The sequence below is a fragment of the Schistocerca serialis genome, chromosome 6 (genome assembly GCF_023864345.2).
Source record: "Schistocerca serialis cubense isolate TAMUIC-IGC-003099 chromosome 6, iqSchSeri2.2, whole genome shotgun sequence".
Lineage (NCBI taxonomy): Eukaryota > Metazoa > Arthropoda > Insecta > Orthoptera > Acrididae > Schistocerca > Schistocerca serialis.
The window spans coordinates 198,740,343-198,884,521 of NC_064643.1; the positions used below are offsets into that span (position 1 = coordinate 198,740,343).

The 144,179-nt window shown below is 43.7% G+C and overlaps 1 protein-coding gene across 1 annotated transcript; it reads right to left on the reverse strand.

Moving 5' to 3' along the window:
* Window positions 1-4,481: 4,481 nt before the first annotated feature.
* On the reverse strand, window positions 4,482-116,630 carry LOC126484748 (probable cytochrome P450 6a14). Its single transcript, XM_050108342.1, has 8 exons — window positions 116,484-116,630; window positions 96,735-96,913; window positions 13,570-13,835; window positions 11,412-11,650; window positions 9,219-9,481; window positions 7,309-7,478; window positions 4,669-4,887; window positions 4,482-4,516 (listed from the first exon to the last, which is right to left on the reverse strand). Exons 1-8 carry the CDS (start codon window positions 116,628-116,630, stop codon window positions 4,482-4,484), a joined length of 1,518 nt encoding a protein of 505 aa, XP_049964299.1.
* Window positions 116,631-144,179: the final 27,549 nt, after the last annotated feature.

Genomic DNA, 144,179 nt, shown 5'->3' on the forward strand with positions numbered 1-144,179 from the left:
ATCGTGGGATAATTACGTTGAGTAATACTGGAATTATGGGTTTAGCACGTCGTCTTGCCTGCATAGAAAGTAGCAATGGATAGTTAGATTTGAACTGCTCTGATTAAACGAAAATTATCAGCAACAGTGGGATTCAGCAGTATAAGTGAGAGTTCCATGTCGAAATTGTACTTATAACCTAGTTGATCAAAATCAATTAAACATGCTAATATGAACCTGGAATTGATAGCACAGTAAAGCAACATAAAAAGTAGACTACATTCCGTCTGAACAGTCCTCGGAAGGCCCAATGATACCGACCGACCGCCGTGTCATCCTCAGCCAATAGGCGTCACTGGATGCGGATATGGGCAGACGTGTGGTCAGCACAGCACTCTCCTGGCCCTTGTCAGTTTTCGTGGCTGGAGCCGTTACTACTCAATCATGTAACTCCTCAGTAGGTCTCATAAGAGCTGAGTGCACCCTACATCCCAACAGCGCTCGGCTGACGTAGACAGTGACCCATCGGAGTGGTAGCTAAACCCGACAACTTCGGTGATCTGACAGAAACCAGTGCTATCACTGTAAGCAGTTGGCACCAAACACATACATTACCTCAATTTCCTTGACAAAAAAAGATAGTGAAATCACGGAAGTTGCATAACTGACCTATGCAGAAGCGCGGACCCTCGCCGAACGGCATGTAGACGAAGGGGTGCAGCGACGCCTTGGCCTCGTCGGTCCAGCGGTCCGGGTCGAAGCGGTGGGGCTCCGGGAAGTAGGTGGGGTCGTAGTGCAGGCTGAAGGCGGGCACCATCACCACGACGCCCGGCTCCAGCAGCGCGCCCTTCTCGGCCTCGCCGTCGGCGCCAGGCAGGCGGTACGGCCGCTGCACCTGCCGCGTCAGCGTCGGCACCGGCGGGTACTTGCGCAGCGTCTCTGCAACGGCGCCGAACGTCCCGTCACCACACGCAGTGTGGGCCGTCAGGTGTACAGAAGGTCAGAGGAAACAAGTGGGGAACCAAGGATAGGTAACTGGATTCTAAGCGACTACCAATTACTGGGACTGACAACTGTGTTAGAGAGGGTTGGGTTGTTTTGGGGGAAGAGACCAAACAGCGAGGTCAACGGTCTCATTGGATTATGGAAAGGATGGGGAAGGAAGTCGGCCCCTTTCAAAGGGGCCGACTTTTGGGGAAAGAGACCAAACAGCGATGTCTTCAGTCTCATCGGATTATGGGAAGGATGGGGAAGGAAGTCAGCCGTGCCCTTTAAAATTAGCCATCCCGGCATTTACCTGAGGCGATATAGGGAAATCACGGAAAATCTAGATCAGGATGGCCGGATGCGGGATTGAACCATCGTCCTCCCGAATGCGAGTCCAGTTTGCTAATCACTGCGCCACCTCGCTCGGTGTCGTAGAGATAGACGCCAACTGTTAGCAGTAAAACGGATTATATCGCTACGCCTCATCAATGACAGCGCACAGTTTTGCTCTTGTGTGTGGTATAGGTAAGAAAACTGGCAATGCATGCATCTGTCAAGTTGGAGGCAACGAATGGAGAGTTGCTACGAAATAATTGAAGACAACATTTTAACCAGAAGACGTATATGTATTCAAAAAATATGAATTACATCAGCGACTTTTGCTTCATCTGTTCCATTTGCTGAGTATTTTAAAAGAAAGTGCTCAGGTATGTTTTGCACCACCTACACATTAGCGAACATAACGTGACCGTTATGAAAGTAAAAATAAAATCAAAAACACTCTGAAATAAAGGCAAAGCAAGAAACAAACTAGCCTGTTTGGAATTTTACATTTTTGTACACCTGTGAAATATAAATCTCCTCTTGGGTAATATTCAATACCGTGGTCTTCCATCCCATCCATTCTAACACGTTGGATCATTGTTGAAGTACAGTCTTCAACTCTTTGAGGGTGGCACTGCTATAATGTAGTGGCTGAGACGAATTTCATTGACTACGCACTGCAATTATCAACGGTTTCCATGCATGCACAATGGGTTTCGTGTCATTTCATTCACCTGAATCTTGCCCTCTGGAAGAAGGTGTTCTCGAGATGGGTTTGATGGGTTAATGCATTATCTTCTTGAAAGAGGGATCCAGCACTGGAATGTTAACTGTAGAGCTGGACAAGAGATTGGAGAAACCTGTCCCAACACTGTACAGTCCTCATGCTATCCTTAATAGCCACGAGAAGCGTCTGACTTATGTACGTTGTTGTACCATCCCATAACACGACTGGTTCACACCCCTGCTGATCTCGTAAGACTGCATGCCTGAGACGTACATTGTTACCTGGCCATCCGCTCCTTATTTTACAGGAATCAACAATCGTCAGGCAAATCCTGCTCTCTCCACACATCGATCTTGTGATAATTGGGACAAAAGCAATTACTGTATATTATACGTAGTAAGGACAACAGCATAAGCTGTGTTTACTGAATCTGTTCAGGCACAAGCAGTTGCTGTGTACTGGAACAACCAATAAAACAAGTATATGAAGGTGATAGTGTTGTCCTTACTACATATAAGACTCCCACGCCGATCTATGGGATGATCCACATCTCATTCAGTGGGTTTCCTTGCTCACCTACTTCCTGCACCCACAGTGCAGGACACCTAGAAGCCAAACTGATTATGTGGAGATTCTTGTGTCTCGTGAGAAGGCAACATAGCCGTTCCAGTTTCCTTTAGAATTCAGTGCGCAACTCTGTTGTACAAGGTGCATTCAAGTTCTAAGGCCTCCGATTTTTTTTCTCCGGACTGGAAAGAGATAGAAACATGTGCATTGTTTTAAAATGAAGCCGCGTTCATTGTCAATACGTCCCAGAGATGGCAGCACCGTACGGCAGATAGAATTTTACCATCAGCGGCGAGAATGAGAACTGTTTTAAATACTTAAAATGGCGACGTTTTCCTTACTTGAACAGCGTGCAATCATTCGTTTTCTGAATTTGCGTGGTGTGAAACCAATTGAAATTCATCGACAGTTGAAGGAGACATGTGGTGATGGAGTTATGGATGTGTCGAAAGTGCATTCGTGGGTGCGGCAGTTTAATGAAGGCAGAACATCATGTGACAACAAACTGAAACAACCTCGGGCTCGCACAAGCCGGTCTGACGACATGATCGAGAAAGTGGAGAGAATTGTTTTGTGGGATCGCCGAATGACTGTTGAACAGATCGCCTCCAGGGTTGGCATTTCTGTGGGTTCTGTGCACACAATCCTGCATGGCGACCTGAAAACGCAAAAAGTGTCATCCAGGTGGGTGCCACGAATGCTGACGGACGACCACATGGCTGCCCGTGTGGCATGTTGCCAAGCAATGTTGACGCGCAACGACAGCATGAATGGGACTTTCTTTTCATCGGTTGTGACAATGGATGAGATGTGGATGCCATTTTTCAATCCAGAAACAAAGCGCCAGTCAGCTCAATGGAAGCACACAGATTCACCGCCACCAAAAAAATTTCGGGTAACCGCCAGTGCTGAAAAAATGATGGTGTCCACGTTCTGGGACAGCGAGGGCGTAATCCTTACCCATTGCGTTCCAAAGGGCAGTTGCATACTACGAAAATGTTTTGAAGAACAAATTCCTTCCTGCACTGCAGCAAAAACGTCCGGGAAGGGCTGCACGTGTGCTGTTTCACCAAGACAACGCACCCGCATATCGAGCAAACGTTACGCAACAGTTACTTCGTGATAACAACTTTGAAGTGATTCCTCATGCTCCCTACTCACCTGACCTGGCTCCTAGTGACTTTTGGCTTTTTCCAACAATGAAAGACACTCTCCGTGGCCGCACATTTACCAGCCGTGCTGCTATTGCCTCAGCGATTTTCCAGTGGTCAAAACAGACTCCTAAAGAAGCCTTCGCCGCTGTCATGGAATCATGGCGTCAGCGTTGTGAAATATGTGTACGTCTGCAGGGCGATTACGTCGAGAAGTAACGCCAGTTTCATCGATTTCGGGTGAGTAGTTAATTAGAAAAAAAAGTCGGAGGCCTTAGAACTTGAATGCACCTCGTATTTTGTTCTGGGAACAAATGAGACTTAATTTGAAGGCAGCGTTTGCCAGCTCATGTAGTTCACCAATGGCGATCACCATGAGGCAGATCTTCAACATTTAGCGTTCCTCTGTAGCGGATGGATATTCGAATGACGTCTTTGTTGGGTTGTGCAATTTGGCGGGGAACTTCCCGGCCTGACATACCTTAGTGCTGTGAAGCTACATTTCGAACACAGACTATGTTTTAAATGATCCTTCAAGGGACGTTGACAGACTCAGCACTGTATGCAAGCCGCTGGTCTCGTTCACGAGTGAAAACAGCACGCTCTACTGAGCTGCTCTGAAAACGAAGGTTTATCGAGGCCACACCGGCTTGACAAGTCTTTCCAATTCGTAGAAGAATTTCTAAATGTGTACTGTTATATAGTTATGAATAAAAAATCTAGCCTAAGATTCACGAGAAAGGAAGTCATGTAAGTTGTAAGTATGGTGCCATATTTTTCACTGAGAAAAGTTCAAACAAAATAACACGTTTAACATCGCACTTATCATTCATGCAACATCAAATGATTAAAATTTAATGAATACAGGAACACTTTCGCATGAATCTAAAGAAAGCTCGAATGCACTCGAAACTGTAAGAGTGGGCGTGTTACCTGACAGCACTCTGTCGAGGTACTTCATCTTCGCGAGAGAGTCGTACGAGATCTCGCCGCTCTCTGCCAGCACGGAGTCAATTTCCTTCAGCACCCGCTGCTGGATGTCCGGGTTGACTGCCAGCTCGTAAGCAGCGAAACTCATCGTGGTCGACGACGTCTCGAAACCGGCGATGTAGAACAGGAAGGCCTGCGCCGACACTTCGTTCTCCGACAGTTCTGCGAAGCAAAGAAATTGGCATTTGTAAATACGGACAATTCAGATTCTCTCTTCACTAGATAGGACAGTATCTCGTATTCCACGGATAGTTTCCAGTGAATATATGTGGCATGTAGGATTCGACAGTGAAACATTTGCCAAGCCTAAGTACTGTTACAGGTACATATGCCCTCTGTGCCATACGCTTGCCACGTTTGGATGAGGTTAGTTTCGGTCGGTCACGTAGAATTTCAGATTTATCGAAGAATCATGCAATGACATTTTTACATCAGCTTCACTCATTAATTTTACCCAGGCAAAAGAAAACTAATAAGTAAGACTAAAAAATAATTTCAATTTCCTCTTCCGTTTGTACGAAATCCTGCGTCTGATGTGTGGATTCTCTGTCCCACGGCTAACAAGACGCAACACTACATATACGAGGGCCGTTCAGAAAGTAACCTACGGTTGATTTAAAAAAATACACCAAGTTAAATAAAAATATTTTAATATATACATCTCACAACTACATCTTTGCACTATTTTTCTACATAGTCTCCATAGCGATTGAGGCACTTATCGTATCTCTTCACAAGCTTTGAAATTCCTTCTGCATAAAAATCACCCACTTGTGCCTGGAGCCAGCCTGTGACCGCATCTTTGAGCTCTTCGTCGTCATCAAACCGCTGTGACCCGAGCCATTTCTTCAAATGCATGAAGAGGTGATAATCACTTGGCGCCAGGTCTGGGCTGTAAGGTGGATGGTTGATAACGTCCCACTTGAAGGACTCAAGAAGGGCCGTTGTTCTGCGAGCAGAGTGAGGACGGGCGTTATCGTGCAAAAAAACGATACCGTAAGTCAGCATACCACGGCGTTTGTTCTGTATAGCCCATCGTAACTTTTTTATTGTTTCACAGTACACGTCTTGATTAATGGTCGTACCACGTTCCACGAATTCAACCAACAACACCCCTTTGGCATCCCAAAACACCGTTGCCATCAGTTTTCTGGCAGAAAAATCTTGCGAGGCTTTTCTTGGTTTGGTAGGCGAATTTGAATGTGCCCACATCTTTGATTGTTCTTTTGTCTCAGGGTTCACGTACTTAATCCAGGTTCCGTCACCGGTCACGATTCTGTTTAACAATGGTTCTCCTTCGTCCTCATAACGTGACAGAAAGTCTAATGCAGAGGCCATTCTTTGAGTTTTGTGGTGGTCGGTAAGAATTTTGGGCACCCATCGTGCATAGAACTTACGGCAACCCAATCTTGCTGTCACTATCTCGTACAAGAGTGTCTTAGAAATCTGTGGAAAACCAGTAGACAACTCCGACATTGAGAAACGTCGATTTTCACGAACTTTTGCATCAACTGTCTGAACGAGTTCGTCAGTCACCAATGATGGTCTACCACTCCTCTCTTCATCATGAACGTTTTCTCGTCCACTTTTAAATAAACGTACCCATTCACGGACAACTCCTTCACTCATAACTCTTGGTCCATACACGGCACAAAGCTCACGATGAATAGCTGCTGCAGAATATCCTTTGGCTGTAAAAAACCTTATGACAGCACGCACTTCACATTTGCCGGTTTTTTCTATTGCAGCACACATTTCAAACTGCCACAAAAACTAAACTAGCGCAGGTACGACGTTCACTCGACCACGGCTTGATGCCGACTGACCTGTTGAGTGCGTGAACGCACAGATGGCGTCGCTACTCCCCCCACAACCCGCACTGTGACCAATCGGAGGTTACTTTCTGAACCGCCCTCGTACAATATGAGGTTTTCGCCTCGTTCCTTTTTGTTCAAGGCAGAACTCTCTAAATATATCAGCTGTTGAAGCCAACACAAATGCACATAGTGATTTTTGTGAAATAGAGTAGGTCAGACTTTTATTTAACGTGGGTATTCCTAAATTTGTTTTAATAGTTGAAGGAAACCACCTCAGGTTTATTATTCTACATTTATTGTGTTACGAGCGGTTTCGTTCGTCGAACATCTTCAGCTCACATGAAACTGTCTGTAAGCCTAACAGCACACTCCAGTCGACCTGAACATTCAGTAAGACAGTGCATCATCCCATCTCTCCCGACTTCTGAGAGGGTGCTTTGTGGGCCATTCCACGTACACGACGGTGTCTCCCAGGCCACCAGACCTCAATTCTGTTGATTAGATTTGGATATTATCGACGGAAATATGCGAACTTTAGTCCAAGCTCTAAACAGTCTGCTTGTGATGTGGAGTTGGGCGATAATGGACCACGATGTGTATCTCCAATATTTTCTCGTCTCATTGATCCATAAGACGATGCGTTGGCTCCTTCATCAGGGCGAAATGGGGTGCTACATGCTATGAGTGCGTATGCACTTACTGTACTATTAGGGTATCAACAGATACATTTATTCGTAAATTAATAGCCAAACAAGTCGGTACTTACTCCAGTCAGTGCCTCCTTGCTTCTCGCCTTCGACGAAACCCTTAGTGTGAAGCTGGATGAAAAGGTCCATGAAATCGCTCCTTCTGATGGCATTTTCTAAGCGATCGTGGAGTGTCTCCTTCACCATGTTGTCGAAAAACTGAAGTGCATTGTTCCTGGGAGCTATGGAACTGAAATGTAAAAAGGAAAATTGTGGAATGCGTCACAAAGAAAGATTCTTGTATGGGTAGCTAAGAACTGTGTGTGTTACAAAATTTGAATCGAAAAAGTCGGGAAACGGCCTAAAGCTGGCAACAGCAAGATCATTTCTGTTACTTATTTAAGTCAGACATTTACACAAATTTTATTTTTCATAGTTCTGTTTCTCTGTTTGCAGTTGTGTGTAAGGAAAAGTTTGCAATAGAACCGTGCTAGTGGGCTTCACGAGTCTCAAATTAAAAAGGAGATCAGTGGAACAGAACACGTGTCTGCAACAATGACCAGATAAAGCAATGCGAGCAATCACACAAATAAAATCAATCTGCAGAAATTATCTGACTTGATCTGGCCTTAAACTATTAAGAATATACAATTTATCGTAAAGTCTTCTCTAACACTTGGGAACTCAACAGTCGTATATTGAAATATTCCCCTCAGTATGTACAAACGTTCGTACGCATTGAATTTGGACAGTTCAATATATAGTTTTCGTGACAATCACATCAAAATTTATTGCAATTAAAACTCATGTCTGGAACACTGTACACGGATGGATAAGACTATAATTAGTTTTCTTGGACTGGAGTGGATGTCGGTTGTATTTACATTGAGAGAGTATTTGGAGAATGTGCTGAACATGTATCGTACAGACGCAGTAGTGAATCAGGATAATAAGTGAGGGGAGGAAACGAGATGGTTCGTATCGAGTTCGAGGATCGTAAAAAAATACGGACAGATGTGTCGAAGGAGGGCCAAGAGGCATATAAAGGTCTGGGATAGGTTATGTGATGGAAAGGGCAAGCAGATGCGAATTCCGAGAAGCAGTACAATGCGTCATAGAATTTGAAAGTAATGATGTAATACTGCGTAGAGATAATCAGTGTGAAGTTTATACAGAGCAATACGTGTGACTTGAACGCTTTAAAAATATAGACGATCTTCGGGTAATGCACTACCCACATTCAAGTGACAATAAGTTTGGGGACCTTTAGCTACAAGCATCGTATTTGACGTTAGAAGGTAATAGATGCATATTATTTTACACTTTGAGGTTGGTGCGAGAACTTTTTGAAAACAGCGCTCACTCCACAGGAGAATGAAAGATTTCTGGAAACAATCTCTACGGTGTGGAAGAGTCACTGCTCAGTGATGCCGTTTCTTCTAGGACGGTTAGTCCACCACGGGATGCAGCAGAGCCTAGTTGTATGCGGAACCAGGAACGCTGGAGAGAGATACTGTCAGAATTGAAGCTATAGAGGGGGTCGCGAGTTGTATCTGAATTCTAACCCAGCAAGAATATTGTCTACGAAGGCAACAGTCTGAGTAGTAGGACTTTTCAGTAAGGCACACAGTTTTAATGTTAGTAAGTTTCAGGAGAGCTTTAAACTATCTGGTAGACTCCATGAAGACGAAACAGTAACATGGTACGATCTACAGGTATTACCTAGGTGCTGGATGAGTTCGGTATCACACCTACAGCTGACTGTTCCAAACTGCGGACAAGAATAATGCACAGACGAACAACGCAGCATTCAAGAGGTGTTGAGCAAAGAATAGATTTGAAGGCACTAGAAAGGAGATTCTGATATGCAATTAGTCAACAAAAAATAATGTATAAAAATTTCTGAACACTTTCAGAGTACTTGTATAGCCCAGACTGTCAGTTTAAATGTGGAAACAGTTCCATAATAAAAAAAAAGTCAGTTACTCACTCGAGGTATCGCTTAAGCGGAGGCGTAAAGATTTCGGTGGCGATCTCCTTGAAGGGCCTGGCCCGTGGCTGGAAGAGGATGCGGCCCCACATCCTGAAGTCGCAGTCCGGGTTTCTCTGGCAGTTGAGCTTGACGCCGAAGGCGAGCGTGGCGATCACCTCCGTGGTGTAGAGGGCGAACACCTCTCGGAACTGCAGCACCTTGCCCTCCCGCGCGGCGTCCGCCAGCACCTCCACCATCTCGCTGCCGCACTCGTTCAGCGTCTGCAAATGAATCGCAGCTTTGGGTGAGTCCTCCACGTCAGACTCGACTCCTCACACAGTCCCTATTTCATCTTGTTAATAACCACAAACCAGCTATCGATCTGTCCCTTGACTTCTAAAACCCCTTGACTGTGTATGGCATTATAATCTCATTCTCAGACTCTAGACCCAAACAGTTACATTTAACTACGTCAACTAGTGGCACCCGCCTCACACAATAATCCACCACATGTAACCATTAACAGCCCCCAACGAATTACATCTGTGCCCAAGGGTTCGTCTAACCTACATTTCTATATATCCTTGGCACTACTGAAATGGTTAAATCACCACAGCTGTGTGCCAATGCCCCTATGAACATCATAAAAGTCCCACCAACACTGGATGAAGCAACTTACATCTTCGTGAAACACATTAGCCCTTAAGATGAGCTCTACTAAAATCCAATAACCTACAGGAGAGGGCACACCATGACGTCCACCACTACATTTACATCAACACGTACAGCTAACTAACACGACAAAATATCTCGGTAAACTTTCTTAAATTACCAGTCGACGCCCTTCCCCCACCATACAAACAATATTAATCTCAATGTAAACTAGAACTACTAATCATCCAAACGTCGGAATTGCATCCCTTCACCATCCTCCACACCTACAAAGCCTTCAAATCACCTATCCTCCTCTATAGAGCCACCTAGGTTTCTAATCCACCAAAACACCCCACTTGCAACGTCAGATGCACTCTATCTTGCTTTCAGCTCGTACTTATCCTCCTCTACAGTAATCATGTATCAACTCATCAAATTACCTTCCATCCTCATCCATACTGATCGCCTGTGCTTACATTTTGTGCATCCAAGAAGGCAATCCCATGAATCGCATTACGCTACCCCTCACCTCCTAATTGTCAATACTGGTATAATTTGGACCCCTATATCCATCCACACATTGCACCGATGCTTAATGTGAGTCTCTTTCTTCTTACCTATACTTAAACTCCTCTGTCTCACCACAACTTGTGTCTCATTGCACGTAAATCAACATTTCATTCACCATGGTCCAGTGGCACAACACTCCTTACGTCCCCATGAAGCCAGTCAACTTAAGCTCGCCTAATTTATTCTTTCCGTTGCAATTCCTATCAAGTCAGCGAAGTGCAATACTTCCTTAAGTAACTTCATCATCTTAGAAACACAACTTTTGAAGCCTGCAGTACTCCCTTTAATAACTTCATCATTTTAGAAGCACAGGTTTGAAGTCCACAGTGACTATTGTAGTTTTAATAGGGACAATGTAAAACGTTAGTTTAATATTCTTAGAACAATAGAAACATTCCATTTTCTTTTTATATTTACATCAAAACACGTATTTCAAAATTTTGTTGGTTGAAGGGCGTAATAGTAGCACACTGCCAGTCACGCTCACCCGTCAGGGACGAGGGAGTAAAATAATAATAAAAGAAAAATGGCCACAATTTAAATCGGTGTCAATGGGACCTTAACTATCGAATTTCCATGATATGGCGGCAAGAGTCGGATGTTACTGGCACAGAAGTACCTTGTTTGGCTGCCTAATCCTTCTTGCGTGGCAAAATTTGAAAATAGTTACCCTCAGTCACTTCATTGTTTTATTAAGTATCTAAAACAATTATTGTCACCATTTGATAAATTACTCGTCTTCGTGCACCAGAGTGACAGTGTGTTTATAGATAGCAAGTACTAACACAGAGTGCGTTATATCTTATTTTTAAAGCTCGTGGTTTCATATGTAACATTTTCACCTGTATTTATGTCCTCTCACAGGTAATAAAACTCACAGTAGTTCAGAATTGGACAAATACCCGATAATCTTACTATCATCCCAAGTAGGAAAATACATGACTGGGCTCGTTATAATTTTCTGTGTTCGTTGGAACATTTGCTCACCTGGAACATGTTCTTCAGCTTGCCACTGGTAAACAGTGGGCTGAGTTTGTTGCGCAGACGGCGCCATCGATCGCCCTTCATGAAGAACAGCTGACCCTCCAGTATTGGGTCATCTAGAGGGACAGGTTCTCGGTCGGTGAAGAAGTCAAAGTCCTTGACCAGTATTTGACGAATGAGATTTGGGTCGATGACCAGCAAGCGGGGCTCAAGTCCACGGTAATAGCCCACGTAGCGCTTACCTGAAAAAAAAAATCCAATTAGTCACTGTTAAAAGTCCTGATTAGAATTTACTCTGAGCATTCCAACTGCTATATGACCTGTGTCTTTTAAAATGTACCGGCCAATTGCCTCAAGGACGAAATGGTTGTCACGGTTCATTAAATGGAATGAAAATACAGTCATTTTACACTTAATATTTACACAATCACATACAAGTTCTGTACTGTTCACTGGTATCGCATACCGTTGACCATCATTGGAGCAACATCAGGATATCAGAATGGTTCCCATGTGATGTTTATGGCGTCAGTTAAGGCCTATGTCAAAACTGAGAACTGTCTATGAATCAAATTGTCGTTCGTACGGTTTCAAATGGCACTGAAGGCCAGTTTACTTTACGATTCAGTGGATAAAAATAAAATTCACGGACCATCTCATACTGCTGCTTCTGTTCGTATGCAAATCGTGTTAATAAAGTACACATTGTATCGTCAAATGTAAACCGGGGACCTAGAAACGACAGAGAGGCTCCGTCCCCGCCGCAGCCGCAGTAGTCCGCAACTCGACGACGACTACCGCAGTCCACTTCACCCCTCCGCCGCCCCACATCGAGCCCAGAGCTATTGTGCGGTTCGGTACCCGGTGGACCCCCCAGGGAACTCTCACACCAGACGAGTGTAACCCCTATGTTTGCGTGGTAGAGTAATGGTGGTGTACGTGGAGAACTGGTTTGCGCAGCAATCACCGACATAGTGTAATTGAGGCGGAATAAGGGGAACCAGCCCGCATTCACCGAGGCAGATGGAAAACCGCCTAAAAACCATCCACAGACTGGCCATTTCACCGGACCTCGACACAAATCCGCCGGGTGGATGCGTGCCGGGGACCAGGCGCTCCTTCCCGCCCGGAAAGCCGTGCGTTAGACCGCACGGCCAACCGGGCGGGCTAAAGTACATATTACTCTCATTACATTCTTTTGTGCGATGAAGAATGGTTTGAATATCACTGTCCTTTACGACGCAAGGTAGTACTGGAGATGGTATGGTCTTACAAGTTACATCCTTGGGCAGTTGTAGGGCGGCTTAATAGTTTTATGCCGATTGCAAATCGCATTGCTACTTAACATTTCGCATACATACAAATCATGCCAACGGTCAGAAAAACAATAACCGACAGACAAAATTCTATGAACGACTGAGGTTTGAACCCCAAAGGCAAATACAAAATATGTAAACTTACTGATTTCAATGTCTAGATTCTAGAGCAGGGGTTCCCAACAAAATTTTCTCGAGGACCCCCTCATCGAGCATGATTGGTACCTTGTCATATCACAGTATCAAGTACCTAAAAAATCCAAATAAAGAGTCTTTTTATACGTTTTGTATTTTTGGTACTTAGAAAAAACATTGTCATATTCATTATGGAAAAAATATTGAGCTTAAAACTGCTCATGCAGGAAGCGGCCAAAACAAAAAAATCTGTTATCGTACGAAATATATTTAATATATTTTTTATTCTAATAGCATCTTGCGGACCCCTCTGGCATAGCTCACGGACCCCTGGGGGTCCGCGGACCACCTGTTGGGAACCACTGCTCTAGAGAGTTGGCAATTGATCTTTTCATTAAAACGTAGCTCATTTAAATGTGATGCTGCAGTCGATAGCTTTTCGCAGATACGATGATTTCTTCTCTGCAGTGCGTCTGCAGCTTGTGGTGTAGTGGCTATCATTGCTGCCTCGGGATCACGAGGTCCCGGGTTCGATTCCCTGCCAGTTTGGGGATTTTTCTTTGCCCGGGGAGAGGGTGTTTGTGTTGTCCTCATCATTCTTGACAGTGGCTAGATTTGATTGCGTAAATATTGGGACTTTGTACGGGCGCTGATTGCCGCGCAGTTGAGCGCCCCACACACCAAACATCATCATCATCATGTGTACATACCTCTGAACTGACGATAGAGTTCGTCAAGGTCCTCTGACAGCATTTGTTTCTGCAAGATGGACTTGTAACAGTTTCCAAACGGCGTCCAGGGTCGCGACTGTGGGGCGCCCTTCTTTGTCCAGTAGCTGAAGTGCCGGAAGTAGCACACCCACAGCACCAGCGCAGCGGCGATCACCACGAGGCCCAGCTCGTCCATCCACGATTCCAGCTGCAGCATCATGGTGAGGGTGTGGTGTAGGCTGCGGCTATCAAGGCGATCCTGAACTCTGCGAATGGTAAACAGATGCTACTGTAAAATCAAAGTAAATCAGCTGAACTGATGGTGTGGTCGATGAAATAAACTACTTCGGTTCTGCACTAACTGACTGCTCCTTTATGCTCGTTACTGAATATGTTATCAGTGTAGGATACACAATGAGGATATAGTGAAATGTTTCAGCCAACAGCAGATTCACAGATATAGCTTGTATCAACGTAAAAAATTTAGTTTTAGTTGCGTTTATTCAAATTCAAATGGCTCCAAGCACTATGGGACTTAACATCTGACGTCATCAGTCCCCTAGACTTAGAACTACTTAAGCCTAACTAACCTAAGGACATCACACACATCCATGCCCGAGCCAGGATTCGAACCTGCGACCGTAGCAGCAGCGCGATTCCGGGCTGAAAGCTGTGTTTATCCATAATAATATTATGAGTCAGGTGCCAGCCTGATCTGCGAAATAGTTTTATTTATATGACTTCTGTAATTTCCCATTGTCATAATGTCTGCGTTTCATTCAAATGAATAGGCTGGAATACAGTACTGTGATACAGTTATTTGTTATTGACGTATTACCACAAACGTAAATACGAACATAAGGAGCAGCTGGCTGTAGTAAAATCGCCGTAAGAAGATCATTGCTAACGAGTAGCACTGTTGCCACCTCTCAGCTGCGAAGTGCAGGCGAAAAACGTAGTTGTGTATAGAGCTGAGGCGTTGCCGTAGTGATGTACCCGTGTATAAAAACGCGTCATGTGATTGGTTGGGGTAGACACACTGAAGCACCAGGGTCAAGCTCACTGCAGTCAGGGATTTTCTTTGCATGACTCTTCTATAGCTTCGTGGTAGCAAATGCAACTCAGCACATCGTTGTTAACGGCGAGCAATCGTAGAACGTGAAAGGTACACAATGTGTGCTGCAAGGGAGTGTTATAGGGCCATTGATGCAGGTTTACAATGCGTCTCCTTTCAGTACTCAGTAAATAGGCGGTTGAAGTAAAAGGAGAACGCGTTGGAAGAACACAGTGTCGTATTGGGTGATCAGAATGCAGGTTTCTTATATGTGGTACCTTAATATGTACACACAACAATGGGATGTACGAAGTAGCTAATGCAGCAGGTATGTTAAGATCATGCAAGATGACAAAAATAAAACTGGCCCGGAAAATATTTACGATAAGAGTGATGCGGGGTTGACCTTTGTTAATGAACGTCACAGAGGATGCTGTAAATGGCCATCACTGACTTCGGTCCCGCCCTATGCCCGATTTATCAAACTGTGAGACATGCGTAGCAGCTCTGTCCGAAAGAGGGCAGCAATAGCATTTTCAATGTTCTGCTGCAGCTCTCTCGGTCTGTGAGGGGTGCACCTGACCGTGCACTTTGGCCCATGGGTAAAAAATCACAGGGAAAGAGACCAGACGACCGAGGTTGCCAAGGTTGCTGATTATCTTCTCGTCACCGAACATCTCATGCTAATGTAATGAGGCTGTGAAGGCCGTGTGTGATATAGTTTCATATTGCTGAAAATATTCATACAGTCGTTCATACTCTGCGAGTTGATCCACATATGGATTAAATAATTTCTAGACGCACTAGTTACCACTAACAGTTCGTCGAACGAGTGGTATTACGATATGGACATCAGACACTGGGCACTGAACACCAACCTCGAGAATATGCAACGGCTCTAGGAATTATTGATAGGAATTATCTGGTGCATTATGGTTCATGGCCAGTGAGTTCTCATAAACTGACAGGCTAAATAAAGTATCATCTGAAGAAGTAAATAACTGAGGAAACAAAAGTTCTGCTGCTATTTCAATTAAGAACCACCAGAGGAACTCAATACACGGAAGTTCATGCACAGCAGTAAATTTGTAAGGATGTATATGAAGGCCCATTTCGATAACGTTTGGACACGACATTCTCTTAATTCCCACTTGCACAGATAAACGTCGTTGAGTTTTCGACGGACTTTGTTCCATGCTTTCCTTCAGTCGAGCAGTATTTTCTGGTTATCTAACTCTTTTCTAAAGTTACGACTCTTATTCGCTGCAGAGCCCATTTCAAATTATTTTGCCAACGTTGTTTTACCTTGGGCACAATTTTATATTTCATTTAACAGGTCACTAAATACGTCTGCTCCTCTCATTCACTCAAATGTAGCGAAGTATTCAGCACACAAAAAATGGCTCTGAGGACTAAGGGACTTAGCATCTGAGGTCATCAGTCCCCTAGAACTTAGAACTACTTAAACCTAACTAACCTAAGGACATCACACACATCCATGCCCGAGGCATGATTCGAACCTGCGACCGTAGCAGTAGCGCGGTTCCGGACTGAACCGCCTAGAACCGCACGGCCACCGCGGCCGGCTTCAGCACAGAGCATGAGGGAGATGGGCAGGCGCAGACATATGACAGCAACCGATCAATCCATCGCGAAATAATATTTTCTAGCACTAGCAAGAGTCAGTCCTGCGGCACTCTTTCTGAATTAGTTTCATTTTGTCTAATCTATATACGTAATTACATACAGAGTGTAACAGGCATAATGATGATAAGTTTCCATACTCCGAGGAGCGTAGGGAACGATGCGGGAGACCCGCACCACCGACTAGGCAAGGTCGCAGCGGAGGTGGTTTGCCATTGCCTTCCTTCGACCGTAATGGGGACGAATGATGATGATGACAACACAATAACATCCAGTCATCTCGAGACGGGAAAACTCCCTGACCCCACCGGGAATCGAACCCGGGACCCCGCGCGCAGGATGCGAGAACGCTACCGCAAGACCACGAGCTGTGGACAACACAAGCATAAGTGCAAATATTTCTACTGGTGACTGAGAAAGGTGTACTGAACAACATTACATCAGTATTAATACATTTGCAGACTAATAATTGTAGCTATTACAAGTCGCATGTTTTCAGGTTAGTTAAAACCTCCAAATAAATGTGGCAAGAGCAAGCCATAAATGCTTATTTTCCCCTGGGCATCAGGTCAGGAGTTGAAGTGTGGACGCATTGACCCAAAACGGTTACTTTACAACGATAGACGTAATCTACTTAGTGGTTCTGTTATGGCCATGCAGAAAATATCAGTGGGATGTTTGTGGAAAGACTGTTCGACAGAGAAGAAACAACCAACACATTGATGTGTGTACAAAGATCGATTCCGCAAGAGGCATAAAGTGGCACCATTTCTGATCGTACATTAGTAATAGATGTTGATTTCAGCTTACTAGTTGTTGGTTAACTGGGTTCTGTGCTTCTTGAAAGTAGCAGAGATAAAGATCCATGCGAAATAATGTTATTTACATCAGCGAAAAATTACGTTGAAAACTATTGCGTCAAGTCACTCGACATAATAGCTCTTAGATTTTCTGCCCATTAATGTGCCAGGCCTTTTGAATAAATGTAAAGTGAAATGGATGGTTAATGACCTAAACGCTGGTGCCACGCAGAAGATTAATGAGATCGAAAAAAATTGTTAAGTAGAAATAAGAATGATTTTGTTTAGAATATTCGAGGAGATGCAGACGCAAGTGTCAGATTACACAGGCAGTCAAACACAAACATACTGCGCTAGAGAAGAAACTGCGCAGGAGTTATGGGCTCACCATGAAATCTCTAGCCTCCCAAACTGCTTTACTGTATCAAGAACACATACGAAGGCTCGGATTCTTTCCACCATATGCAATCCTAGTGTACAACACTTCAGACAGCGTTTGCTGCGAGCTTGTGTTCGTCAGACACTTACCACGTGCAGTACTGAGATATCTTCGCGTGGTTGGCTTAGGCGGCTTGGTGTGGTGCGTCTTCTGCTCTGACTGGCGTACCGACAGAGCGTCCGTGTTTATACAAACTCGGCGTGATCAGATAACGAGATAAATGACAGAGAGATGGTGCAAACAAACAGGAAGCCGGTAATCAAGTACGTTCACAATCTCACACTTTCCTAGCATTTATCGCCAAGTAAGGGATCCAATGTTTTATGTGATATGGCAGTTTCTTAGTACTTAACTTCATGGCCGGAAGCCCGTCATGTAGCCACATAATTCAGTTATCTTATAGTAGGGAAGTCGTGAGGGTCAGCTGTCTGTAAATCGTGTGAACTGTGTTTTGTGTGGATCCTATTGTAACCATTTGTGTATCGTAGAGGACATTTTAATTTTTACTCTCCTAAATATAAGTTTGATGGCTTCAATTACAAAATAGTCACGTTTGAATTCCACGGAGTGAAATACAGTGACATGCGATAGAAGAATGCTGTGTAAAGAGGCGTGACACTGCACTTTGGCACACTGAAGACCAAATAACATGTCTTGCACTTCCTCGAACACATAAGTTTTATATATCAACCCCTGCAGAAAGATGTGCGCTACAAAATGAACATATTTTTGCCCCGGTTCGGAAATATCGTAGATCCGGGGCTGGTCCTCCTCTACAGTTTTTACTCTCTGCGGCTCCCTCTAGCACAGTGGAATCTATTCCCCGATGTCTTAACAAATGTCTACCATCCTGTCCCTCCTTCTTGTCAGTGTTTCCCATATATTCCTTTCCTCGATGATTCGGCGGAAAACCTCCTCATTCCTTACCTTATCAGTCCACCTAATTTTCAACGTTCTTCTGTAGCACCACATCTCAAATGCTTTTATTCTCTTCTGTTCTGGTTTTCCCACAGTTAATGTCTCACTGCCATATAATGCTGTACACTCTCAGAAATTTCATCGTCAACCGAAGACCTGTGTTTCATACCAGTAGACTTCTGTTGACCAGGAATGCTCTTTTTGCCAGTGCTACTCTGCGTTTTATGTTCCCCTTGCTCCGTCCATCATGGATTATTTTTCTGCCTAGGTAGCAGAATTCCTTAACTTCATCTATTTCATGGTCACAAATTATGATGTTAAGTTCCTCACCGTTCTCATTTCTGCTACTTCTAATTACTTTCGTCTCTCTTCGATTTACTCTCAATCCAAATGCTGAACTCATTAGACTGTTCATTCCACTCAACACATCTTGTATTTCTTCTTCACTTTCACTGAGAAAGGTAATGTCATCAGCGATCTTAACACCAGTTTCAATTTCAGTCACGCTCTTGAATCTTTCTTTTACACTGAAGAGCCGAAGAAACTGGTATACCTGCCTTATATCGTGTAGGGTCCCCGCGAGCACGTAGAAGTGCCCCAACACGACGTGGCGTGGACTCTACTGAATGTCTGAAGTAATGCTGTAGGGAATTGATAGTATGAATCCTGCACGGCTGTCCATAAATCCGTACGAATACGAGGAGGTGGAGATCTCTTCTGAACAGCACGTTGAAAAGTATCCCAGGTATGTTCAATAATGTTCTTGTCTGGAGAGTTTGTTGGCCAGCGGAAGTGTTTAAACTAAGAAGAGTGTTCCTGGAGCCACTCAGTAGCAATTCTGGACACGTGGAGTGTTGCATTGTCCTGCTGGAATTGCCTAAGTCCGTCGGAATGCACAATTGATATGAATGGATGAAGGCGATCAGACAGGATGCTTACGTACACGTTACCTATCAGAGTCGTAAATAGACGTATCAGGAGTCCCATATCACTCCAACTGCACATGCCCCACACCATTACAGAGCCTCAACTAGTTTGAACAGTCCCCTGCTGACATGCAGGGACCATGGATTCGTGAGGTTGACTCCATACCCGTACATGTCCATCCGCTCGACACAATTTGAAACGAGACTCGTTCGACCAGGCAACATGTTTCCAGTAATCAAAAGTCCAATGCCGGTGTTGACCGGCCCAGGCGAGGCGTGAAGCTTGGTGTCGTGCAGTCTTCAAGGCACACGAGCGGGCCTTCGGCTCCGAAAGCCCATATCGATAATTTTTCGTTGAATGGCCCAGCGTTGAAATCTGCTGCAATTTGAGGAAGGGCTGCACTTCTGTCACGCAAAACGATTCTCTTCAGTCGTCGTTGGTCCCGTTCTTGCAGGATCTTTTTCCGGCCGCAGCGATTTTGGTGTTTTACTGGATTCCTGATACCCACGGCACGCTCGTACGGGAAAATCCCCACTTCATCGCTACCTCGGAGATGCTTTGTCCCATCGCTCGTGCGCCGACTATAACACCAGGTTTAAACTCACTTAAATCTTGATAACTAGCCATTACAGCAGCAGTAACCGATGCAACAGCTGCGCCAGACACTTGTCTTATATAGGCGTTGCTGAGCACAGCGCCGTATTCTGCCTGTTTACATATGTCTGTATTTGAAAATGGTTCAAATGGCTCTGAGCACTATCGGACTTAACATCTAATGTCATCAGTCCCATATAACTTAGAACTACTTAAACCTAACTAACCTAAGGACATCACACACATCCATGCCCTAGGCAGGATTCGAACCTGCTACCGTAGCAGTCGCGCGGTTCCGGACTGAGCGCCTAGAACCGCTAGACCACCGCGGCCGGCCTGTATTTGAATACGCATGCCTATTCCCGTTTCTTTGGCGCCTCAGTGTATTTCTGTCACTGCTTGTTGAATGTATAGTGTCTTACATACCCACCCAGTTTTGCAGTGGATCGATCGGGTCCTTCTGGGTGCAGCTGTTTCTACGATGATCAGTGTATTTTATGGTGTAGCAGACTAACGGACGTTAATCTGCTGCGTGGAAGTTTTGCGGGGATGGTTCGCATCCCTGTCTTTCGGGGTAGTGAGAGGCGCTTCTATTTGTACTACAGTGGCCATCACGAAATTAAGACACGTCAAGGTCAATCCCGCTCCCTACAATCCGCTGGGCGCAAAACGCTGTGGTTTGCCCGCCTCATAGCTGTTACCGCACGTGCACGTGCAGCAGGTCAATGTGCACTATTGTCGGTTCATATGTGGTTTCACGGTACATTTACGTGTATTTGTTAGTGACTGAAATGCAAGAACAAGGGCCTAAGTGAAGCGTACACCAGTCTGTGTGCCATATAAATTTCGCGTAAGTTCATAAATTGACGGCAACACCTTGTAGTATTTCGGAATCTACTGTATTCCATGTTAACAGAGCAGTAACATCTGCAGAATTACTAGATAAGAGCACATGTTTCATCCACAAGAAAACCTATAAATGAAAACGATACCAAAATTTGATGATTTTGACAAAAAGTTAGTGCACGGAACTGTATTTTGACACTACTACAGGAGAGAGTAGCCAACGGCTAGAAACATACATAGTGATCTCGGTGAAAAAATTAATTATTCAGGCTTGGAGACCTCCGTTCTTTGCCTTCTCCGCTCACTTTGTTTTTGATTCAGAAATTGTTAATGGAATGCAGAGACATTGCTGTAGAAAGACTGCGTGCTGAGGACAATAGACTTGTACCATACTTCGACAAAACTTGTGTTTCACAAAACCACAGGAAAAATATATTTTGCTCAACTTCATCGGAAATATTGGCCTGAAAGTACCTACAGTTACTGCTGTGTAGCGTATGTTGGTGATTTGGGTGGGTGCAGTGACGAAGGGTCAGTGAAAGTTGCAAATAAAAAATAAGTTCCGGAGACTGGGAATATTCTCTGTCGTATTAAGGCGAGCCGTTGGAACTAAAATTCTTGCGGTGGGATACAAGTACTCGCGCCGTGCCGCGCACGCAGCCTCTCGTAAATAAAATGTGTTCACAGGTAACACGATACAGTAATGATGTCTCAGATGTCACCAAAATTAATTTCATCGTTTTCTTAACAACTTTCTAGCAGGAAGTTTCTATAAGGTCCAAGAGAACGCAAATGTATCAGCGACAACATTTTTCGTTACACAGGCGGAACAGTTTCACATCTCATACATTTTTTTATCTCGGTTTACTTCTATGTTTTCAAGATAAAATATGTGTCATATGCATCTACAAATTTTAAGAATGTTCATTTATTATTATTCAGTCCAAATACGTCAGCGGTTCTGTCAACAGTTTGAACCAAAAAAAATTTTTTTCTTCAAATTTCTTGTAACGGTAGCTTTTATTTTTATTTATTTATTTCATAGCAGCTGGCAAGACTTTTCTTTTGTAAAGTACCACCCCATATGCTAGAGTAAAAATAAAGATGTCTAATATTGTTTTTGAAATTTCTACTAACATTTGAAATTATCGCTAACTGGCAGTGCTGCAGGACGGTGAGATGAAGTTGAGGTGCGTATTTTCGTGACGGCGGCTATAGCATATGAAGAACGTTCACACTAAAAGACAGTGTGTTTCAGGATTAATACAAACTGCCTGGGGAATTAGACACTTATCTGGGAACTTTACGAGATTATTTGATGCCTACCGGAAAACACTGTCGGTAAATGTAAAAAATTTTGGATATCACCTCGAAAAATAGGAAGCTGCGTCCATGAAACCTGATCCTTCTCTACACTGAAATATACTTGAGCGAGGTGGCGCAGTGGTTAGCACACTGAACTCGCACTTGGGAGGAGGGGGGGGGGGGGGGGGGGCAACGGTTCAAATCTGCATCTGGCCATCCTGATTTATGTTTTCCGTTATTTCCCCAAATCGCTTCAGACAGATGCCGGGATGGTTCCTTTGAAAGGGGACGCCCGATTTCCTTCCCCATCGTTCCCTAATATGGGCTTGTGCTCCGTCTCTAATGACCTCGTTGTAGACAGGATTTTAAACACTTAATCTCTTCCTCCTCCCATCACGTATGAGTGCTGTCTGAGAATTTCGCCTGATTTGATGCAGCCCACATAACGTAACTGTCATGCATTTCCTTCTTCACGGTGGGTCTCAGCCGCACACTGCAGGGGCAATGAGGAATCTCGTGCCACATTGTCAGGGGAAATGTTCGATCACCCACCTTACAGCTCAGACTTAGCGCCCTCTGATCATCATCTCTTCGATGATGAACCACTGGCTGTGAAGACAACGCTTTGGTACAGACAACGAGCTGCAGACCACAACTGACGGAAAGCACAGGCGCATGGATTGTTCGTCCCCTCCCGCCGGACGTTCGAGTCCTTCTGTGGTGTCACCGCCAGACACCACACTTGCTAGGTGATAGCCTTTAAATCGTCCGCGGTCCGTTAGTATACGTCGGACCCGCGTGTCGCCACTGTCAGTGATTGCAGACCGAGCGCCACCACACGGCAGGTCTAGAGAGACGTCCTAGGACTCGCCCCAGTTGTACAGCCGACTTGACTAGCGATGGTTCTCTGACAAATACTCTCTCATTTGCCGAGACGATAGTTAGCATAGCCTTCAGCTACGTCATTTACTACGACCTAGCAAGGCGCCATTACCAGTTTATATTGAGATTGTAATTATGTATCGTCAAGAGCGATGTTCTCCAATTATGGATTAAAGTTAAGTATTCCAGAAGCTATGTACTATTTTTGGCTACTATAATTCCTTGTCATTTTCCAGACCTCACGCCAGCCTGCGTGAGCTTAATCGCGTGCCTTTCGGCGTCCTCCAAACTCCGTGAATTGGCTCCTGCCAATTCACAACACCTTCCGTGGGCATGGGAGTGTGTGTTGTTCTTAGCATAAGTTACTTTAAGTAATGTGTAAGTCTAGGGACCAATGACCTCAGCAGTTTGGTCCCTTAGGAATTCACACACACCCAAAGCACAGGCGGCTGCCTTCTGTAACAACGATACAAAAAATATCCAAGTCGGAGTGGCGATTATGCATAGAAGTAGCAGGAAAGCGTAACGAAATGTCGCAAATAAAACATCTTTTATTTCCACTGTGGCTTCATTTCGCAACAATCAGATCTTAATAAACAAATAGTCCTCGTACAAACCTGGGTGTAATTTTTCGAAATAAGAAAAAGAAAGATCAAGAAGTTATAGGTAAATCAAGATACAGACTGAGTTTCATTGGTATGATAATTGTGAAAAGACATTCAGTCTGCAAAGTAGGGATGCTTATAATACAGTCGCCTCAGTCATCCCAGAATTTTGTTCACGTGTGTGAGAGAAATTCTGCAAAACCTAGTTTAGCCGTTGCTTGAAAATAGATGCCAGTTACCCCGTGCAAATCTAATTACACAGTTTCAAGAACCAGTTTTAAACAAGGAATCTAGGAATATACATGTGGCCCTAGCCCCGTAGGAATCGTGTAGACAAGATTAGACTAAATACAGCCCCACATGGTTGTCTGAGCATAAATGAGTTGAATGGAAAGTAAAAGTGTCCTGATTGTCTTTTCTTCCTAATCCTTACCCAGGCAGAGCATGCGTTACGTTTCTCATGAACTCGGCGTCCTGGGACATCAAACCTTCTCTGTCTTTCGTTTCTACATCTACAGCTACCTCTACATCTATATACATACTCCGCAAGCCATCCACGGCGCATGGCTGAGTTTACCCTGTACCACTACTACCCATTTTTTTTCTGTTCCACTCGCAAACAGAGCGAGGAAAACGACTACATGTACGCCTCGGTATGAGCCCTAGTTTATCTTATCCTATCTTCGTGGTCTTTACGCGAAATGTACGTTAGTGGCAGTAGAACCCTTCTGCAGTCGCCTCAAATGCTGGTTCTCTAAAATTTCTCTGCAGTGTTCCTCTAAAATAAAGTCACCTTCCCTCCAGGCATTTTCATTTGAGTTCCCGAAGGACATCCCTAACACCTTTGTGTTGTTCAAAAGTATCGGTAACAAGTTTAGCAGCCGGCCTCTGAACTGCTTCGATGCTTTTCTTCAGTCCGGCCTGATGCGGATCCCGAACACTCGAGCAGTACTCAAGGAAGGATCCTATATGCAGTCTCCTTTACAAATGAACCACAGTTCCCTAAAACTTTCCCAATATACCAAAGTCAAGGTTCGCCTTCCCTACTGCAATCCTTACATGCTCCTTCCATTTCATATAGCTTTGCAAAGTTACGCCTAGATATTTAATCGACGTAACTGTGTCAGTTGCTGCACGGAGTGGCCGTGCGGTTAGAGGCGCCATGTCACGGTTTGAGTGGCCCCTCCCGCCGGAGTTTCGAGTCCTCCCTCGGGCATGTGGGTGTGTGTTGTTCTTAGCATAAGTTAGTTTAAGCATGTTTAAGTCTAGGGACCCACGACCTCAGCAGTTTGGTCCCTTGGGAATTCACACACACACTTTTGTGTCAAGCAGTACACAACTATCCTAAACTGCATAGCTAGCACAGAAGACAGCATCACTAGTAATTCATCTGTATTGTCGTTCTCAAGCTCTCATTACATTAATTCACTTTTTTTTTAAAAATTTCGTGGAATATCTACGTCAAAACTACACGATCAGGGAACAAGTTGTTAGATACGGGTTAAAGAAGAAAACCAGCATTTGCTTACAGCGAACAGCAATTCATACAAGAGATCCTGTTAAAGACATACTCTGATTTTAAATAAACATACGAGAACTAACACTTTTGGATGTACTACATGTATCTGAGTATTTTGTTCCAACAAACGACGGTAAATCATTACGAAGGGGTCTGTGCATTGTAAAAGGAGTTTTTCCACAATGAAGCCGTTTCGGTTCAGTTCAGAAAATCTGAGGGCTAAATCTTTCTTTTTGCGGTTAAGGTTGAAGACTACTGAAAACGGAACAAGCGCAATACAGTACGCCTTTCTATACGAGTATAAAATTAAGGAAGTGTCTAAGGAGAGACAAAACGTTTTACTGTATTGCGCCCACTCAGTGAATACTACAGTTTCTATAGATTTATTCCCTGCAATTAATTACATACCCCACTAGCCACTGTCTGTACTATGAGGTGACGGCTGTGTTTTTAAGTTTGGTAGCGAGGAGTGGTCTGCTGATCTTAATCTGTATTTCTGACAGAAAATAAGCAAAAATGTGACAGTAATACCCTTCATCACTGATTCCTATTGTTCGTACAACACATCCACTAATGAAGGTGCCGTACTCCATAAGTGCAATGGCCGCATTGTTGCTAAAGTAGGAGGAATTTCTGCCCCGAAAACAAGTAAAACAATTTCTTTAACACAACGCAACGGAAACAGGCAGAACAGAATGGCCTTAAGGAGACAAACACAATACTTAGGCGTACCTCATATATTTCTTAATCTATCGCCTGATGGATCTGAAAATGACCTGGGGCGCTTGGATAGTTACTATTACATGAATGAATTACGTAACAGGCAATTTTCTGAAATGCTATTGTCTCTTGCCAAATGAAGACTTGACAATAATTTAGCAGACAAAATGACCAGCATGGGGGGGGGGGGGGGGGGAGGGGAGGGGGGTGCCTGTATGGAAAATAGGGGAAAGGATTTTATAAGCTTGTGCGTAATCCAACATGATGCTACAGAGGTAAGCGTTATTGAAGACCAAGAACAAGCGAGAAAGTTGCCATTACTCATTCACGAAGATTCGTGGGGCTGATAAACTCACAAATTCGTTAACCAATTTGCGCGAGAGACGAGCAGAGCGAGAGAAAAATGAACATCAGTTGCAGTTATTGAAGCAAGAGAATGAACATAACTGTTCAGCCTAAAACAGGGCGGTGTAAGGATTTTAGTTTGCGACACACGTGACACATATATCAGCAATTCGGAAAGATTTTGGTGCAGATACTTGTGACAATGAACAAGCTCTGACCGCGACCTAACTAGCAGTACGCCAGCAAGCAATTGCAATTCATCTCACCGTTACTGCCACATGATACAGCCGCACAGCGTGTCCTTTCCAACCCACAGCATCTCCAACGCGTCCAGATTGTAGTTCGTTCCATCTTCAACTGTGTACCGTTCGCTCCTCAACACCCCTGAGAGGACACTCTTCTTGCCACATACCTCGTCCAATTCCGGTCGCAGCATAACTCCCCAAAATGGTCGCCTCAAAAGCGTGCCGTATGAATCCCTTGTTCGGCCGTTTTAAACTGACAGATTTTCTAGAAAGAAATCTAAGCTTCTACCGCGAACTCCCAGCAACCAAATGGAAATACTCGTCCACGAGTTCGGCGGGTAAGAGCGTTCCACCTACGCGTTCCAAGTCGCGTACGGCAAAACAGAGAGGACTGGTGTCCTCTGCCACCATTTCTCTCCTTGTTCTTCGATTCTCTCCCCCCCCCCCCCCCCCCCTTGTTACTCTCCCTTGCGTTCCAACCGGTCAGTCCTCCGTTTCTAAGCTCCGAGAGAGCAGAAAATTCGCTTTAGCCCACAGCGAAACTAACAGAATGGATTTCATAGAAGATATAGAGTGTTCATGAGATAGACGCTGCTGATCATAAAGGGAAAGTTAGGTTTAAATCTAACACATACTCCAAGTATCAGCTGGTCGTTGTGGCCGAACGGTTCTAGGCGCTTCAGTCTGGAACCGGGCGACCGCTACGGTCACAGGTTCGAATTCTGCCTCGGGCATGGATGTGTGTGATGTCCTTAGGTTAGTTAGGTTTAAGTAGTTCTAAGTTCTAGGGGACTGATGACCTCAGATATTAAGTCTCATAGTGCTCAGAGCCATTTGAACCATATTGAACTCCAAGTATCCCGTCCCATAGGCATTAGTCCGAGAAGGAAATGATACAGATGGCATATAAAAAGGATAAAATATCGTACCTAGTTGATAGGATACATTTTAATGAAAGATGTACTCAGATAAACGTACGTCTTTCAGTGCTAAAACCACAGATCCAAATCTTGCTCGTTTTCTGTCTGAGTCACTGTAACATACTGCAGGCCATTAAACTCGCAACATCAGGGACGATAGCGTAACGAAATATTACTTATTGTCCGTATTCAGTACAACAGGAAAAATACGTGATTAAATCTGAAGGTGATTTCGGGCTATATCAGATGCGAAATTTTGTACTCATTTCTGCCTTCTTTGGCAGAAACTATTACTCCAACCCGGAACAAATTTAGGACGTATGGTATCGTCATCCAATGACATTATAAAGCAAGATAGCGGCAGTGGTCCAACGCTTGCCGGTTGGTCACCCTTAACAAGAAAATACGTGTGTACGCTGACGGACTGCGTGTATTGTTTTTGTGACAGGTGTGGACGCGTTCGCCGCCATGTTACATCCTGAATTCCGTCAGGCCCATTCCGTGGAGTTCCACGTGCGGTCTGTCTGCATACAGACTCGAGAATTTTTCCTGGATGCTATGCACCCCATCTCTGTCAGGTAGAAGGTCATTTGGGCGCACGAATAATGGCGAACAGAACTATGAACGTTAGAGTTACACCTGTTAGTGGATATTAATCCAGTGTATGTCCACCATTCGCCTTTATGAGGGCTTCAACTACACGGACGGTATGAGGTGTCTAAAAATCTGTGGGTGAATGACAGCACTACCTGGCTGAAAATCGAAAGAGATTCTCGTCGTATGTGAAGTATGCTGGCGGCAAGAAACTATCAATGCCTTCTCTGCGCGATAGCAATGGGGATACTATCGAAGCCGGGTGCTGCCGAAGTAGAGTTACCAAAGACAGCCTTCCGAAATGCCTTCACAAAAGAAAACTAAATAAATAATCCAGAATTCGAATCAAGAACAGCTGCCAATATGAGTAACGTGGAAGTAAATATCTTCGGAGTAGTGAAGCAACTTAAATCACTTAATAAAAGCAAGTCTTCTGGTCCAGACTGTATACCAATTACGTTCTTTTCAGAGTACGCTGATGCAATAGCTCCATACTTAACAGTCATATACAACCGTTCGCTCGACGAAAGATCCGTACCCAAAGACTGGAAAGTTGCACAGGTCACACCAATATTCAAGAAAGGTACTAGGAACAATCCACTAAATTACAGGGCCCATATCATTAACGTCGATGTGCAGCAGGATTCTGGAACATATATTGTGTTCGAACATTTTGAATTACCTCGAAGAAAACAGTCTATCGACACACAGTCAACATGGATTTAGAAAACATTGTTCTTGTGAAAACACAACTAGCTCTTTACTCGCATGAAGTGTGGAGTGCTATTGACAATGGATTTAAGATTGATTCCATATTTCTGGATTTCCGAAAGGCTTCTGACACTGTACCGCACAAGTGGCTTGTAGCGAAATTGCGTGCTTATGGAATATCGTCTCGGTTATGTGACTGGATTCGTGATTTCCTGTCAGAGAGGTCACAGTTCGAAGCAGTTGACGGAAAGTCATCGAGTGAAACAGAAGCGATTTCTGGCGCTCCCCGAGGTAATGTTATAGGCCCCTTGCTGTTTCTCATCGATATAAACGATTTGGGAGACAATCTGAGCAGCCGTCTTAGACGCTATCGTTTATCAAGAAAAATGGTTCAAATGGTTTCTGAGCACTATGGGACCTAACGTCTATGGTCATCAGTCCCCTAGACCTTAGAAACTACTTAAACCTAACTAACCTAAGGACATCACACAACACCCAGTCATCACGAGGCAGAGAAAATCCCTGACCCCGCCGGGAATCGAAACCCGGGAACCCGGGCGCGGGAAGCGAGAACGCTACCGCACGACCACGAGCTGCGGACATATCGTTTATCGACTAATAACGTCATCAGAAGATCAAAACAAATTACAAAACGAGTTAGAAAAGATATCTGTAGGGTGCGAAAATTGGCAGTTGATCCTAAAGAAGTGTGAGGTCATCCACATGAGTGTTAAAAGGAATCCGTTAAACTTCGGTTACACGACAAAGCGGTCAAATGTAAAGGTCGTAAATTCAGCTAAATACCTAGGTATTACAATTACGAAGAACTTAAATTGGAAGAGAAACATAGAAAATGTTGTGGGGAAGGCTGACCAAAGACTGCCTTTTATTGGCAGGACACTTAGAAAATGTAACAGACCTACTAAGAAGACTGCCTGCACCACGCTTGTCTGTCCTCTTTTAGAATACTGTTGCTCGGTCTGGGGTCGTTAACAGATAGGAGTGGCGACTTACATCGAAAAAGTTCAAAGAAGGGCAGCACGTTTTGTATTATCGCGAAACAGGGGAGAGAGTGTCACGGACACAGGGTTTGGGGTGGACATTATTAAAACAAAGGCGTTTTTCATTGCGATGGAATCTTCTCACGAAATTCCAATCACCAACTTTCTCCTCCGAATGCGGAAATATGTTGTTGACACCGACCTACACAGGGAGAAACGATCACAATGATAAAATATAGGTGTTCGTTCCTTTCGAACGCTATACGAGATTGGAGTAACAGAGAATTGTGAAGGTGGTTCTATTGACCCTCTGCCAGGCACTTAAATGTGATTTCAAGAGCATCCACGTAGACGCAGATGTAGATGTACGATGGATGGCAGGTTAATTTCTCCAGGCATCCACCAAACACAAACCCTTCCACCGTATTACCACAGGGTATAGCGCTATTCATCATTCCAGATCACCCGTGTCCAGTAATCAGCAGTCTTGTGACATATTGTAAGTAGGCTGTTTAGGTTTTTTTATTGGTAACGCCACCTCTGTATGAAAATCACTGGCTGTGCTGTGTGCAGTCTGTGGCTAGTTTGCATTGTTGTCTGCCATTGTAGTGTTGGACAGCGGCAGCTGGATGTGAACAGCGCGTAGCGTTGCGCAGTTGGAGGTGAGCCGCCAGCAGTGGAGGATGTGGGGAGAGAGATGGCGGAGTTTTGTAATTTGTCATGAACTGCTATATATATTATGACTATTAAGGTAAATACATTGTTTGTTCTCTATTAATAGCTTTCATTTGCTAACTATCCCTATCAGTAGTTAGTGCCTTCCGTAGTTTGAATCTTTTATTTAGCTGGCAGTAGTGGTGCTCGCGTATTGCAGTAGTTCGAGTAACCAAGATTTTTGTGAGGTAAGTGATTTGTGAAACGCATAGGTTAATGTTAGTCAGGGCCATTTTTTTTGTAGGGATTTTTGAAAGTCAGATTGCGTTGCGCTAAAAATATTGCGTGTCAGTTAAAGCACAGTCTTGTATAATTGTTCTAAAAAGGGGACGTTTCAATATCTTTTTACACCTCCTCAAGCGTCGCTTAGCAATGACTACAGTAATGTGTGGGATATTAGGAGCGGCTCGACCGTTGTACCCTGTTCGTTTTAAGTCCCTGCGCACAGTCATTGTGCACTTTCGGACTCGCGGGTGATTCCTCCCGCTGATTTCGTGTGATTTTTACAACAATCCTCGGCAATACTCGTCGGACTCTAATCGTCAGTGCTTGAGGTCTACATGGCCTTGGTTTTGCTGTGCAGTTCCTTCGCGTTTCCACTTCACAGCCACATCCGAACAGTCGACACTGGCAGCTTCTGAATGGTTGAAATGCCCCTAAAGGCTTTGTCGGGTGACGCCCAATGATTAGACCACGTTCGGAGGCACTGAGCTCTGCCAGCCGCCCCATTCTGCTGTTCCTGCTTCTCAACTGACAACACAATACTCGCCGCATCCTTTTATATTGGCGAGTCGGCCTCTCATGACACCTATTGGTCAGTTCCGTTTTACATACGAGTGTCCGCATACTTTTCCTGTTGAAAAATGGACGAAACGAATTTACCTTCAAAATTTCAAATGGGAACATCGGGAAAAATTTGTACCGTTGAAAAGAGCTCTCAAAGCTGAATATTTTTGTCTAAAAACTTTCTCTGTTTTTTACACCGTTTCCGTGATAGAATCAAGATTACTTTCTCGAGCTAACGATTTGAACAATGCGTAAGAAAGTGTAGAATAATTAATGTGCATTTTAATGTTATAACCAGGAAACTTTTTTACATGCACCTTTAACTTTAAATAAATTGAACTACAGTGTCAAGGTTTATATAAATTACTGGAGAACATCTTTTTTTTTTCACTTTACGGTTACAGGTGTTAAAAATGATTGTTCCCGCCTTGTTCTAAGAACTTTTGGTATCCAGAAGTATCCATGTATCTTCGAGTGAATTTTGTGTTTAATATCCTAGTACGATACTGTTGACATGTAGTGCCTTTTCTGTGTCTCCAAACGAAAGTATTGAGAACAGTCAAACTTGATTGTAGTGGTGGTCGAACAACATTAACAAATGTATTGCCAGTCGAACTTCTTATAGAAATTCTGTCAGTACCAGATGGAGAATTTAAGAGTGGGCTCTACTGCTCACTATGTAATTGTTGATAAAAAAAATCAAGGTCACACATCTTTATCAGAGATGAGCCTGCACCAGCTATTTCCACGAGGGTAGTCATACAGTTTTAATCATTAACTTAAAAAAAATCTATATGTGTTCGTCAAACTTGGTGACCGTGTTATTTCTTCAAATGTTCAAATGTGTGTGAGTTCCTGAAGGATCAAACTGCTGAAGTCACCGGTCGTTAGACTCACACACTACTTAAATTAACTTATGCCACACACATACACACACACACACACACACACACACACACACACACACAAGCCCGAGGGAGGACTCGAACCTCCGGCGGGAGGGGCTGCCCAATCCGTGACATGACGCCTCAAACCGCGGGGCCACTCAGCGCGGCACTGTTATTTCTTCTTTATATGTACACCCATCTGATCGATACATTTTTCCCAACGAAGGCTAACATGGCGGGAACCTACCAGTTCAGAAACCTTTGCACTTCGTACTCGTCGTCATCCTGAACATCCCGCCACGCTACGGTTTCTTCATCTGAAGAAATGGGAAAAAATCACTCTGTAACATTCTTGGTGGAACCGGAGGGAGGGGGGAGGTAAAATTTAATAGCTACAAGAAGCGGCATGTGCGACTCTGCAGCTTTGTTCAAATGGTTCAAATGGCTCTGAGCACTATGGGACTCAACTGCTGTGGTCATCAGTCCCCTAGAACTTAGAACTACTTAAACCTAACCAACCTAAGGACGTCACAAACACCCATGCCCGAAGCAGGATTCGAACTTGCGACCGTAGCAGCAGCGCGGCTCCGGACTGGAGCGCCTAGAACTGCAGCTTTGTCGTGGAGCAAGCAAACCCCCTTGGACAGTCTCCCGTAACCTCGTCTTGAGATTCGATAGTATGTCCTGTGTCCCCTTACAGGCATAATCTAGGAGGCGCGTTCAATAAGTGAAGCAACACATTTTTTTCTGAAAACAAGTTGTTTTTATTCAAGATTGCAATACACTATATTATTCCCCCACTCTTTTGGCTACAAAACCCTATTTTTCACCATAATCTCCAGTTAACCAGAAGCTCTACGCCATCTTTACTAGTAGGGCCTGTGTGCCCGCTTGGAACCGCTCTACTGGCCGACGTCGGAGCCAAAGTGTAGATGCATCAATAACCTCCCCATCAACCACGTACTGCTTCCTGCGAAGTGCTTCCTTCATTGGGCCAAACAGATGAAAGTCGGAAGGTGCTATAGGATCGAGGAGGAAGCTTTGTCTACATATTTGAGTGCCCCAATTGGTGGACAAGTGTGTCAGCACTACCAACATAGACGTCCAGTTGAGCAGCGGGATGTTTGATTATGATCCGTAGATCACCTCGAATGAGAGTGTCCGCACGTTCCGACACTACAGTGGGCACAGCCGTGTGCGGCCGACCTGCAAACAGGAGATCGGACAGATTTGGGCGACCTTGTTGCTATGATGACAGGCGCCTCGAACAATGACTCATTGTACTTTTTTTCAGTGACAGCTCTCCGTAGACATTCTGCAAGTGCCTATGAATGTCTACGATTCTCTCATGTTCCACGAAAAGAAATTCAATCACAGCTGTCCACTTTGAACTTGCCTCCGTTCCAGACACCAGTTTGAAGATTACGTGTAGGGCCGCAACCTACCGGAACTCCGTGAAACTACAGGGACTGAAGCGAGAATATTCGACGATGTCGCACAATAAATTCCTCATCTTTGCAACCGAAACTGGCCGAGAAAAAAAAGTGTTGCATCTGTTGCCGAACGTCCCACGTATTAAAATCAAACGAAGGCAGTTACAAAAAACGCTCTGCATTGCCTCACCCTATGCTGGTTGGATTTTCGTCTTTTTCTGCAATGATGACTCCAAATGTTTCCACTCCTTGCTTTGCTCCTATGCGTAGCGGTCACAGTAATGCAGCATCTGTACATGATTTGGCGCCTAAGTAAGTCATCTGGATTGGGTTGATACAGCTGAAGTATTTCTGCTGCTGCCTCGTTAAGCGGGCTTTTGAAACTGGCGTGAACAGTTGCGAAATCCAGCGGTTGGCGACCTTTTCGTGATCAAACTGTTTTAAACCGATGAATGACCAGTTTTTACGTTTTCCTCTGAAACCACAACTGTGATACGTCGGTCTTCGAGGACCAGGGCCTGAAATTCTCATGCGATTCCCGCTTCTTCACAGAGAGATGGTCTGCCAGTTCGTTCTTGGTCATACAGACTTGTGTTTGGGTGTAGTAGAAGCGCCTGCAGCATCGATCCAGTCACACGATGATGCACATGATCTGTTGTAGCGTTGTTCGCAGAAAACGGAATACTGCACGATAGACAATTTTATCAGCATGCTATGCCATTTTGCTTTTTCTTCTCAAGCGGAGTGCTATGAAAAAGAAAAAATTAATAACGTAAATTTCTTTCTTTGAGGTGATAATTAAAATGTGTCACCAGCACTCAATTATTCGGAGGGGGGGGGGGGTGATGACTAAGGGAGTTTAAACGAAAGATCCTCTTGAAAAAAGTTGAAAAAAGTAGGACCTAAAACCAATTTTTGAAGCATTCTGGGTGCCTCAGATCGTGTGTTTCAGTGGTACATAAAACTCATAAAGCGTACTAGTCTAAGCCTGTATTGAAACTTGTTTTGGACTTGCCAAATACAGAAGTAACAAAAGAAGACCTTTAAATTTTTAAATACTCTATTAATTTGATTATAAAAATCAGTTTAAGAAAGTGAAAATAATCCACCAGACAAAACAACGAACTTCGTAGCATTAAAGTATATACGCATGCTTTTAAAACATGCACAATGCCGGAAATCTCCTACTTTACAAGAATGCCCTCCAAAAAGTCACAGTGTAAAGTTTTCTTTTACTGAGCAACATGTGCGAACCTGCGACCAGTACATTGCTAGTTTATTATAAACCTATCTGTAGGGCAGAATCAACGAAAAATGAAGTGCACATAACATAATGGGCTCTATGCTATATTTAGATCAGTTTTAAAACAATTCATAAATTCCTGTAAACGAAGTGTTCTAATACTCTGTAGTACTAAAAGTGAGTAAACTGGAATAAATTTCGTGATAATGAGAGATTGCAGAGAACTCTCACTTCTGATACAGTGATATGCTGCATAATGTTCTTAGGGAAGTTGATCTTAATTACTTGGTTGCTATACCTGGATATGATGATATGATCTGCCTTCATACATCATGATGCCCCCCCCCCCCCCCCCAAGAACCATGGACGTTGCCGTTAGTGGGGAGGCTTGCGTGCCTCAGCGATACAGATAACCGTACCGTAGGTGCAATCACAACGGAGGGGTATCTGTTGAGTGGCCAGATAAACGTGTGGTTCCTGAAGAGGGGCAGCAGCCTTTTCAGTAGTTGCAGGGGCAACAGTCTGGATGATTGACTGATCTGGCCTTGTAACACAAACCAAAACGGCCTTGCTATGTTGGTACTGCGAACGGCTGAAAGAAAGAGGAAACTACAGCCGTAATTTTTCCCGAGTGCATGCAGCTTTACTGTATGGTTAAATGATGATGGCGTCCTCTTGGGTAAAATATTCCGGAGGTAAAACAGTCCCCCATTCGGATCTCCGGGCGGGGACTACTCAGGAGGACGTCGTTATCAGGAGAAAGAAAACTGGCGTTCTACGGATCGCAGCGTGGAATGTCAGATCCCTTAATCGCGCAGGTAGGTTAGAAAATTTAAAAAGGGAAATGGATAGGTTAAAGTTAGATGTAGTAGGAATTAGTGAAGTTCGGTGGCAAGAGGAACAAGACTTTTGGTCAGGTGAATACAGGGTTATAAATACAAAATCAAATAGGGGTAATGCAGGAGTCAGTTTAATAATGAATAACAAAAATAGGAGTGCGGGTAAACTACTACAAACAGCATAGTGAACACCTTATTGTGGCCAAGATAGACACGAAGCCCACGACTACTACAGTAGTACAAGTTTATATGCCAACTAGCTCTGCAGATGAGGAAGAAATTGAGGAAATGTATGATGAAATAAAACAAATTATTCAGATAGTGAAGGGAGACGAAAATTTAATAGTCATGGATGATTGGAATTCGGTAGTAGGAAAAGGGAGAGAAGGAAACGTAGTAGGTGAATATGGATTGGGGCTAAGAAATGAAAGAGGAAACCACCTGGTAGAATTTTGCACAGAGCACTACTTAATCATAGCTAACACTTGGTTCAAGAATCATAAAAGAAGATTGTATACATGGAAGAAGATTGGAGATGCTCACAGGTTTCAGATAGATTATATAATGGTAAGACAGAGATTTAGGAACCAGGTTTTAAATTGTAAGACATTTCCAGGGGCAGATGTTGACTCTGACCACAATCTATTGGTTATGAACTGTAGATTAAAACTGAAGAAACTGCAAAAAGGTGGGAATTTAAGGAGATGGGATCTGGATAAACTGACTAAACCAGAGGTTGTACAGAGTTTCAGGGAGAGCATTAGGGAACGATTGACAAGAATGGGGGAAAGAAATACAGTAGAAGAAGAATGGGTAGCTTTGATAGATGAAGTAGTAAAGGCAGCAGAGGATCAAGCAGGGAAAAAAAGGGGGCTAGGAGAAATCCTTGGGTAACAGAAGAAATATTGAATTTAATTGATGAAAGGAGAAAATATGAAAATGCAGTAAATGAAACAGGCAAAAAGAAATACAAACGTCTAAAAAATGAGATTGACAGGAAGTGCAAAATGGCTAAGCAGGGATGGCTACAGGACAAATGTAAGTATGTAGAGGCTTATCTCACTAGGGGTAAGATGGATACTGCCTACAGGAAAATTAAAGAGACCTTTGGAGAAAAGAGAACCACTTGCATGAATATCAAGAGCTCAGATGGAAACCCAGTTCTAAGCAAAGAAGGGAAAGCAGAAAGGTGGAAGGAGTATATGCAGGGTCTATACAAGGGCGATGTACTTGAGGACAATACTCCCTGAAATGGGAGATACGATACTGCGTGAAGAGCTTGATAGAGCACTGAAAGACCTGAGTCGAAACAAGGCCCCAGGAGTAGATAACATTAGATCAGAACTACTGACGGCCTTGGGAGAGCCAGTCCTGACAAAACTCTGCCATCTGGTGAGCAAGATGTATGAGACAGGCGAAATACCCTCAGACTTCAAGAAGAATATAATAATTCCAATCCCAAAGAAAGCAGGTGCTGACAGATGTGAAAATTACCGAACAATCAGTTTAATAAGTCACGGATGCAAAATACTAACGCGAATTATTTACAGACGGATGGAAAAACTGGTAGAAGCCGACCTCGGGGAAGATCAGTTTGGATTCAGTAGAAATATTGGAACACGTGAGGCAATACTGACCCTACGCCTTATCTTAGAAGCTAGATTAAGGAAATACTTAGAGAAAGCTTTTGACAATGTTGACTGGAATACTCTCTTTCAAATTCTGAAGGTGGCAGGGGTAAAATACAGGGAGCGAAAGGCTATTTACAATTTGTACAGAAACCAGATGGCAGTTATAAGAGTCGAGGGACATGAAAGTGAAGCAGTGGTTGGGAAGGGAGTGAGACAGGGTTGTAGCCTCTCCCCGATGTTATTCAATCTGTATATTGAGCAAACAGTGAAGGAAACAAAAGAAAAATTCGGAGTAGGTCTTAAAATCAATGGAGAAGAAATAAAAACTTTGAGGTTCGCCGATGACATTGTAATTCTGTCAGAGAAAGCAAAGGACTTAGAAGAGCAGTTGAACAGAATGGGTAGTGTCTTGAAAGGAGGATATAAGATGAACATCAACAAAAGCAAAATGAGGATAATGGAATGTTGTCGAATTAAGTCGGGTGATGCTGAGGGAATTAGATTAGGAAATGAGACACTTAAAGTAGTAGAGGAGTTTTGCTATTTGGGGAGCAAAATAGCTGATGCTGGTCGAAGTAGAGAGGATATAAAATGTAGACTGGCAGTGGCAAGGAAAACGTTTCTGAAGAAGAGAAATTTGTTAACATTGAGTACAGATTTAAGTGTCAGGAAGTAACTGAAAGTATTTGTATGGAGTGTAGCCATGGATGGAAGTGAAACATGGACGATAACTGGTTTGGACAAGAAGAGAATAGAAGCATTCGAAATGTGGTGCTACAGAAGAATGCCAAAGATCAGATGGGTAGATCACATAACTAATGAGGAGGTATTGAATAGGATTGGGGAGAAGAGAAGTTGGTGGCATAACTTGACTAGAAGAAGGGATCGGTTGGTAGGACACGTTCTGAGGCATCAAGGGATCACCAATTTGGTATTGGAGGTCAGCGTGGAGGGTAAAAATCGTAGAGGGAGACCAACAGATGTATACACTAAACAGATACAGAAGTATGTAGGTTGCTGTAGGTACTGGGAGATGAATAAGCTTGCACAGGATAGAGTAGCATGGAGAGCTGCATCAAACCAGTCTCAGGACTGAAGGCCACAACAACAACAACACATCATGATCAAATAGTTGGCAGTAGTTAATGCTCCCGTTTGTGTGCTCTAGTGAAGGAATAGTGGTAAGCTTTACCTGTGTTCAAAGGAAGAGGGTGCCGATTTAAACGACTGCAGTAAAAGCGCTCGGCGGCTCAGGGCCGAGGGGAGCGTTTTATCGGCACAACCTGGGTGAAAACATTTGCGGACTGTCCCTTGGTCTCCTTGTGCAGACACGTTGGATGGCGCCAGTCGGTCAGCAGTAGCGTCCAGGTATGCTGACTAGCGCCAAAGAGTCGCCGTTGCTATGCGCAGAGCATTGATGACCTGCAATAAAGCAGAGGATGGGCCCTTGTCAGGCAGGAAGCCGATGAGACGACTGTGTGTTTCTGAGAATTTCCGTCGGACAGGTCAGTGGCGCCCAGACGTCCAGACTCTGCTACAAAACATATTTGTGAAGGCATGAGGCTTTTGGCGAGTTTATGACCGTTCTTTGGAAAGTTCGAAATGGACGCAACAGGGAAGATAACGATATTTTTATGGAGGGCTGTAGTTCCATGCAGATCACGCTTTTAGCAAAAGACATGGCTTAGATGTGTGGGAAAAAGGCCGTGAAGCTGAATCGTTTTTCCTTTTCTCCCAATTAATTTTTATAGTCGCTGATTGGTCAAATCTGTGTACGCAGAGCAAGCGGCGGTCTCCCAGCTTCAAGTGCCACACTCCAGCTTATGATTGGCTTGGGCTAAAGTGGGAATAGTCTAAGATTTAAATGTACTAGGCTACCGAGCTGGCATGGAAAGCTGAGAGAAAGAGAAGGGGACACTCTTGTGCTGGCGCTTCACTAGCAAATAACTGCAGGTCTTTACCTAAACGGTGATACTCGTGTCCTTTGCTTAGTGAGCCACCTAGAGCCTGTTCCAGTCACCATCTGAATCATCAGACGTACTGCTTCTAGCATCACTCACACAATGAATGATGCGTGGATGTACTTGTTTGTTTTGAGTCGCCGGCTAAACATTTGACATATTCTGTCATGCATAGTAGTGGCACAGAGTCAAATTGGTTTGACAGACCAGCAAACGGGTCCACCTGCTCACTGGGGTCCACTGGGCTTTCAAAGGCCCATAGGGAAGTACCTGCGTTCCGAATTAGGCGAACGCGAGACCGCTACTTGAATCTTTCGGGCACGCGCCATTAATAAATAACACATTGCGGCCGTGCATGACTCCAGTCGCCGAACGCATCATCATGGTGTGCCGACCTGACCAGCAGGAGGTTCAAAATGGTTCTGAGCACTATGGGACTCAACGTCTGAGGTCATCAGTCCCCTAGAACTTAGAACTACTTAAACCTAACTAACCTAAGGACATCACACACATCCATGCCCGAGGCAGGATTCGAACCTGCGACCGTAGCAGTCACTCGGTTCCCGACTGAAGCGCCTAGAACCGCTCGGCCACCGCGGCCGGCGACCAGCAGGGGGGTAAAGTATTCGTTGCTACGGCGTAGGGCTCCAATATATGCTTCTCAGCACCCTGTTCTTTGGAACCATATTTTTCAAAATGGTTCAAATGGCTCTGAGCGTTATGGGACTTAACATCTGAGGTCATCAGTTCCCTAGAACTTGGAACTACTTAAACCTAACTAACCTAAGGACAACACACACATCCATGCCAGAGGCAGGATTCGAAGCTGCGACTGCAGCGCCTAGAACCGCTCGGCCACTGCGGCCGGATCCATATCTTTCTTTGTGGAATAGTAGAGTACAGACGCTTGATAGTAGCGAAGTTTTTGGGCCATGCCACGGATTCACATGTATGAAATCAGGTAAAGCGATTAGTTCTGGTTAGTGTCGTGTGTTGATCCCCAGTTGATCACTTTGTTCACCATAGACCGCATATCATTGAAAGCGTTTGTCCAATAAACAAAAATGTTTATGTGTCGTTTCTTTAGCCATTTTTTGTTGTTTTTGTCTTGTGACGTTAAGAATGAATAAATCTGTTGTTATTTAGACCACAACTCCTCCCAGTGTTCTGTTTAACATTGACTTTGCCATTTTTATTAAAGTCTTGATTACAACTGAAAGTTGGAAGCTTGCAATAAATATTTGTTTACTATCATCTCGTTGTCTTTAAAAAATTGACAGTATACTACTTTGAACTCTCTTCATTGCAGTTCCTCTTGCAAATACACTGGCTATAACTTATTTATTATATCAACACCGGACTGTAAGTGATTGTCATTTGGCGACTGATTGTTTGCCGTTTGCCTCCTGGCCATCGGTGGCAACACCAAGCAGATTCGTGCTTATCTACCCCGCTCCTTTATCAGCCGTAGTCGTGCCAACTTAATTCATTAAAATTTGGAATATTGTCTTTTTAGCGAATAATATAAGTGGATTTGATTTACTGGCGCGTTAATAAATCTTGCAATCCATTAATTCTTACTGCACAAGAGCTTTCAGGATGTGTAATTAGTTAAACTTGAACATAATAGTTCAATGATATCATTTTCTTGTCAACTAATATTCGAAAATTATGAAACTGTTTTTCAAAAAATATTCAGGGGCCACCACGCTCTCCTCTCTTCCTGGCGTGACGTCCATATTTATGACTGACCCGGTACTCCAGACGTGCAAACTGATTTGCATAACAAGAGAGGGATTTCTTCTCACGAGTAGTGAGCATCGACAGTCACAGGACGACTCTCGTACAGTCCAGATTTTAACGTAGAAACCAAGGTACAGAAGATAATTCGTGTACGGAAACTATCTTCGCTAAGTATCTGATGAGCGAGGAGAAATACGAATGTAAAGAACTGTTATACAGAACTCTTTTCATCACAGAATAAATGTTGTTCTTTGTTTAGACAAGTGTCAGCCAAGATTTATTGCACTTCTTTCCTGTCGTAAAGAGTCTTCCGACGTATTTCGAACTGGTTGGTTTCACCTGCCGCTATCGTGAATCTGTGCCTCCAACCGTCGAGAAACGCTTAGTGGCCAACGTGGACGGAAAAACCATAAACCTGCTCTGCGTTTACTCAGATCTGGCGACATTCTACGAGTACCACATACATATCAGGTATCTCTTTGTTAGAATGTACCATTACTGAAAGAAAAAGAAAAATGAAGACGGCTACAGAAACGTCGCTAGTTAGAAACGAGTAATAGCTGTAGTAGCTCTCCCATGAGGCACCGCCTTATCGTCGCACTGTCCGTGTGGGCGGGAGAGTTTGTGTGCTCCAAGGAAACTGAGAGCTATATCGGCGGTAGCGTAGCTACTGGCAGGTCCAACCTAGCTGGGCAGGTCTCAGCAGAGGAGCCAGACAAAGTGTGCCTCACAACGACCCGTCTTATATCCTATATATCCTATTCCCTACCCTCTCCTCAGTTACCATTCCTTTTCTTTCTCTAATTACCTTAACACACCACTGCCTTGTGGTTGGTCTTGAGAGGGATGAAGGCTAAGGGAGAAAACCCTGAAAGAAAATCTGGAGTGGGGCCCCAAAAGCGGTTGGAAGGCGTACTACGTCCCCTTTCGGCAGCTCCTGCAACCGAAGTGATACCACACGTATTGGCTTGCCTTTCCTCTGGATATTATCATTTAGGTCGAGAGGGAGACCGTGATGATTGGGCAACTCACGTGTCTTCATATTTATCGCTCAGGCTTGTAGCGTCCTGGAGAGGACACTTCAGCGACGTCCAAGGACTTCGGCACAACACGGGAAGAGGCAGTTACCGGTTATAAGCTCTGTCTGTTGGCGTAAGATTCGAGTGCCAGGGGTCACTTCCGACGGTGGGAGAGATCATTGCATCTCATTGGACAGCTACCGCCCGCCTCAAGCTGGTCGGATGCCAATATTATAGTGGGAAAATGCTAATATTATGCTCTCTTGCGTCGACAGTTTCCAATCGCTTCTGTTGAATGGTGTGGCAAACTGTGGCACAGCGCGTTGCCAGGATGATACATTTTTATTTTATCACCCAAATGAGGCAAAATTACATTTTAGACAAAAAATGATCAGTGGATAGAAATTTCTTCTGAAGCCAGTATCACTAAGTATTATTTCACGATGAGTGGTTTCGACAGAGCTGTTGCCATCTTGTTTTCTTTTCCTTTATTGTCTTTTCATTCCCTTCGCCCCATATGGCGGCGGGGAGGAGGGGGAAGGCGGGGGGGGGGGGGGGGGGAGGAGCAGTCAGCGAATAATAAACGTCGCAGGTCTTCAGTCACATGCGAGTAAAAAGTTGAAACACATTTTATAAAATTGGACACGATGGTTGACAAAATGGACATAAATTCAGTAGCTTAATTTAAAATATAGAAGGCATATTTGTTGATTAACTACAAGACGGACACAGATGAAATGGCGAATGAACGTTTCACAAATGATAGGAAGACAGAGGGACATTTGCACTGTGTGCTGACTGATTAAGATAGAGACATAAATGAGTGAAGTGATGAGTGGGTCTAGACTGCCAGGAAGAGGTGTATCATGGGAATGTAGCAGTTGAGGTAGTGCGTAGCAGTGTGTTTGGGTGGGCGGTTGTTTGGAGGAGGAATTCGGGAGAGTGAAGATGGATGCCGTTCAGGACTAACCCTTTAGACGTGGGTGGAGAGGACTGGAGAGAAGGCAGCCCTAACTGGGGGGGGGGGGGGGGGGGGGGGGGGTGCGGTGGGTTCTACATAATCCTGTAGGACGCTGTCATCCTCTGATCTTCGGGAATTTAAAGTGCATGCATGTTGTTGCTGTTGTGGTCTTCAGTCCTGAGACTGGTTTGGTGCAGCTCCCCATGCTACTCTATCCTGTGCAAGCTTCTTCATCTCCCAGTACCTACTGCAACCTACATCCTGCTGAATCTGTTTAGTGTATTCATCTCTTGGTCTCCCTCTACGATTTTTACCCTACACGCTGCCCTCCAATACTAAATAGGTGATCCCTTGATGCCTCAGAATATGCCCCACCAACCGATCCCTTCTCCTAGTCAAGTTGTGCCACAAATTTCTCTTCTCTCCAGCTCTGTTCAATACCTCCTCATTAGTTATGTGATCTACCCATCTAATCTTCAGCATTGTTCTGTAGCACCACATTTCGAAAGCTTCTATTCTCTTCTTGTCCAAACTAGTTATCGTCCACGTTTCACTTCCATACAGGGCTACACTCCATTCAAATACTTTCAGACACGACTTCCTGACACTTAAATCTATACTCAATGTTAACAAATTTCTCTTCTTCAGAAACGCTTTCCTTGCCATTGCTAGTCTACATTTTATATCCTCTCTACTTCGACCATCATCAGTTATTTTGCTCCCCAAATAGCAGAACTCATTTACTATTTTAAGCTTCTCATTTCCTAATCTAATTCCCTCAGCATCACCCGATTTAATTCGACTACATTCCATTATACTCGTTCTGCTTCTGTTGATGTTCACCTTATATCCTCCTTTCAAGACACTGTCCATTCCGTTTAGCTGCTCTTCCAGGTCCTTTGCTGTCTCTGACAGAATTACTCGTACAATGTCATCGGCGAACCTCTAAGTTTTTATTTCTTCTCCATGGATTTTAATACCTACACCGAACTTTTCTTTTGTTTCCTTTACTGGTTGCTCCGTATACAGATTGAATAACATCGGGGATAGGCTACAACCCTGTCTCACTCCCTTCGCAACCACTGCTTCCCTTTCATGCCCCTCGACTCTTATAAATGCCATCTGGTTTCTATACAAATTGTAAATAGCCTTTCGCTCCCTGTATTTTACCCCTGCCACCTTCAGAATTTGAAAGAGAGTATTCCAGTCAACATTGTCATAAACTTCTCTAAGTCTACAAATGCTAGAAACGTAGGTTTGCGTTTCCTTAATCTATTTTCTAAGATAAGTCGTAGGGTCAGTATTGCCTCATGTGTTCCAACATTTCTACGGAATCCAAACTGATCTCCCCCGATGTCGGCTTCTATGAATCATATAACGGGAACACATTCCATTCATAACACAACGTAACCACATTGGTTTGTCTGTAATAAATAAGATGAGAATGTAAAATACAGATAGCGCCATTGCATTCGCTGAAGTAACATCGGTGTAAAATTCCAAGTTGTAAACCGAAAACATTAGGTCAGGAACGCATCTTGTCGGTCATCGTGAAATAAATAACACTTAGCGATCTTGGTTTGAGTAGAAATTTCTTTCCATTAAGTTGACAAACGGCTCGCTTCACACAAACATGTGTAAACTATAAAAATGTTCAGCTTTGAGAGGTCTTTTCAACGGCACTAATTTTTCCCACGTCCCATTTTGAATTCTGCACTTGAGTTAGTTCTCTCCATTTGCCAGCAGCTTCGAGGCAATGTAAGGTTTACCATCGCACTGATCCTTATCGCTGTTCCTAAAACGCATTTCACTCAAAGGATATGAGACCCACCGTTAACGACAAAAAGTGCCCGCACGGTAGGTTTGAAGCATTCTGTATATTCTGCCTGTGAACTCGACTTCGAAAGAACAGTAAAGCCTCATTTTGCTTCCAGTTATTCGGTGCTATTTTTCGGTATCGTACGTAAGTTTCGAACAAATCTTTATCTCTGTCCCTTACGAGAAGCCTATAATCACTTCCTATTAATAGCTATTAGTACAGAAATTATTAAAATATGATGATGAAACTGATGTGTTATTACAAGGCTTTCTCTGAAGAGATTTACTGCTGCGATCGAAAAAGGAAACGTCCTGTAGGGGCAATTTTTCTGCGCCCATCCTTTGTTACGAGTCATCACTTACGCAAAAACCTTGATAAACCGCTTGTCGTCGATTAAAAGCGCGAGCCAGGGATCATACTCGACTGATAACACGGCGAGTAACGTGAGATTTCAAAGTAAAAGATAGCAAGTCTTTTCCGGTGCATCAAGTTCATCAGATCTGAACAGCTAACGACTGGTAGATAAGTGGAATCATTTCCGCTTGCAGAGCAAGAACAGGTGTTCTGTACTATAAAAGTAAAACGTAGTCACACGCTGAGCTGGTTATGACTCATGACTACTGTACGAAATGGCTACGATGATACGTTCCCAAGGAATTATAAAGTTGCAAGCAAGAGTTGTTTAAAATTACTGATATTTCAATAAGAAGAAGAAAAGCTTAACAGTAAAAAGTGAATAGGTTTCTCTCTGCAATCCAGAAATGAAGTTAATGGTGCAAACTAGATTTTCTGTCGGTGAATCCTAACCTGTTAGAAACTTAATAGGATCCAGCGTGGAATGTATTATTTGCTTAGTAGGTACGAGAGTCAGTAACAGTGTTATTTCAATAGTTACTTTAAATATTGCCTCCCCTGTTTTCCATCACGTGCGTGAGACCTTTTAATGGAGGGACGCGTTTGTTTCTGTGCAGTGTGAATGGCTATGACGAGTTACGTGCAGTCTAGAGTTGTGTTCGTGTTGTTATGAGTCGTCCTCAACCGATGGATGGATCACCGTCAACAGTGCCTCACAGCGTCACTTCACTAGATATCGCAGAGTGGTTCGGAATTTTAACCCGTGTCACTGGCGTATAGAGTAGGGAACGGAAAGTATACGCCACAATCTCTCCCTCATCTAAATCTACATACACAGCGTGGTCAGGAACTTGTAAGAGTACTGCGGGGTAGGTTGTGCTGATAAATGACTGTTAAGAAAAAAATTCGATACGTTGCACCGTTTCCGATTTAATTAGCTTTGAAGTTAGCCAGTGGGGTTGTTGCGCGCGCAGATTCAAGTGGTTCTCCAGGTACTGTTAGTGCCAATCGCTCTCATAGCGCAGATGATAGCGCACGAGACCGCTCAGCCTTTGGCTTGGTTCGGTCCTTACTACCATCCCATGTCCAGTTTTTGTATCGCCGTGTCCAGTTTTTGTATCGCTGTCTTGCTCGGTTTCGGAAACGAAACGAAGAACACGTTTGACGACGAAATCTCCAGTGGGCCGCTTGAATTTGCGCGTGCAACCTGTTGATTGGCTAAATTCAATGCTATTTAACTTGGAAACGGCGCAACGTATCGAATTTTTTTCCTTAACTATTCTTTCTCAGAGCAATCTATTCTACAACACTTTTACAAGCTTTTCAGTCTGTTTGGCACCTTGTATAACATACACTGAAGCGCCAAAGAAATTGGTATAGGCATACTTATTCAAATTCAGAGACATGTAAACAGGCAGAATATGGCGCTGCGGTCAGCAACGCCTATATAAGACAACAAGTGTCTGGGGCAGTTGTTACATCGGTTACTGTTGCTACAATAGCAGGTTATCAAGATTTAAGTGAGTCTTAGCATGGTGTTATAGTCAGCAAACGAGCAATTGGACACAGCATCACCAAGATAGCAATGAATTGGGGATGTTCCCACACAACCATTTCACGAGTGTACTGTGAATATCAGGAATCTGATAAAACTTCAAATCTACAACATTGCTGCTACCGGAAAAAGACACTGCAAGAAAGGGACAAACGACGACTGAAAAGAATTGTGCAATTTGACAGAAGTGCAACCCTTCCGCAGACTACTGCCGATTTCAATACTGGGCCATCAACAAGTGTCAGCGTTCGAACCATTCAACGAAACATCATCGATATGGGCTTTTGGAGCCAAAGGCCAACTCGTGTACCCTTGATGACTGCACGACACAAAGCTTTACGACTCGTCTGGGGCCGGTCGCTGTGGCCGAGCGTTTCTATGCGCTTCAGTCCGGAACCGTGCTGCTGCTACGGTCACAGGTTCGAATCCCGCCTCGAGCATGGATGTGTGTGATGTCCTTACGTTAGTTAGGTTTAAGTAGTTCTAAGTCTAGGGGACTGATGGCATCAGATGATAAGTACCACAGTGCTTAGAGCCATTTGAACTATTTGAACCTCGCCCGGGCCCATCAACACCGAAGTTGGACTGTTGATGAGTGGAAACATGTCGTCTGGTCGGACGAGTCTCCTTTCAAATTATACCGAGCATATGGCCGTGTACAGGTATGGAGACAATCTCATGAATCCATGGATCCTGTATGTTAGCGGGGGACTGTTCAAGCTGGTGGAGGCTCTGTAATGGTGTGGGACGTGTGCAGTTGGAGTGATATGGAACCCCTGAGACCTCTACATAGGACTCTGGCAGGTGGCACGTACATAAGCATCCTGTCTGTTCACCTACATCCATTCATGTCCATTGTGGATTCCGACGAACTTGGGCAATTCCAGCAGGACAATGCGACACCCCATACGTCCAGAATTGCTACACAGTGACTCGAAGAAAACTTCTGAGTTTAAACACTTCCGCTGGCCACCAAACTCCCCAGCCATGAACATTACTGAGCATATCTGCTATTCAGAAGAGATCTGCACCCCTTCGTGTTCTTACGGATTTATGGACAGCCCTGCAGGATTCATAGTATCAATTACCTCCAGCACTACTTCAGACATTAGTCGAATCCATACCACGTCGTGTTGCGGCACTTCTGTGCGCTCGCGGGGGCTGTGCACGATGTTGGGCAGGTGTACCTGTTTCTTTGGCTGTCCAGTGGTGTACAAGCCGCCGTGAGATGGTGTAATACCAAAGCTGAAATGAGGAAAGCGAGGAGCACTAGAAAAACTTCTGGACGGGCTTGTAGATATCTGATATATCACCGAGCGGAATGTAGTGCTTCGCTGAAGCTGAGTTTACAGCAGGCAAGAGATGGAGTGGTACCGAAGTACACTTTAAAATTTTTAGCAGAGGGCAGTGGAAGCCGAGCAATGTTGTGACGTGATATTAAGCCGTCGTATATGGGCTTACATGGACATAAGGTGCTCGGCGTCGAGGAAGCTCCTCACAAAAAAAAAAAAAAAATCCATGCCCGAGGCAGGATTTTTTTTTTTTTTCAGTTTTAAACTATTTATATGCTAAATATGTCTAATACAGTAATAATGGTAAAACAAACTTTAAAAGTGGTTACAGTATAAACTTTGCTCAAGATAACTGAGATTATTCTAGGTGCAAATTATTGTCACCCAATCAGTGGGTTTGTCTACAAAGTTGAATTCACTGTTTAATTTGTAAACTGTCCATTGAATAAAAAATAATAGCATATTTAATACCAGTTTTCTTGACTATGAACCAGTTTAAATACAATCCAATTAAACACATACAAAAAAAAAAAAAAAGTTCCGGAAGCAAGGTTAAAGTAAATAATAATAAGGAACCAAGTGACTTTTATTTTCCTTCTGTTCGTTCTCGTTCAAGGTGTTGTAGTGGTTTCACATATTTAACCAACACCCATTTTTTCAAAAATGATCTTCAGCATGTTGCCATAGTGCTTCTTGTGGTTGCGATACGTGCTGATTTTTGCATATTCACACTTCATGTAAACGCGGAATTCTATCTCGTTGTCCGACCCAAGTGTGTGGATGACATAACTAACATATTTTCCCAGTAACCAGCTAATGGCGTTGGTTTTTAATTTCGGAAAGTATGTCATGTCCGGTCTCAGGAGGAGCGACGGCGTTATATATTGCGTAGAGGATCTGGTGAGAAAGGCGATTTGTTGCCTGATCCAATTCCAGTTATGCACATTGCCACCACAGGTGAATCTGTGGCTGAGTGTATCCACCAGATTGCATTTTCCACAAAGGTGTGTCTGGTTTAAACCGATCCCATATAGTCTCTCGTTGGTGCTGATGACATTATTAACTGTTTTGTACCATGCGGTAATAGCGTCTGTAGATAGCCCGGCATAGTTGATGTTCCGCCATACAGCTTTCCAGTCACAATTTGGGAATTTCGTTTCAATTTTGTTTCTACCCTCATTTAACTTCCTTTCAAGTATGATGTCGCGCGCTGTGATACGTGTGTTGCTTCTGATTTCGTCACTAAGATAACTTGCTTCGAGGAAAAAGTTCCTCACATACTGCAGACGGGCATTAATCCTTCGCACATCAATCGGTGCTTGCAGGCTATGGGGTGTCACAGCCTCAAAGAGCTTTGCGGTTATACATTGTGGAAGTTCTCTGAGTATATGGAAAGTCCGTTTGAGGAACAGAGCAGACGCTTTATTGCCAATATGCACCAAACCGAGGCCCCCGTTTCTGACATCCAGTATAACCTAGTCGCACCAACCCTGAATATGTCTCCTCTCCATAAATAATTGGTAACAGTGGACATGATCCCTTTCGCTACTAGTTTAGGGATTGGAAATACCTGCGCAGTGAAATACGCTTTAGACAAAACGCAGGAGTTGATGAATCTGACTTTTTGCACCAGGTCCATAGTTCGATGGATGTTCTCCATTACAGCACCATGAACTTTCCTCCTAGTTTCCGTCCAGTTAAAAGCAGCCATCCGCATCGGACATGCCATTAAGGTGATTCCCAAAGTTTTATGTTTGTTGTCTTGTTTTGCCCATGCCAGTCGAAGGTGATCTAGGCCCCGTAGATTCAATATTTGACTTTTGTTTTCATTTACTGTCGCTCCCGACGCTAGACAATATCTTTGGATTTCTCTTTCCAGTGTAACTGTCTCCTCCTTATTCCTTATTACAACGCCCACGTCATCAGCACAAGCTCGTATGACAGTTTTCTCACCACTCAATGTTATGCCTGTTAATCTTTCGTGGACAGTGCGGAGGAAGGGCTCTAAAGATACGGAAAATAAAAACATTGATAAGGGACTGCCCTGTGGAACCCCTCGCCTTATCTGTATGGGTTTAGATGTTTGGCCATTGATTGCTATTTTCGCATTTATTCCTGTTGCAATATTCCTTAGCATGTTCACAATCTGGGGGTGGAAAGCCATTGTTGACAGCGTCGCAAAGAGGTATCTATGACTACCGCGGTCAAAAGCTTTGTTGAAATCTATGAAGATTAAAGCACATTTTATACTTGTCACTGAGGTAATTGCAATGACGTCTCTGTATGCAGATAGACTTTCGAATATCGTTCTGGTCGGAGAGCAAGATTGGTGATGACTCAATATTTTGTTGGAAAAGGCAGAGAGTCTTTTGTTGATAATACGCGAAATTATTTTGTAATCAGAATTTAGTAGCGAAAGAGGCCGAAAATTGTTTAAGTTGGTTTTGCCTTTACTCTTAGGAATCAGTACTATTTTACTTTCCTTAAACTCTGCGGGGACCGGTTTTCCGTTCAGGACCTCATTTGCCATGGAAGTGATCTTGTCCCCAATTATAGACCAGTAGCGGGCATAAAACTCCACAGGGAGGCCATCAAGTCCCGGAGATTTGTTGAGAGGTGAGTTACGCACTGCCTCATGCGCTTCATCTTTAGTAATAGGTGACAGGATGTCAGCGTTGTCTGTTCCCGACAATTGTGGACCTAAAATAGTGAGAAAGTCCTCGAGAGCTGCATCTTCCACTGTGGTAGGGGCATATAAGGTTTCATAGTACCTGTGGACTTCGTCCAGTATTTGTTTCTGGCTTGTGAGCCTCGTACCAGTATGCGTCTGGACTTCATCAATTAAAGTTTGACGTCTGTTTTTAGCATGCCGCACCAAGTGATACAGAGAAGCTGTTTCATCTGCTACGACTGATGTGGCTTTCGATTTAATTTTGAGTCCCTCCATCTGTTGCCGTTTAATGCTTAATAACTTGGCTTTTATTTTTTTGATATCATTTAGACGAATTACGTCATCATGGGCCTTGTGATATAAGTCTCTTAAAACTTTATAATAAAACTCCATTGTATTCCTCAACTCCCTGTGCCTGGCTGCACTATACTGCATGACAACTTTCCGCAGCCTTGGTTTAGCCCTCCTTGTCCACCAGTCTATGACTGTTGGGTGCTTGTCTACTGTGCGGAGGCACATAGTCCACGCAAACCTTATTTCCTGTTCCAGTTCTTCGTCAGTTAAAACAGAGATATTTAAGTTCCATTGGCCTCTGAATCGACGGGTTGGTTGTACACTTAGATTAAAGCAAGTTAAAAGTGTACTGTGATCGCTAAAATACACTGGAATAGTCTCAACGTTTAATAAATAATTTTGCAAATTTGGTGACACGTAAATTCTATCTAGTCTGCTGCGGGAGTGGCTGGTTATATACGTGAAACCGACTGACGTCGGGTGCTGAAGTTCCCACACATCCTTAAGGTGTAGATCACTTACTAATTTTTTTAACTGTGGCGAGTAGTTGAAGTTGGGTTGTTGATCTTTCTGGCTTAAAACACAGTTAAAATCTCCACCTAATATAAGAGAACACGGATTTTTCCTCAATAAATAAATCAGTTCATCTTGAAAAAACTTCGCACGATCCAATTTGTGGGAAGTTCCTGATGGGGCGTAAAGGTTAATCACTGTCACATCGAAAAGTTTTATGCCTATGGCTCTTCCTGATTCTAGTCGTTCGATTTCAGTCACCGGAATGCCTTCCCTTATAAGAATGGCTGTACCGATATTGGCTTCCGTAGAAACATTAACAATTTCAAAAAAGCCTGGGATCCGAAATTCCGTTATCGCAACTTCTTGTAGCAACGCGATATCTGTTCCGGACTGGTACAAGAATTCCTTTAGTGCTGCCAATTTCAAGGGTGACTGTATTTTATTAATGTTAATAGTAGTAATGCTATAAGCTTGCAGCACAGACATACCGGAAGAATCTATTTGGGATGAGGTTCGGTATGATTATAGCAGCAAACGTGCTTCCCTACAAGGCACGATCTTTACAAGCTGTGTGCCCATTACATGTACTAACTGCCTAGAAAATTTGCACTGCTTTTAAACAAATAGCTTGAGAAGAAAAGTATCCTGAAATCCTGACAATACATTGCTATAAGTCACTGTGGCCATTCTCTTTCTCCTCGTCAGTGTTGGACCTGATGACTTCATATTTGATATTCTTTTTCTTGATGTCTTTCTTCTCTGGTGTGACTTTCGCTTGATGACGCGTGACAGCAAGGCCCGGTGTCTGTCGCAGCCGCCGGCGGTGGCAAAATGGGGCAACGGCCGTGGCTTGCGAGTCGTCAATGTTTGGTTCCGGCGTGGTGTCTGTTGTGTTGTTTTGCTGGCGAGGCGGTGATGCTTGTGTAATCCCTCCTTCGGCGCGGCGTTGCGCTTCGGAAACAGCAGGTTCTTTACCTGGTACTTCCTCGTACGGTTCGCACTGTATGGGTTGTGCACTTGATGCGGTTATTTCAGCCGTGACCTCAGGCTCAGGGTCACATTTCCGTGAAAAATCACTACCCGCTGCGTCCTTGTGCGGAAGTGGGAGCCACATCGACCTTCATTCCATCTCCTTTTTCCACTTCCAACAGATCTTCAGGACTGGGCTTCGGCCTCCTGGCAACGGGTGTTTCACAGGAAGAGTCCTCATCAACATTTCTTTCAGTGTCCTCTAGAGGACGCTTTTTTGTGGGAATCTCGCTGTCACGGGACGGAATTTCAGCAGTTAATGCAGGTTTTAAAGACGGAAAGTCATTAACATTAAGTGCAACATTTTCAGAGGTAGTAACAGGATCCACGACCGCCGCTGGCTCTGTTGTATTACTGGCTGGCAACAAATCGTTGAGTGTCAATTTCCGGCGTTGCGTAAGGTTATTTGTTAGCACAAATACACGGCGAGGGCAGTCCTGACGGAGGTGACCAGACTCGTTACATACATGACATGTAGGGGTTTGTCCTGAGTACATCACATGCGCCTTGTGCCCGTCAACAAAGATGTGGGAGGGAATGTTTGCTTTCACTTCCATCTCCACGGAGCGAATGCCGTTAAAGCACTGCAGCTTGAAATGCGAAGCCCACCTTTCGTTGACTATTTGCCTGACAACCCCATACTTTGAAAGGACATCTTTAATTTTCGAATTGTCTACTTCTATGGGAATATTCAAAACCCTAACATTCCTAATTACAGACTCGGAATTCCGGAGTTTGACAGTACTTTTAGTACCATCACGGTGTATAAATTCCGTTTCATAACCAAATTTTGCCAGAAAGCGGTCTACACTCGCGGAATCGTTAAACTTTACAAAAATGCAGTATTCATCAGAGTCCAGCTGCATGGTATGAACAGATTCAGAATGAAGGCCAATTACCTCGGTAATCCAGTCGTGTATTTCAAGTGCAGAGGGCTGTACTCGACGGGTGTACTTGTCGAAGGTGAAAATCACGGTGTTTTTTCTCACGGAGTTTGCCATGGTGTTCTGCAGCGAAGAAATCTCGGACAACGCCGAAATCCCAACGGCACTTCGTAGAAAGATGACACGAAAGAAGACCAAATGCTCAATTGATAACGCTTAATTCACGTGCAAAACGTCAATAAACGAGCACAAAACACGAAAACACTGACGTAAACACTGAACGTTCACGGAGCAAACTTGAGGAGCGTGCGACCGCTGCGGCAGCTAATGCCAGACTGGATTCGAACCTGCGACCGTTGCTGCGGTCGTGCGGTTCCAGACTGTAGCGCCGAGAACCGCTCGGCCACCCGGGCCGGCGTAAGTTCCTCGTTGTAGTTGGTCGGGTTTCCGTTGGGCGGCGACATTTGGAGGCTCTCTAAAAGTAGAATACGATCAGTGCTAAGGGCCTTTAGTTGCTGTCACGTTGGGAAGGCGTTGTGAGCTGATGGAAAAGTTGTTCTGTTTGGTTGAACAGAATTGAGCTTCGGCGTGTTGTGGGTTTGCATCTGCAAGTGTGTAAAACTTGATGAAACTTGGTTTATTGCCTGTGCTGTAATTTTCAGTATTTTTCACTGAGCTTTATTGATCTTATGTGAATTTGCCTTTTCAATGTGCTAGTTGATTTTCAAGATATTGGTGTTTTATTTTCATGTGTGTGATAAAGTTCTCTTTAAAGTTTTTGTATGATTTTCCTTTTATTGAACTATCGTAAGCGGGCCGAGTTTATCGAAACATACTATTGTTTAGAAACTTTAAGCTTGCAATCACTGGCCCATTAGTTTGTCACAGCAACCGTTCACTACTTGTTTGTTATTGCACGGCTGTTGCTAAAGTGTATTGCCTTTTTCAAGCAAAGTAACTGCTCAGTAATTTTGCGGTACTATTAAGTGCACCGTGTACATTTTTTTAAAGTTGGGTTTCAAAGTTTTCATATTTATGAAAATGGTTTATTAATTGCAGTTATTACCATTGTGTCGCACAATCCCGAGCTCGGCGCTGGCTGTGCGTTTGTGTAACTATTATGTATCTGTTACGTGTACACTCGTTTCTTGTTTTAGAAATTTCCTGTGCCAGTCTGTAATCAGAGTGTTTGTGATCCGGCAGGCGACCTCAGTTGGCATAATGGTGGACCTGGGTGCGTGTTGTGCCAGTTTGTAACAGCGTTTCTTCAGCTACATTTACTTATTTGATGTAAAATTGTACAATGAAGTGTTGTGAATTTAAAATTGTTGCCTCTGGGTATGTTCCTGTGCACTCCCGAGTTTGAACGTAACTTAGTTCTTCCTCTTGTGCTCATGGTTGTTCTTGGGTTGGATTTAATGTGTTTGAAATTTACACAAAGTGCAGTGTTTGTGCAGATACAAGTGTTTCACAACACATCATTCTGTGGACGTTACTCAACATGAGGCTCTGCAGCAAATCAGTAATGATTGCATTGGGTATGGATTAATCGAACATGGACAGTGATTTTTATTTATGATGTTTCAACTGGTGTTGGGCACAGCTTGCGCTTCTGTCCTTATCGTCTGGGTGGGCTGGTGCTGGACAAGGGCCACATGCATTGAGAGTGGCAGAAAAAGGTGAGATCGCTCCGGATCGGCTTTTTTTGCGAATACGAGGGGGAGTGGAAAATAGCGTGTGGTGGCTCCTCAGGGTGACCCTCTTGGCCATTGCATTGGGCATGAAGCGCCAGCGAGCGTGACTTGCTGGAGCCAGCGTTAAACGTTTTATTGATGTTTGCCGTCTGGGCTTCGCTTGGCCCACGCCAGATGCTAATATTGTTTTCAGTGTTTCCGGGAATCTGTAGTCCGAAGCCACGGGACGCCCGACACATCGGTGCCTAGTTTCCGGGCGATATTTTGTTCGTTCTTGGGGGCAGTTTCCAAGGTTGCTTTCGTGCACCCTGCGAAATGGAAGGAGCTGATTGGTGTAGCGTTGCTCTTTGGGGCCGAAAAGAAAAAGAATTGTTTTTTTTTTTTAATGTCGAAAAAGTGAATATTTTGTTGGGCCACTTGGCAACAGAATCAGGGGTTGATTACACTATTATAATAGCATACGTTGAGCATTAAATACCTGAATAAGAGCAGCATATTGATATATTTGAGATCGGAAGAAACATTATCATTTCTGTTCATTTTTATAGTCGCGAATTAGTCATACCCGGATCAACACTCAGGGACCAGAAGATTTATAGACTTTAAAAGAAATGCAACACTACACAATTAAAAAGGAGTTGGTTCAGAAATAATAGGAAAACAATAACGTTCCTTCTGCCTCATGCTGCGTTCGGCCCATCAGCGTGATCGTAATTTCTGGTGATGAAGTAACACAAAATAATTACCATTCAGGTAAATAAGGAGATGAAAATCATCAAAGTTAATTTACTAAAATAAGCACACTTATCTTTACAACACTTTTTTTTAATGCTACGTACCTTTTCATATTAAATTACAATAGACGACCATTGTGGTTAAATACTTTATACATAACAGTCAAAATGTCCTCTTGATGCTGTCTGTTCGTAATCAGTTACAAGAAACTACACGTTTTCTGATTGGAAAAAATAACAATTAGAATATTCACTCGATATTTTCACATAAAATATAAGATACAGTTGCGGAACGCAGCAAGCCCGCGTCCGCCTTTCATAGAATACAAACAGTAAAAGGTAAGGCGCCAAATGCCTCATTTGTCTTGAGACAACAGAATTCTTTTTTATACCATTAATCGATACATGTACATAGAGATTTACTGGCACCGCGCAAGAACGGCAAAGATAAAGAATAATAGACTCTGTCGCTGCTATGCGATGGTTCGTTTCTTTTACTTTACAATTGTTCGATAACTTTAGGCCATCGGGCGTTTACTATTGAGCGTATATTAATGTTTGTGAGGTGAAAATTACTAATATTACACTGGGCAACTCAAGAAGATGCGATGTGACGTCAGAGAGCCTATTGAAAATTGGCGGTAACGACCTTCATGGGTACAAAAATATTGCTTGGTGGGATTTTGCAGTGTGCACTGAATACGGATGACTGGTGGTTTTTCCCGCGGCCTCCTATGACTTGAAACATTCGAGCGTGTGGGGTCGCGAAGCACCAGTTTTCTGCGTCGGTGTGCTGTGCACGAGGTGCAAAGAGTCTCCTCTGGACCACCAGGGGCAATGGGTGTACTGATAGTGTCTCCTACTGGAGATACTTTTGTGCTGATTTAGGCGTAAGACTGTCTCGGTGATCTGAACACTAGTTTGTATTCTTTCTGCTCTTTATCTCATCGGGTTTCATCCGTGGTCATCGAAGCACAGAGGTCAGCGACTGCACCATCCGACTGCTGTTCGCTGTCTACACACTACCTGAGATCTTCGCGATAAAGTATTTGAACACTAGCGTAATTGGGACGTGTAATTCTTCTCTGGCGCCAACAGAATCATATTCTCTCGTTTTGGTGCTGCAGTACCCACGATTTTGCATGTGGATTTTTCACAGAGTTCTCATTTCCGAGAACATTCTGTTGCGCAGCTGGGGAATTATCTCTGTTGATTGACCCACCCATAATTGATATCCATATTCAGTATTTCAGAATGGTTGCCCCTTTAAAAAACCTACCAACTACTTATTCTCAACACCATTATTTTGTGCCCTAATTCTATTAAAGCATTGTTGAGTGAACCCCATATTTAATTGTTTATTATATAAAATAAATCTCTTTGTGATGTTTGTTTACCTTTTAGTAGTCAGCTGATAAATTTCATTTCGAGCCCGTTCTCTTATAACTATTGAGCATACAAATAAATTAGAAACTTTACTAAGTTATAGCGTGCGTGCAACCCTTTTTACTACTCATCTACAGGGTTATTTTATTAATCCTGTTAGCGTTCATTTCTCCATTATTTATTTATTTTCGTTTGGTGTGAAACAACCTGAAATAGTAGTCATCATAAGAGGCTTTTTTATTAATTTGAAAGTGTTTTGTACAGATGATTTTGAATTTATGACACCGGCCATCTCAACTTCTCTCCATCCTGGTTTGTGTCAGTGCAGACTCCCACAGTAGCCGACACAACATTTTGTTTATTGATATTTATAAATAAACAAAACGTGCTAGTATTACCGTCCCATATCTCTGCCCAGCATTTTTGTTAAAAATTGTTTAATTAAAATTTTTTCGATATTAACTCTCATGCAGTCCCTTAAAAAAACTACCATCCATCGAGAGTAAAAGATGTAAATAAAACGCCAAAGTAAGGCCAGGGAAGCGTGCAGGAGTAAATTACCGCCATCGGATTTTCTTATAGAATCATTTATATAAAACATAGACAGTTTTATTGCGAACATGATAGTATAGGGCTGCCTTAGCAAAAGTGATTGTCGCGGTTTTAAGTTTCAGTAACTGAATACGAAAGCGTGGTGCGGCGCAGAAATACTGTATGTACAGACCTTTGAGATAGAGAAAGACGCAGAATAAAAGCTGCGTGTGAGACAATCGCCGAGTAAAAGAAACTGGGCATTCTCATTTCTTGTGCAACCGGAGTCCAAGAATATGAGTCGCGAGAAAACCTTCTGTTTTCTTGAAACCGCTACTGCAGCGCTACCAACAGACGCATGTATAACACACTGTGAAATGGTTGTGTATTGTATATATGGATTGTAGAAGCACGCTCAAAACATTTTTCGTGTTTTAATTCCCACTATACTTTATAAATGCACAAAACAGTAACAATAAGGAATATTCACTGACGTATTACGTATTTATTCATAAAATGGGATTAATAAGTGAAGAAAATAAATCTCTTAAAAACCGATGAACGTATTTGTTGTAATAGGAACAATGTAAATGTGAAACATCCCCTTAGAAAAATTAATGAATTACTGTGCTGATAAACCTCTTACGTTATTTGATTTTCAAATAGCTGAGCATAACTGAACGTACTCAGACGTTTCTCTCTTTACCTATTCTGATCAACACTAAACTGACACACAATATTTTTAGCGCTACGCAGTCTGACTTTCAATAATCCCTACAAAATAATGGCACTGACTAACAATAACCGATATCTTTCATGAATCACTTACCTCACAAAAATCTACGTTACTCGAGCAACTGCAATACAGCGATCGCCAATACTACCAGCTAAATAAAAGATTCTAACTACCGAAGGCACTAACTACTGATAGGCATAGTTATCAAATGAAAAATTTTGATAGAGAACAAATGATGTATTGACCTTAATAATATTCCAAAGTCATCATATATATGTCAGTTCATGATATACAGTATTACAAATTTACTCTTTCTGATGGACACACGTCCAGATCGTCCGCTCTCAAAATTCTGCCATCTCTCTCCCCACATCCACCACTGCTGGCAGCTCACCTCAAACTGCGCAACGCTACGCGCTGTTCACATCCAACTGCCCAACACTACAATAGTAAATATTCCAACAATGCAAACCAGCCACAGACGCCACACAGCACAGTCAGTGATTTTCATATAGAGCGCTACGTGGGGTTACCAACATAAAAACCTAAACAGCCTACTTACAAATGAATCTGTTTTTTGTAATAGAAACAATGCAATTTGTTGTACACTTACACATACAAAGTTTTCACATACCAATACTTATTCAAAACCCGATGCCTCAGAAGTTGAAATGTTGAAATCGATTTCTGAGCGACTGTCAGCATTATTAACCCTGTCTGTAGCCCGTAAATTTCGTCAATTTATAATGGTGCTAAATCCCGAGGATTGGCTTTAACTAGCCACTCATGTACAATCCACATGATTCAGGATGTAGTTTTACGCAATAAGGTTCGGTAACATTAAGCCACACAAAATTTTCAAATATTGAGGCTAAAAATTTTTTCAACGATTTTCAGAATGGTAATATCATATTTGAATTCAAGCTTTCAATTTTTTTCATAAATTGTTCATTATCTTTATCGGCTGAATAATTCGTGTGGAAAATTCGAAATCTCACGCCATTAACGCTACTGCACTACTTTATGCACTCTGTGACTTTTCCCTTATTGCGGAAAACAGCGATGTAATCGTAGCGTGTAAATATGTGGAATCCTGATAGAGTTAGACATAATGAGAATCCCAACTACGATGATAATGCCATGCAGTTGATACAGTTAACGTCTTTCTTTATTTGTTTTGTTTTTTTTTTTTTTTTTGTCTTAGTTGCTGACTCTGCCAAGCAAATTTCAGATTCAGAAGCTTCATGCATATTGACCAGTAAAATTATTAAAACATCAGTATCAGAGCTTTTACTAAGATGTTTGAAGCTTGTTGCATTTTGCTAACATCAAACATAATCCACGTTTGTGCTTGTTAATGTTGGCATTCATAACAATTTCTTCAGTTTTTGCGACATTGTTTTCATATAGCCTATGTGATAATAGTAGTAATAGCACTAACTGCCAATAGTTTTAAAGAATTTCTTAGTCTGCATTATTGATGAGAATGGTCATTCTCCCAACAATAGGCTACTAACTGTACCATACCCCCTTAATACGATAATTTTTGATCGTAGGTGTGATTTGTAGACGCCCTGTAATTCTGTGAGGAACATCAAACTCTTGTCGGTTTTAACATCCAGCACCTATGATTGCATGCGTTAAAGAGCGACCAGATATAATATACGCGTATATCTCTGCAGCATTACTTGAACAAAGTTTTGTGAGAGTGGATTCAGTTACAATATCAAAGGTTTGTTGCAAGGAGGATCCTATCTGGTATAACAGGTAAAATTCATCTACTATTTCAACGTTGATTTGTGTCGACTGAACCATGTGGACTTGAAATTTGTAAGTCTTGGCTAAGGTGGACATGTCTGTCTTCAACATTTCGCCGGTCCACGAGGAAAAAGCTGGCGGCATTGGTACCAGTGGAAATGTCACACCGTGCTCTACACTTCTTTTTGTCAAGGCTAATTGCGAGTAGTCGACCAAAGATGTCCCGTTCCATTTTTAGTTCTCACCTGAACTCAGGAGGCGCACTGTGATGCGAAATTAAGAATTCTGTCTCGTGAGACCGGTTTCTTAAATCTTCCGATAGCAGATTTTTACTTCCAGCTGACTTAACACAAAGCAGGAAATCAGTAACATCGGATGGTGGTGCTTTACCTATAGAAATGCTAAATAACACATGTCTATCGATAGTATCATTAAATTGTATGATGGTGGTTTTAATCGTTTCAATAATAGTGTGAAGATTTGCTTTATCTTTCTTTATTCTGCTTCTTTGCAAAGAATATGATATCATCCAGTTGTGACAAACCAAGAGTCATCTTGACAGCGGTCAATATTTTCGTACTCATATTATGGCTGAGAGCCCATCTTCGACGCGCAGATATGGAGCCCATGACTATACTCATATGTTTTTATATTCTTTCGCTTTCAACGGAGTAAGCCGCAAACACACACATATTTGAAAGTATTTCTTCAAAAATGTTGTAGCTTATGTCACTCAATCACTTATTTCGAGATAATTCATGTCTTTTGATACTTTACTAATGAATGAAAGGCTAAGATATAACAACTATTTTATTAATTAACAAGAAAATAATTAAAAACAAACATCTTACCTATGATGCATGTGAGTATCTGCTTTCTCACCGCTCCCACAGTTTTCTTGCAACCGCTAATGGCAGCGCTGCAAAGCAAGTGAAAGTTAGCTAATAGCTAAGTGTAGATTTGCGTTTTGAGCGTGCCTCTAGACTCTATATATACAATACACAATCATTTCGTAGTGTGTTTGTACTTTCCAGTTGGTTAGCAGCACTGCAGTAGCGATTGCAAGAAAACTGTGGCAGTTTTCGCGACTCATTGTCACAGTCCAATATATATATATGTGTATATAGTCACGCCACATTCTCGTGCAAAAGTTGTCAGCGTTCGACAACTGGAGCGACACAAGCGCACCAAGCGGTGAGAAAGCAAATACTCACATGCATCATGGGGAAGATGTTTGTTTTTAATTATTTTCTACTTAACTAAGAAAATAGTTGTTATATTTTAGGATTTCATTCATTAGTAACACACCAAAAGACATGAATTATCTTGAAATATACTCAGAAACAGCCGAATCACACTGATTCAGTGACAGAAGTTACAACTTTTTCGTGAAGAAATACTTTCAACTATGTGTGTATCTGCGGCTTACTGCGCTGAAAGCAAAAGAATATAAACACTTATTTCATGCGTGAGAAGCATATGTTTCTGATGTTGTCTGCTGTGATTATCATAGGGACTGTCATTAAGAGTCAGCAAATTTTTGTGGAGTCTAATGGTTCGCCCATTTTTACACTTCATTCGACTTTGTATTAAACGAACATTTTTGTAAATGTAATTACTTTTACTTCAAAAGCCAATGTGTTGAAGATTGTTGCTGTTTTTGGCAAAGATGTAGCAACCATATCGTGGATTTGTTTATTCTATGACGGGGAAATAGTTTTATTGCTTTTGACGATTCATTATCATGTCTGTGTGGTTTTCCCTTAGGTTACATGTGTTGTGACTTATTTGGTACGCTAATAATGCAGTTATTACATTCCGTACAGGTTTCTTACGTTCCACATTCACTGATTTGGCTGAAAGTGTAGGGAAGAACTCTGCTTTTTTGAGTAGATATATGACGTCTTTCTGCAAAAGGTCACGTCTTGTGGTATTTACTAGCAATTTCTTGTTAATAAAGAAAAATGACATTATTCAGTAAATATCTGTACGTTTGTAGAGAATAGTAAATAAACTGCCCTGTAATATACCATTTCGTACCTCCCAGACTCCTTTTAGGAAACTAAAGAATGACACATGTGGTGTCATTTCTTTGTTATAGTCGATTTTTATGGCACTACACACAGTTGTTATTGTAGAAACTATGTTACAAATCAATATACACGTTAGTTAGTATTCGCACTCATCCGTCAACTTATTCAGAAGTGTCGCTTGCTGGCTGCTTGGGGCGCTGCGACCGCTGTGGGTAGCAAAAGCGAGACTGATTGTGAGTGTCGCGACTGTTAATGTTGGGCTGTGTCATTATCTTGTACTCTTCTTACACGAAGAAATGAGTATGGCAGTCTCATTTGCTCGGCGACTGTTTCAAACGGACTTGCTAACCGCGTCTTTCTCTATCGCACATTCTGTTTCTCTGCCGCGCCACGCTCTTTAGTCGGTTATTGAAACTTAAACCGCGACAACCCCAAGCCAGGCCCATTTTGCTAAGGCAAAGCTATGCCACTGTGTTCGCTGTAAAATTATCTGCATTTCATATATGATTGTATAGGGAAACTCGATGAGTGTAATTTACTCCACACGATTCCTGTTTTCACCTGGCAATCTTTCATTATCGCCTGGAAAAAGGTAGCAACCTTACTTTGGCGTCTTATTTACAACCGTGGATTGATGGTAATGTTTTTAAGAAACTGCTTGAGGATAAATATAAAAACATAATTCAACAGTTTTTAATTAAAAATAGCTGTGCAGGGACATGAGACTGCAACTGTTGAATGTTTCGTATGATTATACATTACAATGTACAAAATATACCTTTTATTATGAAATTCGATGGGGTAAGGTCGGTTTAAGTGGGATCTTAGACTATGAGTGAGACGTGCAGACGTGTTTAAAGACCAGTTGAATGTGACACACAGTGGTGCTCACAATAAAATAGCAGGTGTTCGTTGTCGAATATTACTTGAAACACAAGTCATGGGAAACACGTACAGAACTGTTTGCACGAGAGTTTAAGAATGGATGTGTTTTGGTAAAACAGCCAGCAATGTGTGCAATAAAAAATACTCAGTGACGAAATGGCGCGAAATGGACTCTGTGGCGGATAAAAACCGTAATCGTCTGAAAAAGAGTTCGAACATCAGAAGATATTGCTCTACTATTATCACAAATGTTTACCCATTTTAAATTTTCCTCCGTGTGTGATGGACAAACTTGCAGTGTTTGTGGAACGAGTGAGCACAGCAGAGCTATGTGCATGGAAATCAGATAAACAAATATATTGACAGAAGTTGGCTGCAAGGGCGGTGAGGTAAAAGAAGGTTCAAGTAAAGAGATGATGACTAGACGTTCGTGTTGATCAGACAAGTACCATGCGCATTAGCAACCCTAACCGTAAATCTTTGATGCGAGGATGTTAAAGTTTAGCAAAGCACTTTCGCGTTGATAGAATTCGTTGTCCTAGAAAACCATTCAACGACGTAACAGGGTGCAAGATTCTCGGGTAAATAGGTATAAGCTACAGGGAAAGACGTGTAACCGTTACAGGGCGAAAGCGCAGTAACAAGTATATTACCCCGCACCATCGGCCATTTGTATAGCAATTCGCTGGGTCTTACTGTAGCTGTGTTACAGTATATTAAGCAAGCTTTGAATGACGAACCGGACCTACACCCAGGCAAATTGAGGGAGCCGATGAATTCCTTTTGCTAAAGATTTTAATCGGGCTGATGCACCTTGACGTTGATGGGGAGGCTTGCAGGCCTGAGCGATACAGATAGTCATACCGTAGTGCAACCACAGCAGAGGGGTATTGTTGAGGGGCCAGACAAACGCATGGTTCCTGAAGTGTCGGCAGAAGTGCCAACACCGTGTTGTTTTAGGAAGCCAAAATGCACGCTATAAGCTCACGCAGGATGGCGTGAGGTCTGAAACAGGATACGTAATGAATGCTATAAAGAAAAGTACGTAGCTTCTGGAATACTTAACTTTAATCCACAATTGGTGAACATTGGTCTTGTTACTGTACATGCTTCATTAGATACATAGCAAAGGAGAAATGGCGCCTTGCTAGGTCGTAGCCATTGACTTAGCTGAAGGCTATTCTGACTATCTTCTCTGCAAATAAGCGAGGCTTCGTCAGTGTTGTATCGCTAGCAAAGTCGGCTGTACAACTGGGGCGAGTGCTAGTACGTCTCTCTAGACCTGCCGTGTGGCGGCGCTCGGTCTGCAATTACTGACAGTGGCGACATGCGGGTCCGTCGTATACTACCGGACCGCGGCCGATTTAAAAGCTACCACCTAGCAAGTGTGGTGTCTGGCGGTGACACCACAGTTCCTGAAGAGGGGCAGCAGTCTTTTCAGTAGTTGCAGGGGCAAGAGTCTGGATGACTAACTGATCTGGATTTGTAACATCAACCAAAACGGCCTTGCTATGCTGGTACTGCGAACGGCTGAAAGCAAGGAGAAACTACAGCCGCAATTTTTCCCGACGGCATGCAACTGTACTGTATTGCTTAATGATGATGCAGCATTTCTGAAGAAGAGAAATCTGTTAACATCGAGTATAGATTTAAGTGTCAGGAAGTCCTTCCTGAAAGTGCTTGAATGGAGTGTCGGATGCATGGAAGTGTAACATGGACCATAAACAAATTAGATAAGAAGAGAATACCAGCTTTTGAAATGTGGTGCCACAGAAGAGTGCTCAAGATTAGATGGGTAAATCACATAACTTATGAGGAGGTAATGAATAGAATTGGGGAGAAAAGAAATTTGTGGTACAACCTGACTAAAACAAGGGATCGGTTGGTAGGACACTTTTTGAGGATCACCAGTTTAGCACTGGAGGGAAGCGTGCGGGGTAAAAATCGTGGAGGGAGACCAAGAGATGGATACAGTAAGCAGATTCAGAGGGATGTAGGTTGCACTAGTTACTTGGAGATGAAGAGGGTTACACAGGATTGAGTAACTGGGAAAGCTGCATCAAACCAGTCTTTGGATTGAAGACTACAACAACAACAAGAACAACGAAGTTAATGCTCAACTAATGGCACCATTTGCATCTGCACCTTTCGGATTTTACGTGGAAAAACAGTCACCCTTTAATAACTTCGGACTGGATCGAGACCGATGGATCAAATTTGGTCCATCGGTGTCTCGGACCTTTATCTAAGGTAAGTTTCAAGAGACTGAAACATTTTGCGTCTTTTTGAGTTTATGTGAAAAAAGACACTTTTTTCATGGAAGTTCTTGAAGCGAGCCACTTTTATTCTTTAAATTTGTACGAACCAGTTCAAACTTTGCATGTTGGTAGACAAATGGAAAAAGCCACAAATCCACTAATCTTTATCCGTCGTCGAGATACGATGGTTTAAAGTCGAGCTAAATCCATACAAATCTTTCGTACGTTAATTGAATCAGCGGAAACGGTTTAAAGTGAATCAAATACATAAAAATGCGTTGTCACGATAAAATTGAAAACTCGCTTTACGTACAAAAAACGTTTTTGGGAGTTTTTTACACTCGCCACTTCTATGTTTCAAACTTGGGCAAATCGGTTCAAATTTTGTAAGAAGTTGGATACATACGTGTAATGAGTGATCATCTTGTTCTTTTGTGAAAGCTTTATCCGTTGCCACGATAATAGCAACATGGTTCGAAAGATAATTAAAAAGCTTATATAGGATCAGTCTTCGCTCGAGTGAACAAAAATCTGCATCGGTTGCCGAGCTATGGCGGACTAATGTCAAAATAATGGCAGAGTAAAAGTTGGGAGCCAGAATGGAAAAGGCTCCTATCGTAGCACAAAAAAGGGGAGTATGTTGTAGACAGAGTTACGGATGTAAAAGAAGGGAACTAGCTCTTTGACTTATTTGGCAGCTACAGAGACAATTAAATCAAGCATATTTTCATACTCGCAATTTCTTACGAGTTAACCCTGTTTCCTCAGCACGAAGAGCTCTTTTAGACCCACCCAATGTTGCAAGTATGGTGAGGGGTGTAAGAACAAATAGGCACCAATTTATGTGCCTCTAGAGAGTGGGGTGCATCTACATTAGGAAGTATCCGAGAGTGTAGATGCATCTATAATAGGAAGGCTGCTAGAGTGAGGATGCAAGCATCATAAGATTTAATGACACGTTGTGTCATACTGCACACATGACAAATGTCCTGTTGGGTGACATGATGGAATTCTTACCTTATATGACATGACATCATGTATCATGTTACTTTACTTAACATGATGCATTATATTACACGACGTGGGTACTAACACTAACAAGTAAAAAAGCGTGAATGTGTCAAGATGTTTTGATTTAAATGTCATTGAAACTGCCTGATATGTTGAAAAGCTAATTCCTTTCTTTTAGTTCTCTAACTCTGCCCAGGCCGTATTCGCCTTTTTTGTGCTACGATACAAGCATTTTTCCCTCTGCTATACAACATTTTCAAGAATCAAGAGGAGACAACAAGAGTAGAAGACCAGGAACGAAGTGCTCGGATTAAAAACGGTGTAAGACGGACATTCAGTCTTTCGCTCTTACTAAGCAGTCTGTAATCGAAAAAGCAACGATGGAAATTAAAGAAAAGTTGTAATGCGCCAAAATCTGTGCTGCGTTAAATCGGCATAACTAGTTGGTGTCACCTCATCTTATTATCAAATTTTGTTGTTATGAAAAGAAACGATGTTATAATTAGTTGTTTGGAAAGTGTTCTTGTATGTACACTCCTGGAAATTGAAATAAGAACACCGTGAATTCATTGTCCCAGGAAGGGGAAACTTTATTGACACATTCCTGGGGTCAGATACATCACATGATCACACTGACAGAACCACAGGCACATAGACACAGGCAACAGAGCATGCACAATGTCCGCACTAGTACAGTGTATATCCACCTTTCGCAGCAATGCAGGCTGCTATTCTCCCATGGAGACGATCGTAGAGATGCTGGATGTAGTCCTGTGGAACGGCTTGCCATGCCATTTCCACCTGGCGCCTCAGTTGGACCAGCGTTCGTGCTGGACGTGCAGACCTCGTGAGACGACGCTTCATCCAGTCCAAAACATGCTCAATGGGGGACAGATCCGGAGATCTTGCTGGCCAGGGTAGTTGACTTACACCTTCTAGAGCACGTTGGGTGGCACGGGATACATGCGGACGTGCATTGTCCTGTTGGAACAGCAAGTTCCCTTGCTGGTCTAGGAATGGTAGAACGATGGGTTCGATGACGGTTTGGATGTACCGTGCACTATTCAGTGTCCCCTCGACGATCACCAGTGGCGTACGGCCAGTGTAGGAGATCGCTCCCCACACCATGATGCCGGGTGTTGGCCCGGTGTGCCTCGGTCGTATGCAGTCCTGATTGTGGCGCTCACCTGCACGGCGCCAAACACGCATACGACCATCACTGGCACCAAGGCAGAAGCGACTCTCATCGCTGAAGACGACACGTCTCCATTCGTCCCTCCATTCACGCCTGTCGCGACACCACTGGAGGCGGGCTGAACGATGTTGGGGCGTGAGCGGAAGACGGCCTAACGGTGTGCGGGACCGTAGCCCAGCTTCATGGAGACGGTTGCGAATGGTCCTCGCCGATACCCCAGGAGCAACAGTGTCCCTAATTTGCTGGGAAGTGGCGGTGCGGTCCCCTACGGCACTGCGTAGGATCCTACGGTCTTGGCGTGCATCCGTGCGTCGCTGCGGTCCGGTCCCAGGTCGACGGGCACGTGCACCTTCCGCCGACCACTGGCGACAACATCGATGTACTGTGGAGACCTCACGCCCCACGTGTTGAGCAATTCGGCGGTACGTCCACCCGGCCTCCCGCATGCCCACTATACGCCCTCGCTCAAAGTCCGTCAACTGCACATACGGTTCACGTCCACGCTGTCGCGGCATGCTACCAGTGTTAAAGACTACGATGGAGCTCCGTATGCACGGCAAACTGGCTGACACTGACGGCGGCGGTGCACAAATGCTGCGCAGCTAGCGCCATTCGACGGCCAACACCGCGGTTCCTGGTGTGTCCGCTGTGCCGTGCGTGTGATCATTGCTTGTACAGCCCTCTCGCAGTGTCCGGAGCAAGTATGGTGGGTCTGACACACCGGTGTCAATGTGTTCTTTTTTCCATTTCCAGGAGTGTATTTTTGTAAAATTTTGAAGAGATTGTCGCCTGAAAACATCCGAGCAACTGAATTCGGTCGAAGTCATTGAGCTTACTACGCACGGACGACTCCAGAGTTGCGGCTTGCAGCAAACATAACGTCTATGGCTTAACTGGCCACCGCAGGACTCCAACGATAGCTGCAAAGAAAAACCAGCTATTGTTAAAAAGAGAGAATTAGTGTGGTATGTGTGTTCGTTGCAAATGGTTCTTGGTCCGTGGCATGAGAAATTCAGTTAGTCGTTTTATTGGTTGGTAGCAGGACTAAAATCAGTCCGAATCGGGGTTAGATGTGGGAGTGTTTGAGTCAAACGGTAAGTCGTTTAGGAGAATTCCGTGCGATTGTTATCGGCTTGTTTGAAAGATATTTACGCCGATCTGTGATAATTTTCATGTCACTTTGTAGGGCGAAAAGCATCACGTGAATGATTGGGGTGAGAACACAGAATTTTGTCTGAGGTAGCAGTTGTGGCTACGGTGTATTGTTGTTTAGGATTGGTTCCTCGTGGTGGATTAGTTTATGCGAAAACAGTTACTCAAAGAAGTGTAGCTTGAAAACCACTCGTTTGTAGGCGATCCTTATCTCGGTTGGATTGGAAATTTTCTATTTTGTTGTGGGAGATAAGTGACGTTATCTCGTGAAGTTTTTATTTGAATTTGAAAGTGGAGATAGCCCGCACAAAGGAAATAGTGCCTCTGCGTTGATGTATTAGTGGATTTGAAGGTGGAAGCAAGCTATATTGCGTTAGGGATTGTTTAGCGAGTTCATCGTGAGCGTCGATGTATTTTAGTTAACGTATGGAAATCTCTATGTAGATACACGGACTGTGTTAGCTTTGTAATTAGGAGACCGGACGTCAAATGGCCCTGAGCTTATGGGACTCAACTGCTGAGGTCATTAGTCCCCTAGAACTTAGAACTAGTTAAACCTAACTAACCTAAGGACATCACAAACATCCATGCCCGAGGCAGGATGCGAACCTGCGACCGTAGCGGTCTTGCGGTTCCAGACTGCAGCGCCTTTAACCGCACAGCCACTTCGGCCGGCGACCGGACGTCATACGGTTGTATGTGATATAGCGAGAACCAGTCTAAGTTAGTAGGAGATCTGCAAAAGTGGTCTCAAATTTAGTAGCTTTTCCTACAAAAATCCTAAACGACAAAGAACCATTGTTATTGTAGACACGCTGATGTCTCTCCTATCGTGCGAGTGCTGTGTTTTAAATAATTTCAGTAGTAGTGGGTTCGCGGAAATTCAACGCCTGAAGTGGCAGTAGTTTTGTGTCTATTACAAAGATCAAGCAGTTTAAAAGTGACAGAGACATCCTGTTTTGTTTTTTTTTTGTTTAATTTTTTTTTTCTTTTCCGCTTAGAGGGGTTTGTTTGATTGACCAGCAGTCCAAAGCTGACTTGTACCTATATATGAAAGAAACTAGAAAATAAAGGCAGAAAAGTTTCTGTTTTAGTCCGCCTCCATAGCTGAGTGGTCAGTGCTGCAGAGTGACATGCGAGGGGCCTGTGGTCGATATTCCCAGCTGGGTCGGAGATTTTCTCCACTCGAGGACTGGGTGTTGTCTTGTCTTCGTCATCATTTCATCCTCATCGACACGCAACTCGCCGAAGTGGCGTCAACTAGGAGGACTTGCACCAGGCAGCCGGTCTACCCGATGGGAGGCCTTAGCCGCATGACATTTCATTCTTTTTCTGTTTTAAATATAGAAATAGTGTTCCGAGTCTCATTTGTCCCACATTTAATATTCAAGGGTATTTCAAAAGTAAAGTTTAATTTTGCAGCAAACTAATAATGTGCAAATATCGTAAAGTGGTGAAAGGAAGTGAAACACTAGATGAAGAAAAGTCTGCAACGTTGTAAAAAGCAAAGATATTAATTCCCAAAGAAATAGGAATATTAGTTCAGATTTGTTAATTTCCAAAGCGATAAATACTTCTAATGTTAAAAAGGTGACAAATTATCTCTAGAATTTCAATTAAAGGGAAAGATGATTAATTCCTGAAAGAAAGATAATTATTTATTGCTAAGATGGAGAGAATTTTAACTAATTAATACGTTGGTATTCACGTTATGCAACGACATCGCTGTAGCATGGTTGCTACGTACAGAAGTTCATTCTAATTAATATCGTCAAGTAAACAGGAGAGTAAATTACACCACTGAAAGTGCAACATAAAATAAATATTATTTAAAAGTTCAGACAAGCACACAGCAATTAGCTGATTCTACGCAATTTGGTTGTAGCTTTGAATGGCAAAGATGTTTTTTAGGTATTATCTAGCTCGTATGTTAGAAAAAACTCAACTTTTTTGTTACACCATTGCTTAGAGGGGTGAATTGTCGTATAATAGAGTTGCACACCGGAAGATTTAATTTTTGGCTGTGGAAGGTGAGGCCAAGGATCTAATTTTTTATCCAACGTATACTACAGTGCATAAAATTTTCCACTGAAGCTGAGATCGTCTTTGGTGGTAGTTATTCGTACGAATCTTGCAGATCTTTTGATAGTCAGACGCGTTATTAATACCATTATTATCATATTCCAGTAGCTACCACTCCCCCGTAAAACCACAAATAATACCTGTGGAAATTTTGTTGCGCACAACATCTTCGTAGTGGTACGTAGTGTGGGCTGTATCGCAAGAATTTCAACATCCAAGTAAAAGTGTCTACGCTATGATCAGGACAGACGATATTTCCAATACAAAAGTTCTACCCGCTGGTTATCTTAGGCATAGTCGTAACTGTGAAATCGAGTGACGTACTACCACAATATAGTCAACGTTTCAGATTCTTGTGTTGTGCTTCTTGAGTAAGACTGAGCGAAACTGAGTTGATGATTTCTCCTGCACGATGTTGCTCTCCTTTTCGTGTCAGTTGGCCTGTGTCGTGTCTAATCGTTTTGTTGTTTCTACGAGAGTGGTTGTGTCTGTAGAGTGGCGCAGTATGAGGTCCAGCTGTAGGATTAAAATTCAGGGCAAAGTGACATCAGATTCGCTGATGACACGGCTCTCCTCAATGAAATTAAATGTGCATATGACATACTTTTGCCAGGAGTCCGTTATTGGGAAGTTTGGCAGCCTAGTGCAAGTCTTTTTCATTTGGCGCCATTTAGGCTACTTGCGTATGGGTGATGATGAGAACAACACAATAACCATTCCCCGACCGGAGAAAATCTCCAATTCAGCCGGGAATCTAAGCAGAAACCTCGCATGGCATTCAGCCATGCTGAACACATTTTTGTCTTCATTTTGTTTGTCATTGTTCCCGTCATTTGGTCTGGGCAGACGTCACACAACACCCCTTCAAATTCATCGCTGACTATTTCAGTTAGTTTATTATTATTATTATTATTATTACAGAGAGCAGCCAGCCCTCTGATCACACTGTGCTATCGTGCCGGCAACCACACAGCCATAAAGGCGGACACTGATCTCGATGAAACTGAAGAATTATAATAGCGGTCTATCTGTTGAATTGAATAATGGTCCAGTGAGTAAACCGAAGAAAGACGAAGGAATTCTGCTGCCTTAGAAGCAAAATAATCGGTGACGAGCTAAGCAAGGAGAACGTGAAAAGCAGGCAAACTCGGGAAAATAGGCCATTTCTGGCCAAAAGAAGTCTACTTGTATTAAACATCGGTCTTAATTATAAGAAATTTCTGAGAATGGACGTTTGGAGTACAGTATTTTATGTAAGCAAATCGAGGTCTGTGGGCAAACGTGTGAAAAAGAGAATGGATGGGTTTAAGATGCAGTGCTGTAGAAGGGTATTGAAAGTTAGACGGACTGGTAAGGTAACAACTTACAATGTTCTCTGCAGAATAGATGAGGAAATAAGCATACGGAGAATACTGACAACAGGAAAAGACAGGATAATAATAACTTCCATGGCACCACAAGGAGGTGTAGAGAATACAAATCGTAGGGCAAGATGGAAATTGGAACATATCCAATAAATAACTGGGGGTGTTCGGTGCAAGTGATCCTCTGAGATGAAAAGCTTGGCCCGAGAGAGAAGGTCGTAGCGGTTCGCATTTCAGTGCCTTCTGAGCGCTACAGTTCTGCATTAACGTACCTTCTTTTTAACAATTTCCCTCACAGGGAGCGCCGCTCTAAGGGTCCTAGTTAAATATCTCCTAGGAAAACGGCGTTATCCGGTATAAAAATCATAACTGGGCTCTAGGGCCCTAGATTAGGAGCGGGTTGTGTCTAAAACGTTCCGCTATACCGACGCCGCTAACAAAACAATTAATTTAAAATTAGCAGTTCCGTGGAATAAATGTTTGTTGTAGCTTCATGGAGTGACACTTCCATATAAGTTCACTCGGCAAAATAAACCATTAACACCTGATTCAAATGCACGATATTTTCTTCCAGTAGTATTACAGACACTGCGCCTTGTGGAAGTAACTTTCATCACAGTTTGAATAATTAATGAAACAGCGATAGCGCTACCCTAGTGCGACTATAAACAAGTCTGTCTGGAATGGATACAGTACAACGACTGCCTGTATTGTTTTTCCATTTTTGTCTTAATTGTTGAGAAATCTGGGGCTATTTGAGAGTGTAGCGCCTTTCGTACATTTAGAGCCACACCGACATCAATCTCCCGCGGACTCCACACCCAAGAATGCGATGATCGGCACCAGCCTGGAACATTCATTTCCCATTGTAGCGTACAACAGATTTTTAAAACAGTTTTTCCCAGGGTAGCCGAGAGCGCTAACGCGCTTCTTCCTGGACTCGGGTAGCCGCGCCGGCCCTGGATCGAATCCGCCCTGCGGATTACCGACGAGGGCTGGTGTGCCGGCCAGCCTGGATGTGGTTTTTAGGCGGTTTTCCACATCCCGCTAGGTGAATACCGGGCTGGTCCCCACGTTCCGCCTCAGTTACACGTGCTGCAGACATTTGAAACATGTCCGCACTATTTCACGATTTACACTAGACGCAGACAGTTGGGGTACACTGATTCCGTCCTGGGGGGGAACAGGGTGGCCATCCCTAAAACTAGCATTGCCAAATCCGTTGTAACCACAACGATCCTGCGATCGCTGTAGGACTATGGCGAAAGCAAAAGAAAGAAAGAAGAAACAGTTTTTCCCAATTGTGGTCTTTTCCCAGTCATTCAGTAACCGTTTAATATTCATTATATTCCTCTTTGTAAATTAGATTAATACTTTGATGGGAAATAAGGAATGTATGTAACTGGACATTTACGTCATCTGCTGAAGTGCGCACTTGGCTTTGAAGCTTTGCTGTGAATCAACAGCTCGGCATATTTCTATGTCAGTAAGATCAGATTGAAACTAAAATCTGTGCATCTAAGAGAAGCACAAAACAATTTTTTTGTTTATTTAAGTTTAAACCATGTTTATGAGAATAAAGTTTCTCAGCTGTTCGCCGGCCATGGTGGCCGAGCGGTTCTAGGCGCTACATTCTGGAACTGGGCCGGCCGTGGTGGCCAAGCGGTTAAAGGCGCTACAGTCTGGAACCGCGCGGCCGCTACGGTCGCAGGTTCGAATCCTGCCTCGGGCATGGGTGTGTGATGTCCTTAGGTTAGTTAGGTTTAAGTAGTTCTAAGTTCTAGGGGACTGATGACCTTAGAAGTTAAGTCCCATAGTGCTCAGAGCCATTTGAACCATTTTTTTCTGGAACTGGGCGACCGCTACGGTCGCAGGTTCGAATCCTGCCTCGGGCATGGATGTGTGTGATGTCCTTAGGTTAGTTAGATTTAAGTAGTTCTAAGTTCTAGGGAACTGATCACCTCAGAAGTTGAGTCTGATAGTGCTCAGAGCCACTTGAACCATTTTTCTTAGCCGTTCACCAGTTTTTCTTTAATATTTTACTGCTCATAGAATAAGAAGTAAAAGCTGAACAAGACTGCATTTTAATAAATCGTAGCGTGCTCTTTCGGACATGATCACATTTAATAAAACATCACCGGGTATATTCTCGATACATTCCGTGAAATTACATCATTCTGTGGTAATTATCTACACTAATAATAAATCTCTAATATCACCGTGAATGACTGTCTTTGAACACGCTAATATCCAAAACTACACGAATTTTCACGGGTTTTCGCAGGTAACTTGAGAATAACTTAAGGCACCGTATAGGTTGTGTTTCGGATAACGGAAAAAATATCTATTCATATTACAAAAATATTTGTATGTTCCACATCTCCTCCGAAACCACTGGACCGATTTCAACCAAATTTGCTACGCACATTACTTATTGCCTGGAAATAATCGCCGTGGTGGTAAGAACAATCTACTTATAGAAGGAGTGGGGGTGAGGTGAAATAGAAGAGTAGGCCACACGACTCGCAAATGCCCACATTTTATTCACGAGAGCACGTAGTGATTTGCAACAAACTTTACACGTAGTTTCAAACCTTTACGAATCTTTCTCTCGCTTACAACCCCACAAAATGATAAAAAAAGTTTATCACTTACTACATTTTCGGTGTTCATACAGTACAACTGCCTGACGTTAATTTTACTACTTTTTTACTAACTGTATTCACGACACCATTTTACAGACAGCGTTCACATGTACCACTTGAATGTACCTGCAAAATTATATCGCTGTATGGCACATAGTTCAGGATGTATGTATGAAAAACTGCCGCTCATGTATTATATTGAAATTTATAATTACTAACCATTTGAACCGATTTCGATGAAATTTGGTAAGGAAAAAGCTAGGCCCCTGAGAAAGAATGTAGTCTTTGTAAGACGTTGTGTCTCCTGACCTTCATTGCTTACATATTCCGCCCTCACAATCATATTCCGCACATCAAGACGCTTCATTCGAACCCAAACTCGATAAGATAAAGTCAATGTTGTATGAATTTATGTAAACGATATGCAAATAACTAATAAATCGCAAGTGCGCACTGTGGCTGAAATACTCGGTTGGTGTACACACATACATTCCAGACACGACGGTCATAGGAGCTTTTAGTTCGAGAGAAGCAACCGCACGCCAGGAGGCCGGTCGCAACCCATCTATGTCGGCCGGTGACCGCTCGTGGAGCAGACAGCGTGTGCCCAAGGGAAAGAAGGAACGACCCAGTGTTCGGCTTAAAAGCAATTTCCGCTACATTGTGTGGGAGCGGCCAGTCTACGCATTCTTTACACATAGCACGCAGTTTCAGAGATTTTTACAGGGAGACAGCAAACGCCAAACGCCAATGCTACGGATTTCTGGATTTGTCGCCTTAAACAAAACGTCATTCTCCCGTTTTAGAAGAGCAATGCTGATTGGTAGACGATATTTCTGTCGCCTTGAGCTGAAGGAGTAATGGAAGAGACCGAAAGATATACCCCTTCACGTCTGGCGTGGAGAGACGCCGTTCCGTTGTCACTCTTGGAGCGAGGAACAAGTCTCTCCTCAGTACTTCACTAGGAGAGCACCTCTCTCAAGAGCAAATCAAAGTGCGACTCTCTATATTGAGTCCTTGCAATTAAGCGTTGTTCACTGTGTTGGCCAACACACTTATTGTGCGGTGTGAACGGACAGAGTTATAGCTAAACGCCTGCGAGCGAATTTTTGAGTGGCATTGCGGTGGATTGATTATCTCACCAGTGTACCACGCCAATAGTTGGACTAGGGGCGAATAGGAATCCTTGACTTCATCAAGGCATAGGGAGAGTTTGATTGGCGAAGGTCAATCCAGATAGAAGGAGAGTTATCTTATTTGTCAGCAGCAAGCGGCGCAGACAGCAGTCATCGCAGCTCACGGTATTGTGCGCTACAGCTATTGCGATCCCCATATTTCCTCCACAACAGTACCTTTCACTGCATTTCACACGTGACAGCCTCGACCGTACCTAGCAACATTCTAATGGATAATTATTCAAGTTGAGTACGCGCGCCTCTCAGCCATTCTGCCAAGTCAACAACCATCTTAAACTTTGTATAGAAATTTCATTAGCGAATCCTATCTTTGAGAGGTAACTTCACATTCCGAAAAGAACCAGGATATAACTTATTCAATTCATAACTAAAAGTGGAATTGTGATTTCTCAGAATTTTTGCAAAATAAATAATAACTTTCGTTAGTTTCATGTTTTTCTTACTCTAACTACTCCAGTACCCAAGTATCCCACTAGTTACGTAAGAAATTTTGTGAATTTTTGTGTCATTTCCTTACAGCGGACGACTCCAGAAGATATTTATTGCTGAAAGTTTTTTGGCATTTCTCTTTAGAACGTTAGGAGCGTCTGTCTGACTTCTGTAGTAGTGTGGGGGTGGAAATTGCATCTTGCAGGAGCCACAGGGTAAAGGGTACATCTCAGATTAATCCGCTGCACAGAATAACAGAATCTCAGATCAACCACACGCTCACAGCTTCTTTAGGCAGTGTGTAGTACAAAATAGTTATTAACTTGTCTAATACTATGTAGATTACGGAAACATATTTACTCTTTGACATTTGAACTTTCTCATATTTGTGAAACTGCTTGTATATAGGTTCATATATGTCATGTGATCCAGTTCAAAGCAATGGATACAATGCTTATTCAAGCTTCAGTGTATTTAATCCATACTGCCACACTACTACACTACTCGTTGCATTATGTACATGTTGTACAATATACAGCTGCTTCAGTAGTACAATGCAGCAGTAGCCAACCGCGACAGTCGCAGCAACAGAAAAGTAAACCGCTTTTGTGACATTTACGAGTTCCTAACCAGGAGCGAATTTTATTATATCATCTGTATGCTTTAATAGTTTAGTTTATTGAGTTTCTGCGTGTAAATTTAAAATCTAATAGCCACAGTTCTCGCGTTTTCGTTTGCCTCAGAAAGTAAACCGATTTTGTGATATATTACAAGTTTCTTATCAGGCACAAATTATTTAGTTTCACCTGAGTGCTTCGGTAGTTAGGTTCTTGAATATCTGCGTATTACTAGACACAGTTCTCCCGCGCTCGGGTTCCCGGGTTCGATTCCCAGCAGGGTCAGGGATTTTCTCTGCCTCGTGATGACTGGGTGTTGTGTGATGTCCCTAGGTTAGTTAGGTTTAAGTAGTTCTAAGTTCTAGGGGACTGATGACCATAGATGTTAAATCCCATAGTGCTCAGAGCCATTACATTACTAGACACAGTTCGTGCGTTTTCGTCAGGGTCTACATTAGAGTTGCGCAGCACGTGCTGATAGTCCGTTTATCTGCATAGTTCAGTTTTCCACAGTCTTCGGTATGGACAGGGACTACGATTGTTGTGTGCGGATGCGAGCCGAGTTGGTGACACTTCGCTCTCAGCTTCAGGCTGTGATGGCTTCAGTTACACAGCTTGAAGCTGCAGTGGCTGGGCACTACTGTTGTGGGCCGGCCGTGGGGATCCAACGGATGTCCAGCGCGTCAGAGTCCTCCGATCGGTCCTCACCGGTGGCCAACCCAGTTACTGCTCGTACTGAGGCTGCCCCTCACCTGTGGTCGAGTGGGAGGTCGCCCCGGGACGAAGCAGGCGGCGAAAGACTTCCCAGGCGGCCGCACGTAAGGCCTCCCCAGTTTGTCTGACAAACAGTTTCCAGGTGCTGTCTGTGGTGATACTGTCGCTGAGCCGGATGCTGTTGCCTGTCCTATTTCAGAGGAAACCACTCAGCCTGCAAGATCCGGGCAATCTCAGAGGGAGGGATTATTGGTAGTTGGGAGCTCCAATGTTAGCCGCGTTATGGGACCCCTTAGGGACTTGGCTGACAAGGACGGTAAGAAAACCAATCTGCACTCTGTGTGCATACCGGGTTTAGTCATTCCAGATGTGGAAAGGGTCCTCCCAGATGCCATGAAAAGCACAGGGTGCCCCGGGGCGACCTCCCACTCGACCACAGGTGAGGGGCAGCCTCAGTATGAGCAGTAACTGGGTTGGCCACCGGTGAGGACCGATCGGAGGACTCAGACGCGCTGGACATCCGTTGGATCCCCACGGCCGGCCCACAACAGTAGTGCCCAGCCACTGCAGCTATGGATCAGAAGAGATTCTCTCTGGTTTCGAGCAGCTAACAGAAGTGGTAAAGGCTGCCAGTCTTGTTTGCAAGATGAAAGCAGAGCTGACCATTTGCAGCATAGTCGACAGGACCAATTGCGAACCTCTGGTACAGAGCCGAGTGGAGTGTCTGAATCAGAGGTTCAGACGGTTCTGCGACCGTGTAGGCTGCAGATTCCTCGACTTGCGCCAAAGGGTGATTGGGTTTCGGGTTCCGCTGAATAGGTCAGGTGTCCACTATACGCAGGAGACGGCTACATGGGTAGTAGGGGCTGTGTGGCGTGGACTGGGTGGTTTTTTAGGTTAGAGGGTCTCGGGAAAACACAAGATGGGCTTCAGTAACAAAGGGTGCAGGCTGAACACAGGAATAACATAAATACAGGAACCATTGGTGAAACGGTTGTAAATTGTCGTAGCTGTGTTGGGAAAATACCAGAGCTCCAAGCGCTAATAGAAAGTACTGATTAGGCACTGAAAGCTGGCTAAAGCCGGATATCAGCTCAGCCGAAATTTTTGCGAAGAACCTAACGGTGTTCCGAAAAGATAGGCTAAACGCGGTTGGCGGTGGCGTGTTTGTTGCTGTTAGAAGTTGTTTAACTTGTCGCGAAATTGAAGTAGATACTTCCTGTGAGTTAGTATGGGCAGAGGTCATTGTTGGCAACCGGAATAAAATAATAATTGGATCCTTTTACCGACCTCCCAGTTCAGATGATACAGTTGCTGAAACATTCAAAGAAAACTTGAGTTTGATTTCAAACAAGTGCCCGAATCATACGATAATAGTTGATGGTGATTTTAATTTACCCTCGATACGTTGGCGAAAATACATGTTTAATTCCGGAGGTACGCATAAAATATCATTCAAAATTGTGCTAAACGCATTCTCTGAAAATTACACTACTGGCCATTAAAATTGCTACACCAAGAAGAAATGCAGATGATAAGCGGGTATTCATTGGACAAATATATTATACTAGAACTGACATGTGATTACATTTTCACGCAATTTGGGTGCATAGAGCCTGAGAAATCAGTACCCAGAACAACCACCTCTGGCCGTAATAACGGCATTGATACGCCTGGGCATTGAGTGAAACAGAGCTTGGATGGCGTGTACAGGTACGGCTGCCCATGCAGCTTCAACACGATACAACTGTTCATCAAGAGTAGTGACTGGCGTATTGTGACGAGCCAGTTGCTCGGCCACCATTGACCAGACGTTTTCAATTGGTGAGAGATCTGGAGAATGTGCTGGTCAGGGCAGCAGTCGAGCATTTTCTGTATCCAGAAAGGCCCGTGCAGGACCTGCAACAGGCGGTCGTGCATTATCCTGCTGAAATGTAGGGTTTCGCACTGATCGAATGAAGGTTAGAGCCATGGGTCGTAACACATCTGACATGTAACGTCCACTGTTCAAAGTGCCGTCAATGCGAACAAGAGGTGACCGAGACGTGTAACCAATGGCACCTCATACCATCACGCCGGGTGATACGCCAGTATGGCGATGACGAATACACGCTTCCAATGTGCGTTCACCGCAATGTCGCCAAACACGGATGCGACCATCATGATGCTGTAAACAGAACCTGGATTCATCCGAATAAATGACATTTTGCTATTCGTGCACCCAGGTTCGTCGTCGAGTACACCACTGCAGGCGCTCCTGTCTGTGATGCAGCGTCAAGGGTAACCGCAGCCATGGTCTCCGAGCTGACAGCCCATGCTGCTGCAAACGTCGTCGAACCGTTCGTGCAGATAGTTGTTGTCTTCCAAACGTCCCCATCCGTTGACTCAGATATCGAGACATGGCTGCACGATCCGCTACAGCCATGCGGATAAGATGCCTGTCATCTCGACTGCTACTGATACGAGGCCGTTGGGATCCAGTACGGCGTTCCGTATTACCCTTCTGAACCCACCGATTCCATATTCTGCTAACAATTATTGGATCTCGACCAACGCGAGCAGCAATGTCCCGATACGATAAACCGCAATCGTTATAGGCTACAATCTGACTTTTATCAAAGTCGGAAACGTGATGGTACGCATTTTTCCTCCTTACACGAGGCATCACAACAACGTTTCACCAGGCAACGCCGGTCAACTGCTGTTTGTGTATGAGAAATCGGTTGGAAGCTTTCCTCATGTCAGCACGTTGTAGGTGTCGCCACCGGCGGCAACCCTGTGTGAATGCTCTGAAAAGCTAATCATTTGCATATCATAGCATCTTCTTCCTGTCGGTTTAATTTCGCGTCTGTAGCACGTCATCTTCGTGGTGTAGCAATATTAATGGCCAGTAGTTTATTTTGAGCAATTAGTTCATAGTAAACGGTTGTGAAAACACACTTGACCTCTTAGCAACAAATAATCCTGAGTTAATAACCAGCATCAAAACCGATATAGGGATTAGTGAACACAGGGTTGTCGTAGCGAGACTGAATACTGTAATTCCCAAATCCTCGAAAAATAAGCGAAAAATATACCTATTCAAAAAAGCAGATAAAAATTCACTTGACGCCTTCCTGAGAGACAATCTCCACTCATTCCAAATTAATAATATAACTGTAAACCAGATGTGGCTTAAATTCAAAGAAATAGCATCGGCAGCAATTGATAGATTTATACCAAATAAACTAACAAACGATGGAGCTGACCCTCCTTGGTACACAAAACGTGTTAGAGCACTGTTGCAGAAACAACGAAACAAAACATGCCAAATTTAAACAGACGCAAAATCCCCAAGATTGGCGATCGTTTACAGAAGCTCGAAACTTAGCGCGGAGTTCAATGCGAGACGCCTATAACAGTTTCCACAATGAAACTTTGTCTCGAAACCTGGCAGGAAATCCAAAGAGATTCTGGTCGTATGTGAAGTATGTTAGCGGCAAGAAACAACCAATGCCTTCTGCGCGCGATAACAATGGAGATACTATCGAAGACAGTGCTGGCAAAGCAGATTTACTAAACACAACCTGCCGAAATTCCTTCACAAAAGAAGATGAAGTAAATATTCCAGAATTCGAATCGAGAACAGCTGGCAACATGAGTAACGTGGGAGTAAATATCCTCGGAGTAGTGAAGCAACTCAAATCACTTTATAAAAGCAAGTCTTCCGGTCCGGACTGTATACTAATTAGGTTCCTTTCGGAGTATGCTGATGCATTAGCTCCATACTTAACAATCATATACGAGGGCAGTTCAATAAGTAATGCAACACATTTTTTTTCTGAAACAGGGGTTGTTTTATTCAGCATTGAAATACACCAGGTTATTCCCCAATCTTTTAGCTACACAACACTATTTTTCAACGTAATCTCCATTCAATGCTACGGCCTTACGCCACCTTGAAATGAGGGCCTGTATGCCTGCACGGTACCATTCCACTGGTCGAAGTCGGAGCCAACGTCGTACTCCATCAATAACTTCTTCATCATCTGCGTAGTGCGTCCCACGGATTGCGTCCTTCATTGGGCCAAACATATGGAAATCCGACGGTGCGAGATCGGGGCTGTAGGGTGCATGAGGAAGAACAGTCCACTGAAGTTTTGTGAGCTCCTCTCGGGTGCGAAGACTTGTGTGAGGTCTTGCGTTGTCCTGAAGAAGGAGAAATTCGTTCTGATTTTTGTGCCTACGAACACGCTGAAGTCCAGAATGAGATTTTCACTCTGCAGCGGAGTGTGCGCTGATATGAAACTTCCTGGCAGATTAAAACTGTGTGCCCGACCGAGACTCGAACTCGGGACCTTTGCCTTTCGCGGGCAAGTGCTCTACCAACTGAGCTACCGAAGCACGACTCACGTCCGGTACTCACAGCTTTACTTCTACCAGTACCTCGTCTCCTACCTTCCAAACTTTACAGAAGCTCTCCTGCGAGACATGCAGAACTAGCAGTTTTAATCTGCCAGGAAGTTTCATATCAGCGCACACTCCGCTGCAGAGTGAAAATCTCATTCTGGAAACATCCCCCAGGCTGTGGCTAAGCCATGTCTCCGCAATATCCTTTCTTTCAGGAGTGCTAGTTCTGCATGTCTCGCAGGAGAGCTTCTGTAAAGTTTGGAAGGTAGGAGACGAGGTACTGGTAGAAGTAAAGCTGTGAGTACCGGACGTGAGTCGTGCTTCGGTAGCTCAGTTGGTAGAGCACTTGCCCGCGAAAGGCAAAGGTCCCGAGTTCGAGTCTCGGTCGGGCACACAGTTTTAATCTGCCAGGAAGTTTCACGCTGAAGTCGTTTCTTCAATTTCTGAAGAGTAGCACAATACACTTCAGAGTTGATCGTTTGACCATGGGGAAGGACATGGAACAGAATAACCCCTTCAGCGTCCCAGAAGACTGTAACCATGACTTTACCGGCTGAGGGTATGGCTTTAAACTTTTTCTTGGTAGGGGAGTGGGTGTGGCGCCACTCCATTGATTGCCGTTTTGTTTCAGCTTCGAAGTGATTAACCCATGTTTCATCGCCTGTAACAATCTTTGACAAGAAATTGTCACCCTCAGCCACATGACGAACAAGCAATTCCGCAACGATGGTTCTCCTTTGCTCTTTATGGTGTTCGGTTAGACAACGAGGGACCCAGCAGGAACAAACCTTTGAATATCCCAACTGGTGAACAATTGTGACAGCACTACCAACAGAGATGTCAAGTTGAGCACTGAGTTGTTTGATGGTGATCCGTCGATCATCTTGAGCGAGTGTGTTCGCATGCTCCGCCATTGCAGGAGTCACAGCTGTGCACGGCCGGCCCGCACGCGGGAGATCAGACAGCCTTGCTTGACCTTGCGGCGATGATGACACACGCTTTGCCCAACGACTCACCATGCTTTTGTCCACTGCCAGATCACCTTAGACATTCTGCAAGCGCCTATGAATATCTGAGATGCCCTGGTTTTCCGCCAAAAGAAACTCGATCACTGCCCGTTGTTTGCAACGCACATCCGTTACAGACGCCATTTTAACAGCTCCGTACAGCGCTGCCACCTGTCGGAAGTCAATGAAACTAAACGAGACGAAGCGGGAATGTTTGAAAATACTCCACAAGAAATTTCCGGTTTTTTCAACCAAAATTGGCCGACAAAAAAAAGGGGTTGCATTACTTATTGAACTGCCCTCGTACATCATTACAGTACATAATTTAAATATATTTTTGCCGGCCGGGTGGCCGAGCGGTTCTATGCGCTACAGTCTGGAACCGCGCGACCGCTACGGTCGCAGGGTCGAATCCTGCCTCAGGCATGGATCTGTGTGATGTCCTTAGGTTAGTTAGGTTTAAGTAGTTCTAAGTTCTAGGGGACTGATGACCTTAGAAGTTAAGTCCCATAGTGCTCAGAGCCATTTGAACCATTTTAAATATATTTTTATTTCTTCTTCGATTTAACTGAAGAGATCGGAAATATCAGCTGATATACTATCGTTGTGTAGAATAACAACTTACCAGTACACCTTTGTGAAACTTCCACACTTTTGTAGCTCTAAATTAAATAATGAAAGTATTTGGAACAACTAGTTGTTGCGATAAAGAAGAGAAAACATTTTCAAAAATGACCCAAATTGCTTGAAATAACAAACATAAATGTACGATAAATTCTTGTACATACTTTTCCGTTCACATAATTTTGAATGGTATTCCTTACACAGCATTAGAATGCCTCATTGTAAACAATGTCTGATGTAAGAGTGTAATCTTCGTGTATTTTTTTTCCTTTTCATTTCTTTCAGATATACAACGAAGTTAGTTGGTTTAGTTTCCATTGAAAAGGCTATGTACAGTTGTCCATGAGAAAAGAAAAGATAGGATTTAGTAAGTACAATCCTACTCCATGATGCATTTGTCCATGCAGCCTGTTTACAGTGATCGCAAATGCAATTTTAATAGGCACTGTCTTTCAAATGGCTCAAATGGCTCTGAGAACTATGGGACTGAACTTCTGAGGTCATCAGTCCCCTAGGACTTAGAACTACTTAAACCTAACTAACCTAAGGACATCACACACATCCTGCCCGAGGCAGGATTCGGACGTGCGACCGTAGCGGTCGCGTAGTTCCAGACTGTAGCGCCTAGAACCGCTCGGCCACTCCGGCCGGCACTGTCTTTTTGTCAATTGAAAAGGTAAGCTTGGATAGATGGTGTTACAACAGTTTTCCTGGTGTCAACCAGCTGAGCATTAATTGTAAACAGGGAACCTGTGCAAAGCTTTCGCACTTTTATAGTTTTAAATAATATCATTGTTTGGCATAAGTACTTGAAGACAAATAAAATTGTGTTTTTAATAAGATAAAAATATGTAAAGGGGGTCTCTTATTCGTGGTTAATAGTTTGCCTTCGTAAAATACAGATATGAAGCTAGGCATCCATGACACCCTTTTGTCTATGATAATAAAGTCTTTTTTGTTAAAATTTTCCACAAATAACTATTTCTAGCGCAAAATCGGTAGGCATTGTTAGAAGCCAGTTAAACAACATTCTTAACGATGCCTTTCATTCTGGTACGATTAGCATGTATTGAAAATAAGGTTGTTGATCTGAGAAATAATACATGAGTATGTGAGTGTCTTCATTTCGAAATCAGTTTCAAGCAGCTTTATTTGGGGGGGGGGGGCGATAATTCTCCCACCATCAGGATTCAGACTACCTCCCGCTCGTACGCCACCGTAATACGATGCGTTAGCGATCAAGCGTTATCGGGAGTGACCGGGAAAACAGCGTTCTTGTTAAAACAAGCTCATTTACATGTGAATGGATCTTCGTGAACAACGGAATTGTGCCATGCGCACTCAGTGCCCACAGTTGAGTAGAGAAAACACACACACTCACACACACACAGAGAGAGAGAGAGAGAGAGAGAGAGAGAGAGAGATAGAGAGAGAGTCCTGCAGGTCATTATATTCTCTGCCAGTGAATACATTGTCAGTGTATCGCATTGCTGCTTGGTATGCCGCAAGGAGTACTAAATCAGAACACGTATTATGATTCATTGTTTACGTAAATGTGCCGGGAAATGTGTCATTATATTTGAGCAGGATGAGATAACTTAGGTCGACAATAACGCGCACCGGTAATCTGGGAATTGAGATCAAACAGGATTCAGGTACCTTCGGCCTTCCGTTAGATATAATTGCTCAAACGAGATACAGGGACCTTTGCCCCTCCTCTGCGTTATGTTGCCATATCTCAAGGACTGATAAGTGATAAAAAGCAATATCATATCCAACGCGAAGTCTATGCAGCAACGGCTTGATTTACTTTACGTGTACTCATAGCCTTCAGTCAGAATATAATCATTGTAACGGAGAAATGAAATTGAAATTGTCCTGTCTGACAGTTTGTATCCTTTTTAGGGTTCCGTGCTCAGTCTGTTAAAACCGAAGCCTTATGAGATAACTTTCTTGTCTATCTGTCCGTGAGCCTGTCAGAAACCCTTTTCCTCAGGAATGTGTTGAGGTATCAAGTTGACATTCATGTCAGATACTAAGAGCTTTAGTCCCTTAGTTGTATACAAAACTGAAGCTTTTAAGCCAATGCAGTCAAAGGAAACGGCCTTTTATGGCCACATATTTTGATACTTGCAAAATCACTCATCAAAATGTGTAGGGTACATCCGTTGGCCTACAATCATTCAATTTGGTAAGAAGAAAAGTTTCGCAGTAAGGCAATACAACCAAAAGAAAAAAGTCCGAAAACTGTAAATTCGTAATTGTATCATACTTTTTTCTTTTTTTTTTTTTTTACGCAACTGTCTGTATGTCCGCCGGTCTGTTAAGCCCGCTTTTTATCAGCAACGGATAGACGTATAAAGCTGAAATTTATGTCACATGGTAAGGTCTATGGTCTCTTGGCGGTGTAAAACACTTAAGATTCAAAATCAATTCAATCAAAAGATACGCCCGCTTACGTCACATATTTTGATACTGGCGAAGTCGCTCATCAAAACCCGTAGGGTACTTTCGTTGGCCTGGATGCATTAAATTTGGTAAGAGGGTAGGTTTCATAGTACAAGCAAAGGAAAAAATCCGAAAAGTATTAATTTGTAATTATCTCATACGAAAAAATGTGCGATTAGTTATCTGACTTCAAACTTTCAATTAAAACGTTCTAGAAAATCTCGGAATTCCCAGGACCGATATCTTGTAAGTATCAACGTCGGTAGCAGACAAAACTCGTCCAGATTTTCGATACCCGGGTTGAAGGACTATCTTTATACACAATTAAGACTGTACAGAGCCCTCAGGCCGCAAGTCCTACTCGCAACCAGTCATTTTATTTGTTGTTCACTTTGTTTCTTACATTGTAGCGTGTTACCTATAAGGTAAAAGCAGGGTGTGCATTTCTCACTTTGATTACTGCTACCACAGTCATCATACTTTTAAGTACACCGGAAACTAATGAAACTACATTGTCTACTACATATAACCTAATACAGTACAATTTGTTACCTGTGAGATCTTACCCACTCGTGTAATGTAGGGTGCCTAGGATGCTGCTTTATCGAATAGCTAAACAACAATTCAAGCAATTCACATTAATGGTTGTTATTACAATAATGTAGATTGACAATACTTAACCTGGCGTCTTTACAAAGATGGATCGCAAGCAACTGGCGACATGCAAACAATCAATGTCGTTCAATGTATGCAATTTCCATACTGTTCACAAGTCATGGCTCATCTAGAGCGGCCGAGGCTAGGCGGCGCATCGCTTTTATTCTCTTCTTGTAGATGTCGTTCCTGTTGTGGTGAGGTCCTAGTCAGCGTGCTATTGGCTGATGTCTTACAGCCTTCTCTGCTGTATCGTTCTTGATCTTCGTGGCGGCCCTTGTCGTTACGCCGGAACATTCCTCTCCCCACCCCCAAAAAAAGGCGACCGACTGTCGTCGTGTAGGAGCGCAAGAACGGCGCGGCAGGCAGGAATTGGGACGCAGTGCCGGAAGGCTGCGGCTCCAGGGAACGTCAAGCTTCCGGTCGTACCCCGCCATCCGGCCTTCATTTGGCGGAAACATCCCCCGGGAAACGATCAGAAGGGTACGCGTCCACCTCCAGCTGCCAGGAACCAGATGAAGAAGGCGGCGACTGCTGCAGTGTGGGCGGATCCAGCTCCATCGGTAGGACGAGAGGAGGTGGAGGATGGCTCTGAGCACTATGGGACATAACTTCTGAGAGCATCAGTCCCCTAGAACTTAGAACTACTTAAACCTAACTAACCTAAGGACATCACACTCATCCATGCCCGAGGCAGGATTCGAACCTGCGACCGTAGCGGACGCGCGGTTCCAGACTGTAGCGCCTAGAACCGCTCGGCCACACCGGCCGGCAGGAGGTGGAGGAATCGCAGGCTCCGCCTCCATGGGACCGTCCCACTGCGTCGTGATGACACCCTCTAGCGGCTGCTGTGCTCACGCTGTCCTCGGGATCCGCGAATCTGGGGGAAGAGCGACTGAAAGATCATCGTGCACGTGACAGAGGCGAAGTTCATTTTGCTGTCGGCGCTGCAAGCCATCTGGACCTGATATAAGATACATGCAAACGCCAAGTCGACGGACGATCTCGCCTCGCGCCCACCGTCTGCTGCCGCTGAAAACCCTGTAAAAGACAATATCATGCAGCGCGAAGCGATACTTGCGGCCTTACTTCGGCGCCGCATACTTTGGAGGGTGAAGCAGTGTCCGAAGGCGGCGGCCGTGAAGCAGTTCCGTCGGCGATGGTCCATCTCGTTGGTGCGAACGATAGGAGACGAGAAACAACTGCAATGCTTGATTCCTGGTGTGTGCGGAGCGAAGCTTGGCTATCTGCTGCTTGAAGGTTCTGACAAAACGTTCTGCTTCGCCGTTTGACCGTGGATGGAACGGTGCACTAGTGACATGCCGTATGCCATTGCGTTCACAGAATGTTTCAAATTCATTTGACGTGAACTGAGGGCCGTTGTCTGACACTATGGCTTCAGGTAAACCTTCGAAGCAAAAAAATAGAGGACAACACCTGAATTGTGCTACGTGATGTCGTCGAGTTCAATGGCACAGCAAAAGGAAACTTCCTATAAAAGTCTACCTCAAGCAACCAACGTGTGTCCCAAAACGGTCCCAAAAAGTCTACTGCACACGTTGCCATGGTGATTGCGACTTAGGCCAAGCAGAGAATTTTTGTGGCGCAACGGAAAAATTTTCCCCACATGCGTGACACTGTGACGTCATCTGTTCTATTTGGGCATCCATACCCCGCCAAGTACAGTGTCGACGCGCTAACTGTTTTGTACGAACAATCCCCCAGCGTCCTCGGTGAAGTAACTGCAACACTTCTTATTGCAAAGCTTTGGGGATCAACACACGTGACTGTCTACTGTCATTCTGAACAAGAATCACTCCTTTCTGTACAGCGAGGCTACGCCGACGTGCAAAGTATCGGCACAGTACAGAGTTCTTTACGCTATGCAAGGAACGAGGCCAAGATATGCGAATGTACGTTAGTTCAAAGCGGTTCAAATGGCTCTGAGCACTAGGGGACTTAACATCTGAGGTCATCAGTCCTCTAGAACTTAGAACTACTTAAACCTAACTAACCTAAGGACATCACACACATCCATGCCCGAGGCAGGATTCGAACCTGCGACAGTAGCGGTCGCGCGGTCCCAGACTGAAGCGCCTAGAACCGCTCGGCCACCTCGGCCGGCGAATGTACGTTAGCAAAATGTTCAAATCAGAATCAGCTTCCGCGGCCCGTGCAATTTTTCTGTAGTTCAGCAGAAAAGATTGAAGCAATTCAGAATCCTGAGCATCGATGTGACAACAAGATGCAGCAGAAGCGTCAAAGTCTGTATCAGGGCCATTCGGAAGACGTGAGAGTGCGTCCGCATTTCCATGTTGAGCTGTCGGACAATACACAATCTCGTACTGGTATTGAGACAACAAAAAAGCCCATCTTTACAGTTTTGGGGCAGTTCGTACAGGAACCGGTTTCGGCATATGAGACAATGACTGCAAAGGCTTCTGATCAGTTACTAAGTAGAATTTTCTGCCATACAAACAGTGGTGGAATTTGCTGACACCATACACAATAGCCAAAGCCTCTTTCTCAATTTGGGAATAGCTACACTGAGCTTTGGATAACACTTTTGATGCGAAAGCAATAGCCCTGTCTTTATCATCAATTTTGTGCGAAAGCACTGCAGCGATTCCGTAAGAGGAAGCTCCAACTTACAGTACAACTGGTTTTTCAGGATGAAAGTGGACTAAGCATCGATCACTGAGCAATACACCTTTAAGACTTTGAAAAGCTACTTGGCACTCATCCGTCCAAACAAAGGGGACATTCTTGCAATCGAGTCGCTATTTGGGCAGCATTCGGTATGAACAAAATATATTAGTGCATTTTCCCTAAGACTGACTGAAATTCTGTGACATTGTGAGGAACTAGCAAATTTCGCCGCGGTGGTCGTGCGGTTCTAGGCGCTCCAGTCCGGAGCCGCGCTGCTGCTAGGGTCGCAGGTTCGAATCCTGCCTCGGGAATGGGTGTGTGTGATGTCCTTAGGTTAGTTAGGTTTAAGTAGTTCTAAGTTTAGGGGACTGATGACCTCAGCTGTTAAGTCCCATAGTGCTTAGAGCCATTTGAACCATTTTTAGGCAAATTTCGTATGTCTAACAAATGCGACTGAAGAGGATGCAACCTTGACTGTTTATGACATGACTAAGATACTGCAACTCAGGTTTAAAAAAAAGCACACTTGTCCAGTCTACACTTGAGTCCTGCATCAGATAACACACGAAACAAAACACACAAATTTGCAATATGTTCTTCAGGTGTACGACCTCGTACTACGATATGGTCCAAATAGTTTAAACACCTGGGCACTTGGGCAGTCAGCTGTGCCAAATACCGTTGGAAATGGCGGGTACGGAAGCAGTGCCAAAAAGCGAACGCAAATATTTAAACAAGCCCAAATGAGTGTTCACCACACACTCGGTTTGAGATTCTTCAAATGGTTCAAATGGCTCTGAGCAACATGGGACTTAACATTTGAGGCTATCAGTCCCCTAGAACTTAGAACTACTTAAACCTAACTAACCTAAGGACATCACACACATCCATGCCCGAGGCAGGATTCGAACCTGCGACCGCAGCAGTCACCTGGTTCCGGACTGAAGCTCCTAGAACTGCTCGGCCACCGCGGCCGGCTGAGATTCTTTATCTAGTGGTATTTGAAGATGCACGTCGTGCAAATCAATTTTTGAAAAGTAGCGTTCAGAGCCTAATCTGTTGTGACAGTATGTCACATAAATGGACATTTGGAGAAAGGGAAAGGAAGTTTTTGGTACGAGACGTGTGGATTGTAAATTATTTCAAGACTGTGTACGTTTGCGCGATGTATAACAAATAGCAAAGAACGTAGTTATTTTTATCAAAACACAAATATCGATGTGATTAACAAAACACCGTTTTTGGTTCAAATGGCTCTGAGCGCTATGGGACTTAACTGCTGAGGATAGTGGAATGTAGTCGAATTAAGTCGGGTGATGCTGAGGGAATTAGATTAGGAAATGAGACACTTAAAATAGTAAAGGAGTTTTGCTATTTGGGGAGCAAAATAACCGACGATGGTCGAAGTAGAGAGGATATAAAATGTAGACTGGCAATGGCAAGGAAAGCGTTTATGAAGAAGAAAAATTTGTTAACATCGAGTATAGATTTAAATGTCAGGAAGTCGTTTCTGAAAGTATTTGTATGGAGTGTAGCCACGTATGGAAGTGAAACGTGGACGATAAATAGTTTAGACAAGAAGAGAATAGAAGCTTTCGAATTGTGGTGCTACAGAAGAATGCTGAAGATTAGATGGGTAGATCACATAACTAATGAGGAGGTGCTGAATAGAATTGGGGAGAAGAGAAATTTGTGGCACAACTTCACTAGAAGAAGGGATCGGTTGGTAGGGCATATTCTGAGGCATAAAGGGATCACCAATTTAGTAGGCAGCGTGGGGGGTAAAAATCATAGAGGGAGACCAAGAGATGAATACACTAAGCAGATTCAGAAGGACGTAGGCTGCAGTAGGTACTGGGAGATGAAGAAGCTTGCACAGGATAGAGTAGCATGGAGAGCTGCATCAAACCAGTCTCAGGACTGAAGACCACAACAACAACAACAACATTCAGGGCAATGTGTTGTCAGTGTCTGCATTCCACACACAAGACAGTGTAGCTGGCTTGCTAAATGAATTTTTCTAAAGGTTTAGGCAAAGCTAACAATTTTGTTGTACATGTTACCATGAAAGACAATGCTCAACCGAAATTTTGCCAGGCCAGAACTGTTTCCATTGCATTACGGGACAAAGTCGCTGCAGGACTTAAAGAATTGCAAGATAGCGGCGCTATTGCGCCCGGACAAGCAAGTCAGTGTGCTACTCCACTGGTTTTGCTCCCCAAAACTGTATTTGACACTTATCCGTTGCCACGCCCAGAGGATCTCATGGACAGTATCACGGTATAAGTGTATATTTTTTATTTTTATAATTACGTATTTTATGATTTAGGTTGGGGTGGCTTTAAATATTGTGGGCTAGCATGCGACTTTTAATTAACTTATATCGCGATAACACTCGTAAGGACATCGGCTGCCCCGAAGTACGTACGATATAATATTTTTTAAACACAGAGCGCGACTCACCGCCTTCTAATAAATAGTTTGCGTGAGCGCTGCTATTTAGAAAAGAAAGTATGCGTATTCTTACGCAAACTGTAATTATTAATATGAGTCTAATGGGCTACTGGTTATTTATGTACCAAATTACACAAAGATTAACTGAGATATTGCGGAATGTAATGCTTTTCAATATTTCCTTTTCATTATTTGCAAGGCAAAACTGGAGAGAATCTCGTCTGCCGTTAGGCGGCCAAAATGAAACATACTGAACTCACTCAGTATTCTAAATATTAATAAACCAAATCTATTTTCACTATTTTTAACTTTGAAATTAATGAAAGATCAAAATTGAGAAGTCTCTCGCATTTACATTTAACATTATGACATGATATTTTAATTAAATAATACAGTCAGCGTAATGGCCGACTAAATCCTGCTAAGGGAGATGAGCTCCCTGTACGGCGAAGTTCTGTAAAAACTTTGTTAATTATAATTAATGGTTACAATCATGAGAGGTGACAACTAAGTCAATAATACACACTTTCTAATGACAATTTCTGTTATATTTTTCAAAATTCAGATAAAACTTATGTCGGGAGGACGACGGTTCAATCCCGTCTCCGGCCATCCTGATTTAGGTTTTCCGTGATTTCCCTAAATCGCTTCAGGCAAATGCCGGGATGGTTCCTTTGAAAGGGCACGGCCGATTTCCTTCCCCATCCTTCCCTCACCCGAGCTTGCGCTCCGTCTCTAATGACCTCGTTGTCGATGGGACGTTAAACACTAATATCCTCCTCCTCAGATAAAACTTAGATTAATTATAAGACAGCACTACCATAGAGGCCTACCGCTAGACGAAACGAAACAGGAGAGCTGGTTCAATCAAAGCATTGTCTCTGATCTTCATGACCTATGCTACACAGAGATTATACAAAGCCGGCCAGAGTGGCCGAGCGGTTCTAGGCGCTACAGTCTGGAACCGCGCGACCGCTACGGTCGCAGGTTCGAATCCTGCCTCGGGCATGGATGTGTGTGATGTCCTTAGGTTAGTTAGGTTTAAGTAGTTCTAAGTTCTAGGGGACTGATGACCTCAGAAGTTAAGTCCCATAGTGCTCAGAGCCATTTGAACCATCACAAGCACATTTCAATTTGCATTTCCTTGTCATGACCTGCAAATCTGTTACTCACTCGCGATAAGTTTCTGACCGTTTTTTACAATTAAAGAATTAATACCTAGCTGCTACCACATTCACTTGTTGATCATAAGTTATTTAGCGAATCTACAACCTGTTCATAAGGAAGTTTACTCTAAGTGGTGTTAGGAAATAACTTCTGAGTTAAATGGAACACTGCACTTCCTACTGTGTATAAGAAATAAGGTAGTTTCACAGTACCTGGTACGTTGTGAGCAACTATGTCAGCATCGTCAGTTTCATCTAATTCAATTTGAGAATCTGTAGATTCTTCCAAAATCTGTCAGCAAGTGACTGTCGATACATTTTCAATCACAGTTGTATCTAACACTGGTCTAAATGCCACTGAACAGGAAACAATAAAGAACCAAAGGGAAATGAATCATTTTTGAGACCATTGTTTCTGTCAACCCAGAGAAATATAATGTCCATGTGTTCTAAGCTCACATAATGCTATTATTTTCGGAGTTAGACGACCGTTGTGGGAAAAAATGGCTCTAAGCACTATGGAACTTAACATCTGAGGTCATCAGTCCCCTAGACTTAGAACTACTTAAACCTAACTAACCTAAGGACATCACACACATCCATGCCCGCGGCAGGATTCGAACCTGCGACCGTAGCAGCAGCGCAGTTCCGGACTGAACCACCTAGAACCGCTCGGCCACAGCGGCCGGCCCGTTGTGGGAAGTCGCATCTACTATCAAGGAGGAGGCGAGGAGGGGGGAGACTTTATGACCACCTCGTTTAAACATAAATTTTCCGATTAAGCTTGAACGAAAAACGTAAAACAATCATAGAATCTGGAAGAAGACTTCATTAAAGACAATAACTATTTTTTACAAAACTTTAAAAAAAGCAGTACCTGAGTAGATATCAGTATATTCAAAAGGTGGGCATAAAGTACACCTCCCGCCCCCTTGGTACTGCGAGGGTTAACATGAACCACCTCCCGTTCCGTTGCCCACTTCTTTAGTTGTTTGTCCTCCTAGTCTATCTTACGCCTGACAACTGCTTGCCTTGGAGCGCCCCTTGTATCCCTTACATTGAAATATGTTCGCTTTATTTAATGTAATTTCCGTTTTATCATTCAGTGTCAGACCTGCACGCCCACGAACGTGTCATTACCGCTCGACCTCCTGAACGTCGTTGTAAGACACAGGATGCAATAACTCCTCTCCCTCCCCGCACATGTACAATTCAGTGCATTGCCTAGCTATGTGACCATATTGGTGACAAGTAAAACACAATATGGCCACAGACTCTGTACACGGTACTGTGTGCCCCAGCAAATTACAGTGGGAAACACCGTATGGGTTGCAAACACTGCTCTCTGGTATTGGCATGAATTTGTGACACGTCAGCCGCTTCTAATGGCTCCACTACTGTGATCTTTAAGTATGACAGTCTCGCCTTGACCCCATCTCCTCTGAACATGAAAGTAGAAACAAACAGTTTATTAATTGGCCCCGCTGTGTGATGACACTGCGAGCTGTGGCCGCGATGTCGTGCTGCGTGGAGTTCGAGTCTCCTGACATCAATTACAGTGGCGCAGGGTGAATGGCCACCACTGTGCAGGGTTGGTTTGTGGCGGTGGGCCGTGGTGAGGATGCAGACTGTTGGTAGCTCATGAAAAAGTATGAGAAACCCAAACAGTTTATTGAGATTCACGCTACTGCACTTGTAGGAATGCAACATGGCGACCATGGCCCCTTTAGTAAATAGTGTGGATGACCCTCGTCGCAAGGCTGCGGCCAGCTGTCTGCTGGAAGGCTGGCCGCGACGTCAACGCCCATGAATGGAGACGCCCAGGAACGCACTCAGTGGCGCACGCGCCAGTTAGTAACAGTGTGGCCGCTTGCTAGAATAAGTGCCAGGAGCACAGCAGCCTGCTGAATTTCTTGCGGGGGGGGGGGATCGCTGCTGCGAGTGGCACCAGGATCTACGAGGGCAGTTCAATAAGTAATGCAACACATTTTTTTTCTGAAACAGGGGTTGTTTTATTCAGCATTGAAATACACCAGGTTATTCCCCAATCTTTTAGCTACACGACACTATTTTTCAACGTAATCTCCATTCAATGCTACGGCCTTACGCCACCTTGAAATGAGGGCCTGTATGCCTGCACGGTACCATTCCACTGGTCGATGTCGGAGCCAACGTCGTACTGCATCAATAACTTCTTCATCATCCGCGTAGTGCCTCCCACGGATTGCGTCCTTCATTGGACCAAACATATGGAAATCCGACGGTGCGAGATCGGGGCTGTAGGGTGCATGAGGAAGAACAGTCCACTGAAGTTTTGTGAGCTCCTCTCGGGTGCGAAGACTTGTGTGAGTTCTTGCGTTGTCATGAAGAAGGAGAAGTTCGTTCAGATTTTTGTGCCTACGAACACGCTGAAGTCGTTTCTTCAATTTCTGAAGAGTAGCACAATACACTTCAGAGTTGATCGTTTGACCATGGGGAAGGACATCGAACAGAATAACCCCTTCAGCGTCCCAGAAGACTGTAACCATGACTTTACCGGCTGAGGGTATGGCTTTAAACTTTTTCTTGGTAGGGGAGTGGGTGTGGCGCCACTCCATTGATTGCCGTTTTGTTTCAGGTTCGAAGTGATGAACCCATGTTTCATCGCCTGTAACAATCTTTGACAAGAAATTGTCACCCTCAGCCACATGACGAGCAAGCAAATCCGCACAGATGGTTCTGCTTTGCTCTTTATGGTGGTCGGTTAGACAACGAGGGACCCAGCGGGAACAAACCTTTGAATATCCCAACTGGTGAACAATTGTGACAGCACTACCAACAGAGATGTCAAGTTGAGCACTGAGTTGTTTGATGGTGATCTGTCGATCATCTCGAACGAGTGTGTTCGCACGCTCCGCCATTGCAGGAGTCACAGCTGTGCACGGCCGGCCTGCACGCGGGAGATCAGACAGTCTTGCTTGACCTTGCGGTGATGATGACACACGCTTTGCCCAACGACTCACCGTGCTTTTGTCCACTGCCAGATCACCGTAGACATTCTGCAAGCGCCTATGAATATCTGAAATGCCCTGGTTTTCCGCCAAAAGAAACTCGATCACTGCCCGTAGTTTGCAACGCACATCCGTTACAGACGCCATTTTAACAGCTCCGTACAGCACTGCCACCTGTCGGAAGTCAATGAAACTATACGAGACGAAGCGGGAATGTTTGAAAATATTCCACAAGAAATTTCCGGTTTTTTCAACCAAAATTGGCCGAGAAAAAAAATGTGTTGCATTACTTATTGAACTGCTCTCGTATCTGCCCCCCCCCCCCCCCCAATCACCAGGGTAGGAATCTGGCTGCTGCTGGAGTGAGCCTCGAGCAGGTTCACTAGCAGAAAAACGCCTAATTCAGGGGGAGGACTTGGTGCCAGAAAATGGATTGGAAATGGCACAGGCACAGACTCGTGGTGGCTACTCGTTGATCCAGTTCGGTCGAGCGCCTGGCATTTGCTGATGGACTGTGAATACCTCTGTTAGGATTGACAGGTATTCATACTGGCTAGAAGCTCATTAGTTGTGTCAGTGTACTGCTTCCAATCGCATACAGGATAATAAAACTGTGGCTTGATATGTAGAAAAAACTGCTCGACATGTACCACAAAAACCCCGCCTTCCTGCTGCGTCGTCAGGATTGTGGTGCTTAGCCTTGCTCGTCTCGCGCTTTGTAGGTAACCCTGCTGCTGCAACAGGCGTGTCGACGCCTAGGCGCCTGCGAGCTGCTTGTTGCTTCTTCAACTGCTGTGGCTGAGTTGCCATTTTCCACAGTGACATCCAAAAATAGTGACGCCGCTGCAATATTTAAAACAATATACAGTAGGTGTATATAAAACAGTATATATAAAGTGGTGTGAGATCATCGAAATTCAGAGAAAAGTTGGGGTAAGCTAGGGGAGGACAAGGATGTAGTCTTTCGCCCTACTATTCAATCTGTACATCGAAGAAGCAATGATGGAAATAAAAGAATGGTTCCGGAATGGAATTAAAATTCAAGGTGAAAGGATATCGATGATACCATTCGTTGATGACACTACTATCCTGAGTGGAAGTGAAGAAGAGGTACATGATCTGCTGAATGGAATGAACAGTCTAAAGAGTACAGAAAATCGAAGAAAAACGAAATTAATGAGAAGTAGCAGAAACGGAACAGCGAGAAACTTAACATCAGGATTAAAGGTCACGAAGCAGATGAAGTTAAGAAATTGTAGTTCCTAGGTAGCAAAATAACCAATGACAGATGGAGCAAGGAAAACATCAAAAGCAGTTAGCAGTGTCAAAAAGGGCATTCCATGTCGATAGAAGTCTGCTAGTATCAAACATAGGCCTTAATTTGAGGAAGAAATTTCTGAGAATATACATTTGGAGCACAGCATTATAAGGTAGTGAAATATGGACTTTAAGAAAACCGAAACAGAAGAGTATCGAAGCGTTTGACGTGTGGTGCTATAGGCGATGTTGAGAACTAGGTGGACTGATAAATTAAGGAATTGGGAGGTCCTGTGCAGAATCGGTGGGGAAAGGAATAAGTGGAAAACACTGACAAGAAGAAGGGACAGGAAGATAGGACATCTGTTAAGACATCATGGAATGACTTCCATGGTACAAGAGGGAGCTGTAGAGCGCAAAGACTGTAGAGGAAGGCAGAGAATGGAATACATCCTGCAAATAATTGAGGACGTAGGTTGCAAATGCTACACTGAGATGAAGAGGTTCCTGCAGGAGAGGAATTCGTGGCGGGCTGCATCAAACCAGTCTGAACACTGATGACTCAAAAAAGAAAAAAAAAGAAGTATATACTGGCGCTGACACCAGGAATAGTTAAATTTTTGTGATAAGTTCCTATGGTACCAAACTGCTGAGGTCATCGGTCCCAAGACTTACACACTACTTAATCTAACTTAAACTAACTTACGCTAAGGACAACACACATACATGCCCGAGGGAGGACTCGAACCTCCGACGGGGAAGCCGCGCCCAGGAATGGTTAAACTAAGAGATTACTATACCAGTAAAAATCTGCCGAACGAAAATTATGCGCTTATGATTACCGAAATATTAACACTGCATACACAGACAGACAAACAAACATCTAATGACTCGTCACAACCATGTCGCCCTCATACTCGGTGACATTCCATAGCGTATGCAGTCGTAAAAGGATCAGGAAATGGGACTTCTTGATCTTTCTGCTCTCACACGTTTAAGGGGTGTGTAGAGCACTAATATTTCACCTGCTCCATAAGAGGTTGGGTTGCTTATCAATTTATTTAACATTTCAAAAATTGTATTTTTGTTGTAGGAAGGACTATATGCGTCAGACATTAACTTTCAGCTATTAGATGGTAATGACAAGGTAAAATAACTTATGAGACATAGCTACTCCTGCAGACTCACGCCGTTTTCACGTAACTTATGTTAGCTTTTGTGCTGATAAGACAGGTAAAAGATTTACTCCAGCAAACAATGCAATCCTGAATGAGATTTTCACTCTGCAGCGGAGTGTGCGCTGATATGAAACTTCCTGGCAGATTAAAACTGTGTGCCCGACCGAGACTCGAACTCGGGACCTTTGCCTTTCGCGGGCAAGTGCTCTACCAACTGAGCTACCGAAGCACGACGCACGCCCGGTACTCACAGCTTTACTTCTGCCAGTATCTCGTCCCCTACCTTCCAAACTTTGCAGAAGTTCTCCTGCGAACCTTGCAGAACTAGCACTCCCGAAAGAAAGGATATAGCGGAGACATGGCTTAGCCACAGCCTGGGGGATGTTTCCAGAATGAGATTTTCACCAGGAAGTTTCATATAAGCGCACACTCCGCTGCAGAGTGAAAATCTCATTCTGGGAACATCCCCCAGGCTGTGGCTAAGCCATGTCTCCGCTATATCCTTTCTTTCGGGAGTGCTAGTTCTGCAAGGTTCGCAGGAGAACTTCTGCAAAGTTTGGAAGGTAGGGGACGAGATACTGGCAGAAGTAAAGCTGTGAGTACCGGGCGTGAGTCGTGCTTCGGTAGCTCAGTTGGTAGAGCACTTGCCCGCGAAAGGCAAAGGTCCCGAGTTCGAGTCTCGGTCGGGCACACAGTTTTAGTCTGCCAGGAAGTTTCAATGCAATCCTGTTCTAATTTTTTCCGATGGAAAGTGAAACAATTTATAAATTATCAAACTAATAAGTTCCATTATTAAACTAAAAAAGTAACATAAATTTAATGTTTTCATAATTTCTATTCAGTTTAGTACGTAGCACTTTTCTATTGAAGCTAGGACAATACATTAGGTATAGTTCTTTCTGCTTTCACTGAAAGCTTTTAAAGGTCAGAGGAATTACCTTAAATGGTGGCTAATTGTTTCTACTTTTAATAGTATTTCCACTGAGATTACCTGCCAACATTATGCTTTTGACTTCTATTACTCTCTCATAACTTTGGAGTAGAGGCATCGTGGTCCCCAGGTTAGCATCTAATCCAAATGTCCGGGGTCTCACGTTCGATCTGCTCTACTACTTAGAATAAAAATCATCAGATATGGCTGCCTGTCGAGTTCCGGTGTACGAAGTCATTCTCACTCCGCCAACGGTCTTGTCGAAAGAGGGCAGAAGAGCAGACACAGTTTTGGAGTATCACCTTATGCTCGGGATGGGAAACTGCCATGAATAGTGGTAACATCAGTAGTGATCAACGAGAAGAGGATGCTGAAGGCAATAAAAATCACAGCATTAAAGACGTACACAGCATATCCACGGCTGACGCTGTCTTCTAAAATAACCTTGTGACCACTTCATTTGCAAGAACAATAAAAATTGGGCAAGCGCGAGTTGGACACGTGTACTGAGAGTACCATACAGACTTAATTACAGGGTTATTACAAATGATTGAAGCGATTTCACAGCTCTACAATAACTTTATTATTTGAGATATTTTCACAATGCTTTGCACACACATATAAAAACTCAAAAAGTTTTTTTAGGCATTCACAAATGTTCGATATGTGCCCCTTTAGTGATTCGGCAGACATCAAGCCGATAATCAAGTTCCTCCCACACTCGGCGCAGCATGTCCCCATCAATGAGTTCTAAAGCATCGTTGATGCGAGCTCGCAGTTCTGGCACGTTTCTTGGTAGAGGAGGCTTAAATACTAAATCTTTCACATAACCCCACAGAAAGAAATCGCATGGGGTTAAGTCGGGAGAGCGTGGAGGCCATGACATGAATTGCTGATCATGATCTCCACCACGACCGATCCATCGGTTTTCCAATCTCCTGTTTAAGAAATGCCGAACATCATGATGGGAGTGCGGTGGAGCACCATCCTGTTGAAAGATGAAGTCGGCGCTGTCGGTCTCCATTTGTGGCATGAGCCAATTTTCCAGCATGTCCAGATACACGTGTCCTGTAACGTTTTTTTCGCAGAAGAAAAAGGGGCCGTAAACTTTAAACCGTGAGATTGCACAAAAAACGTTAACTTTTGGTGAATTGCGAATTTGCTGCACGAATGCGTGAGGATTCTCTACCGCCCAGATTCACACATTGTGTCTGTTCACTTCACCATTAAGAAAAAATGTTGCTTCATCACTGAAAACAAGTTTCGCACTGAACGCATCCTCTTCCATGAGCTGTTGCAACCTCGCCGAAAATTCAAAGCGTTTGACTTTGTCATCGGGTGTCAGGGCTTGTAGCAATTGTAAACGGTAAGGCTCCTGCTTTAGCCTTTTCCGTAAGATTTTCCAAACCGTTGGCTGTGGTACGTTTAGCTCCCTGCTTGCTTTATTCGTCGACTTCCGCGGGCTACGCGTGAAACTTGCCCGCACGCGTTCAACCGTTTCTTCGCTCACTGCAGGCCGACCCGTTGATTTCCCCTTACAGAGGCATCCAGAAGCTTTAAACTGCGCATACCATCGCCGAATGGAGTTAGCAGTTGGTGGATCTTTGTTGAACTTCGACCTGAAGTGTCGTTGCACTGTTATGACTGACTGATGTGAGTGCATTTCAAGCACGACATATGCTTTCTCGGCTCCTGTCGCTATTTTGTCTCACTGCGCTCTCGAGCGCTCTGGCGGCAGAAACCTGAAGTGCGGCTTCAGCCGAACAAAATTTTATGAGTTTTTCTACGTGTATGTAGTGTGTCGCGACCATATGTCAATGAATGGAGCTACAGTGAATTTATGAAATCGCTTCAATCATTTGTAATAGCCCTGTATGTATATGGATATCTCGTCCACGCCGAGAATCGAGAATCTCGATGATTTTTGCCTGTTATCGATATCGATACTGGCGAGGTATCAGTCCTAGTAATTGCAAGACTTTACAAAAATCTCTACAGCAGTTTCTTAGTGTAGCCCGGACATATAAAAAAAAGAAGTGAACAGGGGAGACCGAGCAAAGTGGAGCAGTAGCTAGCACACTGGACTCGCATTCGGGAAGACGACGGTTCAAAGCCGCGTCCGGCCATCCTGATTTAGGTTTTCCGTGATGTCCCTAAATCGCCTGACGCAATGCCAGGATGGTTCCTTTGGAAGGACAAGGCAACTACAACGTTTTCGTTCTTTGATCATGCGTGCATGGCAACCTAGAACGAGTATGAACTCTAGGACTGCCAATCATATGAGGGCCCAATACCTACGAGTCATTGGACTTTGCAGGGACTCCCAAATGGAACATGGTTTTCAACTAACAAACAAGGTTCGCTAGACACATATGCTAGTAAGGCTACGTCCTTTATAATAGCATCAAGAGGTCACGACCAAATCACAAGCGCAGGAAACACCCATAACTCCAAATGATAATTCGCAGGTAAACCGATCACTAACTGCTACGTGGCCGGTCATACCTTCTACACATTTGCAAAGTATAGGAACACACGATGAAGTACCCACGAAAAAAACGCAGTCCATGCAAGTACGGACGACAAGTCACTCGAAGTAGTAGCGTCGAATACGCCTCTGGGCGCACATAATTTTGAAGAAATTGGGCCCCTTGTGGAATTCCGTGTACGCTCGCCAGACGAAATATGTATCACTCCCACAAATGAACACAGTGATTGCTTTGAAGTGCTGTGGAAGATGTACAAGTGCTAGCAGGTGGGCCTCTACCACTGACGTATCGTGCCAATCGCTTGTATAGAACAAGGCAGTAAGACGGCTCGATGTGTAGACGCGACAGAAATCGTCCAAAATCGTTCTGAATGCATTCTCCGAAAATTATTTTGTAGAACTAGTTCAGGAGACCACTCGAAGTGAAAATGGTTGCGGAAACATATTTGATCTCTAAGCATTACATAATCCTGAGCAAATAAGGAGCATCATGACGGACACAGGGATTAGTGACCAGAAGGTTGTTGTAGCGAGACTGAACACTGTAATATCCAAATCCACCAAAAATAGATGCAAAGTACATACATTTTAAAAAGCAGAAAAAATTCGCTTGATGACTTGCTAACAGACAGTCTCCACACCATCCAATCGGAATATGTGAGCATAGATCAGATGTGGTTTAAATTCAAACAAATAGTATCAACGGTGTTGTGTTGGCTTCTGTAAAAGTCTACTCGCAGAACGCAGGCTATCGTCTTCTCGTCTTCCTATTACTCAGAAGGGAAACTCCTCATAGCACCCCCCCCCCCCCCCCTCGGATTTAGTGGTAAGAGGGCCTAGTGGACAGCTCGTCGAAAACTGAACGCAAACAAGCACGACCGTAGAAAGAAAGTGCGCCGGACTGTGAAAGAAACCAAAATAGAAACAGTGAATGGTTGAACAACAAGAAGTGAAAGACACTTAGAAGTAGCGTCGTGGGTACGTCCTTAGACTTTTACCCCGGCGAACCGTGTTCAAACCTCTCTCGTACCATTTTTTTCCGCTGTTCGCTTTATTCAAATTTGTCTCTGTGTCTTGGTGTAACGTCCGTTTGCAACAGCGAGGTGTGAGGAAGGGACCTATAATGACAGTTGATTCTGCACAACTACTCTATAAGGAGCCGAAAGGAAATGGCTTTCGAATGGGAACCGCAAACGTTTGATCACAAAGCGACAGTTCAACCGAATCCTCCATCGAAAAACACGTCGGGTTTGTTACACACGACATTAGTGACAGTACGTGTGTCACATGATAGAAATGTCTTACCGAAGCTCCTAATTTGTACGACTAGTGAGTGAGTGAGATATGCCTCCTTGCGCGATGTAGGTGTCCGTATAAATGTGAATGCGATCACTCCCAAGGAAATGATGAAAACATAATAGTTTGTCACATAAGCTGCAACAAATGAAAGCAACAGTTTCACATTCACACTGTTTCTCTGCGCTCTCTCTCTATATATGTTTTCAACATTATTGAAGTTGCGTTCCGTTTTGGAAATCTTCACTCTTGAATTTCTTTGGTGTAACATAGTTCACACCCATTTATTTGTCAAAAATGGTTCAAATGGCTCTGAGCACTATGGGACTTAACTTCTGAAGTCATCAGTCCCCTAGAACTTAGAACTACTTGAACCCAACTAACCTAAGGACATCACACACATCCATGCCCGAGGGAGTATTCGAACCTGCGACCGTAGCGGTCGCGGGGTTCCAGACTGTAGCGCCTGGAACCGCTCGGCCACCCCGGCCGGCATTTATTTGTCGTTTTCATTTCTGTGAGACGAATATGTCTCGCCTGCTCTCACTACTCATCACGTTTACTTGCTACGGTAACGTAATCTTACCACAAGACACATGTTCCATAATCAATGTATGGTACAACAACTGCCAAGACTACAGAAAAAGAACAAACATTTCAATGACCGAATGGGCAGTTGTGAAACGAAAAAGGGACACGAGGGAGTTTCGAAACCGGCTCGTACGCCTTATTGTCCAACAAACGTGACCACTTAACCACGACGCCACGGCCGTTCATCGGGCCTCAATATTAGACTTGCTAAGTTTGAACTATTCACTGTTTCTATTTTGCTTTTTATTTTTCACAGTTCAGTACACCTTCTCCCTGTTTTCATCTGTATTCAGTTTTTGACGGGCTGTCCACTGGTCCACCTTACCACTCAATCTGATAGGGGTGCGATGGGGAGTTTCCCTTGTCAGTGTTGATGTTCTCGAAGTCTGCGACCGAAATGGGGCCGACCGCCGGCCGGGGTGGCCGAGCGGTTCTAGGCGCTGTAGTCTGGAACCGCGCGACCGCTACGGTCGCAGATTCGAATCCTGCCTCGAGCGTGGATGTGTGTGATGTCCTTAGGTTAGTTAGGTTCATGTAGTTCTAAGTTCTAGGGGACTGATGACCTTCTAAGTTAAGTCCCATAGTGCTCAGAGCCATTTGAACCATTTTGGGGCCGACCAGCGATGGGTGGCTGGTTAAGTCATCGTTCACAGGGGCACTGAATAGTAACAGTATTACCTTGAACTCATTATTGGTTTTAAGTCACAACCGTTAAATCTTCATATTTACAATGCTACAAACCTTCACTACATCACCTTCGCATATTTTGTGCTTCTGCTATTATTTCACATTAAATCCCTGGGGACATACACAGTAAGTTGTCATAATTGCTTACCAAAACAGCTTAAAATCCTTCAGCTATTCCTATCTTTTTCATTATTATGTTTTTGAGATAGAATTACTGTATTAATTTTTTCTCAGGTTGTAGTTACTTGTACAGCCATGAACACCATGGAGTACTCCAGATGGTGACAAAATCCTAGCCTCTAGATGATCCAGATGAACATGCTACGCAGTCTGACTCATATCATACTCCCCATAAATCTACCAAATAACTATTACTTTTGGTGAAATAGATATTATTACACTTGGCCACTATCGGAAACACGCGACAACGTTGCATGAAGCAAGTACAGTGGTGGCTGAGGAAAACTCATCACACTGTCAATGCCTCCAGGTCAATTGTGTATATACTGTCAATACTGACTGACCTCTGACTCACGACAATCCGACCGAAAGGCAATTTTTTTTGGGTGGTTGTGTGCTGACATGCTACCACCTTGGTGGCTGGATTTCCTGGGTGCGTAAGAAAGGTTGTGGGCTCGGAGAGGTCCTCGAGTCCCTCTGAGGTGGAGATTGAGGCAATGTGAGCCGTGGGTTGATTTCATTTTACTTTATTTAATGTTTTGTTGTGGCGCTTCCATGGTGGATCGAGGTACCTGAATGTGGTGCCAGTGTGCAGGGCGACTGCCTCAGTGTAGTCCAACTGTCTTGTCGAAGGCCTCAGTGCGTCCACTTTGCTCATAAGTTGGCGTGTGTGGTAGATGATAAATACCGGGACAGTCAGCATGTAGAGTTCCTGCTACAAGTCGTGGACCCTGTCCCACCTGGGTGCCCAAAGGATGAGCCAAAGGCATCGAGTTCGTAAAACCTGCAGTAGTTTTATGTTGGATGCTCAGGGCTGCCCCCAGTCGGAGCAACCATACAACATGGCTAGAATAACTGTGGCTTTAAAGAGGCTGAGTTTTGTAGAGACGTTCATATGGATGCTGGCCGAGAGTGGAAAAAGTCGGTTGGTCAATCCAAGGATTTCGTCGATTACGGCTTAGCTCCTGTGTAGTTTACGGTTATATTACAGGTGGCTCACTGAGCTAATGAGCAAGTGTCGAGCTTACTGGGACTACTTTGTTATCCTTGGATGCAGATAATTGTGTAACCTCTCTACTCTTGTAAGTGGTTATCGATAGCGTCAATGATTTTGCAGTTAAACTTACTTCGCAAATTTTGGAAAAATGATCATGTGGGTCCGAAGTGCTTGTGTTCGCATACCATTAGGACAATAGCTTCTTTTTTTAATTTTTCTCAAATCAAATTCTTACTCAAATAAAAAAAAGAAGTAGGAAATATTTGGGACTGACGTCCATCGATGGAGAGGTAATGACACAAGGAGCTCGCCCTGGGGAGGAAAAACGCAAGAGTTTTATTGCGAAGGAACCATCCATGCGTTGTCCTTGATCATCGAAAACCTATATCTTGATGGTCGAAAAGCGACTCTAACTACCGTCAACTATAATGCGAGTCGCGTGTGTTACCACAACGCCTCCTTGTTCCAAAATGATACCCTTAGTCCGAATACTTATTGAATCGGCAACTGCGGTTTCAGGTGGTACTGGCAACGGTATCGCAGTCACAGCGTTTGGAAGCCAAACGGTCCTCTCCAGAGGTCACGTTCACAGCGGTGCCCCCACACATGCAGCGTCTGTCGTGGCGGCTCTGAAGAGCTGCACGGGCTGAAGTGCAGACCCTCCGTGGTGTGCGGGAAGGCGATTGGGGTGACCTGCGCCAAATTTAAATCTCAAATTTAGAAACGTCATTTGTTGTGGTCGGTTAAATTGGCACATGTAAAGTAAACCTCGAAATTATCGTAAGACCCCAGGGTAATATAGGGTCGATTGCTATATCGATTTTGTTCCGACTGTATAATAGACGCAAAGCACAGTTATTAGTTTATAGCTATTGTAACAATTATAGCATGCTTCGTAGTAATGGTCCAGTAAATGTACGGCGCAGTGTGGGGGAGATTCAAAAGTGACAGCAGAGGTGAAAGCTTCCCAGTCTGCCTTCTTTAAAGCCTATCTTGGTAGACGTCCGGGAAAACAGCGCTGGGGGTGTGACAGGAAGATGGGAAAGTGGCCACTACCACACAAGTCATCTGTCCACTGTCTCTAGTGAACAGATGGGAGAAGTCTTGGGCTGCAGAGGGATAAATCAATGGCCGAGTAAGTGCCATGAGCCACAGTGAAATGTGTGGAGGCCCCAGTATTTAAGAGACAAAGGTCGAGTTGAGAGAAAAAAGTTTCGACATCTCTAAATCTCCCAAAAGTATGAAAGGTTTAGGGAGTTGTTGAATCCGTGCAGCCCATGCGTTCATGGGTATTGCATCACATGGAGGAAGATATACGTTGCAGACAGTTATTTCCTGACAGCCACAGCTTCAAGAGGAGTTTGAAGGGGCACAGGTTCATTGCATACTGAATTAAGTACATAGATACAAACGCCACCTGACGCTATTATAGTCGCTATAGTTCTTGTAATATCCCTTATAGCTGTAGAGGGCAGGGGTCCTAATTGCCAGGAACCAGGTTTCCTGGGGGGCAATGCAGAAAGCAGGTGTAAAGCTTAACAATTGCCATAGCCAGCCAGGTGGTTGAAAAAACCGCAGCAATTCCACTGGAGGATGATGTTATCGTGAGGGGGAAGGCATGAAGAATGCAAGGAGGCCAGTTACCCCTCAGGGTCACCTGCTGCCACCGATTGAGTATTTGTATCCATTCCTATTGTGGATGAGGCATCAGTGTGATCCAGGTCCTCAGGGGACACTAAGATCTCCACCTCATCTTCAGGTCCACCGGAGGGTCCTTTATTTTATTTTAGCAGACTTCTTTGTTTGCTTGCTCTCTCGTTTCTCATTAGGAGCTTGCTGGGAGGGCTTCTCCAAGGTAGCTTCAGGCATGGAGGAAGACCGTGAAGCTCTTCGTCCAGCAGCCTTTGGCTCCTGTAGCCACTGGCGAGTGTCTGCTGTGGCATTAGTGGAGACCTTGGGAGAGAGAGTCCCAAGGGACCCCTTGCGCATGAGAGGAGCCGGAGGAATATGTTGCTTCTCCAGCTGGTGGGAGGGGACTGATGTCCCCTGCATTTGGGGGGGCCTTGCTCCCAAAGTAGGTACTTTGGGAGCAACAGAACGAGATTTTCCCCCTACCACCAACAGGGCAGATGTATTCTGGAAGCCTGGAGAGCCCACTGTTCGTGGCACAGAGTGTGGTATGACTGGTACTTGTGACGGCGATGGTAATGTAGCTGCAACATATTTGGACGTCAATGGAACTGGGTGTAATTGTTCAAATTTACATTTAGCCTCTTGGTAAGTCAACCGTTCCAGGGTCTTGTACTCCATGATTTTCCGCTCCTTTTTGAATACTGTGCAGTCTGGCGAGCAGGAGTGCTGCTCTCCACAGTTGATACAAGTGGGAGGAGGCGCACATGGAGTATCTGGATGCAGTGGACGTCCGCAGTCTCGACATGTGGCGATGGAAGTGCAGCGGGATGATATGTGCCTGAATTACCAGCACTTAAAGGGCCAAATAGGGGGAGGGCGTATGGTTTAACATCACAGTGGTAAACCATCACCTAGACCTTTTAAGCCTTTTCAGGCAAATGAATCACCCTCAAAGACCAAGATGAGGGCACCGGTAGCAGCCCTGTTGTCTTTGGGTCCCCTGTAAACGCGCCAGATGAAATGAACACCCCACCATTCTAGATTGGCGCGGAGATCGTCGTCAGACTGCAAGAGGAGGTCGCGATGGAAAATAATCCCCTGGACCATGTTGAAGCTTTTATGGGGAGTGACGGAAACAGGAATATCACCCAGCCAGTCACAAGCGAGTAACGACCAGGATTGGGCTGGGGATGCTGTTTGAATCAAGACTGCACCACTTCTCACCTTGGACGGCACTGTCACTTCCCCAAACTTATCCTCAAGATGTTCAACAAAAAACTGGAGCTTCATAGGCAGTAAGGAGTTCCCATTCATTCTGCTAAAGACTAAATACTGAGGCGAATATGGCTCTCTTCTTTCTGTAGCCCTATGTTCCTCCCTTGGTGTAGCGAGGGAGGGAAACGATTTAGGGTCATATCTGTCAGCATTGTACTCGATCTTGCCCTTCTTAGAGACTGCTGGCGCCGTACAGTCACCAGCAAGGGATGACTTCGTCCGCTTCATTGCGGGTCATCCGCCCTGGTGCCATCCACTCCAATCTGGGGCTCTTCCCATGGGCGCCACCAAGCCACAGCAAAGGCCACCTGGCATGATGGCCGTTGCCGGGATTCCTGATGCCCCAGGAAGACAGGCATCTACTCCTTGGCATACATGGGGAGTTTACAGCTCAGACATCAGCAGTGCGATCCCTGTGATGTCAGGGGGCTACCACCAAATAGTTACATGACGGCCGCACAACGGACTGGCTACCGTGCGGGATATTGGACGCTGAGAAATCCAATATTGTCATGGGGCGAAATAGGACAGCAGACAACGGAAGAAGATGACATACCCCGGAAAGTGTCCTCGCCCAAATAGTTGAATTGCAGGTGGAGATGCAAAACCATGGCAAGAGGTTCGGGAGACTAGTAGATACGTCACTGTCCTGAAGTTGGTTCTACGCATAAGGAAACTGAGAGAGTTTTGAGTATTGGTTTTCGTTCCCATACTAGAAGCGTAAAATTTCTTAAAACACATTTTGCTAATGTTCAGTTGAAATTCAGAGGGCTTTTTGGATAATTATATGACAGCAAAATAGACATTGATAGGGCATCAGAGAACGGAACCAAATGACAAAAAATAAATGTGTTGGACGCTGAACGTGAAACTGTACGAAAAACTCGATAACTGTTTTATCAGCAGGAGGAGATAAGGGAAAACGTTTTCTGAAACGCACTCGGTACTGCGATAGCGTACACAACATATTGTACTGCTGATACTCGAGTTGAAGTAGACTCTACCAATAACAGAGCAAAAAACTGTACTCTTGCAACAGGAATAAGTAGATCTGCTCACGCATTCACAACTGTTATAGAAGAAGAGCAGAATAGGGATTTGGACAGAGTTCCCTCTAACTCACTATGTTCCAAACACTGTCCCCAATTAGGTGTTGTGTTCAGCAGAAACTCAAAACCATATTGCATGTTTTTCAAGCCTTAAATTATCGTATAAAACTTGTACACAGCGTTTCGTATTCTGATTACTATCCGTGATTCAGTATAAAAAATTTAGAGTTCGACCATAGAAACTCGTAGGCTTGGCGATACACCCAGACTGATAGCATTTCAGTGATACTGAAAACGCACAGTTGCAGTTTCGGACAAGTAACTCGTTCTGTTCTATAGGGTGTCATGACGTGGTCATGAAACGAGAAATTCACTTTGATGCATAAAATTATTTTTTTCTGTACTGAACGAATTTATACTCACCATAGCAATATACGAGGGTAAGTCAATTATTATCCGCAATTTAGTTATATTTTTGTTTATTTTGGTAGTACTGTCGTTTTACGTTGGACGCATGCTTTGTTTATTTGTTGTTATATCTTTGCAATTTTCAAGCTGCTAGGTTAGTTTCGTTATCGCTGCTGTGCTGTTAATCATGGCTGCTTCGCTGTCTATTTGCACCAAAGAAGAGCAACGTTCAGTGATCCGTTTTTTGTGGTCGGAAGGCGTATCAGGGGCCGAAATTCATCGAAAACTTTCGGTACAGTGTGGTAACAGTGTTCTGCCACAACGGAGAGTCCAGGAATGGACGGAAAAATTCCGAAATGGTCGCACAAGTGTTACCCACGATGAAGGAGCCGGCCGACCGTTTACCGCCACAAATGAAGAAACCATCGAGCCTTCACGTGAAATGATTCTCTTAGACAGACGATTAACTATTGACGAATTGGTACATCGTCTTCAAATTAGTCACGGTTCTGCCTAGGAAAGCATCCACAACAGACGTGGATTTCATAAAGTTTGTGCAATATGGGTCCCAAAACAACTCACACAGGTGCATAAACAAACGCGCTTAGGCATCTGCAAAAACATTTGGATCGCTATGATAACGAAGGGGACAACTTCTTAGAGAGGATTATTGCTGGTTACGAAACATGGATCCATCATTACGAGCCGGAGAGTAAACGGCAGAGTACGGAATGGAAATATCCAAATTCGCCGTGCAAGAAAAAGTTCAAGACCCAAGCGTCCGCAGGAAAACTGATGCTTACGGTTTTTTGGGACGCACAGGGTCCAGTACTGGAACATTATGGGGAAAGGGCACAACAATAAACAGTGTGCGTTACAGTGTGAGATGCTTACTGCCAGGCAATTCGAAACAAACGCCGAGGATTGCTGTCAAACAACGTTGTGTTGTTGCACGACAGTGCCCGTCCGCATACTGCTGCCCACACTGCTGAAACGCTTCAGAAACTCAAATCATCCTCCATATAGTCCGATCTAGTCCCTTCTGACTAACACTTGTTTGGTCCACTCAAACAGGCATTAAGGGGCCGTCGATTTGCCTCGGACGAAGCAGTGAAAGAAGCGGTGCATTACTGGCTCGCAGCTCAACCGAGAATCTTCTTTCATGAGGGCATCAAGAAGTTTGTACAACGATGGACCAAGTGCGTTGAAACGCAAGGAGAGTATGTCGAAAGATAATGTTCTTATAAGTTACCTATTTGATTACAATAACATTTTATAGCTACTTTGCGGATAATAATTGACTTACCCTCGTAGTATTTCTCCTTTCCTTGCAACGTCGAGAGTGAACTGAGTCTCCTGTTAAAAAAGAAGTTATTAGTTTTATGATATCTAACATGTGGAGTAATTCGAAATCTGTGCTATCTTGATAAGTACATCTGTACGAAGTGCTACATTTATCACGAATTTTGCATGGTACAGTTATCGATATTAAGTGTACAGTGAATTATTTTAATATTCAAGTAACATTACTGGTCAGTCCAAGTCTCGTCAACCAGTAATAGTAACAAATAACTAACATACCATGAAGCCTAAAGCTGTCTCGGTGAGATTACTTAATGATGTGCTTCCGGGGGTTTCGTCGAATTGTTGCTATTTTATGCAAACTATTTTAACGCTCAACGGAGCTGTCTTTTTCAGATGGTGCGACGTTTGCTGACTGGTTGGAGTCCAAGAAATGAGTACACATAACGGCAAACTTGCATCACTTGAAGGAGAAAGCTGGGATGGTCGACGAAGATTTGTGCATAGAATGGAGACAAACAATCCTGAAAAACATTCAGAAGCATTAAGGAGTATCTCTTTCTGAAGTGAGTGATAACATGGCCACAAAACGAGAAATACCATTTTGGAACCAAATTCTATTTTTCTTTACAGTGATCGAATTTACACTCATACTTACTCTACCTCTCACTGCAGCCCTTTGTGTACTAACTCCATAGGGATCGCGTCGAGGTTGAACAGACTCTACTGTTGGAAATGAACTTATTAGTTTTATGACACCCGACAGGCAGAGTACTTCAAAAGTTGCGTTAGTCCTACAATTTGCAAGTGTTATGAAGTGTTACATTTATCATAAATTTTGCAGAGTACAGAATCGGTACAAAGTATATTGCCCTTGTTTCTAACCTCCAGGTAACAACACAAGGCAGTCCATGTCTCAGCAACTAGTAATACTAACAAATAACTAATACCCCATGAACTCTCACATTTTCGTTTCACAGCTGGTTAATGGTTTGTTTCCGAGAGTTATACCGAGCTTTTGTTATTATTTTATGCATAATGCTTCAATGACAGACAAAGTCAACTTCTTCAGGTTCTGCGACGTTTTCTGACTATTTGTGGAATCCACGCAAAAACAGAACTGGCAGTACTTGAAGAAGATGGTTGGGACGGTCGTCGAAGTATTATGCACAGAATGGAAACAACCACCCTTCAAAACACCCGGAAGCAGAGCAATAAGTAGTATCATCTTCTGGAGTGAGTCATAATGTAATCACAAAACGAGAAACACTCTTTCAAACCAAAATCTACTGTTCTCTACAGTGACCGAATTTTCACTCAACGTGGCAACACGGCTTTATTGCTCTTCCTCCAGATGTCTGCGCAGCAACTCGACAAAAAACGCGTCAAGGGTGAACTGACGCTCCTGTTGAAAAATAAGTTATTACTTCAATTATATCCGTCATGTGGAGTAATTCAGAAGGTGTGTCTAGTTCCTAAAATGTAGAAGTGTTATGAAGTGTTACACATATCGCGAGCTTTGAATGCTGGATATAACGATAATTAGCAGACACTGACTAACTGTAATATCCAAGTAGCACCACTGTTCTGGCCACGTTTGAAAACATCTCAATGATTTTAGGTATGCCAACGTCTGATCATATGAGAGAGGACAAGTTACTCTCTCACCTATTTTTTGCATGCCAAAATTATTAAAAATTTCGTTACAACCTGACACACCTCGAGCTAGACTCTAGAAAGTTAACAGCCTGAGCAGACATTGATGGAGCTAGGTAGGGCCAAAAAGCATAAGGAATTTTTATGATTCTTAGCTTGTAGAAATGGCATGTTGGGAGTTGAAAGCAACTGGCGGCGAGCCCATCCTATAGTAAATCTTGCTGAACAGGTCCACAGCCATACAGGGTAGACAGGGCAGCCCCTCGTCGAGACAGGTCTCCAGCAGAACAATGCCACACTACCTGCCGTGGCGCCAGTGGAAGCCTGGGCTGGGGCGACGGTCTAAAGGAATGTGTCTACATAGTGTAGTCGTAAACTGGGCATTGTGTGCAGAGCCATGCATAATAAAAATTCACCTGTTTTTGTGTTCACTGATAGTGGAAATAGGCCAGTGAACCACTTCCATCGGTTGCCTTGGTTGTGTATGAAACCCCAGCATCTGAGAAACGTTTAGCCAGCCATTGTAGCCAAGCAGTTCCAGGCGCTTCAGTTTGGAACCGCATGACTGCTGCGGTTGCAGGTTCGAATCCTGCCTCGGGCATGGATGTGTTTGATGTCCTTAGGTTAGTTAGGTTTAAGTAGTTCTAAGTTCTAGGGGACTGATGACCTCAGATATTAAGTAACATAGTGCTCAGAGCCATTTGAACCATTTGAGAAACGTTTAGAAATAGAATCTTTATTACACTCATAGCTAGGACTAACAAGCTCCAAGCCACAGGCGACTTAGATAAAAATCAGTGGGATTGTAACTGTTCGCTTGTTGCTGTGGAAAGAGACATGACTTTGGAAAAAATCATTCCTTCCCCCTCTGCAAAAACTTTAAAAAAGCCAGTAATTGGCTGTTTCTTTTTGTCAGAGACGGAGATTTATTAACTCTTGTCCTTGTTCGACATGAGTTTGTGCTGTCGTGTGGGAGGGGAGATTTAGCGCCTCTGGAGCCCTGTGATGGGCTCAAGATGGGGTGAAGACGGTGTCGTTTGTGCATTTTGAGGGGAAACGGATTTTTTTTTCCTGGAGAGGTGCGTAGCTCTCGGGTGCAGGACTTCGGTCTGGTAAGCACTTCTGGTCGAAGCTCTGGCCTGTGTGGTTGGTACTTGGGACCTGTCCTGAGACTTACTTCACTTGCGAGTAGTTTAGACTGGGGAGCCTGTGGTGAAGTTCTTACCGTACCGACAGTGTGACTTCAAACGTCTCGGACTACTGGTTTGCCGAGAGCACATTTATTAGTTTTTGGGTTACCGGTCTTGACGTTTGCTATCCTTGTGCGCTCTGACATATAAGTTAGCCAAATTGTTCCTTGGTACGACCAGCAAACGGGTGCGTCACACACAGAAATCTACTGTGATTTCAGGGCTCTGGTAGAGAGTAAATTGCAATCCGCCTGCCTGATCGCTAGACCATGCGAATTTGCATTTCTTTCGTGGCCACGATCGATTCACAGGTGCTGCCTCCACGTCTCACCTCCGGTGCACACATTTCGCCAGCTGCAAGTTACATCACCACACGAAGCAAACAGGGTAGCATACTGCCACTCTGGTATTGTCAGGGCGTACAGATCTCAATCGCCATTTGCTCTCAGCTGCACCTATGTAGAGAAACTTCAGTTGATTTGATCAAAGTCTGCTCAGCGTCAGATCAATTCAGATTGCGTAATCCGCATTTTTTATGGCCAGAGTACTTGAGTCACTCCACTAGTCAAACTGTCTCTGCCACCCAGGATCCTTGTCCAGCGTAGTCTTAAATCACATATTAGTTGTTTACGGTATTCAATCAATAACTTGTTTAGCATAATTTATGTCTGTTTTGGGAAAATAAATATTGTTAGTACACTAAATTTTGCCTGCATTCTCAATCATTTAAACAGTCCTTACCAGGGTACCTTTCACATATCTCAATTCACAATCTACATTTTACAGTTTTAAGTTTTGATAGGTTACTACCATCATCAGCCGAACAAAGCATTCACCTGGAAGGAGAGAGGACTACAGTCGAACTATTTGAGGCACCGCACCGCTACCACCGTGTGTCTGCGTGTATTTTCTACGGAAAGGATAGTGAGTGGGTCTATAACATATCTAACAGTTACAATTTCTTTGTTATCTGCCTCTGAAGCAAAACAATAGAGCTTCGGACTCTTAAATTCAAGTATACAGATCCTTTGGACATTACATATTCGCCCCGAGCAGCTGATACCTGGTAGATGGTCTAGAATGTCGTCTTCAACCAGTCGCTCGTGTTGCTCGCATATTGAGTGAAGCTCTGCTGTTACAAAACGTTTCAGGGTAAGTCTCTACACTTTAAATGGGACATTTCCATTTTCAAGTCTCCTCCGTATCATTATTATAGTTCGGGCACTCTCTTAACTAATGCCACATACAACTTCCCGGCATGATAAAACTCTACGTCTTAGGTCGGTGTTAAATTTAAAGCCCCTCAGTGGCGTTGAAACAACCATTTAATCGGCATTCGGGCTAGACTGTCAACATTATCTGGTGCGAGAAGAATGGATATAATTTGTTAATAATATGATGGAGCGGAACTAGGGCCTGTGGGATTTGTGGAAAAGAGCAAGCAGATCATGCAGCCAAGGAGACCTGTGGGGAACACAACGTGACACAATGTGCCATTATCCTGCAGGTCAGGCAGACATACGACTGCAGGAGAAGTTGTGACTGGCCAACCATCCGGCCAAGTCCTACCTCATATCGGTCACCCTGACGCAATGAAGTCACCCTGGCTCCCATATGAATAGGACACAGTTCTAACTAGTGGTTTCATACTATGGTAAGACAACCACTAGATCTGTTATGCCTGTGGAATACAAATACTGATATGCCATGTTTTACGTCCACTTTATGTTTTGATCAGAAGGCATAAAGTCGAATGTGTTTGTGTTTGTGTCTGTGCATGTGCGTTTGTGTGTGTGCGTGTGCGTTTGTGTGCGTGCGTGTGCATTTGTGTGTGTGCGTGTGCGTTTGTGTGTGTGTGTGTGTGCGTTTGTGTGTGTGCGTGTGCGATTGTGTATGTGCATGTGTTTGTGTGTGCGTGTGTGCGAGTGTAATAAGGGTTTCAGAGACTTTTTTAAAAAAAATCTTTGTCGAATTTCTACTGTTTAACACTTCTAACCACACTCGTTTCATAAACGTAATGCCTTTCTTGCAACGAAACAAACATATAGCTGTCATAATCATCACTTGAGGAGAGGTTTGACTTGTCACATAGGATGTTCATAACGAACCAGATATGCATTTACAGTAAAACGTGGCCGTGTCTAATATGCTATGTACAATCAGGTAGCTCTCAAACCTGTTTCGTGTATTACGTCATCAGTAATGCAACGTGGCGTGGCTCACCTGCAAAATACCTCGATCAGCGACGCAGCTCTTCTCCAGTCGCTGATCTTCATCCTTCTACCCTCCCACATACTGGCAGAATAACTTCCTCATGCGTCGGTACATTGCTACAACGATAACGAGCAGCGTGTTGGATTATGGGCAGGCCATCTCCATGAGTAAATCCTACAGCAAAGTCTCCCAAGTTGACAGCAAGAAGAACCTCGAACTGTGACGCCATGTCTGTAAACTTAGTTTTTGTAGTAAAAATAGCTGTCAGTGTTATGAACGACCTGTAAAATCCGGCTCGATGAAATGTCGTTCTTTACTTGAATAAGGTTATCCATTTGTGATTAGTGAAGAATTCATTATTTCAATTCTTTGTTAATAATTCCTAATAGATGAGTCATAATAATAGCAGTTCTTCGAGGTCAGGCAAAGGCATTTCACTACGTGGTACATTTATTCTGCAAAAAATAATTTCGTTTTGACAGCAATTGTTTGAAGCCTTCACTGTTACCCTGAAAATTAATAACAGATACATTACAACACTACAATAGTTTCACACATACACCAAGTTCAGTTGATACAACTTCACATTTGGTACATCACAGCATGATTTTTTGACTGATTGCGGTTCGCTTGATATGGTGTTGTGAGGCAGAAGCGATAATTTGATTTGTGCGCACTTATGTCAACGTGCTGGTGGGGGCATAAAGAAAACTAATATACGTCATAATGTGGTGCCTTAAATTCAAAATCTCTACTTAGTGTCTGACGAGATTACGATTTTTACTGCTACCCATTGTCTGAGTCCGTGTATTCTCTCTGGGCTGCACTGTCTCTTCTTTTTGTGAGTCATCACCAACGTTAAGTGCACCACTAAACCTAGAAGTACACATTACCGCCATCTGGGCTAAACAATAGCACGCACAATGTAATAGACACCATATTTTTCGACTGAAAAATACCCAATGATATCTAAATGAAGAAAACATCCGAATAGTTTATAAACACCCAACGAATTTACATGCTCCAAGATACTAATTCAATTTCCTTAAACAACAGAAAAAGAAAACACTTTTGCTACGGTGCTATGTCGACTCAATTCGACTCTACACAGTTGGAACCAATTTCCAGCGTATCTTGCTCTTCACAGCCAGCATACAATTACAGCAGCACGACCCAACGATGACTCAGACTGTATGTAAGGGTAATCTAAGGCGAGAGGTATAGGAGACGCCGTTGTCTTCGTGAAACTAAGGAGAAGAGATGATTCTAGAACATGAACACTGTCTAAACCTCAGAAAAGAGGTCTGTCTCTACATGTCAATCACTTAACTTTGAAACTGCATGGCAGATTGAAACAGTGGGTTGCAATGTGAATGAACTCTGTATTTTCCTCTTCATATGTAATCCTACTACAAATTATGTTTTGCGAAGTCACATCACACTCCTTTGCAACGCTTAAATTTCCTAATACATCTCCATTACACACAGTCATTTAAAAGCTTTTACGATATTTTAACTCCAAATGATAAATAAATAGGTGACAATTAAATCAATGGCTAATACTTCTTACGGGTACAGTGCACCTTGTCTCTGAAACTGGGCGTTCGCTTCGTTCAAAGCTTTTAAAACTCCCTAGGACTTTAAACTGTTTCGTTATCTGTCTCGAAACACAAAATCCAACACTATAATACTGGAATCAAAGCTGAAGCTTATTTTACTGAATAAGTCAGAGAAAGGGTTCGTATCGATGAAGTACTCGAAAGAATACGGAAGTAATTGCCAGGAAACAGAAAACTACGCTTCGGGCAAAATGGTATTGTTGTTGACATTGCCCGAGATCTACAATACACAGCAAAGCCAGTAGGTACTAATCAACCACGACGTTATTGCATCTGCTCGTTAGCGAAAACACATGGTGATGTTGCAGTAAACAAGTACAGTGTTGGCTTATCACACTGTCAATGATTTCACGTCAGCTGGGCAAATTTACGAGGTGCATTAAAGTTCTAAGGCCTCCGATTTTTTTTCTCCTGACTGGAAAGAGATAGAAACATGCACATTGTTTTAAAATGAGGCCGCGTTCATTGTCAATATGTCCCAGAGATGGCAGCACCGTACGGCAGATAGAATTTTACTGCCAGCGGCGAGAATGAAAACTGTTTTAAATATTTAAAATGGAGACTTTTCCTTACTTGAACAGCGTGCAATCATTCGTTTTCTGAATTTGCGTGGTGTGAAACCAATTGAAATTCATCGACAGTTGAAGGAGACATGTGGCGATGGAGTTATGGATGTGTCGAAAGTGCGTTCGTGGGTGCGACAGTTTAATGAAGGCAGAACATCGCGCGAAACAAACCGAAACAACCTCGGGCTCGCACAAGCCGGTCTGACGACATGATCGAGAAAGTGGAGAGAATTGTTTTGGGGGATCGCGGAATGACTGTTGAACATATCGCCTCCAGAGTTGGCATTTCTGTAGGTTCTGTGCACACAATCCTGCATGACGACCTGAAAATGCGAAAAGTGTCATCCAGGTGGGTGCCACGAATGCTGACGCACGACTACATGGCTGCCAGTGTGGCATGTTGCCAAGCAATGTTGACGCGCAACGACAGCATGAATGGGACTTTCTTTTCGTCGGTTGTGACAATGGATGAGACGTGGATGCCAGTCAGCTCAATGGAAGCACACAGATTCACCGCCACCAAAAAAATTTCGGGTAACTGCCAGTGCTGAAAAAATGATGGTGTCCATGTTCTGGGACAGCGAGGGCGTAATCCTTACCCATTGCGTTCCAAAGGGTACTACGGTAACAGGTGCATCCTACCAAAATGTTTTGAAGAACAAATTCCTTCCTTCACTGCAACAAAAACGTCCGGGAAGGACTGCGGGTGTGCTGTTTCACCAAGACAACGCACCCGCACATCGAGCTAACATTACGCAACAGTTTCTTCGTGATAACAACTTTGAAGTGATTCCTCATGCTTCCTACTCACCTGACCTGGCTCCTAGTGACTTTTGGCTTTTTCCAACAATGAAAGACACTCACCGTGGCCGCACATTCACCAGCCGTGCTGCTATTGCCTCAGCGATTTTCCAGTGGTCAAAACAGACTCCTAAAGAAGCCTTCGCCGCTGCCATGGAATCATGGCGTCAGCGTTGTGCAAAATGTGTACGTCTGCAAGGCGATTACGTCGAGAAGTAACGACAGTTTCATCGATTTCGGGTGAGCAGTTAATTAGAAAAAAAATCGGAGGCCTTAGAACTTGAATGCACCTCGTAATCAACCCCGATTGCGCGCTGAATCATAAGCCGACCGAAGCATTCTCATCCCCAGGTGCAATAATGTTGTGGTTGACTAATCAGAGCTCTTCACTGTTTAGAAACGTCGATAGCAATGGTTAAACGAACACTACAATGAAACTGTAAATAATTTAAGTGAATGTACGACGAAATAACCATGTCTTGCAAATGGACGATATCCTACAGTATCTAAATGATGAAAACACCCGAATAACTAATAAACTCCTAATGGATTTAACAGCTAACGATACTCCAAAATATTAATTCAGTTTCCTTAAGCATACGAGAATAAAACTATGTGATTACAATGCCAGCTTGTTCAACATGATCCTACACAGATAGCGAAACCCTCGTCATTGTGAAACCCCGCTTTTAATTTGAAAGCTCAAACGTTATTCTAAGTGCAAATGATTGTATATGAGAAATAAATAGATAACAGTTGGGTCAATGGCTCATACCTCCTGCTGGTGATTTCACCTCCACCTCGTATCTGAATCTGGGCGTTCGGTTCGTTCAGAACTTTTAAAGCTCTCCAGGAACTTTAAAATGTTTCGTTAGTTGTACACTACAATACTTAAATCAAGACTGACGCTTCTTTTACTCAATAAAACCGAAAACGTATTCGTATCGATACTTGATGCACTCGAGGGAATACGGAAGTAATTGCTAGGCAACGGAGCACGACGCTTCAGGCAACATAGCATTGTTGTTGGCATGGCCTTAGGTCGACTTTAAGCAACAGAGCTGGTAACTAAAGACCTCTTCACTGTCTAGCAACGTCGATGGCAATGCTTAAACGAACACTCCAGTAAAATTGTAAATGATTTAAATGTATGAACGACGAAGAAACCATGTTTTGGGATTGAAAGATGTCCCGTAGCATCTAAATGATGAAAACACTTGAACCTATATAAATAAAAATGCAGTTGTTCATTTGTTCAAAACCGTGTATCTTCGAAAGTTCGTGACCGACTGCTTTGAAATACTGAATTCTAATATAGACATGGTTTATGTACCTACACATATGTACCTATCCCAGTCCAATGTTGTGTCAAAATTTTAAAGAATTCGGTCAAAAACTTCCGGAGATTTGCGACTAGGGACATTTAGATAAGTACAGACATAGATCTTCGCATCTTCAGAATCTCAAATCTGCGGAAGATCTTCACGGCCTGCTTTGAAATTTTGACACAAAATTGCATTCGATTACTCGTGTGGATTTATACAGTACACCTACTGAAACGCCATCTGATATGCACGTAATATACAGATGTAGTAAAAGTAGGTACGATATAAAAATGTAAATGTTGGTTTGTTCAAAAACGTTAATCTACAAAAGTTCTGGACCAATTACTCTGAAATTTTTACACAACGTTGGATTCTAATACAGTCGTGTTTTAATACACAATATACAATATGTAATATGTGTGCATGTATCTTCCTGAGATTTTTTGTAACAACGTTTCCCTAGTATCAAATTTATATAAATGTATGTATTACCTATATTTAAACAACAGGCAAATAAAAACACGCGTGTGTACCGATGGAACGTTGAGTCTAAATTTCGAGGCAATCGGTCAACAACTTTCGGGGATTTGCTAGTAGGAACATCTACATTTTCTATAAAAATACAAACTTCTGAACGGACTGCTTTGAAATTTTGGCACAAAGTTGCATTCGAGTACTCAGGTGTTTTTATATATCTACTGGAGCTCCATCTGGTGTATACGTAATATATATGTGATAAAATGGGAAACGTTATAAACACGTAAATATTGGTTTGTTCAGAATCGTTAATATTCGAAAATTCTTTATCGAATTCTTTGAAATTTTGACACAAGGTTCCACGAGTATACATACATGTTTTTATTTATCTACTTTTTAAATGTATTTAATACGCAAATTTACACAAATGTAGTAGTAGAGAAACGTTACAAAGTATATAGCAGTGAAACATTGTTAGCAAACAACAAAGTTGTATTTATGGCTTAATGGTTTATGATTAGAATACTACCACAGAATCTAAATTTGCAATTACAATAAAACAGGGCTGAAGGTCAGAGTGAGGTGTGAAGAAGATGCAGGGGGGAGGAAATGGATATAGAAAAAGGGAAGGAAGAAGTGGACAGAGGCAGGGGAGAGAAGGAGATTAGGTCGTCTATCCAATCCCTATACGTACTACAAACGTGTGCTTCCTCTTTTCATTCTTTTGCATTTTATCGTACTGAGCCACAACAAAGGGTGGCTGAGTATTGGTAGTAGCTAATTAACTCTCAACGCATTTAACAGCCAATGATACTCAAAAATATTAATTCAGTTTCTTTAAGCAGCCTCCTCGGCTCAAAATGATGCTACGCAGCTGGCACCGGTTTCCAAAGTGTGTTCTTCTACACAGATGGAAGAAAATTCCGTCGGCACAAACCTACAGTGAACACAGACAGTATACATGTGTAACAGACACATGAAAAAGACTGGCAACACCGTTGTGATTGTGAAACTATGCACTTAATTTACAATCTCATACGATGTTCTAATTGCAAATGATTATATATGATAAATATATAGGTGACAGTTAAGTCAATGCCTCGTACTCCTTGCGGGTACAATGCACCTCGTCTCTGAAGATGGGCGTTCGCTTCCTTCAAAGCTTTTGAACTTGAATCAAAGCTGGAGCTGCTTTAACTCAGTAACACGAAGAACGTATTGGTATCGATAAATCAGGTACTCGGAAGAATACGGAAGTAATTTCTAGGCAACGGATCATGAAGCTTCAGGCAACATAGTATTGTTGTTAGGACGTCCTGAAACCGACTTTAACAGCAAAGCTAGTAACTGAAGAGCACTTCACTGTTTAGCAACGTCAATAGCAATGCTTAAACGAACACTTCAGTAAAATTGTAAATAATTTAAATGTATGTACGACGAAATAAACATGATTTGCGACTGAGAAATATCCAGCAATATCTAAATAATGAGAACTCCAGAGCAAATAAACATACAATGGATTTACTAGCTAAGGATACTCCAAGGGATTAATTCAATTTCCTTATACAACAGGAGAGGAAAACTATGTAGTTACGCTGCCTGCTCAACTCAGTATGACTTGCGCAGTTACCGAGCGAGGTGGCGCAGTGGTTAGCACACTGGACTCGCATTCGGGAGGACGACGGTTCAATCCCGTGTCCGGCCATCCTGATTTAGGTTTTCCGTGATTTCCCTAAATCGTTTCAGGAAAATGCCGGGATGGTTCCTTTGAAAGGGCACGGCCGATTTCCTTCCCAATCCTTCCCTAACCCCGAGCTTGCGCTCCGTCTCTAATGACCTCGTTGTCGACGGGACGTTACACACTGACCACCACCACCACCACTTGCGCAGTTGGCACCATTTTCCAGAATGTCTTCTTCCTCACAGATGAAAGAAAATTCCAGCAGTAAGACACTACAATGACAACAGACAGTATGTAAGTGTAACCGACAAGCAGCAAAGCTCGGCAACACCGTTGTCATTGCGAAATCAAGCCATTAAAAAACGGCATCATAAATTAAAGCAATGTCTTCTTTCGCGTGGTGTACTGTTATAACTACACGTTCTGAAGGTCAAGTGAATTATTAGATTCCAATTTTGTATTTTCTCTATATTTTCGTTCCGTTTATACCAGATGAATTTTAGCGTCCTAGTTTTCGATCTCTTCATTGCTCTGGAATGATCTCATCTTCATTAACCCTTTCAGATTCGAAGTATTAAAAATCAAATATTTTGAATTTTCTTGTTTTATTAGGTTATTAGAGATACATTAAGACATAACAATGTGAAAAACAAGTGTACATTCATTAACTGAACACATGTGGGGTGATTTCAAGCAGAGCCAATAAGCATGAGATGTTACGTTTGGTGGTAAGGTAAAATGCAGTTCTTTTCTGCAGTTACGCATAGCGCCACTGGACAGAAAGCACACTTCCATCCGCTTCTGTGAGGTTCCTTTTTTGAACTACAGTGTACGCAGGGACTTGAGGTGTCATGTATTTGTGGATGCTTTACTTCTTTTGTATGTTTTCCAACTGGAACAACAGATTTACATTTTTTTGCTAATGGTTCTTTGCTCTCACTCTTTGAAATAATGCACAACACCAATTTTTTCGTTCGATAATCAAGATTACCGTTTTCAGCTGTCACGTCATATCCACTTTCAGTGCTACAGTCGGCATCAGGAGAAATCCCTTCCAAAAGGCACGCCAGGATTTCCTCTTCCTTTTTCTGCGAGAGGACGTCGTGTGAAAATGGAAATACCGCAACCTGTCCCAGGTACTCATGTTGCTCTTTGAGCCGTAGTGGTTTCGAAAGGAAATACATAACTTTAATTATTATAGCAATACACAGAGTATAAACTTAAAAAAAAGTGTTGTGTACCTAATCCAAGGCCAAAACATACCTTATAGACAACAGTGCACCGTATACAAAAATGGCTCCTACGTTTGCTAACTGCTAAGATTCGAAACATGTGAAGTAGTTCAAAGCTGCAGCCGCTCAAGGGCAGCATGTACTGGGAACATAAAGGGTGGCTACATATGTAGTTATTGTGCGTATTCTACGAAATGAGAAGGTACAAGGTGGCTTCAAAAGGTACTACATCGTCTGAAAGGGTTAACTTCTTTTGTCCCCGCCGCAAACCCCCTCATATCCGCGATTGCCCTTTAATTTTCTGTGCTCACTGAAAAACTTTGCGTGGTTTTCACGTTTGTTTATGAACATATATGTTGTCATCGACATATTGAAGAATGTTATCGGTCTGTAACCTATTGTCTTGACGTGTAATATGTCACCATTGGTCAAAGCAGACAGCTGGAATCACACCTTACTCTGTTCCCAATTTCGCCATTCCTCGAACAATAAAAGCAGAGAAAAAGGAAATTACACAAACAAATACCTTTAAAATAAAATTTCTTGGCAGATTAAAACTATGTGCCGGACCGAGACTCGAACTCGGGACCTTTGCCTTTCGCGGGCAAGTGCTCTACCATCTGAGCTACCCAAGCACGACTCACGCAAGCTCTCCTGCGAACCTTGCAGGAGAGCTTCTGTAAAGTTTGGAAAGTAGGAGACGAGGTACTGGCGGAAGTAAAGCTGTGAGGACTGGGCGTGAGTCGTGCTTGGGTAGCTCAGATGGTAGAGCACTTGCCCGCGAAAGGCAAAGGTCCCGAGTTCGAGTCTCGGTCCGGCACACAGTTTTAATCTGCCAGGAAGTTTCATATCAGCGCACACTCCGCTGCAGAGTGAAAATCCCATTCTGGACCTTTAAAATAAACCGAGAAATAATCTCACAAGTGGAATAATTCGCTTGTCCCTGTAAGTCAAACTGAGACAATAATACCAGAAGTCCCAACGCAGATGAATGTCGTGTAACTGAAAAAAAAAAAGACTAAACAGGTAACAATGCAATACACAAGCAATTAGAATCGAATATTTCGCTTGACCTATATAGCTCAAACGAATACAGAGCTACCGGACACACCTCCACAAAGCAACGAAAAAAATCGAATAATACGAGGGTGGTTTGAAAAGTTCTCGGAACGGAATAGAAAAATAGTACTTACATAACCGAAACTTTTTTATTTTTCCAATGTAGTCTCCTTGTAGATTAATGCACTTGGTCCAGCGATGTTCTAGTGCCTTTATCCCATCTCGAAAAAATGAGTTTCCTCCATGCCTGAAAAATAGCTGTCAACTACGGCTATCAATTCTTCGTTTGGAGTGAATCTTCGTCCACCAAGAAATTTTCAGTTTTGGGAAGAGATGGAAGTCTGACGGAGTCATATCAGTTGAATAAGGCGGGTGTGACAACAGTTCATACCGTAGATCGTGTAGTTCTGTCATGGCGGCGGCACATGTGTGCGGGCGCGCGTTAAGAGTCGCGGCACCCATTTTGCAGCTAATTTTTTCATTTCTAATTTTTCAGTTAAAATGAGACACCTTTCCAGTTGACATTTGGTTAGCGTGAGCAATTTCGCGCCCCTTCAATCGGCGATCCCCCCATGACCATTATGTGCACTTTTGCAATGATTTCTGGAGTAGTGACACATCTTAGCCGACCATTGCGCGGATCATCATCTATGCTCTCCGGACCAAATTTAAATTAATTTGTCCAATTTGCTATTGTTGAAAATGAAGGAGCAGAGTCCCCCAGTGTATTCTGGAAGTCGGCTTGAATGTCCTTTTTGAACTTTTTAAACTACCCTCGTAATATTCTCAAATTCATCCAAACAAAAGAAAATGAAGATATCAAAAATAACTCAGAAAGATAATCGTAACGTACGCTAGACCTATATATTTCAGTCGAAGACAGAGACGAGAGGTACCTCCCTCCTGCTACAACAACGAAAATGCCACGTATAACAGAAATTGCACGAAGGAGTATCTCTAAAATAAACAGAAGAAAAAGTGCACAGTTGCAGTCGCATTCTTCATTTGCATATATAGCTCGGACGAAAATACGGATACCATACACCTCCCAAATTAACAAATTAATCGGAAAAACACAGAGTCCTTCATAGAAACAAAGAAATGCGTATAAAAATTAACAAATGAGTATTCATTAAGACAAAAGTAAGCGGTATATACCAACGACTCTGTCCCACTTAACTAAATCATTATTACAAACCTTATCTCGAAATAAACACATCCACTACAAAAAGCGACCAACCACTAACAACAACTTGGAGTGTAATATTTCATATACGCATCGCCTCAACGAAACCATATTTGAAAAAGAAAATGGAAGAAAAACAAAATTATGAATAGCATTACAATTCATTTCATTCGCGCCCATTCGAGCAATGCACTTACGTTTTTATCTAACCTCACCCTGAAAAACCTGCCACATTACAAAAACATCCAAATAATTGTAAAAAACGTTATATTTTTAATTACTAAGCGTTTCACTCGCAGCAAAAAGTCATAAATCACACGAGAAAATAAGATAAGCACAGATAACATATGCTAACAGTCCTCGTTCGGCTCTCCTGAAGATGACTGGCAGTTGTCCACCCGAAATATCGTGCAATGAAGTTTACGACGACCGGATGCAAGTCCGAAATCTTTTTGAACAGGTGATTCGCCGGGAAAATTTCAAATTTTACATATACTAACAGTCGCTTACATACTTCGGCACGTGAGTAATTACGTCATGCAGCACGTCGTTGGTCAAAGCACATCGGTGAAATCGGACGTTGCTCTTAAATCCCGAAATCACATCACACTCCACTGTACGCATCAGTTTGTCAATACTTCTCCGCTACATGAAGTTATTTAACATGTTGACTGCCAAGTAGCCGCCGGCGGCAACGGCAGAGCCAGATTCGTCTCATCACTAAGGGCGGCAGTCAACATGTTAAAAGCTTATACGATATTTTAACTCCAAATGATTGTACATGACAAATAAACAGGTGACAGTTAAGTCAATGACTCATACCTCTTCCGGGTACAGTTCACCTCGGCTCTGAAGCTGGACTTTCGCTTCAATCAAAGTTGTTAAAGCTCCCCAGTAGCTTAAAGCGTTTCGTTACTTGTACTCGAAACACAAAAATCAACATTACTGTACTTGAATTACACTGTAGCTTCTTTTATTGAGTTACAACAGAGAACGTAGTCATATCGATACCTGATGTACTCGAGAGAATACGGAAGTAATTGCTAGGTAACGGAACGTGACGCTTCAGGCACGATAGTATTGTTGTTAGCATGGCCTTAGATCGACGTTAAACATCAAAGTCAGTTAACGACGAGCTTTTCACTGTTTAGCAACGTCGATAACTATGGTTAAACGAGAAATGCAGTAAAATTTTAAATAAGCTAAATACACTCCTGGAAATTGAAATAGGAACACCGTGAATTCATTGTCCCAGGAAGGGGAAACTTTATTGACACATTCCTGGGGTCAGATACATCACATGATCACACTGACAGAACCACAGGCACATCGACACAGGCAACAGAGCATGCACAATGTCGGCACTAGTACAGTGTATATCCACCTTTCGCAGCAATGCAGGCTGCTATTCTCCCATGGAGACGATCGTAGAGATGCTGGATGTAGTCCTGTGGAACGGCTTGCCATGCCATTTCCACCTGGCGCCTCAGTTGGACCAGCGTTCGTGCTGGACGTGCAGACCGCGTGAGACGACGCTTCATCCAGTCCCAAACATGCTCAATGGGGGACAGATCCGGAGATCTTGCTGGCCAGGGTAGTTGACTTACACCTTCTAGAGCACGTTGGGTGGCACGGGATACATGCAGACGTGCATTGTCCTGTTGGAACAGCAAGTTCCCTTGCCGGTCTAGGAATGGTAGAACGATGGGTTCGATGACGGTTTGGATGTACCGTGCACTATTCAGTGTCCCCTCGACGATCACCAGTGGTGTACGGCCAGTGTAGGAGATCGCTCCCCACTCCATGATGCCGGGTGTTGGCCCTGTGTGCCTCGGTCGTATGCAGTCCTGATTGTGGCGCTCACCTGCACGGCGCCAAACACGCATACGACCATCATTGGCACCAAGGCAGAAGCGACTCTCATCGCTGAAGACGACACGTCTCCATTCGTCCCTCCATTCACGCCTGTCGCGACACCACTGGAGGCGGGCTGCACGATGTTGGGGCGTGAGCGGAAGACGGCCTAACGGTGTGCGGGACCGTAGCCCAGCTTCATGGAGACGGTTGCGAATGGTCCTCGCAGCAACAGTGTCCCTAATTTGCTGGGAAGTGGCGGTGCGGTCCCCTACGGCACTGCGTAGGATCCTACGGTCTTGGCGTGCATCCGTGCGTCGCTGCGGTCCGGTCCCAGGTCGACGGGCACGTGCACCTTCCGCCGACCACTGGCGACAACATCGATGTATTGTGGAGACCTCACGCCCCACGTGTTGAGCAATTCGGCGGTACGTCCACCCGGCCTGCCGCATGACCACTATACGCCCTCGCTCAAAGTCCGTCAACTGCACATACGGTTCCCGTCCACGCTGTCGCGGCATGCTACCAGTGTTAAAGACTGCGATGGAGCTCCGTATGCCACGGCAAACTGGCTGACACTGACGGCGGCGGTGCACAAATGCTGCGCAGCTAGCGCCATTCGACGGCCAACACCGCGGTTCCTTGTGTGTCCGCTGTGCCGTGCGTGTGATCATTGCTTGTACAGCCCTCTCGCAGTGTCAGGAGCAAGTATGGTGGGTCTGACACACCGGTGTCAATGTGTTCTTTTTTCCATTTCCAGGAGTGTAAATGTTGCAGCTTTTCGGAATATAACATCGAAGCGTAACGATGTTAACAGTTCTGCTTATCGCACGCTCCCTCCTTCTCTGCAAACTGGCACTGTCATGCAGTCACGCAGAAATGTTGAGGAACCATATCTCATAATAATGACATCCATTTTTTAAGCTTTGCTTTTTGAAAGTCCTAACATGAACAATAGGGCTGACGACTTCATATTAAGGGTATATTTCAGCTGAGGCCGGGTTATGGGTGAGTAGAATCTGGTGGCTAAATTTTAGAACACAACTTCCACATCTACGTCTACATATCTTTACGTTATAGCAGAGTAGCACCACTTTAATATTTGTTTTGTCATTTTTTAGCATTTATAGCAATGGAGTTTGGCGTTAGGGGTATTTTTTTGATGGCTCATTGTGCTTGCAAAGCGTAAGAAATCGAATTTCCAAGCGATTGCGATAAACATGTACTTTTATGAGCTATACGGCAATATTGAATTTGTGCTTGCAAAGTGTGAGGCATCTCAGAATATGGTAAGTCCTTTTATTTATTTTCCGGGATATCGACCCTTTAATGTGTTTGTAAATGTAACATTTCTCACTGGTTATAGTCTTTGATCGCGTATTTACAAGCAGTCCATGTCCATCTGCAGTTTAAGTGATATGTGGTAATAAAAGCACCTTACTCCTTCCTTCCCTTAGAATAATGTTGTCTTGTGCAAGTGTCTGTGGTGGTCTAGTTGTTTATAGATTTTATTTTTGCAAGCCATAATATCCGGAAAGCAACTGCACAGATTGAATACACGCTTTACGTATTTAGATACACCTGTAACATGAACGTCGCACTTTTCGCGCTGCTGACGTATTTTTAGAATACTGTGAACAATATTATAGAAAAAATGAAGTTTATAAAACTTTTAGGAAGCCTTTGGACACCAAACTGCTGTTACTTATATAGCCTTCGGTAGACCAGAGTCATTTCCAATATTTCTACACGCATCTAAAAAAGTTTTGCATCACGTCGGTTCCGAGAGTTCTGGGACCTGTACAGAAGACTGGAATAGGGATCATCATAAACATCATTTCCGCCTTTTTTATAGCTCATGAAAAACACACATTGCATGTTGTACCACCATACAGTGAGACCTTCAGAGGTATTTCACAAGATGTGCACGATGGGAGGGAGAATTGTCGTCCAAAGACGAATGCCTCGCCAATATGCTGCCGATATGGTTGCACTATCGGTCGGAGGATGGCATTCACGTATCGTACAGCCGTTACGGGGCCTTCCATGACCACCAGAGGTGGCCCCACATTATGCCACCCGAAAACAGCAGGAAACCTCCACCTTGCTGCACTCGCTGGACAACGTGTCTAAGGCGTTCAGCCTGACCGGGTTGCCTCCAAACATGTCTTCGACGATTGTCTGGTTGAAGGCATATGCGACACATCGATGAAGAGAACGTGATGCCAGTCCTGAGCGGTCCATTCGGCATGTTGTTGGGCCCATCTGTACTACGCTGCATGATGTCGTGGTGGCAAAGATGGACGTCGGAAGTATCATGCAGCCTATTGCGCAGTTTGAGTTGTAACACGGCGTCCTGTGGCTGCACGGAAAGCATTATTCAACATGGTAGCGTTGCTGTCAGGGTTCCTCCGAGACATAATCCGTAGGTAGCGGTCATACACTGCAGTAGTAGCCCTTGGGCGCCCAAAGTGAGGCATGTCATTGACAGTTCCTGTCTCTCTGTATCTCCTCCATCTCCGAACAACATCGCTTTGGTTCACTCCGAGATGCCTGGACACTTCCCTTGTTGAGAGCCCTTCCTGGCACAAAGTAACAATGCGGTCGCAATCGATCCGCGGTACGGACCATCTAGGCATTGTTGAACTACAGGCAACACGAGCCGTGTACCTCCTTCCTGGTGGAATGACTGGAACTGATCGGCTGTCGGACCCCTCCGTCTAATAGGCGCTGTTCGTTTATGGTTGTTTTCATCTTTGGGCGGGTTTAGGGGCGTCTCTGAACAGTCAAAGGGAATGTGTCTGTGATACAATATCCACAGTCAACGTCTATCTTCAGGAGTTCTGGGAAATGGGGCGATGCTAAACTTTTTTCTGCTATGTTTATAACTGGCAGTCAGTAGGGCCGTTTATCTTTTTTCTAGTGAGTAACGTGATGCACTAACTTTGTCCTTTCTAAATTCGACAGAGAGTTGAAACTTATTTCAAAAGTAGGCCCAATTAGTTACATTCAGTCTGTTTATTTCCTGCCTAGCGCAATATTTTTAGCTAACAATGTTTTCCTGCAATTATAAGCCACGTCAGGTTAGTTCTACGAGGTCGAATTATTAGTCCTACAGTCTCAAGTAGCAGTTATTAGGTATTGAAATCTAACGTTTGGGGACATGCTTTAGAAATCTGGGCACTAACTTGATGAATATTTGTACATGTGGCAATTAACTCGCACTTTCTTTTAAACTGCAGACGTAATTTTTGCAATATTGTGACATCGCATTAATTTATTTGAGCCCTGCAGCGTTTTTTTTCATGTATTAACCTCAACGAGCAATGTAAACAGCGCACTTTTCGCATTGCTGAAGTGTCTTGCAGACATTTTAGAAAGAAAACAATTTACGACTTCGTTGCGTTTTTTTTTTTTTTTTAACTGTGCGGCATTCTACTGGTAGCAAAAGAAGTTGCAGTACAAAGGTTTGGCACTGCTCGATTTTATAGTACTGCCATCAGCTGGTGGCAGTAAGACAGGAGCAAGCAGTATGTGAAACAGGAATTTCTTTTACACTACTGGTCATTAAAATTGCTACACCAAGAAGAAATGCAGATGATAAACGGGTATTCATTGGACAAATATATTATTCTAGAATTGACATGTCATTACATTTTCACGCAATTTGGGTGCATATATCCTGAGAAATCAGTACCCACAACAACCACCTCTGGCCGTAATAATGACCTTGATACGCCTGGGCATTGAATCAAACAGAGCTTGGATGGCGTGTATAGGTACAGCTGCTCATGCAGCTTCAACACGATACCACAGTTCATCAAGAGTTGTGACTGGCGTATTGTGACGAACCAGTTGCCCGTCCACCATTGACCACACGTTTTCAGTTGGTGAGAGATCTGGAGAATGAGCTGGCCAGGGCAGCAGTCGAACATTTTCTGTATCCAGAAAGGCCCGTACAGGACCTAAACATGCAGTCGTGCATTATCCTGCTGAAATGTAGGGTTTCGAAGGGATCGAATAAAGGGTAGAGCCACGGGTCGTAACACATCTGAAATGTAACGTCCACTGTTCAAAGTGCCGTCAATGCGAACAAGAGGTGACCGAGAGGTGTAACCAATGGCACGCCATACCATCACGCCGGATGGTACGCCAGTATGGCGATGACGAATACACGCTTCCAATGTGCGTTCACCACGATGTCGCCAATCACAGATGCGACCATCATGATGCTGTAAACAAAACCTGGATTCATCCGAATAAATGACGTTTTGCCATTCGTGCACCCAGGTTCGTCGTTGAGTACACCATCGCAGGCGCTCCTGTCTGTGATGCAGCGTCAGAGGTAACCGCAGCCATGGTCTCCGAGCTGATAGTCCATGCTGCTGCAAACGTCGTCGAACTGTTCGTGCAGTTGGTTGTTGTCTTGCAAACGTCCCCATCTGTTGACTCAGGGATCGAGACGTGGCTGCACGATCCGTTACAGCCATGCGGATAAGATGTCTGTCATCTCGACTGCTAGTGATACGAGGCCTTTGGGATCCAGCACGGCGTTCCGTATTTCCTTCCTGAACCCACCGCTTCCATATTCTGCTAACAGTCATTCGATCTCGACCAACGTGAGCAGCAATGTCGCGATACGATATACCGCAATCGCGATAGGCTACAATCCGACCTTTATCAAAGTCGGAAACGTGATGGTGCACATTTCTCTTCCTTACAAGAGGCATCACAACAACGTTTCACCAGGGAAACGCCTGTCAACTGCTGTTTGTGTATGAGAAATCGGTTGGAAACTTTCCTCATATCAGCACGTTGTAGGTGTCGCCACCGGCGCCAACCTTGTGTGACTGCTCTTGAAAACTAATCATTTGCATATCACAACATCTTCTTCCTGTCGGTTAAATTTCGCGTCTGTAGCGTGTCATCTTCGTGGTGTAGCAATTTTAATGGCCAGTGGTGTATTTACGTTTCAGAGTTTGTGGTATAGTATTTAAGGTAAAGTTCATTTTCAACAAATATGAATTCCTAATTCGTTATTTATATTTTACAAGGAAATGTTCATTTTAATTTAGTTTTAGAGCACTATACTATCTACCTATTCCAGTATTCCATGGGGAATGATATGTCCAGTGATTAAAAAAGTATGAACAGATTTCAGTTTTTCATTACAAACTATAAAAAATGGAAATGCGTTGGACATGTCACTGCGTAGAGGAAGATTCAAAGCTTTGACACGGATGCACAGTCGTTAGTTTGTAGCAATATGGTGACTACACCACAAGAAAAATCATTTTGTGTGTTGGAATTTGCGCAAAGTCAATCCTTTGTTCAAGTACCACGTGCATTCCGTCATCGATTCAGTAAGAGGCTGCATCTGAACAAGAAGGTTTATGATTGGCGTACAAAATCCGTGGAAACATGTTAGCATTGGTCAGCCATGCAAGTCTGATGAAACTATCATGCATATTCAAGGTGTGCTCTCAAGAAGCCATCATAAGCCCACAAGATGACAAGCCAGGAATTTTAACTTCCTCAAACGACAGTGTGGCACGTTCTGATATGACGCCTACATACGTATGAAGCCTTCGCAGTTACAGCAGCAATTGCATCTCGGCAACCATAACAGAACGCACGAATTTGGAATTCAGATTCTCCACCATATGGCAGAGGACATTTTTCTGAACGACTCATGTTTCCTCATGGATGTTGCATCTATCGGGTAAGATAAACCGCTATAATGTGAGAATTTGGGGGTCACATAGTCCTGGCATCGTTGTCAAACATGAGACGCGCCGAAACTGAATGTGTTTTGTGCTGTTCCTTGTACTTTTATGTACTTTGTCAGTACACCATCAATCTTCACCCAAATATTAACTCTCTCATTAGCATTAACACGTCTTCTGTTTGTTGTATACAATGAAAATGGTTTTTCCGTTAATACAACAGCTGTACCACAATTCCTATCGCCCTTAACTCCAATGGAAAAGGTACGATAAGCAATAATGTCTCTGTCATAGTAGGCCTCCAAACCTTCAAGAGGCTTATCTGAACCTCTGACAATAGCAATAGTCAACCAACTATTACCAGTCACAACCTCCGTAGTTGTACATGAAAAATTAATCTTGGCTCCAACAAAAGTAATTGGACCAGTCAGTAGCTCTTCTTGATCAACATTATTAGGTGTCATAGAAAAAGTATCGACAGTCTTGTAAACTGGCATTCTTGATCTTCTTGTATATATCCTCCTCCTGTACGGCATGGCTGTGTGCTGCGTGCAGCTGCCTTGAGTCAAATGAGCGTGCTGCTGCCTGCATGGCAGATGTACGTCACTGATAAGCTGGGCGCGGCAGGAAGTAGCGCGCTCAGAAACAGCAATGACTGCCGGAAGCAATCTTTTTTTACGCGGATCACCTTTAGTTAAAACTCTAGGCGATCCACCGAGCCCTAGCGGCGGCCGAGCGAAACTCGTTCAAGGTCAACCGCCAATGTGGTGGCGCACACAGCCATGCTGCCTGCATGGTGGATGTACGTCACTGATAAGCTGGGTGCGGCAGGAAGTGGCGCGCCCAGAAACAGCAATGGCAGCCGGAAGCAATGGCTGTGTGCGCCGCCATATTGGCGGTTGACCTTGAACGAGTTTCGCTCGGCCGCCGCTAGGGCTTGGCGGATCGCCTAGAGTTTTAACTAAAGGCGATCCGCGAAAAAAAGATTGCTTCCGGCAGCCATTGCTGTTTCTGAGCGCGCTACTTCCTGCCGCGCCCAGCTTATCAGTGACGTACATCTGCCATGCAGGTAGCAGCACGCTCATTTGACTCGAGGCAGCCGCACGCAGCACACAGCCATGCCATACAGGAGGAGGAGATATACAAGAAGATCAAGAATGCCAGTTTACAAGACTGTCGATACCTTTTCTATGACACCTAATAATGTTGATCAAGAAGAGCTACTGACTGGTCCAATTACTTTTGTTGGAGCCAAGATTAATTTTTCATGTACAACTACGGAGGAAATTGTGACAGGAATGACATACCTGGACAAGTTGTAAAATTGGTTTTTTCCTCAATTTCACAAATAGTCCAATGATTTCATTAATATGCATGAAGGCGCAATGTCTCACTTTCACTTTGAGGTGAGATGTTATCTTAACAACACCATCCCACAATTTTTGATTGGCAGAGGGTCACTAATTTTGGGCTCCCTGGCCACCAGATCTCACACACTGCGATTTTTTTAATGTAAGGATATGTAAAACAGTCTTTGTCCTGCCTGTGGCAGCTACTCTTCAAGAGTCGACAAATCAGATTGTTGAAGCTGTCGGTTCAATGAACAGGAACCTGTTGATTCGTGTGTGGGATGAAATGGACTACCATTTCGATGTTTATCGAGCAAGCCATGGTGCTCATTGTGAGTTTATTGTATGGTGTTTATTGTATGGGCCGGCCTGCGTGGCCGAGCGGTTCTAGGCGCTACAGTCTGGAACCGCGCGACCGCTACGGTCGCAGGTTCGAATCCTGCCTCGGGCATGGATGTGTGTGTTGTCCTTAGGTTAGTTAGGTTTAAGTAGTTCTACGTTCTAGGGGACTGATGACCTTAGAAGTTAAGTCCCATAGTGCTCAGAGCCATTTGAACCATTTTTATTGTATGTTGTGTTTGAACCTTCCCCTAACCAGTGACATGCACAATGCATTTATGTATTTTATAGTTTGTCTGCAATAAACAATTAAAACCATTTTGTTCTTTTTGAATCACCCTAAATAGCTTCAAATGAAATTTACCAACGTGACTAGTGAGCCAGACATTAAACAAATTTTTGGGAGTCAGTAATGTAAACGTAGCGGAAATAATTTTCGAATATTCAAATATTTTATCGTTTTTGGCCGCCGAGCAGGAACGCTGAAGTGCGTGTGTTGTGGGGCGGGTAGTGTGTGTGTGTGTGTGTGTGTGTGTGTGTGTGTGTGTGTGTAGGGGGGGGGGGGGGGCGGGTTCCATGCTGGGCAGCACATGAGAGTGCACATGCAAACTTACACGCTATTGGCTGCAGAGCAGGGGCGGTCTTGGGGGTGGGAGGACCTCCCCTCCCCTCCTCCACTATACTTCGTTTCGCCAAAATTCGCACTTGTTCACCTGCAACTTTAAATTGTGGAGTCTGTCTCTGTCAGCAGGACATTGTGTTCCTCTAAGGAGAAGGCAAATTTTACCACGTCATCCAAGTACAGGAACAATTTGTCGCCTTGTAACCCTGTGAAAACGGAGTTCATCAATCTCTGAAACGTACTTGGAGCTGTTTTAAGACCCATGGGCAAGCCTGAGCTTTCTCTGAAAGAGTCTTCTCTTTCCTGTGCCCGTGCAACTGTGGTAGCAAGTCCCCAACTTCTAATACCTAACTGCACTGTGCGTAGCTCACATTATGGCTCCATCTTCATTCCAGTCCATTCACTGTGGATCCATAGCCTTCCGGTGGCGTAACAGTTTACAACTCCATTTTCCCTGGAAAAGTCTCGGCCCGGACAAAAGGATGATCCACATCTTCCTCAATTTCGTGGAAGCAATGCCTCACTTGCGTTCCGCTTCCTGTTCATAATATGAGGGTTACAGTTCTCCAAATTTTAATACGTTTGGCTGGAATATACTTTCCGACGTTTCTCAAACTATTTCTCTGAATTAGATTTTATCTGTGCTCTACTATCCATAGGAAACATCAGGCGACTGTTAGTGCCTTCCTGACACTACAATACTACATGCTCATTTTTGTTTTCCCTGTTGACCTAATATCTTTTCAGGCAAGGCATAAGGCGACTGCTTTCTTTCGTCCTTACTTAGTTTTCCTGGCTTTTACTATGCGCTCATTCTATGCCTGGTGAGTGTTCTCTGGGCAGTCTCTTTCTTCTTCTTCTTCTTGCGTTACGGCCTCTGTAGGACCATAGGTAGCCCCTTAGTCTTTCTGTCCATAATCATCCTAACTGCATGTCCAGCAAACCTTGCCCTTTTGAGTCTGATTTCGCCGGATATTGTTCTCATGTTCCGGTTCAATTCTTCCGTAGGTCTCCGCATCCACCTCTTTTGGGACCTAGTATTTTTCTCAGTATTTTTCTCTCTCCTTTCTCTAGTTGTTCTGCTCCATTTCTTCCTAGCATCATCGTCTCAGAAGCATATAATACTCACCATTGCCTTGTAGTGGCTTATCTTTGCCTCTCCGGATATATTCGTTTTATTGTATATCTCTCTTGTCATGCAGAAGGCTGACCTCATCTTCTTTATCCTCTCTGTTATTCTCTCCTTGCTCCTGTTCCTTCCTGTTGTAAATTCTCCCAGGTACTTAAATTTGTCCACCATTTGCACAGTGCCTTCCGGTGTTTCCCAGTCTGCAGTGGTATTTAATGTCTTTGTCTTGTTATAGGCGATCCTCAGTCTCACCTCTCTGGCTACCTTACTTAAGTTGTCGAGTTGTGTTTTTGCGTCTTCTTCCGTCTCACTTACTATTGCTATGCCGTCTGCAAAGGCTAGGCGGTCCACTTGAGCCCTGTTGTCTGTCCTCTTTGTCTCCCACATGTGTCTTTGGTAATCCCATTTCCTCGTTTATTGGTCTCCACTGCCCGATCACTTCGTCCAGTGCTATATTGAACAAGAAAGGTGACAATCCATCTCTCTGTTTAACACCAGTCTTGATCTCAAATTCTTCTGACAGTGCTCCTCTGAATCTCACCCTTACTTTTGTGTCTGTCAGAATTTCTTTTATGAGTTCTTGTGTAGATCCATCAAGTCCTCTGTTCTTCAGGATCCTAACAGGAGTCTGTCTGTCGATGGAGTCATATGCCTTTGTGAAGTCCACGAAGGTTATTACTGTCTTTTTGTTTTTTAAGGCCCGATGTTCTATCGGTTGCTTCAGGATAAGTATCTGCTTAGACAATCTTTTTCCTTCCTGAATCCCGCTTGGTAGTCGCCAACTGTACTTTCTACCTGTTCTTCTACTCTCTTGAGCAGTCTCTTTCATTATGATCAGTTCCTTTGCATTTACAGCATGTTATGAACTTGTGGCGGCAGCACCGTCCAACGCACGAAGGGCTGAACTACGGCACTGCCGACACAAGTAGGGGCAGCTGTACCGTTACGCAGAATTTCGGCAACGGTGCGTCGCACACCGGACCGCACGGGAACAAAGCAGGCGGCCAGTGCGAGCTAGTCGACGCGACGCGAAACACGTCTCCCAGTTCTTCCGCCGCGCACCACGTGCATCGAGTCAACGTGACTCCGCTGTAAATGCGTAAGCGCGGTCGTAAGCGCAGTCGCCGTTAAAGTGTCTTCCGCTCCTTCGCGGACGTTACGGCGCCTCCGGTCGCGCCAGGAGCAGAACATTCTGTGACGCGGCTTTTTGTCCCGTTCGGTCCACGCGGTCGCGCCACGGCTCGTCACTGGAGTGTACACCCTCCGGGATCGGTGATCGAGCCGTGCCGCCAGTGCAACGCACCTGTATGGACGGACATTAGCGACGAATGTTATTCGTCATTTATTGTAACGGTAGGAAAAATAAATGTGTCCTGTCCCGAAACCGCTCTAGTCGTTTATTGCCACAAAGCCACTCCCTTGAGCATAGTGCGTGGGCGCGGCGATAAAGCCGGTTCACTGCACACGAGCGACTGTAAGCGGAGATACAACACGTTCCCGCTTAAAACTTCAGCTGCACACATGGGTCTATGTGACATGGAAAATTACATTGTGAGCACCTCACTGCTCACGAACAGTCTGATTCCCTGCTGTTTCCTCATACAACCGGCCCTACCTTTCATATTCTTTAATCAGTGCGACAATCTCGCGTGACATTGCCTGTCTTCCCATGCATATAATGCATATAGCACTTTTTGGTCTTCCTTTCATTCTGCAGCACCCGTCCACTACCTCAGGCAATCATCTTTTTGCCTGAGGCTATAGCGCTCTGCTCTGTTACGAACGATCTCTTTAGCCTCTGCTAATGTTACATGCTCACCATGCATTCATACTTGGTCCTTATCCTGTCGTCATAAATGGCTTGTATATACACAGCTTGGCATAGTTTCCAAATGAGTGCAAGATGCCTCCTAACTTTGATTCTCATATGCTATTTCTGATAGTTTCCCTGAAGTGGTGCTGCACTGTATCCAATCTTCAGCGTCACTATGTTTCACTTTCCCAACATTGCTACTGACTTGCAAACATCTGACAAGTATAGCAATCGAGTGCCCTTTTGTTGGAACAGTTTTCTAATAATATCGCACACATGTCCCAGCAAGTAGTGCTTAGTTCTCTAACCAACAAGTTTGCTATGTGCTGAGCCCACTATCTTAGTATTAATAGAATTTCAAAAGGATATTAAGCTTCCCTGGGTCAGTAAGTTCAAATACGATATCACAGTTGTCAAAAAACACATTTAGAGTGCTCTTAGTGCCATCAGACGATTGCAGTATTAATTTCAGAATATCTGACAAACTAATGAATTGCCTAGTGAATGGCTCATGCATGTCAATACCAGCACTTGAAACATTCCCTCTGACATGTGATATGACAGCCGTGCTGCTGCTACTATGTGTGTCTTCCAGTGCCTCACGCCATTGTCCGTGACACTGTGCTTCATTTGTGCTGCCATCACTGCCACCTACTCTCGCACCTACTCTCGTGCCACTATCTGTTGCCACTGGTGCCGCTGCACTGCCTCTGCACCATCTGTGGCTGCACGCTGCTAGCCGTGGCGCCTGCACCATTGTCTTTGACTTCGCACCATTTTCAACAACTGTTGATCACTCTGCACAGCCTCTGCACCCCGTGACCTCGTGCTGCTGTTGCAGACCCTGGCCACCGTCTGAAATTTCTGCCTCGACCCCGGGCACAGTCTCCCTCTGCTGTTCTGGCTTCACCACCCCTGGCCGCCTTCTGGGTTGATTGCACTATCCCCAGGTGCTGTCTGTCTCCTGCGCTGGTCCCAGTCTCTCCATCTGTCTTCTCCAGGTGCTGTCTACTCCTTGGCAATAAATAGGGATTGTTTTCTCTTCCTCAAGAGACCTTTTGCTTTCCCTTCATCGCTCTGCTGCTCTCCTGCATATGGTTATTCAAGTAATGCAAAAGGGATATCAAAGCTGCTCCTTCGTTTTACGTGATGTCAGGTTGAGCAGGTTCGATATTCCAAGATGGGTGTTTTATTCCTATAACTCATGGCCACACAGCTGCATGCTATTCCATGACCAACTAAACAACCCCACAGCTGGCTCCACAAAATGTGTAATGTCACGTCCAGCAAGCGCTCTGGACGCCTAATGATGTAGGAGGTCAAAGAAGGTCCATCCATTTAGCTAATGTTGACATGGATAAGTAATATTTTGAAGAAGTTATGGAACTCGCTAAGGAAATGTACAGACAGAAGGTAAGCTTCAAATAACTATAATAATGGTTTACAGGTTGGTCAGAAATGTTACATATACTCAAAAGGTATCATGTGAGCTCACATGGGGAAGCCATGAGATGCAGCAATGAATTGACAGTGACCATATATGGTCACACACAAGACCCCACTCGTTGGTGGCCAGGAGTGCCAATGTGGAAGGGGCAGCATAGCCTGCCACACAACGTAAATGCAGAGGTGGTAGCACCTGAAAGAGAGTTCAACTCAGACATCTGTGTAGGTCAGGCCTGGGGTCTGGACTTGTAGTATTCGCTCTCACTTTGATCGGATTACTTAGCCCTTAGCTGTGTACCCCCCTCCTATGGAAATTGACAATGAGGAATAGTGTGCTTACATTTGTCATTCATTCACTTTTCGCTCATGTAAGCATTAAAGATTATGGTATAGGCATGTTGTTACTCGCCGCGACTCTGTAGCACCGGAGGAATACGCGCATATTGTGGGGACCTCCTTCACCATAGCAAAAATGTATGCCAACTGCTAGTCGAAACTACCTAATGCATAGAACGAGTCAAATAGATGTTGCTCGTGTTCAGGTGAAAAATGTTGACCACATTCCTTCTGAAACGTGCATGCTCTGAGGGTGGGACATTTCTTTGGCACTACGTTTCCCTTCACGTTAATGTAGTCTTCCCCTTTCGATCGCTTTTCTTTTCGAATGTTGCGTGCCCACAGGTGTGCATTCCTGACCCGTTTTCCTCCTCGCTGCGGTCAATTACGGTACCAGTACTACGATCCCCCTCCGATATGTCCATGGTTGACGTAGTGGGTGTGGTGTCCTCGGATGTACCGGGTAGATTGGGGTCTGCTAACATGACACGTAACTCATCTGCTGTACCACTTGCACGCTGGCTAAATCGGACAGGGGCACATTCCACGTCTGAGGCATCAGTAGTAGTGGGCAATCCAGATAGGTCTGAAATGGAAATGTTCCTTATTTGCACCAGTGTCCATATCAAATCGTATGAGTCCAACAAGGGAACATAACACCATCCTTACCTCGCAATGCAGCTTCGACATCGTCACTAGGACTACTGCACATGTCGTTCTGTAGCACACACACACACTATTGACCGTTCAGCGGTGTCGACCACAATACTGTGAGTCTATACTGCAGCTGTGTCCTCCGCCGGCCGTCATGATTCGATTAGATGAGATTAGTTTTTCGTTCCATAGATCCGTTCTGAGGAGATCCTCGTGGATGTGGAACATGTCAATACTTTTTTTAAGCTGAAATAACAATACTAATAGTATGAATATATACAATATATCATTTGTTTCTATTAAAAAATTCGTCAATGGAGTAGAAGGAGTTGGCCACTAGTAAGTCTTTTAGGCTCCTTTTAAACTGATCTTTATTTGTAACTAAATTTTTTATGTTTGCTGGCAAATTATTGAAGATGAGTGTTCCTGAGTAGTGGACTCCTTTTTGAACTAAAGTCATGTGCTGTACGACGTACGGTACGCTGTCCCACCGGTCTACTCACTATGCATACATGGCGCAATAGTGGCCTATGTGGCATAGGCCACTATTGCGCCCCGTTTCGGATGGCACTGCATGGCACATAAACACATCTAACGCTGACACATTGTCCATGGTGTCCGAATACATGTCCAGCGATTGTAGGACGTAATGGTAGGGCATAAAGTGATTTTTTCTCCAAAAATGTAGGTTAGGCCAATACTGCGCTGATAGCCTCATATCATTATTCTCAAATTACCGTAAGAAGACCACAAATACGTAAATGAGTGCAAAAGATTGGTTTTCCCAGCGTACAAATGATATAATATGACTTCAAACAATGTACAGTGTAAAGAATGATTTTGCCTATTGATATGGTCATATTGTTGATAACTTGTGCATTTTCTTCCGATGCAGTCCAGGCAATTTCAGTTTGTAAATTTACTCACTGAATTTTACTAAATTTAATGAAACTAGTTCTTCACAACTCTACGTATTGGATACTAGATTGATAAAAATTGTCTTCAGTTGAGAAGAATTTTTGTTCCTGAACATCAGTAGCGTTTAGCAGCACATTCCAGATCACTGTTATTTCCACATTTTACTTTTTAAAAAAAGTCTCACATTTGCTGAACCAGTAGCATTGGTAGCACACCTATGATTAGCTGTTTTCACATACTCTGTAACTGTCGTTAAATAATTTCAAATATTTGTATCCTCTTGCAGATTAGCATTAAACAGACATTTTCTTTTACCCATTGCTAAACAAAGAGACAAGTTAGCGAATAGAGACCACTTACTTCACACACGAGAACAGCAAACACGTTGCGTCTGTTGTGTTGCCAAATGACCACCAATAATTGAAAAGTTGTGGCGGAACTGGTAGTCCGCCTCCCTGTCAAGTCGCACTTGCTCTAGGGGCGGTTGAGAGGCGCGGCCATAAGAGAATGTTTAAGAATGCGACGTGGAGCATATAGTTCTAAAACTGAAAGAAATCCTCGCCATTTATAAAATTCTCAGACCCCACAAATTTTTGCAACCCTAGACAGCACTAAAAAAACGAGGGCCGCCCAGGCTAACACCAAACGCACGGTAAGCCTACCTTTCTCACAGCATTATGTGCATGGTCATTCAAAATTAAGTTGTCCAGAACTGAAATTGTGATTTACCGTATAATTGAAATTTAATGGATTCCTTTTAGTACTCATGTGAATGACCTCATGCTTTTTTTATGTAGCATCAATTGCCACTTTTCGCACCATACAGCTATCTTCTCTAAATCATTTTGCTGTTGGTTTCGATCTTCTGATGACTTTACTAGATGGTAAATGATATCATCATCTGCAAACAATCTAAGATGGCTGCTCAGATGCTCTCCTAAGTCGTTTATAGAGATTAGGAACAGAAGAGGGCCTATAATACTTCTTTGGGGAACGTTTGATGTCACTTCTGTTTTATTCAATAACTTTCCATCAGTTACTACAAACTGTGATCCTTACAACTTTTCGATCAAGCCCCTATCTAATTAGACTCCGTTTCCACCCAAGGCCTACCTTAACAAGAAACAATACTACCTCAGCACGTTGCACATTTCAATTTACTGTATACTCGTACAGGACGTTTTCCACATTCCATCCTCATATTTAGAGGCAATACTGCACCTGTGTCTGCAGTGAGTTAGAAATTCTTTCAAACATCCCTGCATCTTCTCGTAAATATTGGCGAGGCAGTACAGTTAGCTGCCTCAGTTCTTCTACTGTACCAACGAAAATGCTGCACACTTCACTTTGAAGACGATATCAGGCAGAATGATCCAGAAAATCAAGGTTAGGTGGCTTCAGAGACCAAGATATAGGCAGTCCATCTTGGACCATTTTGGCAAGTTAGATGTCTTTTCATATCAGCAGTACAAAATGTCTGTGCCCCATCAAGCATATACCACATCCTTAATTCGCCGGCGAGATGACACTGGCAGAACCAATTAAGTTTTGTAATGGGTAGATCACATAACTAATGAGGAGGTATTGAATAGAATTGGGGAGAGGAGGAGCTTGTGGCACAACTTGACTAGAAGAAGGGATCGGTT

Excerpts from the sequence above, each read along its gene's own strand:
- LOC126484748 (XM_050108342.1), bottom strand. The coding sequence starts at position 116,630 with ATGGCGTCACAGTTCGAGGTTCTTCTTGCTGTCAACTTGGGAGACTTT. Across the intron at positions 13,836-96,734 it reads CCTGACGACGCAGCAGGAAG|AGTTCAGGATCGCCTTGATA; the intron begins GCGGGGTTTTTG and ends TACCATTCGCAG. Across the intron at positions 4,888-7,308 it reads GCAAGGAGGCACTGACTGGA|AACTGTCGGAGAACGAAGTG; the intron begins GTAAGTACCGAC and ends TTTGCTTCGCAG.